Genomic DNA, 102,500 nt, shown 5'->3' with positions numbered 1-102,500 from the left:
GGCTGCGTATTCAAAATTTGAATGTCTAGGCGGAGCTATCCGAGGGGACAAAGAAAAACCAGCCTGTTCAGTTTTTACGCCACCACTGCAATAGGGCAGTTTTTGCCAGTTATTCTCGCGTTTCCCAGATAAAAGTGAACGAAGGAAACCAGAACAAGGGTGACAAATTCAAAAGAAGCGGAAGATATTTGGGTTAATTATCTTTATCTGAAACTCAGGTTCATATTTGCTTACACGAACTATATTCAAAGCACTGCCATTACATCAGATCATATAGTATCCATTACACAAACTAATACATTATTAGACAAAGTATTACTTACGCTAACACACTCATTACAATTTTAATTTTATTACAATTTAAGACAGGAATTGTTAAATATACAGTATTGGATAGATAATATTAAATACACGTTGTCAACTTAACCGAGTTATGTTAATTTTTGAAGAAATTCAGATAAACACTTCAGACAGCGTTTATCAAAAACCTCCCCCTTGCCTCCCTCCTTAAGAACTTGCAAGAAGAAGAAGACGGAGAGAAGCAATGATAGTTTAATAACGAGAAAAGGCGAGATGCTGATTGCCAGCTGCCTAATCTGGACTTAAACCGTCGGGAGTTACTATTAAAATATTGTAACTGCATGTCATAAGAATTCCATGTGCTCGCATTGCTTTCGAGGCGAACTGGATCAGGTTTCGGAGCGAACATGAAGGCGGAAAAAGACGCCAGTGAGCGGAAGCGAAATTCGATAGTAACGAAATCTAGAGGAGCTATTGAATTAAAAGCGCATAAAGCCATTGTGATTCGAAAGCAAACCAGAACAATAAGCTTCAATCGAGTGAACCATCTATTTCTCAGCTCTCTCAATTTCTTTTTTTTTTTTTCTTAGACACCTGCGGGCACAAAATGGATAGCGCTCGAGACGCAAGCTTTTAATGCTCATTACTGTGGTAAAATTATTTTAAAACAATTTTTATTTAATTTACCCACCGGTTTATCACTACAGTTTCTTTAAAGTCTATCCCTTTATTAACTCAACAGTTGCAGATTGGTATAAATTTATAGAATCAATAGCTTACAACCCTCTATTCCACATTCTTTATGTGGCTTCTCCATTATCAACTCCTTTACATTAAATATTGGGCTTATTATGTATAACGTTATATACATTAACCAAATCTCATTCACGTTAAACGCAAAGCAAATCTCTACCCTCTACCCTCAAGGCAACCAAGACCACAGTTGAGGATCGAGAATTTAAGATCGGGTAACACTAAGTTAACGAAGTTGATGCACGTTCGGCAAGTGTACGGAATCGCGCGATCAAAAGCGTATTAGTCATGGAAATAAAGGTTACTAAAGTACTCTATACATAACAACGCATAAAATAATTGATAACGGCGACGGAAGGTTAACAAGAGCGCGAAAACATTCAAGTAAATACAAAGTAGTAAAAAGAAGATGTACCATTAAACAAGTCGGTATAAATTTGGTTTACAACATCATGGTGACAGGTAGAGGCCCTTTTTAGATTTACAGGAGCTTGGTTTTGCGCGAATCTCGCAAAGACATTTAAGTGTTTGCAATAGCGCGCCTTCGAAGTAATCAGTAGTAAGTTTATAATGAACATTAACGCAAGCCGAAGTAGTCAACGATAGTGGTCGAAGGTAACCGAAAGTACCACGAAAACGAGGGTGCTCATTAACATTATAGTGTTCACAAGTTGGCGATAGCGCGCGTTCCAAGTAATGGTATAAATCTCTATGAAGATTGACGCAAGTCGAAGTAGTCAATGATAGTGGTCGAAAGTTACCGAAAGTACCCCGAAGGATTGCGAGGGTGTTCATTAACATTATATTGTTCACAAGTTGGCGATAGCGCGCGTTTCAAGTAATGGTATAAATCTCTATGAAGATTGACGCAAGTCGAAGTAGTCAATGATAGCACTTGGCCGAAAGTTGCCGAAAGTACCCCGAAGGATTGCGGGGGTGTCCATTAACATTATAGTGTTCACAAGTTGGCGATAGCGCGCGTTCCAAGTAATGGTATAAGTCTCTATGAAGATTGACGCAAGTCGAAGTAGTCAGTGATAGTGGTCGGAAGTTACCGAAAAGTACCTCGAAGGATGGCGAGGGTGTTCATTTACATTATAGTGTTTACAAGTTGGCGATAGCGCGCGTTCCAAGTAATGGTACAAGTCTCTATGAAGATTGACGCAAGCCGAAGAGGTCAATGATAGTGGTCGTTAGGTTACCGAAAGTACCCCGAAGGATTGCGAGGGTGTTCATTATTAGTGTTCACAAGTTGGCGATAGCGCGCGTACGAAGTAATGGTATAAGTCTCTATAAAGATTGACCAAGCCGAAGTAGTTAAAGTTTACCATAGCGCATTTTCGAAGTAATGGTAAGTTTAGTATACGAATATTAACGCAAGCCGAAGTAGTCAACTATAATGGTCGAAAGTTACCGAAAGTACCCCGAAGGATTGCGAGGGTGTTCATTAATATTATAGTGTTCACAAGTTGGCGATAGCGCGCGTTCCAAGTAATGGTATAAGTCTGTATGAAGATTGACGCAAGTCGAAGTAGTCAATGATAGTGGTCGAAAGTTACCGAAAGTACCCCGGAAGATGGCGAGAGTAGGTATATATGCATTTACGATAGCGCCGGTTTGTAGAAATGGTAAGTAAACATCAAGATTTAACGCAGGCCGAAAAAGTCAGCGATAGTGGTCAAAAGTTGCCGATAGTATCCCCGAAAGATGGGGAGAGTGTTCATTTCACTGAACGCAATTTTGTAAAGGCATTTAAGCGTTTACTATAGCGCATTTTCGAAGTAATGGTAAGTTTAGTATATGAAGATTAAGGCAAGCCGAAGTAGTCAACGATAATGGTCGAACGTTACCGAAAGTACCCCCGAAAAATGGCGAGAGTGTTCATTTAAGCTTTTAGAAACACAAAGATTAACGAAAGCGGAAGAAGCCAACAACAGTACTCGCAAGTTACCAACACTCGCCCCAAAGGTTGGCGAGAGCCCATCATATTTCACGATCAACATTAAAAATATTTCGAACAGACCTATCCTTAGTAATTTCAGAACAAAAAAAAGCTATTGTTGCCCAGTAGCAGTCGTTTCGGTAAGAAGGAAAGTCCTCCTTCGAAAATGTTGACTGCTACTGTAGCAGAATTCTAAAAAGTTTTATTTAGCTTTTATATTACTGGAAAAAAAATTATTAGATTAATTTTCTAAAGTATTTCATCTTGATCGCTACATCTTCACTTTAGTTGTATTCCAAGACGCAGGCACTTCTTCTGATGTCCAACTTGAGAAACACGCCCTAAAACAGAAGAAGGTGCAACGTTTATCAGTAGACTGTAGAAATGGAGAATTTGAGTACTGGTTATTTTATGCTCTTGTTTTTCGTGTTGGTTAGTTATTAAGTGATTTACAGTCTAACAGCTCGCTATTCTTCGGACTGCCCCTGTTCGAAACCTGTTGTAAAAACTGGGGCTATCCAATTCTTCTCAAGAGATAAAGTACCTTTTATTGTTGGTGTTTTTTCATCAGCTAGTACAGGTTTCACCAGATGACGATTTTCCAATCTTTGTAAACTATAAAAGTGCAATTTAAAAAAGGAACCTGAACTCAGTAAATATAACGACCAAAGTAAATATCTGTTAGCAAAATATATATAAAGAATCTCAATGATGAAAAATTCAGGTACTTCTGCCAAACCCAAAACCATTTTCGGGTTTAACCGTACTTTTTGCAATAAGCAGTTACAAGAAACTTATTTTTCTGGCTCCCGTTTGCTATAGGGATAAATGAGTTCATTTCAGTCGTTCAATTCTTTGTTCTCCATTCTCTCACTAGCAAACGACGCCGGGTACTACACATACGATGTTGTGCTCTTATTCTAGAGTATATCAATCCGAACTCCTCGAGCTCCTCGTGGTGCTCGATATCTAGGCTTAAGGAGAAAACCGGGGATTAATGCAAAGAAACATATCCATTATACCTGAAGCGTACAAAACGCCTCCCCACGTTATGAACAAAAATAACCGGGTAGATTCAATCTAGAAAATAAAAAAGGTAAAGAAAAAGAAACAAGCGCTTAGAGGATGTTACCAACAGACTTAAATTGAACTAATACAACCTATTTTGATTTGCACCGATAATGGATATAGATAAGAAATGAAGTTTAACGCCCACTAAAAATATCTGACCATCAGCAGATATTCTTAGTGGGCCGAGACATAAAAAATCATATCAATAAAGACAAGTCGACTCTCACTGAACCCTCAAACAGCATTTTCCCTGTAACAACAACTGCGCAAAATCGTAAAGTTACACTATAAATACAATAAATTCATTTCCGACGTCTCCACTTAGATATAAATAAAGCGTCCAGCAAAAGCCTTGTTATAACCTGCAAAGATATAGCAGTAAGGAGAGTCAAGCACTTAAATAATTTCAAGGTTCAAATCTATGGTTACTAAGTGAAATATACAATTTGAATCATTACAGTTATAATATTTTGATGGTATCTAATCAGCTAATGGTATATCAGTAATAATAATAACAATAACATTTATAATAATAGTAATAATTCTATTAAAAGTTTATTTAACAGATCCATAAAGTGTCTCTTCCATGTTAAATGAAATTATACGCAATAAAAAAAAATTAAAATAAAGTGAAAAAAGTTATCTCCTCAAATAAAATGATAGTGACTGCAAATCCCATTGGCCCTAGTTAAGAGCAGATATCAGGCAAAGACATTACGGAGTTCTCATATCTTCTCAAGTGGAAACTTTCTAAGGGTATATCTCATTGGTCCTAATTAACAGCAGATTTCGGGTAAATGCAATTAAGTGTTCTTCTTCTCAGACTAGGGAGCTCCTGTCACCCTTGCTTGCTGGGTTGGAATGCCAGTTTAACTAATTTTAATAGTAAGTAATAACAACGATAGACTGAAGTATCAGTCCAGGGAGCTCCTGTCACCTTTGCTTCGTGGATTGGAATCCCAGTTTATCTAGTTTTACTAGTAAGTTTCATGTATTATTGACTGAAGTATCCGTCCAGGGAGCTCCTGTCTCCCTTGCTTGCTGGGTTGGAATCCCAGTTTATCTAATTTTAATAGTAAGTTTCATCTATTATTGACTCAAGTATCAGTCCAGGAAGCTCTTGTCTCCCTTGCTTGCTGGGTTGGAATCCCAGTTTGTCTAATTTTAATAGTAAGTTTCATCTATTACTGACTGAACTATCCGTCCAGGGAGCTCTTGTCTCCCTTGCTTGCTGGGTTGGAATCCCAGTTTATCTAGTTTTAATAGTAAGTTTCATCTATTATTGACTGAAGTATCAGTCCAGGAAGCTCTTGTCTCCCTTGCTTGCTGGGTTGGAATCCCAGTTTATCTAGTTTTGATAGTAAGTTTCATCTATTATTGACTGAAGTATCAGTCCAGGGAGCTCCTGTCTCCCTTGCTTGCTGGATTGGAATCCCAGTTTATCTAGTTTTAATAGCAAGTTTCATCTATTATTGACTGAAGTATCAGTCCAGGGAGCTTCTGTCTCCCTTGCTTGCTGGGTTGGAATCCCAGTTTATCTAGTTTTAATAGTAAGTTTCATCTATTATTGACTCAAGTATCAGTCCAGGGAGCTCCTGTCTCCCTTGCTTGCTGGGATGGAATCCCAGTTTCTCTAATTTTAATGGTAAGTAACAACCATTACAGACTGAAGTATCAGTCCAAGGAGCTCCTGTCTCCCTTGCTTGCTGGGTTGGAATCCCAGTTTTATCTAATTTTAATAGTAAGTAATAACTATTAAAGACTGAAGATTCAGTCCAGGGAGCTCCTGTCTCCCTTGCTTGCTGGGTTGGAATCCCAGTTTATCTAATTTTAATAGTAAGTTTCATCTATTATTGACTGAAGTATCAGTCCAGGGAGCTCTTGTCTCCCTTGCTTGCTGGGTTGGAATCCCAGGTTATCTAATATTAATAGTAACTAATAACCGTTATAGACTGAAGTATCAATCCAGGGAGCTCCTCTCTCTCTTGCTTGCTGGGTTGGAATCCCAGTTTCTCTAATTTTAATGGTAAGTAACAACCATTACAGACTGAAGTATCAGTCCAGGGAGCTCCTGTCTCCCTTGCTTGCTGGGTTGGAATCCCAGTTTATCTAATTTTAATAGTAAGTAATAACTATTAAAGACTGAAGATTCAGTCCAGGGAGCTCCTGTCTCCCTTGCTTGCTGGGTTGGAATCCCAGTTTATCTAATTTTAATAGTAAGTTTCATCTATTATTGACTCAAGTATCAGTCCAGGAAGCTCTTGTCTCCCTTGCTTGCTGGGTTGGAATCCCAGTTTATCTAGTTTTAATAGTAAGTTTCATCTATTATTGACTGAAGTATCAGTCCAGGGAGCTTCTGTCTCCCTTGCTTGCTGGGTTGGAATCCCAGTTTGTCTAGCTTTAATAGTAAGTTTCATCTATTATTGACTCAAGTATCAGTCCAGGGGGCTGCTGTTTCCCTTGCTTGCTGGGTTGGAATCCCAGTTTATCTAGTTTTAATGGTAAGTTTCATCTATTATTGACTGAATTATCAGTCCAGGGAGCTCCTGTCTCCCTTGCTTGCTGGGTTGGAATCCCAGTTTCTCTAGTTTTAATAGTAAGTTTCATCTATTATTGACTGAAGTGTCAGTCCAGGGAGCTCCTGTCTCCCTTGCTTGCTGGGTTGGAATCCCAGGTTATCTAATATTAATAGTAAGTAATAACCGTTATAGACTGAAGTATCAGTCCAGGGAGCTCCTCTCTCCCTTGCTTGCTGGGTTGGAATCCCAGGTTATCTAATTTTAATGGTAAGTAACAACCATTACAGACTGAAGTATCAGTCCAGGGAGCTCCTGTCTCCCTTACTTCCTGGGTTGGAATCCAAGTTTATCTAATTTTAATAGTAAGTAATAACTATTAAAGACTAAAGGTTCAGTCCAGGGAGCTCCTGTCTCCCTTACTTGCTGGGTTGGAATCCCAGTTTATCTAATTTTAAAAGGAAGTAATAACACTATTAAAGACTGAAGTATCAGTCCAGGGAGCTCTTCTGTCCCTTGCTTGCTGGGTTGGAACCCCAGTTTATCTAATTTTAATATTACGTTTCATCTATTATTGACTCAAGTATCAGTCCAGGGAGCTCCTGTCTCCCTTGCTTGCTGGGTTGGAATCCCAGTTTATCTAGTTTTAATAGTAAGTTTTATCTATTATTGACTGAAGTATCAGTCCGGGAGCTCCTGTCTACCTTGCTTGCTGGGTTGGAATCCCAGTTGCCCTAAGTGCATATTACTTTTAAAATCAGTGATAATCTTCTTAGAGCAACAACTCTTTCCAAGAAAATCTGAAATTATACCTAAAATAACTGAGATTTGTTTTATTTAAACAACAACAAAAAAAATTAAAAGGCTTGAAAAAACCTGTTTCGTTACAGAAGCTGAGATATGGCATAACCTAAAGAAAAGGGTGTATGGCCTGTGCAGTATCCGAGACGCACGTGAGTGCAACGGCCATATAAATTGGGGGACCTCCGCTTGCGTCCAAACCGGGACACCTGGGCATGAGCACTTACAACAGACTTGTTTCGTGACAGAAGCTGAGATATGGCATGACCCGATGAGCGGTACACCGCTACGGCCCGTGCAGTATCACTCGTAAAGCTCTGCACCACTGCAGAATGAGTCGATAAGCACTTGAGTGCAACGGCCGTTTTCTTATCAGGCGCCCAATACATCACCTGTCGGCCAGAGGCGACCACCCAGACCTCGGTGTAACTGATGGCTCAGTACCACTCTCACCGCATAAGTAGACAAGCACCCTGTGGAACGCACGAAACCCTCCACCTGGCTTGAGGCCACTGTATTGGCAACAATAGGCCAACTTTGTTTTTGGAATCCCCTTTTTCTACTTACGGCTGCTATTAAATTTATTGAAAGAATTGCTGCTGCTCGAACAGTATAATACTATAAATAATAATTAAAGCGAAGATGTAATGCACTTCATGTAGTTCTAGAGTTAGGGTATTAAAGGTTCAACTACATGCATAATAGACTCTAGTATCACTCCAGGTATTACTCATCTAGCTTGTGGGGTTGGAATCCCAGTAAATGCTTTCTTTTAACAGTAAGTTTCATCTCCCATTGACTGAAGTATCAGTCCGGGGAGCCCCTGTCTCCCTTGCTTGCAGGGTTGGAATCCCAGTTTATCTAGTTTTAACGGTAAGTTTCATCTACCATACACTGAAGTATCAGTGCAGATAACTATGACAGACTGAAGTATCAGTCCAGGGAGCTCTTGTCTCCCTTGCTTGCTGGATTGGAATCCCAGTTTATCAAATATTAATAGTAAGTAATAACTATTATAGACTAAAGTATCAGTCCAGGGAGCTCCTGTCTCCCTTGCTTGCTGGGTTGGAATTCCAGTTTATCTAATTTTAATAGTAAGTAATAACTATTGAAGACTGAAGTATCAGTCCAGGGAGCTCATCTCTCCCTTGCTTGCTGGGTTGGAATCCCAGTTTATCTAATTTTAAATAGTAAGTAATAACACTATTAAAGACTGAAGTATCAGTCCAGGGAGCTCTTTTGTCCCTTGCTCACTGGGTTGGAATCCCAGTTTATCTATTTTTAATGGTAAGTAACAACTATAAAAGACTGAAGTATCAGTCCAGGGAGCTCCTGTCTCCCTTGCTTGCTGGGTTGGAATCCCAGTTTATCTAATTTTAATAGTAAGTAATATCTATTAAAGACTGAAGTATTAGTCCAGGGAGCTCCTGTCTCCCTTGCTTGTTGGGTTGGAATCCCAGTTTATCTAATTTTAATAGTAAGTAATATCTACTAAAGACTGAAGTATTAGTTCAGGGAACTCCTGTCTCCCTTGCTTGCTGGGTTGGAATCCCAGTTTATCTAACTTTAATAGTAAGTAATAACACTATTAAAGACTGAAGTATCAGTCTAGGGAACTCGTCTCTCCCTTGCTTGCTGGGTTGGAATCCCAGTTTATCTAATTTTAATAGTAAGTAATAACACTATTAAAGACTGAAGTATCAGTCCAGGGAGCTCCTGTCTCTCTTTCTTGCTGGGTTGGAATCCCAGGCTAATTTTAATAGTAAGTAATAACTATTATAGACGGAAGTATCAGTCCAGGGAGCTTCTGTCTCCCCTGCTTGCTGGGTTGGAATCCCAGTTTATCTAATTTGAAAAGTAGGTAATAACACTATTAAAGACTGAAGTATCAGTCCAGGGAGCTCCTGTCTCCCTTGCTTGCTGGGTTGGAATCCCAGTTTATCTAGTTTTATAAGTAAGTTTCATCTATTCAAAGTAGACAGACTGCAAATCATCTTAGTTGCTAAAAAATATATATCTACGTGTTCCAACTGTTCATCAGTAGGATGCCTTAAATGTTTGCAATTGCACAATTGGTAAATCGGCTCCATTAAATCCTAATTTTCATCTATTATTGACTGAAGTATCAGTCCAGGGAGCTCCTGTCTCCCTTGCTTGCTGGGTTGGAATCCCAGTTTCTCTAGTTTTAATAGTAAGTTTCATCTATTATTGACTGAAGTATCAGTCCAGGGAGCTCCTGTCTCCCTTGCTTGCTGGGTTGGAATCCCAGTTTCTCTAGTTTTAATAGTAAGTTTCATCTATTATTGACTGAAGTATCAGTCCAGGGAGCTCCTGTCTCCCTTGCTTGCTGGGTTGGAATCCCAGTTTATCTAGTTTTAATAGTAAGTTTCATCTATTATTGACTGAAGTATCAGTCCAGGGAGCTCCTGTCTCCCTTGCTTGCTGGGTTGGAATCCCAGTTTATCTAGTTTTAATAGTAAGTTTTATTTATTATTGACCGAAGTATCAGTCCGGGAGCTCCTGTCTACCTTGCTTGCTGGGTTGGAATCCCAGGTTATCTAATTTTAATTGTAAGTAATAACTATTAAAGACTGAAGTATCAGTCCAGGGAGCTCCTGTCTCCCTTGCTTGCTGGGTTGGAATCCCAGTTTATCTAGTTTTAATAGTAAGTTTCATCTATTATTGACTGAAGTATCAGTCCAGGGAGCTCCTGTCTCCCTTGCTAGCTGGGTTGGAATCCCAGTTTATCTAGTTTTAATAGTAAGTTTCATCTATTATTGACTGAAGTATCAGTCCAGGGAGCTCCTGTCTCCCTTGCTTGCTGGGTTGGAATCCCAGGTTATCTAGTTTTAATAGTAAGTTTTATCTATTATTGACTGAAGTATCAGTCCAGGGAGCTCCTGTCTCCCTTGCTTGCTGGGTTGGAATCCCAGTTTCTCTAGTTTTAATAGTAAGTTTCATCTATTATTGACTGAAGTATCAGTCCAGGGAGCTCCTGTCTCCCTTGCTTGCTGGGTTGGAATCCCAGTTTATCTAGTTTTAATAGTAAGTTTCATCTATTATTGACTGAAGTATCAGTCCAGGGAGCTCCTGTCTCCCTTGCTTGCTGGGTTGGAATCCCAGTTTATCTAGTTTTAATAGTAAGTTTTATTTATTATTGACTGAAGTATCAGTCCGGGAGCTCCTGTCTACCTTGCTTGCTGGGTTGGAATCCCAGGTTATCTAATTTTAATTGTAAGTAATAACTATTAAAGACTGAAGTATCAGTCCAGGGAGCTCCTGTCTCCCTTGCTTGCTGGGTTGGAATCCCAGTTTATCTAGTTTTAATAGTAAGTTTCATCTATTATTGACTGAAGTATCAGTCCAGGGAGCTCCTGTCTCCCTTGCTAGCTGGGTTGGAATCCCAGTTTATCTAGTTTTAATAGTAAGTTTTATTTATTATTGACTGAAGTATCAGTCCGGGAGCTCCTGTCTACCTTGCTTGCTGGGTTGGAATCCCAGGTTATCTAATTTTAATTGTAAGTAATAACTATTAAAGACTGAAGTATCAGTCCAGGGAGCTCCTGTCTCCCTTGCTTGCTGGGTTGGAATCCCAGTTTATCTAGTTTTAATAGTAAGTTTCATCTATTATTGACTGAAGTATCAGTCCAGGGAGCTCCTGTCTCCCTTGCTAGCTGGGTTGGAATCCCAGTTTATCTAGTTTTAATAGTAAGTTTCATCTATTATTGACTGAAGTATCAGTCCAGGGAGCTCCTGTCTCCCTTGCTTGCTGGGTTGGAATCCCAGGTTATCTAGTTTTAATAGTAAGTTTTATCTATTATTGACTGAAGTATCAGTCCAGGGAGCTCCTGTCTCCCTTGCTTGCTGGGTTGGAATCCCAGTTTCTCTAGTTTTAATAGTAAGTTTCATCTATTATTGACTGAAGTATCAGTCCAGGGAGCTCCTGTCTCCCTTGCTTGCTGGGTTGGAATCCCAGTTTATCTAGTTTTAATAGTAAGTTTCATCTATTATTGACTGAAGTATCAGTCCAGGGAGCTCCTGTCTCCCTTGCTTGCTGGGTTGGAATCCCAGTTTATCTAGTTTTAATAGTAAGTTTTATTTATTATTGACTGAAGTATCAGTCCGGGAGCTCCTGTCTACCTTGCTTGCTGGGTTGGAATCCCAGGTTATCTAATTTTAATTGTAAGTAATAACTATTAAAGACTGAAGTATCAGTCCAGGGAGCTCCTGTCTCCCTTGCTTGCTGGGTTGGAATCCCAGTTTATCTAGTTTTAATAGTAAGTTTCATCTATTATTGACTGAAGTATCAGTCCAGGGAGCTCCTGTCTCCCTTGCTAGCTGGGTTGGAATCCCAGTTTATCTAGTTTTAATAGTAAGTTTTATTTATTATTGACTGAAGTATCAGTCCGGGAGCTCCTGTCTACCTTGCTTGCTGGGTTGGAATCCCAGGTTATCTAATTTTAATTGTAAGTAATAACTATTAAAGACTGAAGTATCAGTCCAGGGAGCTCCTGTCTCCCTTGCTTGCTGGGTTGGAATCCCAGTTTATCTAGTTTTAATAGTAAGTTTCATCTATTATTGACTGAAGTATCAGTCCAGGGAGCTCCTGTCTCCCTTGCTAGCTGGGTTGGAATCCCAGTTTATCTAGTTTTAATAGTAAGTTTCATCTATTATTGACTGAAGTATCAGTCCAGGGAGCTCCTGTCTCCCTTGCTTGCTGGGTTGGAATCCCAGGTTATCTAGTTTTAATAGTAAGTTTTATCTATTATTGACTGAAGTATCAGTCCAGGGAGCTCCTGTCTCCCTTGCTTGCTGGGTTGGAATCCCAGTTTCTCTAGTTTTAATAGTAAGTTTCATCTATTATTGACTGAAGTATCAGTCCAGGGAGCTCCTGTCTCCCTTGCTTGCTGGGTTGGAATCCCAGTTTATCTAGTTTTAATAGTAAGTTTCATCTATTATTGACTGAAGTATCAGTCCAGGGAGCTCCTGTCTCCCTTGCTTGCTGGGTTGGAATCCCAGTTTATCTAGTTTTAATAGTAAGTTTTATTTATTATTGACTGAAGTATCAGTCCGGGAGCTCCTGTCTACCTTGCTTGCTGGGTTGGAATCCCAGGTTATCTAATTTTAATTGCAAGTAATAACTATTAAAGACTGAAGTATCAGTCCAGGGAGCTCCTGTCTCCCTTGCTTGCTGGGTTGGAATCCCAGTTTATCTAGTTTTAATAGTAAGTTTCATCTATTATTGACTGAAGTATCAGTCCAGGGAGCTCCTGTCTCCCTTGCTAGCTGGGTTGGAATCCCAGTTTATCTAGTTTTAATAGTAAGTTTTATTTATTATTGACTGAAGTATCAGTCCGGGAGCTCCTGTCTACCTTGCTTGCTGGGTTGGAATCCCAGGTTATCTAATTTTAATTGTAAGTAATAACTATTAAAGACTGAAGTATCAGTCCAGGGAGCTCCTGTCTCCCTTGCTTGCTGGGTTGGAATCCCAGTTTATCTAGTTTTAATAGTAAGTTTCATCTATTATTGACTGAAGTATCAGTCCAGGGAGCTCCTGTCTCCCTTGCTAGCTGGGTTGGAATCCCAGTTTATCTAGTTTTAATAGTAAGTTTCATCTATTATTGACTGAAGTATCAGTCCAGGGAGCTCCTGTCTCCCTTGCTTGCTGGGTTGGAATCCCAGGTTATCTAGTTTTAATAGTAAGTTTTATCTATTATTGACTGAAGTATCAGTCCAGGGAGCTCCTGTCTCCCTTGCTTGCTGGGTTGGAATCCCAGTTTCTCTAGTTTTAATAGTAAGTTTCATCTATTATTGACTGAAGTATCAGTCCAGGGAGCTCCTGTCTCCCTTGCTTGCTGGGTTGGAATCCCAGTTTATCTAGTTTTAATAGTAAGTTTCATCTATTATTGACTGAAGTATCAGTCCAGGGAGCTCCTGTCTCCCTTGCTAGCTGGGTTGGAATCCCAGTTTATCTAGTTTTAATAGTAAGTTTTATTTATTATTGACTGAAGTATCAGTCCGGGAGCTCCTGTCTACCTTGCTTGCTGGGTTGGAATCCCAGGTTATCTAATTTTAATTGTAAGTAATAACTATTAAAGACTGAAGTATCAGTCCAGGGAGCTCCTGTCTCCCTTGCTTGCTGGGTTGGAATCCCAGTTTATCTAGTTTTAATAGTAAGTTTCATCTATTATTGACTGAAGTATCAGTCCAGGGAGCTCCTGTCTCCCTTGCTAGCTGGGTTGGAATCCCAGTTTATCTAGTTTTAATAGTAAGTTTCATCTATTATTGACTAAGGTATCAGTCCAGGGAGCTCCTGTCTCCCTTGCTTGCTGGGTTGGAATCCCAGGTTATCTAGTTTTAATAGTAAGTTTTATATATTATTGACTGAAGTATTAGTCCAGGGAGCTCCTGTCTCCCTTGCTTGCTGGGTTGGAATCCCAGTTTGTCTAGTTTTAATAGTAAGTTTCATCTATTATTGACTGAAGTATCAGTCCAGGGAGCTCCTGTCTCCCTTGCTTGCTGGGTTGGAATCCCAGTTTATCTAGTTTTAATAGTAAGTTTCATCTATTATTGACTGAAGTATCAGTCCAGGGAGCTCCTGTCTCCCTTGCTTGCTGGGTTGGAATCCCAGTTTATCTAATTTTAATAGTAAGTAATAACACTATTAAAGACTGAAGTATCAGTCCAGGGAGCTCTTTTGTCCCTTAATTGCTGGGTTAGAATCCCAGTTTATCTAGTTTTAATAGTAAGTTTCATCTATTATTGACTGAAGTATCACTCCAGGGAGCTCCTGTCTCCCTTGCTTGCTGGGTTGGAATCCCAGTTTATCTAGTTTTAATAGTAAGTTTTATTTATTATTGACTGAAGTATCAGTCCGGGAGCTCCTGTCTACCTTGCTTGCTGGGTTGGAATCCCAGGTTATCTAATTTTAATTGTAAGTAATAACTATTAAAGACTGAAGTATCAGTCCAGGGAGGTCCTGTCTCCCTTGCTTGCTGGGTTGGAATCCCAGTTTATCTAATTTTAATAGTAAGTAATAACACTATTAAAGACTGAAGTATCAGTCCAGGGAGCTCTCTTGTCCCTTAATTGCTGGGTTGGAATCCCAGTTTATCTAGTTTTAATAGTTAGTTTTATCTATCATTGACTGAAGTATCAGTCCGGGAGCTCCTGTCTCCCTTGCTTGCTGGGTTGGAATCCCAGTTTATCTAGTTTTAATTGTAAGTGTCATCTATTATTGACTCAAGTATCAGTCTAGGGAGCTCCTGTCTCCCTTGCTTGCTGGGTTGGAATCCCAGTTTATCTAGTTTTAATAGTTAGTTTTATCTATTATTGACTGAAGTATCAGTCCAGGGAGCTCCTGTCTCCCTTGCTTGCTGGGTTGGATTCCCAGTTTATCTAGTTTTAATAGTTAGTTTTATCTATTATTGACTGAAGTATCAGTCCGGGAGCTCCTGTCTCCTTTGCTTGCTGGGTTGGAATCCCAGTTTATCTAGTTTTAATAGTTGGTTTTATCTATTATTGACTGAAGTATCAGTCCAGGGAGCTCCTGTCTCCCTTGCTTGCTGGGTTGGATTCCCAGTTTATCTAGTTTTAATAGTTAGTTTTATCTATTATTGACTGAAGTATCAGTCCAGGGAGCTCCTGTCTCCCTTGCTTGCTGGGTTGGAATCCCAGTTTATCTAGTTTTAATAGTTAGTTTTATCTATTATTGACTGAAGTATCAGTCCAGGGAGCTCCTGTCTCCCTTGCTTGCTGGGTTGGAATCCCAGGTTATCTAATTTTAATGGTAAGTAATAACTATTATAGACTGAAGTATCAGTCCAGGGAGCTCCTGTCTCCCTTGCTTGCTAGGTTGGAATTCCAGTTTATCTAATTTTAATAGTAAGTAATAACTATTAAAGACTGAAGTTTCAGTCCAGGGAGCTCCTGTCTCCCTTGCTTGCTGGGTTGGAATCCCAGTTTATCTAATTTTAAGAGTAAGTAATAACTATTAAAGACTGAAGTTTCAGTCCAGGAAGCTCCTGTCTCCCTTGCTTGCTGGGTTGGAATCCCAGTTTATCTAATTTTAATAGTAAGTAATAACTATTAAAGACTGAAGTATCAGTCCAGGGAGCTCCTCTCTCCCTTGCTTGCTGGGTTGGAATCGCAGTTTATCTAATTTGAATAGTAAGTGATACCTATGATAGACTGAAGGTTTAGTCCAGGGGGCTCCTGTCTCCCTTGCTTGCTGGGTTGGAAATTCCAGTGTTTTTAATATTGTTTTATAAATAGTAAGGTAAAAATAGTAAGTCCCATATATCATAGACTAAGGTATTAATCAAGGGAGGAGCATTGCTTTCTGTGTGTTTTCAGAGTGTTATCTGGCATAAAACCTTTATGCAAAACCACTGCCAATAGGGAGAGTTTATTAACTTTATATAATTATTATGTATTATGTCATAGTTTAGGGAGCACCTGTCTCACATTTTCGCGGAGTTGAAATCCCAGTTGATCTGATAGATGTAAATATATAAATATCAGAATTTTTATGTATTCTAATACTTCAAGGAAGATCCTTAGGAGCCATAATTGATTAAGTCACTAAATAAAGATCGGGATTGGGGTTGTTACAAGCTCCAAGCTCTTACCGTTTTGAAAATATCCTGGTTTAGTTGGGTCAGCACTGAACAATTAATGACTGTACTTCTGTTAGATTGTTATTGTTTTTTTTACCTAAGTGAGTGAAGAAGACAAAAAAAATTAGTTAAAGCATAACAAAAAACTCTTCAATGATGAAGTCAGATATGATTTGTTGAAATACTCTTTATCTGACAGTCAAAATTTTATCGTGATAGGTGTTTGAAATCAGTGATTACCTAACACAAGTTAGGTTCTCCAGCCTTAGTTGGGAAAATTATCCCTTACCATAATTGCATTATCTAACTTAAAGCAAAGAAAATTACTTGCAGATAATGAAGATTTTTAAAATCATTTTGTTTTGGGGGCCCGCACATTTTAAATCGACTTTTATATACCTGCACTTCTCTTAGATTGAGTTCCCTAAAAAGAGTAAATAAAACTTAGGTGTGGAGCAAAACAACATACCCAAAAAGAAAGGAAGCTAAGTCTCTCTCTCGGCGATTCATGCGTAGCCCTAGTACTTAAACCATGGTCGCTTATTTGTGTTATTTACTACCCGAAAGTGACTGAAATCCTTAGTGGGGTGCTCTTAGGGGTTCTTGGCAGGGGTTTGCCCCCAGGTTCTCCAAGTCCTGACCATTTTTAGAACAAAAAGGTGCAAAGACCATACCCTTTGGGGTGGCACATACTTAGTTGGCTTATATAAGGGGGATTACTCCCCGGGAGAAAATCCACGTATCTTAAAAATTCTTTCCACGGGCCTGGGTGCCCTCTAATGCTTCATTTGGTCAAGACACTTTGAAAAGGAAAGAATTGGTTTGAAGGGTTGATAACCACTGGAAACCGTTCAAAGGCGGGTAAATAAAAATTTGCATGACTGTTGTCAGTAAGCGAAAAAAGGGAATGATATTTATTTTAGTAAGTGGATGCAGTATAAGAAGAGAACTTGTCACAATATTATTTCTCCTTTCTATTCTCTAACACCCATGTTCCATTTTAGTCTATTTGTTCATTAGGATACTACTCGTAAAAAACTAATAATAAATTAAAGTTTGTATTCAATTGTTCAGAAAGCTACTGCCTCCCAATTCTTTGCTGAGCATGAATAACAGTTGGGCGGGCATATATTTCCTTATATAAATATCAGACTTTGGACGTAATAGTTCAGGGAGAATCTGTATCCCATCTCTTTGCCGGGTTCGAATCCCAGTTGACCTCAGTATATATTGTTTAATCAAAGTTTTTATGTAAAAGTTAGAATATATCATAGGGCATCAAACATAATGCCCTTGCATCCATTGTTGCTCTCACAGGTTTGAAACTGGAGTATTCCTTTGCATGTTTGTGAGGGACAGCATTATGTCTTATGCCATTTATCGTGCAGTTTGAATTTTACAGTGTAGTTTGTTTTGACCATGAATTCTGGTATCTTCTACACTGTGTTGCTAGACTGATTAATGTATAAAAATTAATAGAATAAAATTATTTTAATATTGTATTTACCTTTCTTGTTCCTTAAGCTTGTTGGTCAAATCTTTTAAATTGTGCCTCTGATGATCTCTTGGCATATCTCTAGGTGATAAAGAAATGAACTTAGTTAACTTACGGTCTCATACTTTCAGGAAAATAAAACTGAGGCCCTTGTAATTTCGAAAAGCCTTTAGTTCCCCTAGGATGACTGAACAGATGCAAATGTCATAGCCCCGCTTAGAATGCATTTCTAGAGATTTAAAAGTACTGTAGTCTGCAGGATTCTTATTAAGTGCAGGCAGCCGGCTAAAAACTGGCTACTTCGAGTTTTGAGCCGCCCACGTTTTGGGGAACGACAGGAAGGTGCGAAAGTGAAAGCCTGAAATCAGCGCAACTTTTACATCCTAGCCATCTACTTCATAATGAGAATTATTTTATAATTTCAATGCAATTAGGAGGAAATCGTCGTTGGGTGCCCCTCTAAATATCAGTAAATATGTATACCTTTATGTCTCTCCTGACCTTCGAATTCTATTGACTTCTTTGATATTTTGGTTTTTATATTGCAGATTCCTTTCTTGAAATTGTTGTAGGTACCATTAAGCTTAAATTAGGTTTCAAGCGTTGGTACACTGAGTGACTCTGTGAGCGGAAGATCCAAACTAGCCACTAGTAAACTAGCCCCAGGCCGCCATATTGGCCGGGACACCAATAGACCCTGGCACGAGGATATACAGGGTACCCACACAATCTGCTTGTTGGTAAATGATTTTGTTTATCTGTTTTGACAGTAGCAATATATCGCTAACTATGTATATAGATTAATGTTAAATAAACAGTGTACTACCTTACCTAAGGTATATTGTTGTCTTTTTGCTTCAAAAGAGGTATTTTCAGCGATTTTGAGTGATTTTGAGTTCGTCTAGATAACTGCGTAAAAAGTAAAGAAGAAAAGAGTTACCAAATGAGCCATTTTGCCAAGTCTAAATCTGTAGTCTGAGATCCTGAGTAGTCAGTTCATAAAGGTCGCTAACAAAAGATCGGGATTGGGGTTGTTACAAGTACTTACCGTCTTAAAAATCACCCAGTTTAGTTGGGTCCGCACTTAGCAATTAATGACTGTACTTCCGTTAGATTGTTCGCCTACATGAGTGAAGAAGACAAAAAAAAAATAGTTAAAGCATAACAAAGAACTCTTTAAAGAAGAAGTCGGATACGATTTGCTTGAAATACTCTTTATCTGGCAGTCAAAATTTTATCGTGATAGGTTTTTGAAATCAGTGATTACCTACCACAAGCCGTGTTTCCTTAGCTAGTACATAATTCCTAACCCGTATTATCTCACTTAAAGCGAGGAAATTTGTTTTTGTCTTATGTGTTGGACTGAGAAAGATATATAGTTGTAAATTCATTGAAGTAAATTGTAAGAATTGCAAGGAAAGAGAAAGATGGTGTGAGCCGGAGGTGCTGTTACAGGCACTTGCGTTTTAAAATCATTTCGTTTTCGGTCCGCACATTTTTCCCGTGTAGCCCTTGTACTTAAACCGTGACCGTTTTTTGTATTATTTACTATTTGAAGAAAATCTCGCAAACTCAAAACTGAGGGGAAAAAAAGGAAAAACATACCACTGCCTATTAAAATAAAACACTCTGAAAGGTTTCAGTTGAGAAAGAAGTTCACAGTCTAAATAATGTGCACTTGGCAGCTCTTTGGCAATTCGTTCAGACAAGAGAAATGCAAGAGATATAGAAATAGCTGTAGCACTTACACTTTCAAATCAGTTCCATATTGATTTGCGAGTTTAATTTCTTCACTGTGTGTTTGGTATAATGTTATGCCACCTTGCAATAGAAGGAACAGTTTTAGCAGCAGTAACTTTCATCGGGTATCGTTAAACACAAGCGATCCATGATCGTTCAGGAGAGACTAGCTCGAAACTACGATGCCGTTAAGAAATTTCAAAAATCATTTAGGGGTTATTTGCGCATGGGTGAATATAGATGACTCATTATTCTATTTTGGTTCTCGTAAAAAAATCATAAGAATCTAATGTATTCAAAGCACCTGTGAAGTATAATGATTTACATATTTGTTCCTTTTTTAGCGTAACGGATTGCGATTAGAACTACATGGAAATGATAAACCTTAAGAAACTTCTCGGGTGTTGGCCATTTCAAATCATTCAAAATTTTCGTAATAGTTCCAGGAGTTGTGCCATATTCATTTTTAACAAAACGTGCCGCTCGTCTCTGCGCACTCTCAATGCCCTTTATCTGTTTTTGAATGTGAGGACCCCATGCGAAACAACGATGTGTTCAAGCTGTGGTCTAACTATAGCAAGATAGGTTTGCTGTTTTACGTTTTCTGGACATTTACTTAAGTTTTTTCTTATAAAGCCAAGAGATCTGTTGGCTTTGCCTATAATTCCAGCAATTCAGATCACTGGATATCTCAACTCCAATGTATTTGTGGTGATGAACAGCTTCCAAGGGTTCTCCGTGGATGGTGCGTTGCACAGTATCTCCCATTTTTTTGCATTGTAACAAGGATTGTTTATTACCGTGGCCCATACAGGACATCAACAATATTTCTTTTTTCGATTGAAATTTTCATCTTAATGTTTGTCACAAAATGTGAGTTGTTAAGTCTTTTCAAATAAACAACGGATTTTTTTCTGCAAAAATCCGAGTTGTTAATTTTTCAATAACACAACTCGGGTTTTGATCGCAAAAATCCGAATTGTTTAGTCTCTAAAATACACGAAGTCGGACTTATAAATCGCAAAAATCCTAGTTAATAATTTTTCAATTGAACAACACGGATTTTTACCACAATCCGAGTTGTCTAACTGTTTCGAAATATACAACTCAGATTTCTAGCGCAAAAATCCGAGTTGTAGTTTTAAATGATTACACAATACCAATTTCGTAACAAACAAATGAGATATGTCCTGTATGGGCCACCGTAGTTGATAGATGACTTGAAAGCAGCGACCATTTTGAGGCACGCACGTCAACCGGAAGTGGACTTTTTGCTCTCTTAAAATTTTTAAGAAAAGAGTCTATCTCCCACAGGATTTGTTTGGATCACCAACATGGCCGCCGTGACGTCATGGGAATATTCGCTACCTGGTCCTGATGCATGTGATCACATAAATCCACTCCACGATTCTTGTGAACCCAGTAAAAAATAACCCCGGTCCATGCTATGATCAATGACCTCCTCAATATTGTGTTTTTCGCGACCTTTTCGTTGAACGCGAGCTTTTTATGTGTCAGTGTGATAGAAGTGATTTTTTTGAACTGGAAATTTTAATCAAAAGTTTTCCTCAACTTGCTGCGCTTTTGGAATGAATGATGATTTTTGTCTACCTAAAAGTTTTTAAAGTTTGTATTCTCGCTTTTTCGCACTAGTTTAACTTTAGTCGTGACGAGCGGGTGCAAAACACGCTATTATAGTCGTCGCATATTCATTAGTTTTGTCAAACTGATGGTGGTAATTAACATCACTAGGCGATCAAATGTTAGGAGTCAAAAAGGTTCCTGTGCTAGCAATTCTTTAACACTAGTTTTCCTTAACTTTCTTCGCTTTTTTTTGTCTACTGAGAAGTATTGAAAGTTTGTGTGTTTCTCTCCTGGTACTTTTAAATTTATTCATGCAGAGGCTAGCTTTTGGTAATTCACACGGCTATAGGCCTTTTTCAACAATACCATAATACTCTTTGTTGTCTCTCCAAAATTTTGCATTAGCATTGTTTTTAATTTCTCTTGGGGCGAAAGGCCCATTGTCTACTCATTCACTAGCCAGTTTTGTCATCGATTTGTCAAGTTTTAATCAAGTCGGCATTCTTTTTTTCTGAATGCGTCTAATTCAAGCGTTAGTCTAATTGTTGATTGGTGAACTGAGCGTTGTCTTTTCAACCAAGAGCCACGTTACGTAATTGAGTGAGTCGGCAACTTTTATTCTTTGAATGCTACGATCAATGACATCCTCCTCAATATTGTGTTCTTCGCGGAATTTTCGTTCAACGCTAACTTTTTATGTGTCAGTGTGATAGAAGTGATGTTTTTAACTGGCAATTTTAATCAAAAGTTTTCCTGAACTTGCTGCGCTTTTCGAATGAATGATGATTTTTGTGTGCCTAAAAGTTTTTAAAGTTTGTATTCTCGCTTCTTCGCACTTTTAACTTTAGTCGTGACGAGCCGGTGCAAAACAAGCTATTGTAGTCTTCGCATATTCATTAGTTTTGCCGAGCTGATAGTGGTGCTTGATCAACATCACCGTGAGCAATCAAACGTTAGGAGGCAAAATGGTTCTTGTGTTAGAAATTCTTTAACACTAGTTTTCCTCAACTTTCTTCGCTTTTATTGTCTACCGAGAAGTTTTTGAAAGTTTTTATTTTTCTTTCCTGGTACTTTTAAATTTATTCAGGGCTAACTTGTGGTAATTCACACGGCGATAGGCCTTTTTCAAAAATACCATAATACTTTTTTTTGCTCCAAAATTTTGCATTACTATAGCTTTCAATTTCTCTTGGGGCGAAAGGCCTATTGTCTACTCATTCACTAGCCAGTTTTGTCATAGATTTGTCAAGTTTTAATCAAGTCGGCATTTTTTTGTTCTGAATGCGTCTAATTCAAGAGTTAGTCTAATTGTTGATTGGTGAACTGAGTGCTGTTTTTCTCAATGCATTGTCAAGTTCCATGCTTATCCACTAGTATACTGTTTTCAACCAAGAGCTACAAAATTGAGTGAGTCGGCAATCTGTTTTCTTTGAATGTGACCAATCTATGCGTTGATTGCCCATTGTTGAACATAGAGCCCGTGTTTTTCCCACATATAGTTTCAAGAAAAGATTTATCAAAAACATTTCTCGTACTGGTTTGAATTTTAATCGAACGACCGTATAAATGAAGACACCAACATTAAGTTGATTTAACTGTGTTTTAATCCAGAAACCTCCGTACCTTGCATTGCCTGCGGAGCAGTGAAGACCAAACTCAGCTAGGCGATCTCTGGTCTGGAATAGCTTGGAATGAAAGTCAAGATTCTCTTTTGCCTCCTCGAAAACAGCAGGTTTGTTCTTAGCTCAACTTTAACTTATGGTTACGCTATCGTTTACTTTTTGCATGACAAAAATTATAGGTCAATTTAAACAAACGGTGCGATAAGCGTTTAAATTGAACGGTTCTTACTTATGGTTATTTTTGCTGTAGAAAGAAATTATTCTTTTAGACTTTTTATAACGGACTTTATGTCATAATTCTTTCCTCTGTTTGTTATTGTCGCCCGAAATTACCTGTGAACATGCATGGTCCATTCGTTATGTTGGTTCGATGAATGTTCAACAGGAAAGACAAAAATGTAATAAAGGTTTACGTGTAGTCAACAAGATAAACGCGAGTTGCGATTGTTAGGGTCAAATAGGCCTATTTTGTTGATGTCCTTGTAGTTAGAATTTTTCGCTTTGATTAAAGAAGTGTTCACTTCTTTACACTACAATTACAAATTAAACTTCAAACAGTGCACAGTTTTTTATTACTCTGACTCAGACTATATGCTTCTATATTTGATTAACCGCGACTTTATTAATTAATGTACCATTTGAAGGTAAATTGTGCTTTTATGCCGCACAAACGCGAGGCCAACAAACCAACTGTTCGCAATTTTGGCGTAAGCGGTGCTCAGCTTGCATCGCGAGAGAATTACAATGCGTCCTGGGACGGTTCAGGCTGACATAAAATAGTAGTCGGCAGAGGGGCAAGACAGGTGTGAATAACACTGACGGTAACGGGAAACCAGTTAAACAAGAAAATAGAGCTAATTCGTACGGCATTTCTTAACACGTTAGTATGGTAGTATTTACAACAACAAATATTACTTTCCATTCTTTAACAGGTACTGCCTGACCATAAAGAAAAGCAGAACAATTTGCCATGCAAGAAAGTCTTCAAAATAACAATAAAAGTACTGCCACGGTCCTTAACAAGGATATGCAGCCAACTCATTTGTGTGTCTGTCATTTTTTCAGTATATACCAAACCTATGGTAAGTTCATTTTTTGCACAACATAGTCGGTTAGTCGGCTCTTCATGCAATTTTCCTTTGTTTTGATTCCTTGAGGTAAAACAAAAGATTTTTATTAGAAATGATAACGTACTGTTCAAATTCGGTCACCATAATATATGCCTGCCGGTTCTAAAACTGTTGAAGAGTACGCGCTCGGTCATTATATTTAATAAGCTATATTTCTTTTAAGTTGCATCTTTCTTTCCAATAATTTCAAGTGATTTTTTTTGGTCTCACTAACAGTTCTGGTTTGGCATATACACCAAGACAACTGCATCTTGTATTTAGCTACAATTTAACCCTCCTCAGACCTAACAGAAAAATATCAAAATCTAAAAGAAGTTTACGCTTTTGAATTTAGCAAGAAAGTTCGGTTTCAAACACAAAACGAAACCTAACCTACAGCTAAATTCCTTAGCCTGAACCAAAAACCAAAAAGTAAAATAAAAAGAAAAAACCAAACCAAATAACCAAAAAAAACACCAAAGTACAAAAGGAAACCAAAAAGGTAAGTAACAAGGTAAGGTTATTTCAGTTTTTCTTTATTGAGCCCTGGGGACTAAGTGCTCCGCCCAAGGGGGGAGAGCACTGGGGACTAAGTGCTCCGCCCAAGGGAGGAGAGCCCTGGGGACTAAAACCAAACCAAATAACCAAAAAAAACACCAAAGTACAAAAGGAAACCAAAAAGGTAAGTAACAAGGTAAGGTTATTTCAGTTTTTCTTTATTGAGCCCTGGGGACTAAGTGCTCCGCCCAAGGGGGGAGAGCCCTGGGGACTAAGTGCTCCGCCCAAGGGGGGAGAGCCCTGGGGACTAAGTGCTCCGCCCAAATGGGGGGAGAGCCCTGGGGACTAAGTGCTCCGCCCAAATGGGGGGAGAGCCCTGGGGACTAAGTGCTCCGCCCAAATGGGGGGAGAGCCCTGGGGACTAAGTGCTCCGCCCAAATGGGGGGAGAGCCCTGGGGACTAAGTGCTCCGCCCAAATGGGGGGAGAGCCCTGGGGACTAAGTGCTCCGCCCAAATGGGGGGAGAGCCCTGGGGACTAAGTGCTCCGCCCAAATGGGGGGAGAGCCCTGGGGACTAAGTGCTCCGCCCAAATGGGGGGAGAGCCCTGGGGACTAAGTGCTCCGCCCAAATGGGGGGAGAGCCCTGGGGACTAAGTGCTCCGCCCAAATGGGGGGAGAGCCCTGGGGACTAAGTGCTCCGCCCAAATGGGGGGAGAGCCCTGGGGACTAAGTGCTCCGCCCAAATGGGGGGAGAGCCCTGGGGACTAAGTGCTCCGCCCAAATGGGGGGAGAGCCCTGGGGACTAAGTGCTCCGCCCAAATGGGGGGAGAGCCCTGGGGACTAAGTGCTCCGCCCAAATGGGGGGAGAGCCCTGGGGACTAAGTGCTCCGCCCAAATGGGGGGAGAGCCCTGGGGACTAAGTGCTCCGCCCAAATGGGGGGAGAGCCCTGGGGACTAAGTGCTCCGCCCAAATGGGGGGAGAGCCCTGGGGACTAAGTGCTCCGCCCAAATGGGGGGAGAGCCCTGGGGACTAAGTGCTCCGCCCAAATGGGGGGAGAGCCCTGGGGACTAAGTGCTCCGCCCAAATGGGGGGAGAGCCCTGGGGACTAAGTGCTCCGCCCAAATGGGGGGAGAGCCCTGGGGACTAAGTGCTCCGCCCAAATGGGGGGAGAGCCCTGGGGACTAAGTGCTCCGCCCAAATGGGGGGAGAGCCCTGGGGACTAAGTGCTCCGCCCAAATGGGGGGAGAGCCCTGGGGACTAAGTGCTCCGCCCAAATGGGGGGAGAGCCCTGGGGACTAAGTGCTCCGCCCAAATGGGGGCAGAGCCCTGGGGACTAAGTGCTCCGCCCAAATGGGGGCAGAGCCCTGGGGACTAAGTGCTCCGCCCAAATGGGGGCAGAGCCCTGGGGACTAAGTGCTCCGCCCAAATGGGGGCAGAGCCCTGGGGACTAAGTGCTCCGCCCAAATGGGGGCAGAGCCCTGGGGACTAAGTGCTCCGCCCAAATGGGGGCAGAGCCCTGGGGACTAAGTGCTCCGCCCAAATGGGGGCAGAGCCCTGGGGACTAGGTGCTCCGCCCAAATGGGGGCAGAGCCCTGGGGACTAGGTGCTCCGCCCAAATGGGGGCAGAGCCCTGGGGACTAGGTGCTCCGCCCAAATGGGGGCAGAGCCCTGGGGACTAGGTGCTCCGCCCAAATGGGGGCAGAGCCCTGGGGACTAGGTGCTCCGCCCAAATGGGGGCAGAGCCCTGGGGACTAGGTGCTCCGCCCAAATGGGGGCAGAGCCCTGGGGACTAGGTGCTCCGCCCAAATGGGGGCAGAGCCCTGGGGACTAGGTGCTCCGCCCAAATGGGGGCAGAGCCCTGGGGACTAGGTGCTCCGCCCAAATGGGGGCAGAGCCCTGGGGACTAGGTGCTCCGCCCAAATGGGGGCAGAGCCCTGGGGACTAGGTGCTCCGCCCAAATGGGGGCAGAGCCCTGGGGACTAGGTGCTCCGCCCAAATGGGGGCAGAGCCCTGGGGACTAGGTGCTCCGCCCAAATGGGGGCAGAGCCCTGGGGACTAGGTGCTCCGCCCAAATGGGGGCAGAGCCCTGGGGACTAGGTGCTCCGCCCAAATGGGGGCAGAGCCCTGGGGACTAGGTGCTCCGCCCAAATGGGGGCAGAGCCCTGGGGACTAGGTGCTCCGCCCAAATGGGGGCAGAGCCCTGGGGACTAGGTGCTCCGCCCAAATGGGGGCAGAGCCCTGGGGACTAGGTGCTCCGCCCAAATGGGGGCAGAGCCCTGGGGACTAGGTGCTCCGCCCAAATGGGGGCAGAGCCCTGGGGACTAGGTGCTCCGCCCAAATGGGGGCAGAGCCCTGGGGACTAGGTGCTCCGCCCAAATGGGGGCAGAGCCCTGGGGACTAGGTGCTCCGCCCAAATGGGGGCAGAGCCCTGGGGACTAGGTGCTCCGCCCAAATGGGGGCAGAGCCCTGGGGACTAGGTGCTCCGCCCAAATGGGGGCAGAGCCCTGGGGACTAGGTGCTCCGCCCAAATGGGGGCAGAGCCCTGGGGACTAGGTGCTCCGCCCAAATGGGGGCAGAGCCCTGGGGACTAGGTGCTCCGCCCAAATGGGGGCAGAGCCCTGGGGACTAGGTGCTCCGCCCAAATGGGGGCAGAGCCCTGGGGACTAGGTGCTCCGCCCAAATGGGGGCAGAGCCCTGGGGACTAGGTGCTCCGCCCAAATGGGGGCAGAGCCCTGGGGACTAGGTGCTCCGCCCAAATGGGGGCAGAGCCCTGGGGACTAGGTGCTCCGCCCAAATGGGGGCAGAGCCCTGGGGACTAGGTGCTCCGCCCAAATGGGGGCAGAGCCCTGGGGACTAGGTGCTCCGCCCAAATGGGGGCAGAGCCCTGGGGACTAGGTGCTCCGCCCAAATGGGGGCAGAGCCCTGGGGACTAGGTGCTCCGCCCAAATGGGGGCAGAGCCCTGGGGACTAGGTGCTCCGCCCAAATGGGGGCAGAGCCCTGGGGACTAGGTGCTCCGCCCAAATGGGGGCAGAGCCCTGGGGACTAGGTGCTCCGCCCAAATGGGGGCAGAGCCCTGGGGACTAGGTGCTCCGCCCAAATGGGGGCAGAGCCCTGGGGACTAGGTGCTCCGCCCAAATGGGGGCAGAGCCCTGGGGACTAGGTGCTCCGCCCAAATGGGGGCAGAGCCCTGGGGACTAGGTGCTCCGCCCAAATGGGGGCAGAGCCCTGGGGACTAGGTGCTCCGCCCAAATGGGGGCAGAGCCCTGGGGACTAGGTGCTCCGCCCAAATGGGGGCAGAGCCCTGGGGACTAGGTGCTCCGCCCAAATGGGGGCAGAGCCCTGGGGACTAGGTGCTCCGCCCAAATGGGGGCAGAGCCCTGGGGACTAGGTGCTCCGCCCAAATGGGGGCAGAGCCCTGGGGACTAGGTGCTCCGCCCAAATGGGGGCAGAGCCCTGGGGACTAGGTGCTCCGCCCAAATGGGGGCAGAGCCCTGGGGACTAGGTGCTCCGCCCAAATGGGGGCAGAGCCCTGGGGACTAGGTGCTCCGCCCAAATGGGGGCAGAGCCCTGGGGACTAAGTGGGACATTATCTTTTCAACTTTTCCCTTGTTCAGAAAGAGGTAATTCATAATTTTAAAATCACATTTTGGTCACGTGACTAGGTACGAACTTACTCATTTTAAGAAAATTGTGCGGGTTTGGAAATCTAAATTGGTATAATTTTGTTTAAGATATGACCCATTAATGGTTTGTCGAAGGCACAATCATATAACTTTCATTTTCATAAAAACGATGTCACATGTCCTCTTAGTGGAGAAGTTTCATTTTTTGTTTTTTTTTTCAGCGGTCAGTTTTTTCCAATTAGAACGTCATGTAAGGCGTAGCAGTGTTCTCGTTTGAAAGAGACCAGTGATGGCGGAAAAATAATGAGCAAGAAAAGGCAAGAAAATTGGCTTTTATGTAATTTATGTGGTAGACTTCTCTATTTTTGCCATCTCAATGAGCACTTGGTGAATTGTACTCGGGATTCGGAAGCAGAGTGCTCTCAACCACTTTCTGACCACGCTTTCATCCAAGATGGCTGCCTCCACGCCGTTGTTGCCGAGAAGAATATATCAACAATTCTGTCAGGTTAGTTAACCTAGAAATAGAGCTAAAAGTCGTGAAGACGCAACTTGAAATCGTCTTCTTTACTTTTAGGCTGTTATTTTAGTTTTTGTATTCAAGACAGTTTTGGCACAAGGCTAGTGAAGTAAGTGCCACTAGGCAATCGCCTGAAGGGGGATTTTTTAAATTTAGCATTGATAATCAAGGAAAACCTTGTACCGTCACTTTCAAATAGCTTTGGGCAAAGCCAAAAACTAGGTATCTGGGAACCTTGAGATACGAAGTTGCTTAATTTATCATTGACGTTAACTTTTTATGCCCAACTGCTTTTCCTCTTAACACCACGTGCAGTTTCCTAGCATTCAATTCAGTTGAATCGCTGGTCTTAAGTCCACTCGCCTGTAGATTACTTGACAGGTTTGGTCAGGTTACACCACTGTACAATAACTTGTTTGTTGAATCGCCTACCTTGTATGATCAGTGTGTCAGTTGTATTTCTTTGTTTTTGATCATGTGTTTTGTTCTGTATGAATCATGGCTGAAAAATGCTTAACCAGCAATATGGCAGTGTTTACTGGTTATTGGATTGTTTTCTCAAGAAGTGCAGAGCTAATTTATGAAATCAGAAATTGGAGGGAGGGTTTACACTCTCATTTGCAGGTGTACAGTTCCAGGTCAGTGCAGGTTTAAAGGTGTGGATGGAGGTACAGGTAGAGGTTGGCTGTGCATGTGTAGTCTGATGACGTCTTTTATAGTTTGCCAGCCTCATACTGTCCTATAACAATTAATTGGCAGAAATGATTGAAAAGAGCAAGCCAAAACATTTTGAAGACTTAAAGGTCCATTAGGTTCCATCAGATACGTAGAAATGACTTCGATTCGGTAGGAGGTATTTTGCAGAATGCTGAACGCTGAATGCAGAACACCAAATGCCAAATGCCAAATGACTCTGAGTTTAGTGGTTGCCGTTCGCAAACTGAGTGAATCAGGTTCCATTTAGGGTCATTTAACTTGGAAAAGGGACCTAAAACTTCGTTAACTGAGTTTGCTAACCCTAATCACACTAATTTTCAGAGTCATTCAGTGTCCTGCAGTTCACTGAACGCCAAATGCAGAATGCCAAATGACTTGAAGTTTAGTGAGTCAGGTTTTGTTAAGGGTCTTGATACTTGGAAAACTGAGCTGAAACTTGATTCACTTTGACTTAGTTTCCTAACCCTTAACACCAAACTTCAGAGCCATTAGGTGTTCTGCATTCAGCACTCTACATGAGGGGTGACATGTGAAAAATTAAACTTCAGAAAATCGTGGGGAATGTACTAGGTAAGCTTCAAAAATTGTACATGACCAGAACAGTCATCTAGAAATTTTTAGCTTTCCTCAAGCTACAGAAAATCCTAGGCCATTTTTGCTTCTCCATAGAGATATATTACAGAAAACTGTTTTCAGGTGCCCCTGATGAAATTGCAACACAAACTGCAATACCATGGGTCAATTTATTAAAACTTTTACAAGTGTAATTTCCAACTGTAGCTTTTGTTTTAAAGTATGGAAACAATAGCCACTTGTAAATTACAGTGTACACCTGTAAAAGTTTTAATAAATTGGCCCCATAATGATGTTATCAGACAGTGCACCTACACTCTCGCACCTGAACTTGCACCTGCATCCACACCTGCAGACCCTCACTCACACCTACCATAAATGACCTAATAGATGCCTGGGGCATGTCTCTAAATTAAGGGGTCCGAGAGGGGGCATTTAGTAGTTAGGAGGCATTCTAAAGACGGAGGCATGAACGGGTAAATTTAAATTATCTATTTTCTCTAACAGATAGTAAGTTACCACTGTCCTCTAGAAATGATATTATACTGCTTAACAGCCATACAATGAAGGAATGCCATCTGCCTATTGGCAAAAGGGTGTTGGTAAAGTCAGAAAAGAAATCTCAAAAGGTAAACACTTGGAGTTTCTTAGTTATTACATGAATAATATTATAGAGGATAATAATTATTATGGTTGAAGATATAGTTGAACAGCCTCCTATAAAGAACCACCCAAAGTTCAAAGATTTACAGATGTACATAATGTAGTGCTCTCTCACGTACATTGTAACATATGATGTTGATGTTAAAGTCGGCAGAAATCATACAACATAAATCCTTCATATTTTAAGTATATTGATTTTATCATTTTGTGCTCCTTTGAATATGGGGTATATACCGGTAATTATATTGTCAAGTTTTTCAAACCTTTCAAAAGCAATTTGTTGATTGACACATAGTGTGTTGTCTGTAGTTACTGTACTATGTGTATTACATAACCCAGAGTATGTAAATAGACTTATTAATAATAAGTGACAACATTGAACTAAACATACATAATATGCATTATGGCTTAATAAAAACTGGATGCATAGATTCTTTTTGAAAAAGTCTTTAAGGATGAACCTATTCTTGAAAGAGATTCCCTGTTGTTTGATTCTCATAAACGGCTACCTCTCATGGAGGACGAGAATAGTGCAAGAATGGTAGAGTAATGTAACGGAGGGATTATTTGGGTGATTTTGATATCAAAAAAATATACCGTACACACAGGATTGTTCTCTTTCAATGCTTACATCCTTTCTTATTACTTCTGGTTGATGCCTAGGAGATGATGGAAAGAAAACTGACCTCATAAGGCTCAGGCTCTAATGCTCTCCAGCCGAGTATTCCTCAGTAGTGTCTATCATGTAATGTAGATGTCAGACTTCCTCTTTGAGCCCTCTTATGTGTAGGCACCCATGTTATAATCAGCTGTAGCGCTGGAGAAAAACATGTCTAAAAAGTGCAATTGTTCTGTTTGGAATGGTACTAAGTGGTCACTTTTACCATAAATTTTACTGTGGGTAACCAGCCCTTCCAGGATTTTTTTTTTAAGTATGCAATTCTCTTGGTTTAGTTTATTAAACACCGTGAAATGGTTTCATCGTTCATTACTCCACAAACTTTCCAACCCAAGATCCCATCTTTCTGGATCAACTCCCTCCTTGGTATGAATAACATGATTTGTCTGTTTTCTTCAGATAGTGTGCCTGGTATGGCCCGCTTCAGGAGTATCACCTGAGTGTAAGTATATACTATCACATACAAAACTCAATACACCTGCTGTGTGCACAGTTGTCGTGGTTTAAATTTTTCTTTGTCTTCAGTTTCTCAAATCATTGTCCTATGAGAGAAGACGGGGCAAGCTTACATTTATTTTTGTGACGCCGCGATCTACCATTTTTGGTTTTCGTGAATCATGATGTACTGAAAAACTGTTCTGTGAATTGTAATTTTGAAAGTAATTATAATTATTAAGGACTGTGCTTCAGCAGTGCCTGGTGGCCCCTGGTGCTTAACTTTTGCACCTGATGTGTGACTAGAAAATGTTGGACTTTTCATAGAAATCATATCCTGGGTGCACTGGATTTCACGTTCAGAGCACTGGGCTCCCTTCAATTTCTCTTGATTATAAAAATGTTAAGCTGAGCCAACTAGTATATAATCTCAGTATCCCTTATAGGTATTCTTGCCAAGTTTCACTTTTTTCTCAAAATGACTTTGGTTTGAGTCTGCATGTAGTTTTATTGTTTTCCATTATTTTTTGACGTATTCTCAGGACTAGTTTTTTGAATATTTTGATTTTTTTTTTATAATAATGAAAAAATTTTTATTGACAACAATACTAACTATTAAAATCCTATTTACGATTAATTTACTTGAAAAAAAGAAAAAAATATTCATTCAAAACAATATTAATTTACAATTCCTGTCGATTTTAAAAAGCACTTAATTTAGCTTAGAAAGAGTTCATTTAACTAAGAAAAATTTATTCAAATTGAAAACATTTCATTTCAATAAAAGAAAACTGTCAGCCTCTAAAATTCAAAAGTTTCTTTCAACTGTTTAAATAAAATAAAATAAAATAAAATAAAGACAATTAATAAAGCATCTATAGCTGTTGAGTCTAGGGAAGTCCTGCTTGATCCTTCTCTATTTCTAGATCCCTGTCCTTAACATCTAAGTTCCGCCTTATCGGGGTTCTCGATCCCCTTAGGCATAGGAGGGCGCTTCGCAAAATTGCAAAGGACACTTTCGCCCTGACCCATGAAATTGTTGTGGCGTCGTAGCTCTCTGGCTTTTTTGAATATTTTGATAGGTTTACTTGAAATTAGATCAGGAATGTCTAATTTTTCACTCTACACCAGTGTAGAATTTGATCTATCTAAGATTATTTTTATCTTTTCAAGTTTGTAAGGTCTTCTTTGTTCATAGTTATCAATATTAATTTTCTTTTGTTTTGTATTATATTAGGTTGTCCAGCATTTTTTAAATTGAGCTTTTAGCTTGGATGATTGAGCAATCACTGAGTAGCTCTTTCAAATTGAATAAGTTTTTTCTACCTCTACTTCTTTCTATAGACTAGATCTATTCAGGTCACTTCTGAGTTCAACGTCACTGGTTAGACTAGCTCCTTTTGATATGCATTAATAGTGGACTTTTGGCATCTATATCTTTTGAGGAAATCTCAAAAAACAGTTGGCTAAGCTATACAATCATACACTGTAAGCAGAGTAAGGTTATACTGCTATCTTACTATTTTTGTAGGTGCTGTTTTAACACCACTGTCTCTTCTCAATGGCCAGGTATGAAGAAAGCTTTGTTTATTGTTTTATGGCTTGAATTGTTTTGTTTCCAGTGATGATCAGTGTTTACTATATTTACATAATTATTTGCAATATTATCAGCGTGCAAAGAAAGTAGTGTCCAATAACCATGGGCCAGTGGATTTTGCTTTCAGGCTAGTGAATTCGGTTCTTAACCCTTTCACTCAGCCAGAGTGAATGTTGGAGTCCCTTAAGGTAGTTATGACTTTTGAGTCTGTGGACAAAATCCTATGATGTGACCATTCAAATGAAAACTCTCTACTTGTACTTTTAAATGGTGCTATTTGATTCCAAAATTTTGGAAAACCAAATTTGGGAATTTGTTTTTACTTTTGCCCTTGTTCACACTTGGCACTGAAAGGGTTAACTTGCCCGATGGGCAAGTGATGTTTTTTGAGAAATTCAAATTGATGGAGAACTGTGGAATCAATTCTGCTTGTCAAAAAGCTTTTGGGGCTAGTTGAAATGACGTTTGAGCTGGTAAATGCTAGCTTCAGCTTGCCCGAATGGCAAGCGGGAAAAAATGATTTTCTTTCCACCCTGATTATACACAAACCTTTGGAGCTATAAATATACACAATGTACACTGTAACAGATAAGAAGCAGCTGTTCAAAGGTACAGTTGTACTATGAATTAATTTTTTCGTAAGGGCTGGTAAAAATAGAGGATATTACATGGCTGCACGGGAATACGAATTTTATCTTCGAGTGCTGAAAGTATCTCTCACGAATGAGCGAAGCGAATGAGTGAGAGATACTTTCAGCACTCAAAGATAAAATTCGTATCCCCAAGCGGCCATGTACTGTTCTGTTTATTTTATAGATACTCATGAAATTCCTACATAAAACACAACCTTTTTTTAAATTCATTTTCGAAACAGCAAAAAAGTGCAATAAAGTGGTCACCTATGGCAAAATGTCTGTCACAAAAATGTTATGAAACTTGGATATAAAGTTATAAAGGAGAAATAAAGACAATAATAGAGAATAATAGAGCGGGAAGCTCTCTTGTAATTGGCTAATCATGTTAGTATCCATGGTGACACCAATATCCTCACACGTGAAAGATAAAAATAGTATCTTCACTGCACGCGATGAAGATATGATTTTTCAGTAAAAGGAAAAATTCTGGTATTTTGTCAGTATCTATATAATAATGATGGTATATTTATATTGTCAGTAGCAGTAGAGGCTGAGCGCTTTATAATTTTTCCTCCATACAGGATGGGCACTTATTCGAGTTGGGTGCTAATTTAAGTTTGGGCGTTTAATCAAACAAATATGGTAATTAATAAATAAAAACTATAAAAGAAATGATTTTGTTTTTCTATTAGTTTACAGTGGGAGATATCATCAGCATTATTCCATTAAAACAACTCTGTCTGCATGCTGCGCAAGTGGAACTTGAGTTGTGGTGAGATATAAACTAACAAGCAAATTATTTCAGTATGTGATTCATGTAACCGTACATAAAAAACAATGTATTTATGTTGATTTGTATCCTGCTTTCAGCGTTGCTGTTGAATTTGATATAAACCAGCTGTTTATTGAATATTGTCTCCATGAACTAGGTAAGTACAAACAAAAATTAAATCACCTCTGACTACATGACCTTTTGCAGTACCTTAAGTGTTTTTTTTTTTTGGCTTCCCCAAAATCCCTGAACCCCCACTAGATTTGCTCTGCTTTGCTGTGCCTGTTGTCTTGGGTTCTTTATTTGTTGATCTGATATTGTAAATTACACTCATTTATCAGGCAACCACTTTGTTTTTCCTGGACACAAAGTACAAGTTCAGTTCTATGGCAAACAAAGACAACTTTTAGTTACATCAGTAAGGGGATCCTATCCCACATCTAAGAAACCAATTTCTTCAACACAGTCTTGTGGTAGTACAACTGTGGAACTTGAAAACCATCTGGAAGCTTTAAAGCTAAACAGTACTTCAACAGACAATACACAAGTGGTGTTGTCTTTTTCAAAGGATGACGATTCTATACATAGTGAGAAAGTCACATCTACTTGCCGACCAAATAGTCATGAGAAAGATTTCGGCAGAAGTGGAAGTAAAGCAGAAACTATAGGATTGAATAATCAAACTCAGCAGCTTGAGGTGGAGTCAAGCATAGAACTTCAATTTCAACAATGTAATCAAGATGGTAGTCAATCAGTATTTTATTACATATCTCCTGAAGAAACACAATTATTAATTCATGCACATGGATCAAGTCATGGCAATGATAATGACTCAAGGACAAAAGTGACATTTGATTCCATCGGAGGACTACAGAAACAGGTTAAACTAGTGCGTGAAATGATTGAGCTTCCATTAAAACACCCAGAGATGTTCACAAGTCATGGTAAGTATTGTGGATAATATTCAGTTTTTGCTATGAGATGTAACCTGCGGGAAAGCTTTGCAGGGCCCTCTCCCTCCTGTTTTGCCTCATTGCCAGAGTGCCCCAGGGAGCCTGCTTGTAGGCTAGTAGGGTGCTCTTTTTGGTACTTTCTGTTAAAAGTAAAATAATTATATCCCTGGCATAATTTTTTTTGCTTGCTACCCTGCGAGCAGATGTTTTCCAGATGCATGGCTTTTAGAATTTGTAAAGGCATTCACTTACCTTCTGACAGTTGCAATGCTAAAAGCCGTTGCCATTGAGAGAAAGGGTAGCTTTTTTGGTATGTGAATGATAATGAGTTTGAACAAAGAAAGAGAAAATTTAAACCAAGGAAAACAAGAAAATGAACATTTACATCATCTAGCATTAATTTTATTGCAGTTTTTTAAAACATTGTTGTTAGAATGTTATTTTATTAGCAGTTAAGGTGGTCTTATGAGGAACACCAGTTGACCAGCGTAATAGATTGCTAATGTGATTTAAATGGCCAGTGACCTACAAGTGCGTCCTGTTTAGCTGTCAACCTAAAGTTAATGTAAGAGTTTTAGAACTACTGCTATTTTTTTTTAAGGTAAGGTTTACTTGGGTTAGCAACAGTAACTTGAAACCGGGTAGGCACGAAAGTTAAAGGGCCGGAGGTCTTTGCTTTTATGTGCGTTAGCTATTTTCTCTCTCTTTGTTTTAAGTTGACCAAAAGACTAACTACTTCCTCTATACATTCCTTAGAGTCTAGCTATTTTTGTGTGACTTTTGTCATTATTACATGTGTTATTTATTTCAGGCATCCCACCTCCACGTGGAATTCTGCTGCATGGTCCTTCAGGTACAGGGAAAACCCTTATTGCAAAAGCTGTGGCTGGGGAGTCTGGTGCACACTTTATTTGTATCAACGGCCCTGATATTCTAAGTAGGTCCGTAATATCATCTCAATCTATTTAACAAGAAGATTCCATGTTGTCATGCACCTGTTCAGTTTTAGATCACAGATGGCAGCATAATGTGGTAAGAACCAAAAAGTGGCACACGAACTACAAGCGAGTGTGCCACTAATGTTTTTACAACACAACTACATGCTGTGCTGGACAAAACAAAGAAAATAATTTTCTCCTAACTTCATCCGCGTGTCTGTACGTAAATTGATCATAGCTAATAACGTCCAATAACAGTGCCTGTAGTACATGTATTCATTATACCAAGATATGTGATTGTTAGCTTTTCTGCTCTTGCATCTTAAAAAGAGTTATTTTTACAGTGAAACCTTGTTATTATGACCGCCGAAGGGCCAAGGAAAACCTGGTCAAATTATCAAGGTTTCTGTCGGTAACGCTGACTTGAGTTCGTGAAGTTAGGTCGGAGCAATTTAGATTTCTGGGAAACTGCCCACCTACCCCTCCCCTAAGTCATCATTTTGCCCTAAGTGAGAAGTGAGTGTTAATGTTAGCTTAGGGGAGGGGTAGGTGAGCAGTTTCCCAGAAATCTAAAATTGATCCGTCAGGTCCACAAGATTTATGGTCATAATTCCAAAGTGGTCATGTCAATTAGCCTGCGAACCGCAGACGTATTTCCGGTCGTCGCTAACCGGATGCTCTCGCAGGTGACATGTCAATAGAGTGGTCGTGAGGTTGATGTCCACTGTATAAACTTTAAATCAAATTTATGTATCGCATTCAAAGCAATTCTTTCAATTTTTTCCTGACAGGTATTACGGTGAGACAGAGGCTCGTCTGAGGGACATATTCCGCGAGGCCCAGGAGAAGGCTCCTAGTATTATATTCATAGATGAGCTTGATGCTTTATGTCCCAAGAGGGACAAAGTACAGAACGAGTTTGAGAAGAGAGTCGTGGCCACCTTGCTTACCCTTATGGACGGAGCTACTTCAGCTGTAAGTTGACCTTAAGTCAGCAAGTAAATCCCAACACTTTTTGTCTCAACCCATCAGAAGCTCTACCCAGTTCTGGGTAGTAACGCTCCATCAATGTTAGCCTGCGAGCAAGCTCTCCTATTTGGGCGAGTGAAACGAGTCTCGCGAGAACGCGCGAGCGAGCGGCGAAGCCTCGAGGGGCAGAGGAAAGCTTGCTCGCAGGCTACATCAATGTTGAATTCTCTACGCTCGTTTCTCAGTCGTCATAATTTTCGCGAGGACACCAGTGGTGGCGTCGCGAAATGTCGGTTGTTTTCTCAGGCAAACCTGTACATGAAACATCGCTTTGTCTCGTTTTTTTTCTCCTAGAATTTCTTATCTGGTCACGTGCTTGTATTGGCGGCCACCAACCGGCCAGACGCCTTGGATCCAGCCCTCCGCAGACCCGGGAGACTGGACCGAGAGATTGAGATCGGCATCCCTAATGCTGTTGATCGTGAGGATATTCTGAGAACGCTTTTGAGGACTGTGACACATAGCCTCACGGAGGAGGAATTTGCCAGGTAATAAATAAGGGATGTTGGATAAGAATTAGATGTATTATATGGCTGGTTTCACGCGCGCGGAGCGGGCAAGATGAAGATAATACTGCATTCTGATTGGCCGCTTGAGCGGACAAGAAGGGTTCATCACACCCGTTTCACGCAAAACAGATTTTGCTTTGCCCATATAATAAATCCTTTAATGACTAACTTGAGCTTATTCGCTCAAGATGACTTAATGTGTCCTCGTTCTTTTCTTTTCTTTTTTTTTCCGCGATATTAGAGTCCTTTAGATTCTAAGACAAGGACGACTATGAGAACGCGATTTTATTAATACTAAGTAGTGCGCGCGCGTGAACCAGCGTCAGTTTGGCGGGAAAACGTGATAGCCGTCGTCATTCTTCTACGAAAATTTCGTAGTGGCGGAAACAGGTTATCAAATGTTAGACGTTTTACGATTCTGCCCTCGGGAAAGGGTTTAACCTACTTCAATAAAAATAACTGTGCTAACTTTTCTGGTGAAAAAAATACAATGAAGTTTTCCGAGCCAAAAACGCGAACCAAAAAAACTTTGGCCAGTATACAACCATCCTCACCAAACAAGCTTGGTCAATAACGAATTTGTCTGTGCTTTTCACATTGCACGTGTCAGGGCTGTCAATAATAGTTTAGATCTAAGTACACATAAATAAATGTTAAACATGTTGAACTCAAAAATTCACAAACTTAACCCAGCCCCCTTATAAAATTATATATTATAACTTAAAATAGTCTTGTATTTCCTTTAAGAGATTAAGTACTTCTGGGTTCGATAGGGGTCGATTGTAGGTGGTTAGTACCTTGCTCGAGACCATATCCTTCAGCTAAATTACTCAATAACTTATGCCCTCTCAGCACCCGGACATGAGTGCACCTATAACGTCTATCATACTCTAAAGCTTGTCTGTTTTCTTTGACAGGTTTGCAGAAATGGCACATGGTTACGTAGGAGCTGATCTTGCTGCCGTGTGTAAAGAGGCGGGGTTAAAGGCATTCAAACGCTGTTTAGCAAAGCAGGAGATGACGTCATCTCTTAATAGTACCGTCGACGAAGAGACTCTCAAGGATAGCCTTCTGGTTACAAGAGATGACGTCATCGCCGCGTTTGCGCAGGTTGGACCCAGTGCTATGCGAGAAGTTGCCATCGATGTTCCTAAGGTGGGTACCCTTGAGTGTGATTGAACCTTGCCGGGTGAGAGTAGCTTGATATGAAACACGCGCATTTCACTGTTTCCTTGTTTGTTGTGACTAAGACTAACGATCAGAATGTCAGTTTTAGTTTTTTCTATGCAGTTTTTTAGTCGCTGTTCCTTTAGTCACAAAGTGGCAATAAGAGAGTTGAGAGAAGTGCGATACTAGCTAGCCACATGATAGGCCTTGAATTGGCACGGAAGAAAAAGGGGAGTGTTAACTTTCCCTCACTTTACACTCACCTTGTCTGTCCATGTTTGCCTTAAACTTTCTTTGTGTTGCATGTATCACACAACGGCACTATTCCTGTCGATCGTAATATACTTTTTTGCAGTCTTGATTTTTAAGTTCCACTGTATTGGTAATCAACATATTTTGTTTTGTTGTTAACCATATTTTAGGTTCGTTGGGATGACATTGGAGGAAACGCTGTTATCAAACAAAAACTAATGCAAGCAGTGGAATGGCCCCTAAAACACCCAGAGGTGAGGATAACAACCTACCCACCCCTTCCTTTAACACTTTCACTTTAACACTTTCAAGGGGGCAAGGGCGGCGCAGTAGTGAGAGCGCTCGCCTCTCACCAATGTGGCCCGGGTTCAAATCCCGGCGTTGACGCCATATGTGGGTTGAGTTTGTTGTTGGTTCTCTCCCTTGCTCCGAGAGGTTTTTCTCCAGGTACTATGGTTTTCCCCTCTCTTCAAAAACCAACACTTCCAAATTCCAATTCGATCTGGAACGCACGGACACGTTTAAACGAGTTCATGTGAACTCTTAAGTGCTTCGTGGGTAAAAAAGCCATTTACAATTTTTTTACCTCATCAACGAACGGAATAACAAGGCAAGCCAAACACAGCACTGTGAACTTTCCCTTATACACTTTTCAAACAGCGCTGTGGGGACTGACCCTTCCCCAGTTGTCTTTCTTCCCGCTTGGAAGATGCGCGTGGGAGAGCCTCCGCCGCGCCTTGTAGTAGCCTCCCGTGGCCTTTCCTTGACCGCCTGCAAATGATAAGACGCGGGCTGGGGACAAGTGAGGAGTGAGGTCTGGGTAAGATTATATTTTCTGCTTCTGTATTGCAAAATGTGCAAGGAAGGCAGTGCCAACTTATGTGAATCTTACCGTTCAGCCAGTCAGAAAACATAGATCGTTAAAGTGCTTGCCCGGTCGGTATGCTAGCTCGTGACCATCAAATTGCATGTTTTTGATTTGATTTGATCTTTTTGCAGGCATTTAAGCGGCTTGGTATCAGCCCTCCAAGGGGAATCCTGATGTACGGACCTCCAGGATGCAGCAAGACCCTTGTAGCACGAGCGTTGGCTACAGAGAGTGGACTTAATTTCTTAGCCGTGAAGGGTCCTGAGCTTTTTAGTAAATGGGTTGGCGAGTCTGAGAGAGCTGTCAGACAGGTTAGCTTTTCCTAGTTCGACGTTTGAACGGGCCTTAGTTTATCATCCAAACCACCTTCTTCAGACAGAAATTTCAATTGCTGGCCTCGCTCTTAGACAAGCTAGAAATCGAAACGTCGACTTTTTTCATTTTTTTCCTCCTTTTTTTCTCCTTTTTTCAGTGTGGTGGCTACCTTTCTTTGTCAACTCATTTGATAAAGATTGTGTCGTTTCCTTATGGTTCGTTTGAGAAAGATAAATAAATAACGATTTGCAGGTAGCACATCCACGTAGTGGTTCTTCGTCTACCTGAAAGTGTAAGTTAACCACATTTTTGTTCATTTTCTTGCCAGGTTTTTCAAAAAGCCCGAGCAGCAGCGCCCTCCATCGTCTTCTTCGATGAAATAGACGCCCTTGCAGCTCCTCGTGGCAGCGGTGGAGACAGTGGCGCCTGCAGCGTGTCAGATCGCGTTCTAACGCAGTTGCTAACAGAATTAGATGGTGTTGAAACGCTTAAAGACGTCATAATGGTGGCGGCAACGAATCGTCCTGATATGATTGACAAGGCTTTACTCCGCCCTGGAAGAATAGACCGAATCATTTATGTTCCACTCCCGGATACAGAAGCTAGAAAAGAAATTATTAAAATTCAGCTTGCCAAAACTCCCCTCGGAAACGATGTAGAGTCGCAAGATCTTGCAGAAAGGACAGAAATGTATTCGGGCGCTGAAATTTCTGCTTTGTGTCGCGAAGCAGCGTTAGCTGCGCTACAAGAAGACATTGAGTCGTGTGAAGTACACAGGCGACACTTCGATTCAGCTTTTATGGTAGTGAAACCTAGAACTTCCCGGGAGTTGATTGAACTTTACAAAAGATACCAGAATGAAAGTGGCGTTCATTCTATTTAGTATCTTTTTAAATAAATAAAAATGATGTTTTTAATGTGGCAGTAGCGCTAACTGGACCAATGGCCTGCGCGCCCAAGTCCCCTTTGAACAGCTGATTCTATACAAGGAAAGGATTACCGACACCCCTTTTACCTATTATTCTACATTGTATATCGGTGTATTACAGATATCCGTATTAATCGGGAATGTTTACTTTTGCAAACGTGCAAAAGGTAACGTCTGCATCTCCCAATTCCAATTTGAAAAGAGATGTGGACGAAGGACTATCTTGATTCAGGTAATGGGCTTCTGATAAAAAGTTTTTACCAAAATTGTTCATCTTGCCACCCCGTTTAAGACAAGAGACTTAAATTTATGACCCTGATTTATTTCTTTTCGCATACATAATGAAGAATTATATTACAACTAACATCATAGTATTAGTTGTTGTTTTTTTTTTTGGGGGGGAGGGAAGAATTGTTAGTACTACAAATGTAGACCAATCAATGCTAAACTTTACACTCTTTTAAGGGCCTCGGTACGAAAATCACCCTGTTTTACACAATTTTACACCCTATCTAAGACCCAATACCCTGAAAACAAAACCCTGTTCGATTCAGTTTCATGTATCCGTTTAGGCCAAACAAGCTAGGAAGTGCCCCCTGCCCCCTCGGGTCGTGGCCATAATAATTAGAGGCTAGGAACTGAACAATCGAAGTTTCTATGAAGTTACAATTACTCGCCTATTGGTACTGTTATTCCATACGCTTTGAGCAACAATAACTTTAAATCGGCTAAACTTAGCAGATCTTATTGACCTCTCTAGATCCATTATACTGCGACAGGATTAGCTCAGTCGGTAGAGCGCTTGACTGCAAAGCGGAAGGTCGCGGGTTCGATTCCCGGGACCGGACCAAAACTCAAGGTCCTTAAAATGACTGAGAAATGAAGGTACTGCCCTCGCCCTACAAATGGTGAGATCTTCGCGTGGCTCGGATGGTCTCGTAGAATGGCGGTCCCGTCTCCCGTAGGAGAAGTAAAAACTAGTGTCCCCAATTATTAGTACTTTCGGGCTAAACACATTGACACTCTAAAGAGCATTTTTTTCTTGTTAGTATACGGCTTAAGTAGAAACGTACAGAAGGCTATCACGTCTATATTGACAACCTATACAACAAATTTTCAGTCTTTTTACAGCTGGGTGTTCAAACGAAGAATTTGCTGCCTTAAGACGCCTACATTATTTTAAATCGAGACCATTATAGGATGATTCTAGTTTTTGATTAACCGTTAACAAATTCCCAATTTAAAAGGCAACTTGTGAACTAGTTGGTTGCTTGTTGGTTGCATAATAACTATCAGATTTTCAGGGAAATCAATTGTCTTAAACAAGTTGCCGCAGAGAGCCCTTGTCAAGTAATCCCTAGCTGTCACTTGGCCTTTAGCTTTGGCTTCAGTTTCATTTCACTTCCGTGGAGATACCAGTTCCAAAAATAATAAGAGCTGTCTCCATAGTTGCCGTTCAGGTGTGAACCGGACGTACAACTTTTGTACCACCAGGCTCCTCTGTTATTCACAGCACAGTTATAACTTTTCTGTTTGTCATTATCACGGTCCTTAGTAGTAAAAGCCATTTCATTATAATAAGTCAGCTTGTCAGTTGCTGTACCAGAATAAAACCCAATGAACAGTGTGTAGTTAGATGCTTCATTAGTGACCGTGAAATTGCTATACTTGGCGTATTTATACCCGGCGGACGTGGTGTTGATCTCTACACGCAGCTGGCTCGGAATCTCCGTCAGTTGATGGATTTTTTCGTTTCCAAGCCAAAACTCTCCTCTAACGTCTCCAAAGCCATTTTTGTACTCGTCCCACCCCCTGAAGAATCCGACAAACCCATTAAAGCGTTTGTGAAAGACTGTCCATCCACCGCTATCAGTCTTCATGTCACAGTACACGTCAAAACTGGATCTGTTGGTTGGGTTTACTGTGTACACGCCGCTTTCTTTGAAGCCAGCTGAAAACAACTCGGCACAGTCCCTTGCTGTAAAAGAGAGATTCATTCAGAGGGAATAAAGTAAGGAAGGAAATAGCTTTCTAAAATGACTTATTCTTTTTCCAAAACGGATTTTTCTGCTTTTGGCATCTCACCCAACCCGAAACAATGCAAAACGAATTAAAACGGAGAAGAAACACAACTAAAACCCGTGTGTTAAAACCTGGTCATTACTTGTGGCATTCAAACCTTCACAGCTGCATGATTGAAACAGTATGTCAATTCTTATAAAACCAGAAAAAAAAGGGGTGTAAGTCCTCAGAATGTGGTCTTACCATTTAGATTTGATGCTATATTCTATCTTAAGAGGACACCGAAAAAACTAGAGATTTTACTAGTACAGTCGATATTGTAGTAAACAGAACAGGCACACTTTCCAAAGAGCTTTTGAGAATCGAATCATAGACACAACGATCGTCTACAACACCAATAATGATATTGATGGGGTGACGTCCTTTTATGACATTATCGGGATGAAATAGAACACACGTTTATAAGAACCTCTTATAAATTATCACTTCTTACCAGTTTTGACGACAACTTTTACTTCAGTCTCCACGTGAACTAACTCGCTCTGAGCTCTACAGGTGTAGGTGTCACTGTCTTCAGCTGTCAAACTGTTTATCTTTAGTTGTCCACTCTCCACTTGTGCGCGCCCTTCTGGAATGTGTCCTTTACAACGTGACCACGTGATACTCGGTACTGGGTGTCCATCTGCAGAGCAGTTCAATGTAACTGACTGTCCAAGATAACGCTCTATCGTCTTGGGTGGCCTGACAGTAAACTGTGGCACTATATTGATGATTAAGGTTGTCATTGCGTGCGAAGTGCCCATAATATTTGTAGCAGAGCAAATATACGTTCCGGCATCCTTCTTCTTAGCTTTTACTATGGTCAATGTTTGACCTTCGACAACTGTTCTTTCAGTGGGAATTTGGTCAAAAAGTTTAGTCCAGGATATTACTGGAGGTGGATATCCAATGGTCTGGCATTTAGGCAATTTGACATTTTTCCCGCTCTCAGCGTATATTGGACCAGTGATAAGAGAAACGTCTGGACGAGCTGCAACAAAACAAAACAAAACAGCGAGAACAACTGATGTTTACAAGCATGTGACCACTTTCAGGGTCTGCTTCTTTTAAATTAAAAACCCTGTCTAATGCGAGGTCAAAACATTCCAGTTATCTGTACGTTCTGAATGTTTCCATGCGTTTTGTTTTGGGGTGTAAAATTGCCTTCTTTTTATAAGGCACATTACATACACACACACACATACTGGCACTGTTTACAGGTAGCCATTACGACACTTGAAGAAGAGTCATAAGGCTATCCCTATATTAAGATCGTTGTCACACAGTTGTGTGGACTCTTTTACATTCCACAAGAACCAGTGTGTGCTGTGAGACGACCGAACTACGGTTTTTCGTCCTTATCCGAGAAGACCAGAAAGTCTAACATTATGGCATTTTCAATTCAATTAAGGTTGATTTGTTTAACGTTGGGAGCTGAAACGAGAAAAAAAGACTTTCATAACCTCTGCAGCTACTTCAACAGTTCTCGAAGGTAACTTACAACAGCGTACATGAGCAGTAGAACTGACTTACGCGAATTTTCAAGTTCACTGTCATAATCGTAAGATACTGGTTTTACACCTTTTACCATCAGTCACTTTAACGTTGACTTCAGCCGCGCTTTTTATTGTGCGCTCCGGCTCTGACGACAAACCGCCTCGTACATTTTTGATCTTGTTCAATTTATGAACGTTGAACGGTTCAGGGTTGAATTTTCAGATGAATGAAAAAGAAACTAGTCGCGTAATTACTAATGCATTATGATACAGTGTGATGAAACTTGATATACTTTGGCTGCTTTAGTAGCACTCGCTAAGAAAAAATCAGAGCGGCGCGTAGATTGCAGTTTGAATGACTGCAGGTATTAAATTTAATCAAGACTACTCTTACGTCAATTAATTAACTATACTAGTAGTCATTTCTTTGGTAGATCAGGCCTTCATTTAGGAATGGGAAGCTTCATTAAGGTGTCAGTTACCCCTTTGTGTTAACCGAGGGTCAGTTTCCTTTATTAATGGAGGACGTGTTACGCTCAAAATGACACTGAATTGTTCTGCTCATACCTCTGACGTTGAGTGTTACTGCGGCCTGCGCGGTTCCCTGGTCAGTTCGGATCGTACATACGTACATCCCGTTGTCACCAACGATCACATTCTTGATGTGTAAGGTCCCCTTCACAATGGAATGTCGTCCGATGGGAAGAGAACCACCTTCTTTAGCCCATGATATTGTTGCGTGAACGTTTCTCTCCGGTGAGCATTGAAACGTAGCCGATTCATTCAATGTTACAGTTTTTACTGCGGGCTTGACCAAAATCTCGGGGGTTGAAATAATACTTCCGGGTTGCCCCCTGAATAGCTGCAGAGATGTTGAAGTCGATTCTCCAGGTTCCCCTTTTTGGCCCTTCATACCGGGGGGTCCCATTGGCCCTTGAAGTCCCTGTGGTCCTGTTTTCCCGGGGGGACCTTGAACACAAATCTGTCCTTTGCTGGTGCAGAGTTTTCTTGTGCTCGTGTGAACAGCCTTGTTGATCTGTTTTTGTATCTCTTGAGCTAAAGAACTTTCTGCTTCTTCCGTGGGTGTAACCGCCCGAACAATTCGTCTACTGTGATGAGCTGATAACTGCTTCGAGTTCATACTCAAGGAATGAGCATTTCCTTAAAAATAAAAATAGGTAACCGAAGTCATGTTAATTTTTGGGGCAGCCGTGAGCCCGTGCGGCACATTTATAACATGGCGGTGTCTTTAGTGTGTCTCATGCATGTCTGTTAAAAAAAAATCATCTATTAACAATAACATCATAGAACAACAACCCCGTTGTTATCTGAGCCATATTTAGCACAATAAACTTCAAATGCACTTTCCCGAGTTTCAACATTGATACCAGGTGTTTTCTGGTGTTGCGGAACGATTCAGACTTTTCTTGGTTCTTTTTTGTGCTGTGGTGTGGTATTGCTTACTGTCTTTTTAATCTTTTGTGTTACTTCATTTGATGATTTCGCCCATCTTCAGAACCAAGAAACTACCATAATATCGATTACGCGGTACACCTTTTGATTGATTGTAATCATTCCGATCTAGATCGTTTTGGTTCATTTTAATATTCGACTTGATACCCCAAAAGCCTTGTAGGCTTAGTTACTTCTCTGAACTTTAAAAACCTCAGAGTTTGAAGCCGAAGCGCGTTCACAAGTAAGGCTAAAATATCACTTCAGAGTCTGCTTATCCAATCTCCAAAATGCAGCCAACTACCAATCATAAAGCACTGGTTGTTCCTTTGCGTAGAGCGCATGAATTCCAAGTGAATAATGGTGTTTTACAGACTAAGAAAGCACAGTCCTCAGCTAGTTCTGCGCTATGATGTTTTATGATGTTGGATAAAATTCCAGAGTACACTTGTTTCGGCATGTATATTCTCCTTCATATTTGTACTAACACTTAAAGTTTTCAGAACTGTGTTCGTTTTAAAAAAAAAACGTGATTTAAAAGCCGCGATTATTTTCCCAAATTCTGACCGAGTTGTGCCGAACTTTTCGATAATTTAAAGGTCTGTCATCATGGAATACTGGAAAATTTTGCGTGCTTTTCTCGAACCAATACATGGCAAAAGCGGAAGGAAGTCGCTCATTTGAAAGCTTCACGTGTAATAAATCGTCTTAAGTGCGCTTGCATGATTGAGTTTTCGCGTGAACTCACAGTGATCGATAACTTATCCCTTTGTAAAATTTTGTAATTAAACTCTCGAGAAGCCCTTAGAGAGGTAACTGCAAGAAAGGAAGGCGAACTATCAGACTACTCAGATCGTTCACTAGCAGCTGATAGAGTGCACAGTTTTATTAGGCGCTTACCTTCGATCAAGGGTGGAGCATCCTTTACTGTCTCGTTCACTTTCTGCTGTTGCTCCAGTGCTACGATTCTCTCCGTATGAGATCTTAACTCCAGTTCTAATCTCACAAAACCGACACAAAAGAAAAGCACACTGATAAAAGTTACACAGCAACAGCAAACGAGAAGGCGAGATGATCCGTTAGCTGAACTCATGATTGTGTGAACATAGAAAAGGTTTCCAACATCTGATGAAGTGTTCGATGAGCACGGAGTTTAAGGTGACGCCTTATCATGCACTGAATCACAACGCAATACCCTTCTGTTCAAACCTGATAACGTGCTTTTTTAGGTCAAGAGAAGTGCGCCTTTTGAAAAGGCTAATTCTACGCTGATTCAAATCGGTTAGCGTCTTTTTTTAGACAGAAGTCAGATTTCTGATTTGAGAGGGCAAACTACAATAAAAATAATCTGCTTTGACCGCAGACGAACATCCAAGGATATTCTTAGCTCTGTAGCTTCTAAAGAAAAGTAATAGAGAAAGACCGAAAAATGGTCAGGCCCCTAGACAGCCCTCGAATCCGATGGCCGTGGGGCGAAAACATGCATGTATTGCACTTCCGACTGGCTAGTTTGGCATGCATTGATGAGTTTTATACAGTAATCAGCTTTGGGGTACAGTTACATTAGATTCCGATATATGTCTTAGGTAAATTCCGGTTCTGATAACACGTTTTGGATTGCAAATGATATAATACGTCTGTAACTAAAAACAACGAAGGCAAGACAATGCGATGAAGAACTTATACTAACACGGAGGAGGAATGGGGGAAGGGTAACGGAAGACACAATAATCTCACTTTAAGTAAAAAGTAAAACAAAGCTACCCAGGACAACGGTGCTTGTTTCAAATTCTGCGAAATGTACATCATGATTCTGGCAAAGTAGAGTGCAAGTTTTATATTTTTTGCTAAGGCCAACGACGTGGGGAGGGGTAAGGGGTGCGGTCCGGGATATTCCTAGATCCGCCACAGCTTGTCAAATCGTAGTTTCATTTGTTAAATTCTATACGTCGACTTCAGTATGAAAACGAATTCATTTCTTTTGCCTCAACAGTTGTTGTCAGTTTAGTGAAGGTCTCATAAAAAACGGAAGGCCCATTTTTTATGCAGCAATCGTTAGATTGAAGATAGAAAGATATGTTACTCAAGTATTAAATTTTTCTTGGCTCGAAGCTCGCGATTGAATTCGAAAAAGTTTTGAGATAACCCTGACATAAGTTTCAATATCAATGCAGCACACAATTTCAGTTTAATACAAAGCTGTTAAGAGGGTTAAAAGCGGCTAGCTTTCATCTAACGTAGTTATCTTTTCTTAATTGAACAGAGAAAAAGATTACCGTCGCGTTTTAATTCCTCTGGCACGTCGCGCCTGTTTTGTTCTTGTTAAGTCGTTCTAGTAAAAATTGGGAGAATTTTCTTTTATACCATGCGGTATACCATTTCAAGTTAGAGCTGCACTCAAAACTATTAAATGATAGGGTTCATTTGATCACCAGAATAAATTTTTCTCCAAAATTTGACTATTATTCGTGACGATGAAACGTTTTTGTAACGGAAGCGAGTTTGTCCGCCCCACTTGTCACTGCATCAAGTAAAAAACAAAACAAAACCAAAAAAAAACGTTTACTATATTTCCTCCTTTACGCAACCACGTTGGCTTCCCTGCGCTTAGTCGAGTGGGGACTTAGAAGAGGGCAAACTCGAGGAGGAAGAGAAAAAGGCTTGGCTTCGAGACAGATCGAGAGGCCAGGTCTGAAAGCGGGTATGGATTTTAGAAGTGAGGTGAAAACAGGTGTAAAAATTGACATGTTTTGGTCTGAAATAGTCTTAGGATTTGGGAAACCGGGCAGCACACCCACATCAAGAATAGTTACCCCTGGGAAGAGGGGCGCTTTTTTTGCTTCGACAAAGGAAGGGAACGCTTATTCGTTTGACAACCCTTACATTAGCATTCTTGGAGAATTACCTTATTATAGGAAATTAACACACCATGAAATTAAGGTATTGGAAATCAACGCGACTTAAATTAACGCGAATTTAATGGAAAATGACTTTCGAATAAAGAAAATTAACGCGACAGAGGAGGTAGAATTTCATAATAAAGGAATTAACGCGATTAAGACAAAGGAGAAGATATTGACATCACTTCTGACAGCGACAACGATGAAGATGAACTCGAAATATTGTAAACCTTCGCCTTAGCTTTTGTCAAAGATCGAAAATAAAGGGTAAATGGAAAGAAAGAAAGCAAGTAGTTAATGTTTTTTAGGTGTCAAGAATGTCTGGACAGATTCCAAAATTGGGGTTAAAATACTGGAAATTAAGAGCGTGGAAATTAACGTTGCACTTAATTAACGTCGCGCAAATTAACGCTCAACAAAATTAACGCGAATTTTAACGATTCGTGTTAATTTCATGGAGCGTTCATTTCCCATAATAAGGTAAGGGTAGTCAGTCTGGTCTTCGAGACGATGCCGTTCTTGAGTGTCGTCTCTCCTAGGAAGGATCGCCAGCTCAGCTCAGAGGGTCTCAATGGGGTGGTAGCTTTTACGGTTATCAGCTAAAATTTTGGCTCTTTTACGGCTATCGGTTAATTTTTTCCAGTTACGGTTAACAACAAAGTTAAAAATTAATTTCTTTTGTTTCAAGGAGTTAAATATTAATTAACCTGTATTTTTTGTATCTTTAAATCGAAAGAAGGTCTTCAGATCATCTCGGGATGAAACAAACTATCCTTTTGAAAAATTTTAACATTTGATAGATCATACTTTTTATGAAGTATTCCACTTCTAAGATTATTTTACCCATACAAATGTCAATAGTAAATTTAAAAATAATCTTTGTGAAAAAGCAAAAACAGACTGACGCAAACGCTTAACTCAAGGCCGGTGCGCGACATTCATTTATAACAGAAATGGCCGTTTTCAAACTAAAGGCGGATTAATCGGGTCAGACGGGTTATCCGTTTGATATTTCGCGTCAGATAGGTAATACGTCTTAATTTGAAAATGGAATGGTTTTAATTTTGAATCAGAACAATCCGCCTGGCTTTCTCCGTCAATTTTGACGGACAATTTAATTGAAGATGGATTATACATTTCAGGCAGCCTGTGTACAGCCGCCCCCTCCCCTCAGAAGGAGGAAGGGAGAAGGAGTGTCTGTGGGGGAGGGGGTGACTGTACACAGGCTAGTCTCAGATGGATAATCCATTTTTAGCTCTAGTGTGAGAACGGCCAATGTAAACCAATTCCTGTGTCCAGTGTTTTTAATGATAACGAAGCCTATACAGAACGACTGTCTGCCGTTGCCTTGTCCGTAGGCCTCATTATTCCGCGCGGCTGATGCGTTTCGGGTCACGTGGTCCGAGCGAGTTTTTTTTCTCAGATTGGGAAGACGCCGTAGCGTCAGAGAAAAACAGGGAATTGTTACATGGAATTGTTGTTTATCGTCGACGTGTTTCACAAAGAGTGACATCTCTGCGTGTTGCTAGTATTTCGAGGGCACGACCTCCCGAAAATCTCAAATATTAATCCCCAGCAAGAAGCCAGATTTTCGCTATGGAAAAAATTAGTTCCCCGAGAGAGCGGCGGCGGAAATGGAGCCTAGGTCTAGGTGACCTAGGTCAACACCTAAAAGCTAGGCGCTTGGCCTAACGTGCGTTCGCAGTCAAAGTAGCCGGGAAATAAAAACGCAACCATAAGTGAGTTTAGCACCTTCCTTAAAACTAACAAATCCAGGGAACACTTTCCTTTACGGTGAACTTTTTTTTTTACCCTATTTACGGCTAACGGTTAAAATTTTTCAATTTTTACGGCTATCGACTAAATTTTTGGCCGTTTTACGCCTATCGGTTAACCCCATTGAGACCCTCAGCTCATGCCACGAAAAAGGAACCGCTGCTCGCAGGGTAGCGGCGCAACGGCCGGCGCACAGCCATTTAGGCCACATAAAGAAGTGCCCCCACCAGCCCTTTGGGGGGCCGGTTGGCCGGAGTCCAGCCGGAGTTTCAGTCGGGGCAAATAGTCGGGGCCCGATGATCTCATTTCGTACCAGTCCCCTCCCAGTCAAGTAAACGCCTGACATTTTTCAATTAGATTGTCTGCTATTGCTCGCTATTGGAGCTGTTTTCTACATTTTTTGAGGTTTCTCACGGGATTATTGCGTTACACAGAAGTAGGTGAAGAGGTTTAACCATTTAGGTCTAATATGTTTGAAATTTAAGTGTTAGGAATTCATTTCGTCCTGAAAACGTTGAAAATTTTTCAAGAAAATCAGGCCGGCGTCCGACCAGCTGTACCAGCTGATACAAGACGGGACAGTGATTTCCTCGCACAGTATGAAAAGAACACACGATAAGCGGCCGAAGTTATACCAGTTTAGAAATTGTCGACTTTTGAGAGACAGTGAAATAATTACAGACGATCTCTGGGTTCGAGATGGAAAGATTATTGATCCTCGAATAATTTTCTGGGAAGAGCAGATCAAAGCAGATGTACAAATTGACTGCAATAATGTGATCATCTGTCCCGGATTTATTGATGTGCAAATAAACGGTAAGTGTGCTTTAAACTGAGGGATGCTTAACTTAGGCAGGAGACAAGACCCCAAATCCAAGGTTTTAATCTAGACAGTTTCTTCTGTTGAACCCCACCCCTCACTGGCCACATTTGTCTTTGTAAAGTTTCACTATTGTCAGAGTCGGACAAGGGGGATAGTGTGGTATACAAGTATACCAATTGTCTAGTTCATACTAGAAGATAATTTTTTACACAGCTGCATAGCGTTTTACCCAGACTTAAACATCAGGCCCCGGTTGTTCAAATGCCAGCTTTTGAACAACTTGGGCCTGGAATGATATAATAGAAAAACAATGTTGGAGATGATAATTCCTCATAGGGGTTAAAATGTCAATGAGTGCCTGTTAACAGCTACATAGACTGGACTCTTGTACATGTAAAGAACTATAAGGTTGTCTAATTGCATATGAGGGTCAGGAAGGGGGCAGGGGTCCTGATCCCGTATTTTTAAAAATGAAAAATCTCACATCCCACCCCATTTTTGTTGCTTTCCGAATAATTCCAGCATCTTGTTTGTAGATACTTTAAAAAAAGACTAATTGTGGCATTAAGTATAAAGTCATTAACTGGTTTGGTTTTGCCGCACCATGTGTACATTCCTGTCATTCAATTGAATCAGTGTATATTCTATCCGCTCCTCTGTTGATTCATCCTTGGAGACCCAGGGGCGGTCAATTGGGTCAGAATAAATGGCGGCGAAAATTTGCAAAGAACAGGTGAGAGAGCCCCTCGGATGCTTCTCTGACCAAACTAGTTCCACGACTCATTCGAATGCTTGTCTCTGACTTGGCACAAAAATATATTTGTGCTAACTCAGAGGCCAGCTTCTATTGTGCTTTTTGTGATCTTCTTATATCAAAAAGTTCGCGCGCAGCCTCGACGGTTTGCCGGACATTTCTGGCTCATGCAGGAGAACTTTCTTTGAGAAGAGTTTTCACCAAAAATGGGGCCCACAAAACCAAAGAAATTCTATAATTTATTGGTAAATTTTCCGTGGAAAGTCATACATTTATTATACATGCAGTAATTTCGTACTATTTCACCCAATAAATAGAGTGGAAACATCCTGACAGGTAGGAGAGAGAACCTGGGAATGAGGTTGGCAAAAAAATCCCACATCTTGCGTCCAAATTTTGGTGAATCCTGCTTCTCAGGTATCAGTCAAATCCTGTTTCCTTTCAAGATATTTTGGGCCAGTTATAGGTTTAAATGGAGTTTAGCCAGTGTTTAACAAAACCTCATTCTAAGCCATTCTCAGTTTGCTGAACACTTTTATGTAAACACGATTTATCACCAACATTTTCATCAAAGCATATGGCGTAGACTAGAAAAGCATTTGTCTTCTTACAATAATCCACTAAGGAAAAGATCTGGCGGTCCAAAGATTGGCTAAACCACAGCCTCACAACTGACCCGTTGTGTTTTCCCTAATCCTGCACCATTTTCTGGTCAAATCTGGGATACAAAAAATACCCTTCCAGACCCTGTGAAAATGTCATGCACCAGGCAGCTAGGTTGGTGTACCAAAACAATGAATCCAGTTATGTTTGGTGTAACATGAAAACTAGGCTGGGCAGGGCTCCTTAAAATATTTTGGCCCGTAAGCTCCTCAAGTGAAATTTCCAGGAAGGTGGGGGTCCAATTACCCAATAAACGCTCTGTTAAAGCAGTATAGATATTTTCAGAAGCATTACACAATGTGTCATTTTCTTTCACACTTCCAGGTGGATTTGGTGTGGATTTCTCATCTGATACTGACAAATTAGAAGAAGGTTTAGTGACCGTAGCAAAAGGTTTGTTACAACATGGAGTGACATCTTTCTGCCCCACAATTGTAACATCAACACAACAAAGTTACAATGAGGTAACAGTTTGTTATAATTAGTTTCATAGTTAACTTCTTAACTAGCTTTAATAAACCAAATTCTGGTTGGTTTTTAGATTTTAAAGATGGTCAAAAGAACTCCTGGTGGAGAGAATGGAGCAGAAATTCTAGGTAAATTATGACTTCATAAAACATTGTTTTATTAGCATTTAGGGCCCAAAGGTGGATAGTACTCCTGGCAAATTCAGTTGGTGGGCAGGGACATATATAGCTGTCTGACTGTATTTAAGGTAATCATACAGGTATTTGTACCTGAAACAAATGTTAAAAATAGATAAAGACAGAAAAAGTAGAAAAACAAAGCCGTGAAAGTCAACAGAAGGTAATTAAGTAAGGGATAGCTAAGGAAAGTTATAACACAATGCCCATGTAACTCTTCTTAAACTTCAGATTATTTTTCGATACAAAAGGCAGTGTTTTTTTCTTATTTTGTCACACTCTAAAGGTATATTAAATTACTGTTGCCAAGATGTAAGTCCTTTAAAACAAACAATCCAAGTTAATTGATTTAATTTTAATTACCTCTCAGTATAGTCTAATAATAGTCACCTGTGTGAAAATGATTTGGGTCCCCTGGAAAATTTGTAGCCATACCCCTTCACAGCACTACTCTAAGTGGTAAAACCATACCCTTTGACAGTGCACATACCTGATAGCTTATTTAATGTAGTACTGCATCACCTCTTCCTTAAGTGCTTTTTATGCATGGTTTGATCCCAAAGTCTAAACCACTCACTACATGTGTTAACTGGGAATAATGGAGGATAAAGGTGTTACCCTTGCACTGCAAATGGCTGGTACAGTGGACCCTCGATGTAACGAAGGGCCAAGGGACTGGCAAAATTTGTTCGCTATAACCAGGTTTCGTTATATCGAGGTTTTGTTTCATATATTTTACTATTACTGGGGTAATGAAAATCATTTGTTATATGGAGGACTTCGTTATATAGAGGTTCGTTATATTGAGGTTCCACTGTACTTTGGGTGGCTTGCAGGGGGACAATGCTGTAGTTCTAGGTATACAGTAGTAATGCAATATGTTAATGAGTTTGAAAAAAAAAAAGAAAATGAAATTTAAACTATTAAGAATAAAACTGAACCACACTTACAAAATGATGGTCCAGCCCTCCAGCAGGGGATATAAATAAAAGCTTTTCAAAACAAATCCTTTTTTATTTGTATGCCAAGGCTAGAATGCCGTTCAAATGCAAATTACACACATTTACTTAATATTTAGACTGCGTAGTAGGTACTAGGAAATAACAGGGTTGTCAGAAAGTTTTGAAGTAGACAACTGAGTTGTCAAAGTAAGCAGCCAGTGCTGGAATTGCTGCCGAGCACTGAAGGCGCAAGCCTCTTGGGGGGTCTGGGGGCATGCTCCTGCATATTTAGATGCTCTGAAATGCTGTTTTCTGCAGTCTTCAGGCTATTTTCTCTCCAAAATTACTGAAAATCCAGAGAATAAACTATGCTCTTCATCTTCCAATCCTGTTGCTGAACAGTGATATTTCATTTAAAAAGCGCAATCTGTTAAGAAATGCAAAGCAGAGTAGCTGGCCAATACTAACCAAGTAGGGGGCGATTTTTGCTGGCAGCTAGCTACTTTTGACAACCCTGAATAATGGATGCAAGAAAGAATGGGGGGGGGGGGGGTGCAAGGGACCCTCTTGTGTACCCGTTCTTTCTTGCGCCCATTATTTCCTAGTGCCTACTATGCAGGCTATCAGTTATTCAATTGTCTGATTGTTGTTTGTTTGTTAACCCAGGTGCTCATTTGGAAGGACCATTTCTTAATCCTGACATGAAAGGTGCTCACAAGGCACATCTTATGAGACAGATAAGCACCAAAGGGGCTCAAGAAATGGAAGATTTTTATGGAACATTAGATCATGTCAGCATTGTAACTCTTGCCCCAGAATTAGCAGGAGAAAATATGGAGTCAATTAAACAGCTGGTGCAGAGGAATATTGTGGTATCTATAGGTAAATAAAGATTTTTACTATAACACTCAAAGAGTGATCTGACCTGCCTCTTGCTCTTCAAGGTTTCTTCCATGTGGTGCTCCATGTTCTCCAGCAACCCTGCTCTCAGTCCTCAAAGCCAACATTTCTACTCCAGTTCAATCAGGAACGGTAGACAGAATTTCTATGTAGATGTGCTACCTCTATTAAACTCATAAACTTATAGTATTATTTATTTATGTATTTATTTTAATTCCTTAGAACTTTAAACCTGAGTAAGGAATTAAGAAATGGTTGATTTATAGAGATAAAATCTCAAGGTTATGCATAGGAAATTTGTGCATTAATTTTACACATGGTTGCAATGTTTGCACAGGGAGGCCAAATACAAGGTTTGTACAGGTCATGGAAAACCTGGAAAGTCATGGAATTTAAGAATTTCATTTTCCAGGCCTAGAAAGTCATGGAATTTAATTGTCAATCCTTGAAAGTCATGGATAATAATTAAAGTTTTGTTTGATAGATTAGTTACCGCAGATGACAAGGCAAGGATGGCAATGTAAGATAGAGAGGAGTAATTAAACAGCGCAGAAGGCAGGCATTTTTGGTGGATGATAGAGTTTGTGTCTTTTGAACTGTTTAAGGTCAAGAAAATATGCTAAAACAAGGAAAGTTTTTGAATTTTTGAAACTGACAGCTAAACCAAAGGTCTTGGAAAACTTGAAAAGGTCATGGAAAAAGTCATGGAATGTCATAAAATTTTGAAGAGCTTAAAAGAGCACGAACCCTGCAAGCAGCACAGGTATCTCATCATTCCAGGCAATGACTAGGTCATTTTTCGAAGTCTCACTTAAATGACTTTCTTTTATGTCTGTCTCAACTCTCACCTTACCAACTGGAAATAATGAAATAATGTGAAACAATCAGTAACTGATAATTATATCAACAAATTACTTTTTATATTACAGGTCACTCAGCAGCAAATGAGGAAATTGCAGAGCAAGCTGCTAAAAAAGGTGCCACATTCATCACCCATCTGTTTAATGCCATGTTACCAGTAAGTTGTTCGTTTGTAAATATTTTTAAGTTACAATTATTAAGGCTCTTGTAAACAACCTTGACCTCAGGAACTCAAAAGGGTGCACATTTGGTCACAACTTAAGATCCTACATGGTTGGGCTCCTTCTTACTGACTGACATGATAAATCAATTATTAGGGGTGGTCACTTGTAAAATATTTTACAGAAAAGCCGGTCATGATCCCATTTGCTACTTTAGAAACAAGAGGGAATTGGAGCCGAAATGCTCCCTGAATAATATTGTTTCTGTGATAGTTACTGGGGTTGCATGAGTGAACTGTTGGCCAGTTTTTCTCCCTGTCCCAAGTAACAGTCCCAAAAGTCTTTGTGAAAGTTTACTAAGGCCAGTGTCCTAATTGTTACCAAAGAGGTAAAAATTGTCCCTCTTATATATTATTGCTTAACACATGCGAAGATCACATCTGCACAAGGGAACCAACCAATGGTACATAATACTCTTAATTTGTCTTAATTTGATCAAGAAGTGAAAATTCAAGTGCTGACTGAGTGAGGTTAATGCTTTTGAGAATTTAAAAACAAAGGAAAAGACCAGCTGAGTAATAGCGCTTTATACTATTACTAAAAATAGGTTTTGTCACCTTAGACCCCCAGCGTGACTCAGACAGTTTAGGAATGAGTGGTTTGAGATACTTGAAAGAAATGTCTATTGTTTTTGCTTACAGTTCCATCACAGAGATCCAGGGATTGTGGGACTCCTTACAAGTTATGACATTCCTAAACCCATGTTTTATGGATTAATTGCTGATGGTATTCACACACACCCAACAGCTACCAGAATTGCTCACAGGTCACATCCTACAGGTAGGTGCATAGTTGTTTTTGTTTTGTTTTCTTTCCATCACAATTGCTAAAATCAGCACCCTGCTTCAAATACATGAAATAAATAAATTTAGCAATTAAGAGGTGGCATGTCCACATGGCTCTCCCACCATTTCTTGTGAAATTGGAATTTGGAAATGTTGGTTTATAATAATAATAATAATAATATGTAATATTTATAGAGTGCTAATTCCCAATGGTCCAAAAGCGCTTTACATAATAAAAATAACAACAAAATCCTAAACCTACAAAACTACAAAACTACATTGTCATCCTATAAAAATTTTAATTCCCAATGGTACAAAAGCGCTTTACATAATAAAAATAACAACAAAATCCTAAACCTACAAAACTACAAAACTACGTTGTCATCCTATAAAAACATCATCTTTCTATATGACAACATCATAACCAATTTTAAAAAGCCAAGTCTTGAGCTTAGATTTAAAAGAAGAAAGGGAATTACAGGTGCAGCAATAGTAAAAGACCGGCCACCATAAGTTTTAAGATTAAATTTAGATGTAGAAAGTAAAAATTGATTGGAGGATCTAAGAAGTCTACCAGGTGTATAAGGCTTGATGAGATCAGTGATATAGCTAGGTGCAGCACCATGAAGCACCTTAAATGTAATTACTGCAATTTTGAAAGTTATCCTCTGTTCAATTGGTAGCCAATGAAGTTGAATAAGCAACAGCATAACATGCTCATATCTACTAGTGAGGTGAATAAACCTAGCAGCACTATTTAGGACACTCTGTAAACGTTTCAAGATACATTTAGGCTGACCATAAAGCAATGAGTTACAATAGTCGATCCTTGCAGTAACAAAGGCATGAACTAGAGTTTTACATGTATCGTACGAAAGAAACTTGCGAATCTTAAAAATATTGCGTAAATGAAAAAACGAAGACTTGCAAACAGCAGTAACGTGCGGCAACATTGATAGAGAGTTATTAAAAATAACCCCAATATTTTTAGCAGTAGTTGAACACTGTCAACAGTTTATGAGGAAGGGGAAAACCAGTGGACCTGGCCCCGGTTGTTCAAACGTTGGATTGCTCTATCCAGAATGTTGTATACAGGCGACAGAACTTCATTGGTTACAATTGGACACTGAAAGCCAAATAGAGAACGCACTTTATTTGAGTTCCTAAATAATACTGAAAGATACATCTCAGTTGTCCTGTTTAATTTCTCAGTTTTTGCATATTATTTTGTGTTATGTCATCTTTAGGCCAAGACTCTGAGGATCAAGCAAATTAAGTACTCCCTTGAAATCAGTACCCCCTCCTCTCTGTTTAGCTCACCTTCCCCAAATAAAACCGAAATGGTATTAAGGAAAAGTTTAAAAATGTATAATAACATGTCATAAGAATTTCGGAGATTCTCTTGAAGAATAGGAAGCAATTGAGTGGTATAGCCTTTGTTCAAAGACTTTAGACTCTCTCTCTCTCTGAACTGCAGGTCTTGTGCTGATAACAGATGCTATTGCAGCGCTGGGTCTCCCCCCAGGTTTACATAAACTTGGCCCAATGAAGGTGGAAATTGATCATGAAAAGGCCACATTACAAGGAACAAATACTCTGGCTGGAAGGTTACTATCTTTGATAATAGAAATCAGCATAAAATTAGGGATGACAATAAATTCTGTTCTGAAACTTAATGGAAATCTTTACCTTAATCTCTGTATAATTATACTCGAAAGCTCTTAACTACTAACCTAAACTACTAACAGAAAATAATTATACACAATTATATCTGCCTTACATTCTAATCATGATGCAATCTTGAAACATTTCTTTTCTTTGATCTGTTTATCAGAAATTTGCTATTATTATGAGTACTAGTAGTTATTAATATATTACTATCATGGTGATTTTTGCAGTATTGCCTCCATGGATGTCTGCATTCAAAGATTTAAGAAAATGTCAGGTTAGTTTTAACAACTCCCAAATTATTTGCCCTACATTAAGAGGTGTTGTTTTCACGTAGCTTGACCCACTTTCTATCTTTGCGAATGCTTATGCAGCCTTTTGACATTTTAATAATAATAGTATTTATTTAAATTTATACGCATTCTCTAGATCTTTCTTTAAATACAATGGCGGGGCGTAGAAAAACGCAGGCGATGCGTAGGTCATGACTGACCTTATACAAGATGTATATATACAAGATATTTTTGCTCCAAGGGGTGTCTAGCCTGCGAGCAAGCTCTCCTATTTGAGCGAGTGAACGGAGCTGCGTGAGAACATGTGTACTTTACACGATATTCCCCAAGTGGAGAGCTTACTTGTAGGCTAAGGGGTGTTCAGAAGCTCAGTGTCAACTCCTTTAGGGAGAACTCAAGTTTTTTCCTAGTCGCATATCACTGACTGAAAAAAAAATACAGTCAAGTAACACCATTGCCGTGTACTGTTTCTTTTTCATTTTAGGGTGCACCATAGTAGAAGCACTTGAAGGAGCCACACTACACCCTGCCCAGTTGTTACAAATTGAACACAGAAAAGGGATCTTAAATTACAATTCTGATGCAGATTTAGTGTTTGTAGATGATGACCTCAATGTTCACGCAACTTTTATTGCTGGTGAACCAGTGTGGTTGAAAAAAGGGGGTCTAGTTACTGGAGACGTGCAGCTCAAATATAACTTGATCTCTAAGAAAGTTAGAAAACAGAATTGAAAATTCAAAAGCAGGTTGGGCTGCAAGTGTTGTTGATTACGCCGAACATAGGATCAGAAGTCACTTTAAATTTCATTTCTCTCTTCAAATGATTATATTCATAACTAGAGAGAGAAGTGTGTTGTTGTGTTGCCATGGTAACAACATTTCTGGATCTCAGCAATCTTAAGTAGGTAGCTTTAGATACCACGGCAAGGAAAATGTCACTTGAAAAGCAACTTTGCATTGTTTGAAGATTTGTCTTGTGTAGGCGAATTTTCTCGTCATATGTGGATGATTGATAAAGCATGAGTTAGGGTATTCATGTTGTAGTCATATAGTGTGTGCAAAGAAATGTACAGAAAAGAGTGCTGCAAATGCAAAGTTGTCGTTTTGCTTATCTTAGCCTACTGCTTTTTTTGAGGTTCTCGTTGTTGTCATCACAGTGAAATCTTAAATTCCTGTTAGAATATTCAAACAACTCAACAAGTTTAGAATATTTTATTGTAGTGGTTTTCTTCCTGATTAATCAATTTTGGGGAAGAAAGATGTAATCACTCTGATCGACATAGCCGCTATACTTGCAAGACTACAGTTTGGAGAGATCCAGAAATTTTGCCACCATGGCAACACAATGTAATGGCTTCTCCTCTAAATTATTTATTATTTTTATTTTTTCACTGTGATGTCTTGTCACACTAATCTTTACACTTTTGAGTTAATCACAATTCTTTATTACAATATTTATTTGATTTTAAAAGAGAGTAGTTAAATGAAGTTTAAATGTATTTTTGCAATCAACCTGCAGTCATAACCAACTGTTAAACACTTAAATAAAAAAAATGTTTGTTGAAAAACTAGCATTTCTTTTTTTCTTGTTAAATTCCCTCAAAGTTTAGGATGTGTTAGGTATAGAACTGATTTTAATAAAGTTATTGTACAGTAATAATTTATTTGTCAATTATTAGGTCTATACAATTGTACATTGTATGTACTTGATAAGTTCATGATTTTTTATTATAATAGAAATAAAGAATTGAGTCTATGTGCATTAGTTACAATACATTATTGTTACCAAGCATTGAACGACGAACTTCAAAATGAGGCTTTATTTCTAATGTACAGTTGTGTTACATCATGGAAATGTTACCACACAGTACCAAAACATGACAGCAAAGTTTGTATGCTGTGGATGGGTATCAATTCTATGGTCAATACTGTCATGTGGATTACCACTGTCAAAGAAAAAAAATGAACAAGGGAGAGAGAGACTTTTTTCTTCTACACTGTCACGTGCAGCCTTTATAAAGAGCCGATGTTACTCTTCTAGTTATACCATTTCTGACTTTGAGCACTGTTTTAAGGTTTTTTATTTTCATCTTTTCCTCTAGCAGATGTGTTCCACATTAAACATGCTCTGACAGGACTATCATTTTGGCACCTAAAAACTCATCTACACTCATGATCTACTGCTTCGGTAATGTTGCCTGGAATACATGTAGTCTAACCAAGGCTGCTAAAAAATGACATGAGGGGCAAGTTTTAACTCAATGTGACATTAATTTTTTTTTAATAAAATCCACAAAGAGCTTGAAATTTTTGTTTCATTTTCTGCTTCCCTGTTGTGCTTGTATGTGTTTTGTGAAAACTCTGCAGCAGATTGTCTTACCTCTTAACAATCCATCATAACCCTTTTTTGTACAGTTTTTTGAAACAGGAAAATAGACCTGTTCCACATTCTTGGAAGCAAAGGCACCGTTCGTACTGGATTGTCAGTTAACGCATGTGGAAAAGGTCTATTTCATTTCTGAGGAACAACACTACCATCACAGAAGTTCAATACGGTTTAACAAAACCCACCAAATAGCAAGATTTATAACAATGAGCACAACTACTCACTATTTCATGGCAAAAATATGTTATCTTTCAAGATCAATAATGTTTACATTGTAGTTTCTATTTAACATCATGAATTAAAAATGACCCCGCAACTTGTGGGTTTTAAACAAATAATTCTCAGAATAAAGTTCCAGTTTGTTGCCTGCAAAGGTTTATTTTCAAAGTATCTTTCTTCAAGAGCACTTTCATCCTTGGAATTTACTACCACCAAGCCCAAGATTCTTCTTTTGCCTTTACTAAGTATTTCTCCACCTGTGAAACAAGGATACATGGCAATCATGATTACGGATTTTTTTTGGAAAACTATCCATAGCTGCAAAAACCACTAAGTAAACATGAAATCAAACCATAGTAGAAATGAAAAGTGAAAAAAGCATTATAGAAATGTTTTGGTCAGCCTGTTTGCTAACATAAACATAACCTGTTTGGAGGAAGACTTTCTCCCTTAACAATATTTATTTGTCTGAATAAGAGAATGAACAAAGGTAAATGTTCAAGCCTTGGAACAAAAAGTGCATCAAGGTTTGGAGGGTGGGTGACAAGTGCAAAGCAAGGGGTTAAAAATCACTTGGGTGCATCAAGTTTGCCCTGGTTGTGATTTTAAGAACTTTTTTCTACCGTCCATATGATTGTGTCATAGGGTGGAGATCGTTGTTTGCCTTCTCTTCTTATTCCTTTAAAGAAGGGATACATAGAAAATACATGTACCCTACATGTAGCTCCCCTAGTTCCCTTTTGTGGTCTGGGTGAGGAAAGGTTGCTGACAATACTGAATGGAGTACTGGGGGCTGAATGTAAAGTCAACTCTCTCTATATGGACACCTCCATCTATGTAAGACCGGTACCTTTCTAAAAGGAGAACCTACATTTCTGGTCCCTGCATTTCTTTACTCCTTTTAGTTGACTCTCAATAAAACGGAGACTTACATGTGTCAGTCCTAAAGGTGTCCTTCTCAGATAGAGTTAACTGTTCTGCCATTATAGTACTGTTATATAGAAACAAACCTTTTCTCTCATCTCTGGATCAGGTTCAACCTGCATCTCCTCCATCAAACTCCAAAACATTTTTACAGCTTCTCTGTCATTATACTTGATAAGCAGATCAAAAATCTCCCCGAATATATCCAAATCAAACTTGGCATCTGGAGTGTCAAAGTACCGGTCCATTAGCTGCAACAAGACAAAAAATGTAATTTCATTATCACACAAACATTATTAATTTTTGGTTAGATGGGTATGGTAATGGGTAAGATAAAAGCACTTTACAAGCAAAGCTACATTTTGAACATTAAATGGGCAATGAAAACATGCAATTGATATTTTGTTTTGAAAAATTGCTGCAAAATGAGTTGAAAGGAATATTCCGAGTTTTACCACCCACGAATCACACCCATCTTGCAACAAATCAGGTTGATACAAGTTGTGTGAATACCAACTTCTGATTGGATAAAACTAAGCAGGAGTCATGCCCTGCACGAGAGTTATGTCACTAGTTGCAAGACAAGTTTGCCTTGGGCTGGAATAATACCTAACATCACTGCTCAACTCATTTTGCAGCAATATTAGAAAATTCCTGGTTTTTGTTGTTCGTTTTCCTGTACCTTACACCAGGACCTTATCGTAAAACCTGCTGGTTGCCAAGCTATCATTTAAGGACACGTTTTTCTTGCTGCCTGAGTTCATGAAACGCGCAAGAAATGATACCACCTCATTTTCTGTAAAAAAAGAAGACTTTACCTTTTCCACCATTCTCTCTCGCTCATTGTACTCTTCTTCTGTCATCATCTAAAAGAAACCAACGTTTACCAAACATTCCATTATTGATGCTTACAGTGTGTCATGGAATGGTTCTTCTTTGCTTCAGCAATAATAATTAGATGACTACTTCCACCTATTGTGACCCTGTTTTAGTTCGTGGTTGAGCACTCATGTCGGCAAGATGGACAGAAAATTTATTTCTAATAAAAGCTGTTGATCTGTTTCTACACTGCTATAGTACATGTGGTCAAGAATTCTCCTAAATGCAGTGTCTATTACAAAAAATAAGGAAAAACGCTATGACAAACATTTTTTCACACAAGTAATCAGGATGATAAGAGGATTTCGTTCAGGGAAAAAAATTGGGGGGTTAGTTGCACTTTAAATAAAATTGAAAACCTTTAAAATTAACCAAATGATATCGAACAAACTTCAGTACGTTGTCTGAGACGTTGAGATCAGATGAATTTGGTAACTGTAACATAAGAATAACGTTTATGAGCAGTCTGAATGCCTGGTTCACGCTAGTGATACAACCTCATCAGAAGGTCATCACATTATGTAAGATGTGTGAACAAGCTCACGTAAAAACCGAATACTTACACGAGCTTCAATTTCATGTATGTCGTTTAGCCACCTCCACAACCAGCTACGTTTCTTGGCCTTTTCCAACCAGCTTTCTTCTTTTTCTTCCTCTATTTCCCCATAGGTTGTCTCCCCTGCTCCAGATGCGGTTGTCTGCCATCTTCGACAAGTTTGGCATGACACGACGGTCGGCCAACATCTCACTCCAACACATGGCGAATAAACTAAAAAATGACGTGAAAATACAAATAAGAACAGAGAAGAACAAGAGAAATCACTTAATTAGGATTTAAAGTTTTCCACCAACCAAAAGTAGAGGATTTTCCTATCTGTCTTGAGGCAGAAAAGAATAATGATCTACAACAGTTTATGGCCCCTCTTGCCGCCACCGTCGCCATCTTTTTGGGCAATATCGTAACACCATGAGCATTCTGGGAATAAGGCTTGGTTACCTAATATTTGTTGCACTTACATGAAGTACTCGTTCATCATTGCCCGGAAACAAAGTCGATAAAAACATGGAGTTTCCCCACCTAGGGACGAATTGCGCTCTTACAACATGTAAGCAGTTAGGTGAGTTTGTCTGATTTCGCTTGCTTATTGCTTCGTTTTGTAAACTGCGAGTTTCACAGGCTAGCGGTGGTAGGTTTATGTGCATGTAGATCGAGTGTAATAAAAATTCTGAATGATGACTTGGCAAAAGTCATGGAGAAGATCATTTTGATGGTAAACATAAGCTTACAGGGTAGGTCAGATGTGTAAAATTCTGGCTTGGTTTATCGTTTCTAGATTTTCTTCCATTGAAGTGTGATGCCTGTTCCAAGTTATTTTGGTGAGTTCGTGTGAATTTTATGCCTTAGGTTACAAAAATACTATCAAGGAAGTCACAGTTGGGCCGAATTATTAAGTTAACTAATAAGCTTAATTAAGCTTAATTGTTATAATGCTTAATATCGTGTATGGTCACGCCAAATAATAATAAAAATAAAATAATTTGGGCAAGGTTGAACAAGATACAGCCCTAGGTTATAGCTCTTTTAATTCAAGAAAAAATTGTCTCTTTAAAATTCCCTTTATTTAAGCAAGGAAAGGCTTTATAAACACTCACTGGCCTTAAACCACCCTGTCATTAACCAGAAAATGAGACATTTATGCATCTAAAACTTCTCACAGGTTATTTCAGTTCATAAGATGTAAGGTATTAGTATATAATGTCTTACACTTTATCTTGAAGCTCAAAGGGCATACGCATCAGATAGAGAAGTAACACCAAATTCTTTTCCAATGAAAAATTTAACCTCTTCTCTAAAAGATTATGTCTAACAAAAATTTAAAAGAAGCGACAAATCTTACAAAAAGATGTTGGAGAATGATCGACTTTCTTGATGCAATGTCATACGAAGTTACATAATGTCGTAAAACAAGGTAAAAAGAATCGTTGTGTGTTTTGTACTGAGTTTTGAGACCTCTCCTGTTTACCAAATAAACATTAATCTATCTCCTTTAAATTGAAATGAAAAAATCTGTGTGGGAAATAAAAGCAAGGAAATTAAAAGCCCAAATGTGTCTTCGGTCGAGCGTGCGTGATTTCATGTGAAAGTCTAAGTTGTTTACAAAGCTTTGTATGGTGAAGCGGTCACTGTATATTCCGAAAAAAAATCTTTGGTATGTCAGGGGAAACTAGCTGAATGAGGGCGATCTGACTGCTGGGATACCAAGATGGAGTCGAAATTTACAAAGGATGGACTCTCAAAGCAATCAAAGTTTATTTTCCTTTTTGATGAGAATTGTTTTCCTCACACATGGAAAACATGCTGCGTTTTTTGAAGTGCCATTTTTCAGTGTTAACAGAAACAAAGGTTTAGTTTTTATTATTCTATTATACCAGAACTAAATGGACTTGTTAGATAAAAGGTTTGTAATACATATGTACAGTTTGTTGATAACCAAAAAATTCACTGTCTATCTTTATGCAAGAATAAATGATGACTTTTTTTAAGCTGTATGACATTAATTATATAGTGTACAACATTATATGCCAAAACCTTATTTATCCTGAAACAGACATATACATCGTTAGTGTAGGAGCTGCTTGGAAGGTCTTTCCTGATTCGTTCTTCTGACTTAACAATGGTAATTCATTGTTTACCATTGTTTTCCATTGTTTCCAGTTTGGGTAGCAAACCAATTGGACTTCAGGCTATTCTTCATTTTTTTTTAACCCCATAAGATGGAGATCACCATCTCTAAGATTAGTACTTTGCATGGGTCCGCAAGTTGTTTATAATAATACTTTTTCCCATAAATGGTAAAAACCATACTACCTTAGACCTTATTTTACTTCACTATAATAGGTAGCAAGTTATGAATTGGCTCGTTCTTTTCGCAGTAAGGAGCATATCAAATACACAGAACACAGCTGTGAAAATTCTTACAAGAAGGTACTTATGTAATGTCTTACAGTAAATTTTACATACAAACTTGGTTAACTGAGTTTGATTCTCAATTATTTTTTTTCGTCTCCTAGCCTAACATTATTTTAAGTTCCTGAAATCAAGTCTGACCCATAACATAACATATTTTGCAAAACAAACTTGAAAGTAGGAAGTTGTTAATTACTGGAATTATCTTTCTTAGCTATTTAGCATTGCATCCTAATTCAAGGTGTCAGCATGGCCAAGTGGTCAGTGTGTCGGACTCACAATCCAGCAGTCCCAGGTTTGAGTACCACTCTGGCCACATGCTGGATTTGTTCATAGTTGTCTCGAGTTCAAATCCTCGGCTATGCTTTTATTAGCCAACTGGTTGCCTCTTTCCATTTTGGTTTTCTAATCTTGTTATGTTATACTTGAATCATTTGTTTCTAATGAATATTTAAGTGGTCTGGAATGCCTGTAAACTAGCTGGACAAGCTACTGTAAGTGCACTTTCTACTATAATAATAAATAAACCTTTAACCCTTCTAACTTTTTTTAATGTACATATAGAATGTCCCTAGCATAAGTGAAGCAGTCGTTATTTTATTACTTTTTTCTAAATGAAATGTTTAATATTTTAATATTAATAAGTTTTAAACTTTGATTTTTTTTTTTCCTATCGTGGAGTTATTATTGGAATTTGTTTTTTCTATTTAGTATTAGATGTCTGTTTGCTGAATCAAAAGAACAACCTTTTTGGTACAAATTTTTCAATGGGCAATTGAGTCATTCTCTTTAAATTTTTAGAGAAAAAAGGCTGTATTTTAAGCATAATTTAATACATTTTTAACTTGATTTATTGAGGATCATCAAGTGCCTGTCTGTCCACTCTGTAACAAGCCAGTGCCAGTACCTCGAGGACAACAACCAGACATAAAGGTTACTTTTTATCCCATTTCATAAAAAAAAAAATTTTGTTAAATAATTCTTACTCTTTTTTTTTATCCCATTTTCTATTTGAAAAGTTAAATACTTGTATGTAACAACACTGTTATACATGTATGTACTTTAGGTGATACATAGAAATGATGTAGAAATGTTCCCTAATTCAAAATGCAAGTTAGCTAGTAATGAACATTAATGTTTAGTTTATTAGCTAGTACAGACATTGAAAGTTGTAGCCAATTATTTTGTCATTTACAATAAAATTCAGGGTTTTTTTTAATTTATGTAAACATGTAATTCTGACCTGCCTTCTCCCGACATACTCAATCTGCATCTTCACGTCAAACTCTGCCTCATCTAGTTTTATAATAATTTGTTAAAGATATTATGATATCTGTTTTTAAGGTTGGAGAACACATTGACAGAGATTGCCAATCAGATCCAGCTCTTGCTAAAAGAAAGGTAGTATTGATGTAAATGATACCAGTATACTATGTACAAATTTGTTTACTGTCATTATATATAAGATTTATTGCCTTGACTTTGACAACCAACACTATCGACCAATCTGTCGGTCGACATGTTGGCCAAGAGATCGACTGGGAGTCAGCAGATATATAATATGGCAACTGATATGGCAACTGAGAGTCGGCCAACTTATTGGCCAACATGTCGATCAAGTATCGGCCACTTGACCAAGGGGTGCACAAATAACACAACATCCAATTTGAATACAACAAGAACATACTGTACCAAACTGTATATAAATTCAGTGATCAGTTTTGTTAGGGTTATGATATTAATACAATTGTGAATTTATAAATGAAAAATTTATTTATTTTTCTGGTAATCAACACTCTATTATTTCCTTCATAAAAATTAAGAGCCTATTTAAGAACCTACTTAGCCTAAATTGCTGAGAGCGGTAAGTACCCCAAAATACAAGAACCTGTTCTGCCTAGTGTACTTCGCAGCCGTTTTTATGCTCGTCACACAACACTTTTCTGCCTCTGGGGAAGAGCGTTGCGTGACGAGCCTAAAAACCGCTCCGAAGGAGACTATATTTTGCAAGACTTAAAAAAAAGTCAATGTACTGTATCGTTGTTGCAAAGTGAAATCGCTGTTAATACTTTATAATGTTTTGAAATTCTCCCTTTCAAATACAGTTGAAATCTTGTTTAATCAATGAAAGAGGTTTTATGTGCTTGCTTGAAGTATCATGGATACTCTTGTCTTTTTAACGTACTCACTTTCAGTAAAAATCTTCACACTAAAATGTGGTTCAACAGCAAAAAGATGATTTGAAAGATTAGAACAAATGGCTGCCTCTATTGGAGCATCTGGCCATAAGTAATGAAAGTACTGCCAGGGATTATTGAATTATTGAGTGGTTTAGTTGTTTTGTTTAAAAGCTCAGTTTTAGTGAAAAGACATATTATATAAAATCAAAGATGCCATGAAGCCAAAGTGAATGAAGGTATATGAATATTTTGTGGAAAGGTTACTCACCTTAGTTTATTTTTTATTTGCCTTGTAGGCATACCTCAATAGATGCTCTCTCAAAGGATGCAAACAAAAAGAGGTAAGTCAAGACTTTGAGAAATGGTTGTACTTATGATGGCTCTATCACTTTTGGAGTGAACTGTGGTGAAATGTGTATATTTATTAAGTAGACCTAATAATAAACAATTATTGGATGAGGTTGAGCATGATATCATGAATTATCAAAACCATTCTGTGTTATCTGCCGAAGCCAAAGGCTGAGGCAGATAATACAGACACGAGGTTTTGATAATTCATGATATCATGCGAAAACCGAATTCAATAATTGTTTTGTTATACATTTTTTAAACAATAGGCAAAAGAAGACATTCATCTGTTGAAAAATGGCTTTATTTCAAAACTAAGGTGAAAGTGACACTGATAAGCTTAACCAAGATCATTTAAAAGTTTTAAAATACAATAATAAAACCTTTGTCTGAATAAAGTATACATTAAAATAGAAAAATCCTTAACGGAAAATCTTTATAAACATTAATTGAAAGTCTCTCCTCAGCCATTCTGCTTCTGAGGAGAACACTCCAAGGGGCTTGGTAACCAGGCAGACATTGAACTTGACATGATAAATGCAATATCTGCAGCAGATATTGCATTTATCGTGTCAAGTTCACAAGCTATTGTGAATTGATTGAATGCTCTCGACCAATCAGATTTTTCATAGTGAGTCTGATGTATAATAAATAATGTAACTTATGAGTCTGGAAGAAATCCTAAAGTGTGACTATTCAAGTGAAGACTACTGAGCAGCTACTTTGCTGTGATGCTGTTTATGCTGTTTATACAAATGTCGGTGGTTTTAACTTTTTAGTGTGTGGATGAAATCTGTAAGTGTGACCACTGTAAGCTATTAAGCAGTACAGACAACGGACATGTAGTTTCCTGTGGTGCTGGTTGTTACAGTTGTAATGCTGAGTCTGTGGATGAAAAGTCTGTGGATGAAACTGTATGATGTGGTCATTTTTATTATTATCCTAAAGTACTTTTTATATTCTAAAAGGTGGGCCCCGAAATTTAACACGTTATTAATTTTTGTCCTTACAGCTTATACCTGTTAGATGTGACTCTTGTAGGCAAAATTTCTGCTTAAAACATAGACATGAACAAGATCACAACTGTTCTGCAGTTGTAAGAGGATCAGGAACTGGAGGGTAAGTGATCAATAGTAATTAATTTCATTAACCATTATTTTGATGACCATACTGCAGGTCATTTTCATTCCATATGGTTTCATGCATATTTTCCTTCCTGGACCTATTTAGCTTTCCTTTTAGAGGATAGATCTTTTCACAGGTACCTCATTTTGCAAATTTTGATCAATCCTGGCAGAGTTTTGCCATGGCAGGATTACCTCAGTTGGTAGAGCGCTTGACTGCAGAGCGGGAGGACACGGATTTGATTCCCAGGGCTGGACCAATACTCAGGTCTTAAAATAACTGAGAAATGAAGGAACTTCCTTTATCCTGCAAGTGGCTAGGCCTTCATGTGGTGGGGATAACCACATAAAATGGTGATTCCCGTCTCCAGCTGGAGACGTAAAAATGCTGTCCACAGTTCGTACTAAAATTAATGAATTGACACTCCATAATATTATTCACTGCAAATTTTGGGGAGTAAAATTTGTCCCTTTTTCGGAAGGTTAGCCAGCCAAAATTTGATGTTAAGAAAAGAAGGTAAAGTGGGCAACAAAACTGGCTATAAAAAAGGAAAAAAGGGAAAAGGGAAAAAAAAAAAGAGAGGAAGAAAGAAAGATCAAAATAAATTTGGAAAAAAGTCCAAAGTTTGTCTTATATGCATGTGCAAACCAAAAAGCTACTTAATTACCTCCAATTATCAACAAAGCCCACATTTTTTACACATTCTCATGCTATCGAATTGGCTAAAAACTGTTCCATAAAAAAAAAAAATCAGTATAAACTGAATATGTTTTCTTTGCTACTCACTGGCAGATGCCAAAGGGGTAAGCCTTTAGCATCATATTCTCCAAACTTTTTTTTACATAACCCTCGTTCTGATAAGGAGAAATTCTCTTAACAGTCAATGTAACTTCCTTTTTTCTACAAAGCACTGTCATTGTTAAGAAATTTCAATATCAAGCATTTACAAGATAGTGCATTCTGAAATTACAGCCATAAAGTTTAAGTTTGGTTGTGGGTTAATTCAATTCAAAAATGTTCATTGTTGCTATACCTGGATGAAAATTTACTTTTTAACATATCTGACATTATTTACATGAAAAGGGGTTTTGCTTTGTGTGATAGAATGATGGTAGTGCTTATTAGCTGCTTTTGAATCAAAGTGGAGGGCTTACACTGACAACTGCTTTACATTAATATATGTACATTGTATTTTAGGAAAACAAGTGCATCAGTAAAAGCAGGGTAAGTTACAACTACAGTATAACCTTGTTAATACGGTCACCAATGGGCCAAAAAAATGGGCCGTATTCTATTGGTGACCGTATTAATGAGGGTTTTTTTTACAAGAAAATGTATGGCCGTTTTGCCGGGCAGCCAAAAAAAGAGGACATAATAACGAGGTGACCGTATTACCAAGTGGGCCATACCCAAAGCAAAACTGCAATGTATACTGTACATGTGGTTTTACTCTAAAAACTTGTTTTCTTTTTTCTGTTCCTTGTGGTCTATACACAGTGTATGTAGTTCATGTGAAAGGAGTTTTAATGGTTAAGGAGCTAAACTTACTTATTTACCATTATTTATTTTGATTTGATTTTGGTTCCTTTAAAGAGAAGCAGCAACCACAAGAGCCATGAAGAGTTCATCGTCAAAAGTTAATCAAACCAAACCACAAATGACCGCATTGTCATCAATTGGTAGAGATTTAGACCGGTCAAGAAGAGAGCGACAGCAACAGACAAGAGCTCCTCAGTCTACCGGCATCCCACGGCCAGCACTGGTAAAGCCTTTATAATAAAATCTATTTTCCACTAAAAAGGGGTTAATTTTATACTAAGTAGTAATTTTGCGGCTGTAAATAGTTTCGGAGTTTTTAATTAATTTGTTTGAATATTAGTTTTTAATATATTAATTGTAAATAATTATTGTAAAGTGCTGTTGAAACAGCACTATACATGTATAAGCTTGTGTTATTATTATTATTATTATTATTATTATTATTATTATTATTATTGTAAGTGTTCAGTGGCCTGAAATTCATCCGATTGGTTCGAGTCGTTTTCTCCTCTGAGGGAGTAATAACCACTTGAAGTATTAATCAGATGAAATTCAGACTAAGTGTTCAGTTCATAAGACCGTATTTGTTCTCCAACTTAAGGGTTTCGTTGTCTTTATTATCACTTGAAGGATAGGACCTTTCGTAGAATATGTGCTGTTACCAGTGAATTTCCCAGAGGTTGATGTTTCCTGGAATTTCTCTGACAAGCTTATTTATTATTATTATTATTGAATAGTGATGTTGCTTGCTTCACCACCCGCGAAATTAACCTGTCTTGCAACAAATCAGCGTGTTGCAGGTTACTCAGTTTGTTGCAGAAAGTACAGAATACATAGGTGTACATTTTACAACAAAATCTGTACATTTTGTGCGTTTTTTCGGCTCAAAGAAAACTTGCTTTGAATTAAGTGATGTAACTTCTATGTTTGACATGAATCCCACTTAATTCTATCCAATCAGGAGTCAGTATTCCTGCAACTTGCAACAATCAGATTTGCTTGCAAGACAGGTTTAAACGTGGTTGCCTAAACACACAACGTAGGTTTTCAGCTCGCTTTGCAACAATTTTGTAAACAAGTTTACAGGTTTTTGTGGCCCGTTTTTTTCGAGTTTAACATACAGTAGCTCCAATATCCAGTGTATAAGCCAGTCAAGCCACACCCAACCCTAATGATTTGCTCTGATCAAGGGCTAGCGCTTAAAAGGTCAGCTTCTCAATTCCCTTACGGTAACCAATCTACTTTACAAACTCAGTTGATAGAACTAAATTTTTTGTTTTCCCAGTTGTACATAACGCACTTCTCAAATTGTGAATAGAAAAGGGTTTACTGTACCTACATTTGTTGTTTGTTCCTTGCAGAGTGAAGATGAGGCTCTTGCTTTAGCAATTCAAGCGTCTCTTCAGGATCAAACCAAGACACAGTCCACCAGCTCACCACAGACAACCCAGGAAGAGGAGGACCGGGCACTAGCACAAGCCCTAGCTGAATCAGAGAGAGAGGAACAAAATAGAAGGCGACAGCAACAGGTGCCGAAAACATTGAGAATAATTAACAATTATTTCTCTCGCTCTCTTGGGCCGGCCAAATGGGCTATTGACTCAGAGGCCATGAGGGCAAGAGGAATAATATTGTTTTAGTAAAATCCAACTAACTGGTAAAAATATTGAGACAAACAACTTTAGCTAGTTAAAGCTAGATTTTAATCCTTTTTTGCCCGCCAAAAAGCCGGCGCTTCTCGCTACTAGTGGGCTATAACATATAGCCTAGTAGTAGCTCAACCAATCAGAATGCACCATTGATGGTTGGATTCTTATGCTAATATGTGATATGGGGAGCAAGGGATGGCGCAGTGGTGAGAGCGCTCGTCCCCCACCAATGTGGCCCGGATTCAAATCCAGACGGCGACGCCATATGTGTGTTGAGGTTGTTGCTGGTTCTATCCTTTGCTCTGAGAGGCTTTTCTCCGGGTACTCCGGTTTTTTCGTCTCCTCAAAAATTAAAAAACCAACATTTCCAAATTCCAATTCGACCAAGAATCAGGTAGATGAAGAACCACTATCTGGATGTGCTACCTCCAAATCATTATTTATTTATTTATTTCATTTATTTAAAATATATTAACTATGACTACAGTGGAACCCCGCACTACGATCACCCGTATATATAACCTACAGTTTTGTTTGTCCCAACGGAAAGCTCACGCTGTTTCTCTAAAATTAACCCGCTTGATACCGACACCAGTTAAATAATACGGACAACAGGAATCTTTCTGTGTGGCGAATCACAAAGTTTCATATATGTATCGTCCATTCCATGCTAGATTGCATAGAAATTGTACTCAATTAAAAAGATGTCAGATTTCTATGAGTTAATACCATTTCATACTTATGAAAAGTAGCAAAGTAGCGTGAAATGTTTGAAGTCCATCTTTCTTCAGTGTTTGACCCTTTTAATGAAGCCCCTTAGCAATGTTTTTTGCCTCCTACTACACAAGTTTGACTTCCTTGGCTTTATTCTGCAGTCTTTGACCCTTCTTCAGTCATCTTTGTCTGTTTTAGTCCTAATATCAATAAACCATGTGCCCATGACGTATTTTCGGAGAGCCTGCTTAATAGGGACACATGGATAATACAGACACTATGGCATGTCCCATAGGTGCCTATGTTACAGGTCAAAATTATTTTCAGGTTAAAAGTTTTTAACCTAGGTTGATTCTCAATTTCATTTGTCTCCTATCCCCAATTCATGAGAATATCTATATTAACCGGGTGTCCGTGGAGCGGGGTTCCACTGTAGTAATATTTCACATGGTTAGGATCAGGTGGGTGAACTGCTCTTGAACAAAAACGTGTCAATGTAGGGTCATATGGCATTCGTTGTTAAAATATTCGATTTCTTCTGCTTTTGAAAGCAAAAAAAGGCAAACAAATAGCTGATGTTAGGATTCGCCTTCCATTTGCTGCTGTATTTTTCTTTTTATGTGTCTTTTTTAAACCCACAGTCATTAGTGTATGGTATAAATTCACTACAGTTCTGCATTTGAGTCTATGGGTAATTCCTGTAGTGTGACCATTTAAGTTATACCCCGTTGCAGTAGGTATGTATATGTGGTGCGTGTACATTTAGCCTGCGTTGCAGGCGTCGAAAGGGGTAGGGGATAGGGAGGAAGGAAAAAAGGGATGGGGATTGGCGCTTTTCTTCCTCCACCTCCCCCTCCCCTTGTTGCTCCTCCCATGCACGCTAGTGTTCATTGAAGGGGGTAAACTATAGGTGATTTTTTCCTCTGCAAATATCTAACTGTCGTAACCGATCATCAGTAGGTTGCCTAAAACGATACAATTTCACAATTGGTTTCGGCTCCATGAAATCCTATCTGTTATTTTTGGTTTGTTACGGGATAAAATTTGAAATGTATCTCGATGACAATTTTTTGAGCACTTTCTAACTTTGAAAAGTGACGGGGGTTGAATAATGACTCATACCTTTGTTTTTTCTTTTGATTTGTTACAGAGACAACAAGAAAAAAAATCCGACTGCTGTGTCACATAACAGGCCTTATTGGCGTAATAGGAGTACTAGGAACTATATTATTTTGTTGCGTCATTGACTTTTAGAATATAATGAATTGATACCTTATGTTATTATTTAGCAATACAAATTTTAAATTGCGTAGAATATTATAAAATGGAAAGTTTTTTTTATAATACACGCTTTTCATGATGGTGGACAGCTCGGTAAGAATGGTAACTGTAACATCAGAGCGAGGCCAGTGATGCCCCAACAAAACAAACATGGCCGCGTCAGCAACGTCGGGCGGGTCGCTTCTCTTTTCTTTTCAAAAAAAGTGCAAAACAAGTCGAAAATCAAATCTTTTCAGGTCATTTATCGCCTTTGTCTCGCTTATTGTAGTCAGGATTACAAGAGAAGAGCCATCAACTGAAAGATGTGCTGAATAAAGTCTTAAACATTATCATTACCATCAAGTATTTGTCTTTGGTTTGCCACGAAGCTCCGATCTCTAGCAACTTAGTTTGGGGTTCTGAAGGTTTGGGGTGGCCTTTTTTCTCCATGTAATTTACATGTAAAAACTAAATAAGAAAAAGTGAACGTTGAAAGTAAAGGAAAACAAAAACAGTTGAAGTCGTTATATGACAGTTATTTGAAATGTAAAATAGTATGAAAGTGGAAGAGATAAGGAATGTATTACATGTCATCTTTCTGATACCTACGATATCACTGAGATCATTGACGATGACACTAAACGTTTCTTGATAACGACTAACCCCAAACACAAACGCCTTATTGTTTCCAGCAATAGCCAACCTACTGAAAGTGTTCACAATTTGTAGACCATCACCCCCGTAATACATACTACACAGTTCATTCATAAAAGACACTTCACACTTTCTTAACAAACTGGAACATCTTGGACAGCTACCCGAAAATGCGTTTCTTGTCACACTAGAAGTCAGTCTCTCTACACTAACATTCCTCATAACAAAGGCATAGATGCCTGTCGTCATATTTCCAATACACCTGACCACAACGCTTTATCCGTGAGATCTCAAACACTTTGCGACTTCATACGTGTGATTCTTACCATGAGCAACGTCTCTTTAATCACAAACATTACTTACCGACACATGGTACTGCTATAGGGACAAGGATGGCTCCTTCATACGCCAACCTTTTTCCCCGGGGGGTACTGCCATATATGGGCTATATGGGTATGTGCCGCTGTGAAGGGTATGGTTTTCAAGCAGTTTACTCTAGGATAGGGTAGCAAAATTCAGCTGAACTAGCTCTGGTATAGGTCAAGGGTTCCAGGGTCCCAGCGGCACATCCCCACCCAGAAATTCCTAAAGTGCCCCCCCCCCCCGGGCCTTTTTCTCGCCAAATTTGAGACGGACGCCTTAACACGTGCCCCTTTCCAACCTTACATGTGATGGCGTTACATAGGCGACATTTTCATGATATGAGCACGATCAGTGCAGGACCTCAACACATTCACTACTTTTCTCAATGGTGGTCACGCCACCACAAAATTCATATTTTGTGAATTTTTTTTCAGCTTTGATAAAATTCACATTTTGTGACTTATTTTTCACCCTTTCTCGTTGTCGACCTCTCACTTCAGAATGGCTAAATCCGGCGTCACTGTTCGTACCATGTAAGGGAATCCAAGACAGTCCTGAATTATGGATTGCATCCTATGGATTCCGGATTCTAGGTGCTGGATTCCAGTTTTTGTTAGCCTGCGTAGCATGGCGGTTTTGTCGAGCCGCGCGCACGAGCGGCGAAGCCGCGAGAAAAACAAAAACCTCGTGGTTTCTCTGCCCTCGCCCGCCTTTATTACTTAGAGCGCCCAACCAAAACCGCAATGCTACGCAGGCAAAGTTTTTGTCATTGGAACTTGGATTCTGGATTCCAATCGTTCGTGGTATTCCGGATTCCTTGAGCTGTATTCCAGATTCCAATACTCCTCATCCCGGATTCCACATACAAAAATTCCCCGGAATCCGAATTCCCTTACATGCCAGGGCGACACTGACCTTTAGCCAAACCTACTAACAAACACCAATACTTACCGCATTTGTCAGGTCATCGCATACATACCAAACGGGCTATTCCTTTAAATCTCTACCGCATTTGTTGAACCAATAAGACCGCTTCACACTCCGCACAAAAAAACTATTTGGCTATCTCTAAAAACGTGTCCGGTCTACAACCGCTATTTCGACCTTCAACGGGAAATACAACGAGTTAACAACATCACACCTTCCATTTCGTCCATTACATTCGCAAACACTTCCACATGTCAATTTCACTATATTCCCTATAACGTCGTTAACTCCACTCATTGTAGCCTATAGACGAAATAGTAACCTCAGTGATTTTCTAGTCTGAGGGCCAAACTTCGTAATCTCACACAGACAACCAACCTCGGGGCTCATACCTATGTGCAAAAACCATTTTACTTGCAAATACATATCTGACGGACAAACTTCATACACTTATTCAAGGTCCTCTCTACAGGTGAAACCAGTCTATCACCCATCACATCAGCTGCAACTCTAAAAACGTCATTTACATGGTATAGCGATACTACATCGAAAAAACTAAACGACGACTAAAGATCGTTTCAAGGAACACCGCAGGCCAGTTGACAACCGGCATCTAAAATCTCCAACCCACCAGAGTCTCATAACAACATATTCTTACTAATGATGATCACTCCACTAACGACAACACACTTATATTCTTCTAGAACTCATTAATTCTAATAGAGACAGTGTGGGAAAAGCCAGAGAAGCAAACTCAGAGAGGCAAAACTCTTGAACCCTTTAGTTAGTTCTTTTGTGCGATATTTAAATTTATAGCCGATTAGATACTGTGGAATCTCTCGTGAGCGGACACCCTTGGGACGCGAAAAAGGTGTTCGTAACTGGAACTGGCCGCTTACGGGAATGAAACCCCGCCTTACGGCCACCTCGATAAAGTACGGTCTCCTCGCTATTACAGCCATTTTATTTTGGCCGCCTGGTAAAATGACCATCCATTTTCATGTAAAAAAAAAAAAACCTGTTAATACAGTCATCCGTTAATACGGCCAAGTGTCTTTGGCCCATTGGTGACCGTATTAGCGGGGTTCCAATGTACTGTTCTGCTAGAATGGCGAAACCCAATGAAGATCAGTGAAAACGAAAAAAAAAAAAGGTCCTCATGTTGAAAAGCTTTAAACCGACCACCCGCAAAAGATAAAATTTTCTCAAGCCAGCAGGGCAAAAAGGAGAACGTCATCATTTATTACCCCCATTCAAGAGGTGACGACCTACCAACTGAAGCCGCCAAACCTCAGAGAAGGATAGAAAATTTTTCGTTTTAATATTCTTGATCTTATATGAATATAAAGTTTCTATACCATTAAAATTAGATTTCGTTGCATCCAAGTCACAAAAACAACCTCGATTATTTTAGACTGTGACAAAAGAATGTTTATTAAACTTTCGTCAAACTAGCAAACTTAAAATTTCCTGCAATTTCCTGCAAGACGTCTTATGAATACGGTAAATATGAGAGAACGTCTGAGGACTTTTACGTCGCCTGGTGAGAACGCGCTTAGAAATGAACAAACGACTATAGCGTTCCAGATGTAAGTATTTATGCCTGTAAAAATGGGACGCCGTTAACTAGTTATATACACTTCAAAAGGTAATAATGCGACAATAAATATGAGCTATACGAGGAATAAGATAGGCGAGTTAGTCCAACAAATTTTATCGAAAGCAGCGTAAGATGAAAGCTACATTTAAAAAGAAAGGACAATCCTTTTAGCGTTTGCAAACTGTTCGCTCAGTGCGAGATGAGGGGCACCCAACGAGAATATAGTTCAAAACCACTTAAACATAGCACTGTTAAACGTATTTTAGTATTTTATCGGTAGATATAGGCATATTTTTATCCCCTAAAAATTTTTCATCTGTTCGGATTTCCTAACTGAAAGTCTGAGATCCGAAAATTATAGGGATCAAAACTTACCTTTTCGAAAATTTCAACCAGAAAAAAGGCTCCCGAAAATTCTAGGTGAGCTTTTTAGGGTAAAAATCCGTTAAAAATGTGCAATTATACCAATTTTTAGATGTTCGAAAATCCTAGGAGAGGTAGGCAAGCAAGAAATTTTACAAAAACTGTTCTGAAAATTCTAGATCTCAAATCGTCTTCCGAACAAATATTTTCCGAAAATTGACGTTGGGTGCCCCTGCGAGATGTTAGCAAAACCAAATTAACTGCAGGTGGTGAAGACAAAAATGCCTGTCTCGTGAATTCAGAGGCAGGTATTGCCACTGTGAAATTTAATCCCCAACGCGATTACCTGCAAAAATGAAAAATATCTTAATGGGCTACGAGGTAAAAGAAAGTGTGTTATGTGTTGACTTCATCTTCTATCGCAGACAATCAAGAGGTGAAGATTGAAAAAGTTGCCAATTTTTTACCCTCCAACATTTGGTAAGCTATTGCACACAAGTTTTCATTTTTTGGTTAGTGGTTTTTCTGTTACGTGACTGATCGTTTTTTTTTTTTCGTAATATGATGTGCGCTTTCAAATGGAAGGTTTCTCATTAGCTTTAAAATTAGATTCTTTTGCATCGACAAGTCACGAAAATTGATATCTCAGTTACTGATTTTTACTATAACTAGAAACATATGAAACTTGCGTCAATGTGATATAATTTCGTATTTTTTCCGTATCAGTTAAGTATGGTTTTCCTCCAACTAAGATATAACCTCTCCTATTCTCCCATCCTCGTGCCTCCTGGTACATAATAAGGCAATATAGTTCTTAAAGATACTCAAAGCGAATTTATATAAAAGAAATGAGAGCATTCTCTCCGATCAAAAGGGTTTACTTAAAAGGAAGAAAGCAATCCAAAAATGCTGTTGATTGAAACACTTATTTATAAAAAAGGAAAGTTTTATCTTTTGCGGGTGGTCCGTTTAAAGCTTTTCAACATAAGGAACATTTTTTTTTTTTCGTTTTCACTGATCTCCATTTGGTTTTGCCATTCTGGCAGAACAGTACATTGGAACCCCGTTCATACGGCCAAGTGTCTTTGGCCCATTGGTGACCGTATGAACGGGGTTCCAATGTACTGTTCTGCTAGAATGGCAAAACCAAATGGAGATCAGTGAAAACGAAAAAAAAAAATTGGTCCTTATGTTGAAAAGCTTTAAACGGACCACCCTCAAAAGATAAAATTTTCTCAAGCCAGCAGGGCAAAAAGGAGAAAGTCATCATTTATTACCCCCATTCAGGAGGTGAAGACCTACCAACTGAAGCCGCCAAACCTCAGAGAAGGATAGAAAATTTTTCATTTTAATATTCTTGATCTTATATGAATATAAAGTTTCTATACCATTAAAATTAGATTTCGTTGCATCCAAGTCACAAAAACAACCTCGATTATTGTAGACTGTGACAAAAGAATGTTTATTAAACTTTCGTCAAACTAGCAAACTTATTTTCCTGCAATTTCCTGCAAGACGTCTTATGAATACGGTAAATATGAGAGAACGTCTGAGGACTTTTACGTCGCCTGGTGAGAACGCGCTTAAAAATGAACAAACGAATATAGCGTTCCAGATGTTAATATTTATGCCTGTAAAAATGGGACGCCGTTAACTAGTTATATACACTTCAAAATATAGTAATGTGACAATAAATATGAGGTATATGAGGAATAAGATAGGCGAGTTAGTCCAACAAATTTTATCGAAAGCAGCGTAAGATGAAAGCTACATTTAAAAAGAAAGGACAATCCTTTTAGCGTTTGCAAACTGTTCGCTCAGTGCGAGATCAGCTGCGAGATGTTAGTAAAACCGAACTGCAGGTGGTGAAAACAAAAATGCCTGTCTCGTGAATTCAGAGGCAGGTATTGCCACTGTGAAATTTAATCCCCAACGCGATTACTTGCAAAAATGAAAAATATCTTAATGGGCTACGAGGTAAAAGAAAGTGTGTTATGTGTTGACTTCATCTTTTATCGCAGACAATCAAGAGGTGAAGACTGAAAAAGTTGCCAATTTTTTACCCTCTAACATTTGGTAAGCTGTTGCACACAAGTATTCATCTTTTGGTTAGTGGTTTTTCTTTTACGTGACTGATCGTTTCGTAATATGATGTGCGCTTTCAAATAGAAGGTTTCTCATCAGCTTTAAAATTAGATTCTTTTGCATCGACAAGTCACGAAAATTGATATCTCAGTTACTGATTTTTACTATAACTAGAAACATATGAAACTTACGTCAATGTGATAAAATTTCGTATTTTTTTGCGTATCACTTAAGTATGGTTTTCCTCCAACTAAGATATAACCTCTCCTATTCTCCCATCCTCGTGCCTCCTGGTACGTGATAAGGCAATAGTTCTTAAAGATAGTCAAAGCGAATTTATATAAAAGAAATGAGAGCATTCTCTCCGATCAAAAGGGTTTACTTAAAAGGAAGAAAGCAATCCAAAAATGCTGTTGATTTAAACACTTGTTAATAAAAAAGGAAAGTTTTACTGCAGGCTATGGAAACACGGAAGGCATTGTATAACTAGAGTTCTATTTTTTTGCCACAGGATGGAGAGACAAAGTAAAGTTAAAAAACTAGCTTTCTAATGCACCTTGGTCGCGAACCTCCCTTAACTACCACCCAAAATGCGACAATTTGGTGGTCGCTAATGGGAGGTGATCGCTAAGATCGAATCGAATTGAGCCACAGGTGGTTTCAGAGCAAGTCCTGATCTGTTCACCGGTCTTGAACAGGACGTCGTTTCGGAATGCAAGCCTTTCAAAGAGTGTGAGAGCCTGTGATGAGCAGGCGAGTCTATTTGCAATACCAACAGTGTTCTTCCAAAATATCTATTTCTATGACGTTCGTTTGAAAATTACTTAAAATAATTCTGTACGCAACAAAACGAATCAAGGTCGGAAAATAGAGTCTCTTGTCGTGAAACAGGGTAGCGAATTGGGCAATCTTGCGGTCTTAAACAGGATCCGGGGATTTAACTCAATGCCTCGGCGGCACACCTCTGCCCAGGCTTCTCTTGAGGTCCCCCGGGTTCATCGTCCCTTATCTTGATTTCTAGGGGGAAGCGTAAACAACAGGGTATAGAAAATTAATTTCCCAGCCATGTGGATTGGAATACAGAGGTGATAATGGTTGAGGCAGTGAGGATGTTAAAATTGCATTCTGTGTTGAAAATGAGGATCATTTTGGCTGTTAACCTGCTTCAGTATAGATCGGGGGAACCCAACGACTGTTTTCAGCAATCTGTACAATGATTAGGGAGCTTAAGCAACGACGACGGCGACAGCAACTAGAACGAGAAAAAAGCAATAGGTAATAGGTTTATAGAGTGGTTTTCGTTTGAGTGTCGTAAAACCAAAACCAAAGTAATTACTCTGGCCAATCACATAGGACACAGACAATACATTGAACCAATCAAAACTCGAAGTAATTACATGTGGCTGACGCAAAGCGCGGGAAAATGCATGCGAGCGCGTCACAATTGGCTTTGGTTTTACTTCTGATTGGATGAAAAGGTGGCGCGAATCTTTTAAGCCAATCGCATCGCGTAGAAAGTGCAAAACCAATTACTTTTCGACACTCAAATGAAAACCGCTCTATTAGCAAAACAACGCACATGCATCACGCTTTTTTGTACATTTCTTTGCCGTCAAGTTTTCTTAGTATATAAGTTTAATAGCTCTATAATTTTATGCAGTTTCCATATACTTTATTATTTTAAGCACTTTTATATAGTTTCCAGGCTTGTTTTTTTGTCTTTTCTTTTTGTGACTGACTTGTAAACTACAGCTATAGTTAGTTACGTTAACAAAGTATGAGTATGAGTATGAGTATGAAAGTACCTAATTTCACGTGTTGTCAAGGACGGTACCACACGGCAACAACTTTCTTTTTCTTTTCCTGAACGTTGATACAATCCTTTAGAATTCAACTCCAAAAAAATTTGCCAACATTTGACTCATTAAACGAGATGAAATAAGCGCGATAAAGTTTCCTCGGATTTTCTGTAGTTTAATTTTTCACATTTTACTCCCCAAGTTAGGCTATTTTTCGTAAAAAAAGAAACGAATATTCGGATTAAAAAAGGTGATGGACAGAGGAATAAGAAAAATTCTCACTTTGGTAACATTAAAGGACTCAAGTTCCCTTGGGTTGACCGAACAGATACAAATTTTATAGCGCCGCTAAGAATGGATTTCTTGAGATGTAAAAGTACTCTGGACAGCGTAAAAACTGCTTTCAAAGTATTTAGGAGGAAATCGTCGTTGGCTGCCCCTGATAGATCGAGACAGTTGCTGCATTCTGAAAAGCAATAAACGGAGAAAATTGTCTGGAGTATTTTTTTATTTTTTATTTTCTTGCAGGTACAGAAACATGCATAAAGCAATGAACCAGGCTTGTTTTCGCGTCGTTCCTTTGATTTCCGTCCTGTTGGGTTTGCTTGTCATTGCTGTCAAAGGTGCAAATGGAGATGGTAGATATGAAATAAAAGGTGAGCACATGGCCATGCAGATCTGACTGCTTTGTTTCAGCTAGTCATCGGAACAGGCCTTGCATGTTTTTTCTTACCTCCATTCCCTTTGAAAAAGATGCACGGGGTACAGTTTAGCCGCGGGTTTCATTGATTCTAACTGGCAATTGCAATAGAGGAGATCCACGTTAGGGACTGTGCAATAATTATCTGGAGGTGGGGGGGACTGAAAAAGTTGAGTCATCTAGCAAAAACTTAGACAGTACCCCCCCTCGAAAACAAAAAAAATTAGTTCTAACCCCCCTCTGTTATGTTAAAAATAACGTTGCAGCCCCCCCCCACCTCCCACCACACTGACTCAAAACTGGACTGAGCTGCCATCACAGCTTCAACAATGACAAACGTTATTATGTAACATCTAGTATATACGCGAGCAGGATGTTGATCGCTTGATTGAAGATTTAGACAAAGCATTTGCTAAGTACCGGGGTGCTTACCACATTGGCTCAAAATCTAAAACTTCGGAAGCCAGAAAGAGAAAGGAGCAGAGAAAAAAAATCAAAGAACAGGAGATTGAACGCTTCAAATAACAGATGAAAAAGAGCTTGCACTAGTAGTACATTTAGATCCTTAGGAGGAGAGCCTGTTGAACTTCGTTATGAGCCAGATATATATGGAATTCAGCAAATCGAATCAGTCGATGAAGAAACATTACTTTTATTCACATCAAAAACCGACAAAGCTTGTCTGCGAGATCTGTTTGATCTGTCTGAAAAACAAGTTCATGACTTTTGCTTTACATAGGATCAGCTCAATTAATTAGAAGTCGGTTTAAAATTGATCAGTTGTGAATTTGCATTTCATTTTGATGGAATATTTTCAATAATCGTTTAACAGCTGTTCATACTGATATTTGTTACAGTCTATCATGATGCCTGTATTGAGAATCTTTTATTGCGTTTAATTTTATTTACATTTCGAATAAAACTTAAGGCCCCCTCTCCGTCAAATGAGTGATTTTACTTTAAGCCCCCCCTATCTTGGCAGCCCCCCCTCTAGTTTTTCAGCCCCCCCTCCTGATAATTATTGCACAGTCCCTTATAGTCATTGCTTTTGTATACAAAATTTATCTAGAAAATCAAATAAATCAAGCACGGCATGCCCTTTAACAGATTCACACGATATTGTGTTTCCCGTGAAGAAGGGGGATGGGGTTACTCAACAAATGTTCATACGGGGAGGCTCCACTCCGAGGTCCAACCCCTGACCCTTTTATATACCATTTTTCACGAAAAAAGTACCCCTTTCGTATACGTTCTCGACAATTGGTACTCCTTTCACATACGTTGTATAGAACTTTGCATCGCTTTTAACGTCTGTAAATGCACTGTCATTTAAACAGGAATCAATCACAAAAAATAGAAGGTTTTCTCGACCTAAAAGTCACAAAGCTGTAAGCTGTAAGCCCTTTTCGGCCCTTTTACAGACCCAAATGACAGATTTTCCTACCATTTCATATACTCCAACGAGTAAAATCCCTACCCCTTCATATACCTGAAGCCTGAAAAAGATATCCCTTTCGGGCGGAGCCTCCCCGTATAGGCCTTTATAGGGAGTATCCCCCCGAGCTCTGTTTAGGCAGAGAAGTCGAAAACCCTACCATATCCAGCGGCACATCCCCGTATAGGCCATATGAGGGAGTACCCCACGGGCTTCTTGGGTAGGGAGGGCCGAGGAAGAAGTTTCTCTGAACTCGTGTGATTCAGATTTTAGCGGCTGAAAACTGCATTGTTCATAAATAACCGAATTGAGAAAACATTTCGACAGATCATTGGAATACAGTAAAAATGTAAGATCAAATTCGACTTTTCAGACTTTTTGACCTGGATTAGCCTGCATAATAGGCGTTGGAACCAAGCAAGGAGAAAAATGCCGCGTTCGCCTTGCTTGGTTCAAAGTGCCTAAGTTTTTATATGCAGGCTAGACCTGCATTTTAATAACGGGTAGTAAGCCTGAGGTCTTGCACTGGAAGACAAAATCTTACCGTTTAAATAATTTTTCTATCTTTGACGGAACAAAACAGGTACAGGCGCCAGCGAATGGCTAAAACCAGCCGAACCCTGCAAGGGATTCAAAAGAGCAAGTCCAACTGGCCCAGGATACATATACATCATGGTGATGAATTGGCCGCCTGTTTATACTGCCAGCTTCGGGACATACGTCAAGATAGGGCTTACAGAGCGGGATCCTGATGATCGAAGGCGCGATCTCCAGACTGGAAACCCTTTTCAGTTGATAGTGCAAGAAAGGTATGGCGTGAGGAACATGAAATCGGCAGAGACGGACGCCCACGATGTAGCGCGAGGGTTTCAGACCTTTGGGGGAGGAACAGAGTGGTTCCATGTTCCAAAAAACGTTCACCTCGATACGTTCATAGGCGAAGTTTATAAAACGTTGGTTAATAATCACCATCTTATTGGTTGATAAGCATGCAGTTAAAGGATTAACTAACTTTAATTACTGTGTAAAAAAGAATCGATAAAAAGGAGACAATAGTACCCGTTAAAAAAAGCAAAATTGCTTATTTACCGCGATTATATAAAAAGTCTGGATGAGTTCCAGTAATTATTGACAATATACCAGAGAAATAATAAAGACAACAAATGTATACCACATACCCTTGGCTCGATTTCTGCGGCCTTGCTCTCTGGTCCCGTCCTGTTTCTTGATGAACGGCTGGTGATTGGTCGTAATCGAGCATCGGAAACACCCCTTCATGGCCCTAACAGTTCACCGCGTAACAATGTTTTTTAATACAGTCGAACCTCCATGTGCGACCATCACCCGTAAGCGACCACTTCACACAAACGACCGCCAATCCAAAACAACAAAATTTTCCAAGTCAAACCCTTACAGTTGCAACTTTTTAGTAAACGAGCACCTCCTGTAGACGACCGCGACCACTTTTTTGGGCCTGACGACCACTTGACGCATTCTCTGATCTCTATGTTCGCTGTGTGCACTATTCTACTTAGAATATACGAAGAACTTTTCATTAGTGACAACATAGAACTACACATATCAGCTTCAGATAACTTCACGAATATATCGCTCGCCGTGTTTTCTTAGCATAAGTTTGGCTAACTGCGCACAACAGGTTTGAGAAGGAAATGACGTCATCGATATCCTCAAGTCCCGGATGTAGTTTCGTATGAAATTTACGAGTGGTCTTTTTTCCACTAAAATACTCTTTAATATATAATAAAAAGTGATAAAGACGACTAAGACACCAGATATGAAAGGGGATCGAGGTTAACATTCCAGCCACTGAATCTAGAGTGATTGTACATGATCGATGAAATAGTGGCAGTATTCATAGGGGAGTATAGAATGGTACCTCGAAAAACGTGGGTCTCAGAAAATTTTGGCCCGATGTCGAAATCTCGGAAGCATTTTTGCGTCTTGGGTTCTCGAGTTTTTTTTAACCAAAGGATCTCGGGGTCTTGGATTTGTCGTTTTTTATTTCCGTTTGGTCTTCAGGAGTCGAAATTTTTCAGAGATCACGGGTATAGCTTATCGAACTGAGCCTTGTAGATTCAGACAGTAAAACAAGACAAAGTATTATTTTGGTGGTCTTCCGCAAGCTTCCTTTGGAGTTTTCGGTCATTTTATTAAGCTTTACTTGTGTCATTATCTCGAAATTTTCGTCGCTTAGAGCCTCAGGGAAGTATTTTTTAGAAGTAAAGCCTCGCGCTCTGAATTGATAAAAACGCTTGATTTTTGGTCTCATATTTTGAAACCAGGGTCTCGCAGTCTCGCAAAGTCTCGAATTTGCCATTCTATACCCCTCATAGTGACCATCATGACCAAGATGCTGAAATGCAATTAAAAACAGACTGAGTCCTGAACACATTTCTCCAGACCTCCATCGACGCGATTAGCTAAACTCAAATTTCTTGCCAAATTCGTACATTTACGTATCTTTTCTTTCAATAACATCTACCCTGCAAGAGAAATTGTCTTTTTTTCTTGAATATGGTGATGTCTTCAGTACAAAAATGAAAGAATATGACGAGAAAATATAGAACTATTTTAAAAAGGGAAAGTCATTAGCTTACTAGCTCAACTGGTTGTAGCTTCAACTACTTAGACAGTAGTGTGACTGCCACAAGATTTCTAGCCTGTGAACAAGCCTTTGGTCGAGCGGGGAACTAAACAAACAGAGAGCCTGTTCACAGTCTACAAGATTTCACGCAATACATATGAAAATATATCTGAAAACGTTAAATTGTTTTGTTCAATTGAACACAACCGAATCGTACTACCTTATTACATGAAATTTTCGCGAATTTCGCAATACAAAAAAATCGCGAAACTGACGCGAACAGTGGGTGTCGCGAAAATAACATGACGCGAAATAAAGTAACTCACCGTTGTCCATAATAAAGAAAGAAGGAGTTTATTACCTCTGAAACGTTTACAAATCACATTTTTTTACTTTTCTGATGAATTCTCAGTGTAAATGAATGTTGTGGTCAAACGGACTCAAGAATAATAACTGATTCACTGACAAGCATGAACTGCTTGTGGACATTGTGAGAACTGATTGGTTTTTCGGAAACTTCAAAAACTGCAAAATCGTGCTATCAGAGTTATCACCAAATCTAGCTATGACACTAGTTCCAGATTTCTTCTTAAGTCGCTTGGTTGGAACAATTTATCGGTTAGAAGGGCTAAACAAAACGCTAATTGAATGTACAAGTGCATTAATCTCGCCCCAGCTTATCTTTGTAATTTGTTTGCCCCAAGAACACCGAATTACTATTTTCGCAACGCGAACAAAAAATTAATGCTCCCAAAACCAAGAACTGATTACCTGAAGCCGGCGTAGCCTATAGTTTAGTTACATTGGTGCTCTTCTATGGAACAATCTTCCTGAGAAAATACGTACATCAAATTCCTTAGGTCTCTTTAAGAGAAGTCCCATAGATGGTTTTCTGATCAGTACTACCACACGGAAAATATGTAAAACAGTTTTTGAGAATTTTTAATTAATTTTCTATGTTAGACTGATGTTCAAGTTAATAACCGTGTATAAATAAAGTTATCATTCATTCATTTATTCGTTATAGTCCTTTGATAAAGTCGTTTTATTTAATTCAAAGACATGTTAAATAACATTGCCTATGAAATGAAAATTGTTGTACTAAAAAACGCGAATTTAAAGTCATTCAAAATATAAAATTTTCGCCAAATCGCGAAATAAACATGTCGCGAAAATTTCATGTGATAAGGTAGGTTAAACCTTGATTAATAGGATGAAATTTGTGTGATGACAAATAACAAGCAAGAAAATAAAAATACGAAAAAGATAGACAAAATATGATAAAGGCGAGAGAATAGATTTTAAAAGGAATTAAGAGTTCAGTTCAATAACCGCCTGCACGTTGTCTAAAACACCTAAAACGGTACCACATACGACATACGATGTATAGAACGAGTGGGACCAGCCATGGTTAACCAACTTGGTTTGCTTAATATGAAACAGACGTCCCACAATCCACTCAAAGTCGTCGAGCTTCTTAGCTAGTGCCAAAATTGTAGGCTTAAATTATTTATTTCAAACATTTTAGCTGCAAATCAAAAGAGCTATTTCTTTAGTGTGGGCACTTATTAATTAGCTCTTGTTGTAAAATTACCGAAGGGAAAAACGTGAAATAGAGTTTTGTTATTTAAACTGAAAACCCCAGAGTCTCTTGAGGTAATTAGGTATACAACAATCTTATTTTCCATTAATTTTTTCCCTCAGCAGGTCATAGCCAGCAGCCGCTTTAACTATTTATGCTTCTTTCTTAGTCCCTGTAAGAAAGAAGACCACTGCAGAAATTAATAGCGTTGGCATAGGTCGCTTTTCATTTGTTAGAACCGGCAAGACTATTCCTATCCACTTTTGATCAAAATAATCAAAATTTTCAGTCACGTATTAAATATGCATGTGTTTTAAATGACCAGTCCAGCCGCCCCGTTCTGATTTCAATTTTGGAAAGCACCCTTAATTCTTCCTTCCGCCGGTGTTGATATAAAAGAAAAAAATTCGATTTCGTGCCCAGCAAAACCAATGTATCGCCTAGAAGTAGAGAAATGGTGACCCAATAACGAATGAAAGTCCTTTCCATCTTTTTACAGATAAAGACCCCTATTTTTCACCCCTTTTAGTTCTAGCATCAACCGTTAGGTAGCTTAAGCATCGACCGTGACGGCGACGGCAACGACGACGGCAGAAAAGCAACAAGTTTAGATAACCAAAGCGACAATCCTGCACGCGCATCACGCCTTTTTGTACATCTCTTGGACTTTCTCTATTCTAAGTCGCTTGTTTTCGCTCGCTTCGCGAGCGGCCCTCGCGCGCGCCTTCGGCGCTCACTCACGCAGTCGAGTTGTGGCAAGCCTATATATCTCTTTGCCGTCACTGCACGACTACGGCGTGAAAATGCCTAATCTCACGTTTTGCGATGGACGTGAACACAAGGCAACGACTTTCTTTTTCTTTTCCTGAACTTCGATACAGTCTCTTGGAATTAAACTCCAGAAAAATTTGCCAACATTTGACGAATTGCCGATGAGTGTCGTAGTTCAGACGAAGCCGTCGTTGTTGCCTTAGGTCGCGGGGGACACCTTGTTTGTTCAAAACTAACGAGCGCGCTCTGAATGGAAGTAAAACTCTGTCTACGTTTCTTTTTCGCGTCAAAAATCAGCTGACTGATCTTATCTTGCTTGGAGTTTGTTCTTTAGTCGGGACAGCTTCGGGACCCTCCAAAATCTAACTTTTTCGACAATTTTCTGTCAAAGAATTAAGCGTTGTTACAAAACTTCACGAGCTGGCACTGCAGAGGGGTAAACTTGGTAGACCGTAGCATGTATTAAGCGGAAATCTAAAAGAGCGCTTTTATAAAAAGATATAGATATAGATATAGATATATATAGATATATATAATCATGAGGGATGACATATTTTGCTCATTTAAACGATTATATCTTGCTGGCAAACTTTAGAAAGGGGCACCCAGCGACTTTTTCCTGTAAAATAACTGTTCGAAGGAGCAAATACTGCCTAGAAATTTCTAAAGCTTGAGAAAAGCTAAAAATTTCTGGATAACCATTCCATTCGTCTAAAATACTCGGAGGTTTTGCAATAGCTTAACTACGATTTTCAGATGTTGCGTTATTCACATTTTAATACCAAGATATTGCGATAAATGTTAAAAAAGGTCTTCTAAAAATTTCGGTATAAAGACAAAACGTCTCCTATAATTTTCTAATGAAACAAAGCTACTTCTTGTCCTCAAACTTTTGAGCGAGCGGACCCATAGGAGCAACACTTAAGACATCCGAACAGATAAATAGTTTTAAGGGCAACTCCAAATTAACTAAACAGGCTTCCAGTAAAGCACAGAGAACACTATTTAAGAGACGTCTGGCATGTTTTGAAACATTCGGTCGTTGCATGCACCTGTTTAGAGTGCAAAATCTGTTCAATACATGACATAACTAGAAGTTTTGACCAATCACCGATCACCGACGACTTGCAGCGACGGTGTCTTTTTCAGTCATAACTTATTACCAGTCTGTTTAATTTTTTCTTGTGATTCATTTCTCATTTTTGTTTGTTTGTTTGTTGTTATTAACGATGGACACATCAGTTTTAGTGACACACCGGTCAAACGCTACGTTTGTACAACTCTGAATCAATAAATACATCCAGTACGGTCAGTACGATCATGACTGAGAGAAAATGTGATAAAGTTATGAGACAACAGAATGGAAAGTGCTAGCCTAGGCTCAGCCTCTGCATCTCAAAATTTTACGAAAATACTGTTTACTTGAAGTACGCTGCTTCATCAACAAGAAGGAGATTTAATTCATTTGTTGTTCTGACAGAAGATAGCAGTATAATTTCCAAAACGAATAAGAGAAAATACGATCACCTAGACAATAGCGTATGTTTAGAATGACTACCACATGCAAGGTTACACAAACAACTTTCATTATTGAACAAAAACCCAGTTTGAATGCGATTTAAAGTAAAGACTGGAAGAAAGAGATGCACCAGTCATAATTAGCAGGATACCTTGAATAAACATATCGGACACCGGCAAACCATCCATTTGATAAGCCTTCCAGCTAATCCAACTTTTTTGACAAATTAAAAACTTCATTACTTTTCTTTCATTTTCATAATACCTTGCAATACAGATTGTTTTTTAGTTTGTCACAATTGCTATGTTTTCGAATACGCGAAAATAAAAGCCTAGTTATAGAGTTAATAATTCAACTGCGGTCAATTTTAAGGTCATTTGGTACCAGTGAGGTCCAAACGCGAGCAAGCTCTCCTGGGGAGAGCTTCCTCGCAGCCTACAGTGAGGTTAGAAAACCAGTCACGTTAATTCTCTAGTACCGGCTATAAAAAGGACTATGCAATTGTTAAGATCCATTCCAACGCAGACCAAGAGGTGAAGACCGTCAAGAAAACGTTTGGACACTCGGTAAGCTTCCTTCTTTCATTTTAACGTGACTATTTTACTTAGCACTTTTCGAGAAGTTAAAGTATTTTTTTTCAATTTCGAATGTTTTACCATTAATTCTTGTTAATTACAAGCTGGCAAGTGCGACAGTGGCGATCTAGCTTCCTTCCGAAGCAAAGACATAATCTTTTTATGTAGAAGTTGTATTCTGACTGTGATGGAAAGTTAATGTTACTTCAGCGATGTGTGCTTGAATCAGTACCTCACCACGACCCAGATGTTGGAAGGCCGATTCAACGCTAACCCGGGCGGGTTTAAATTTTAAAAAGGGGTTTCTTTTTCTTTTGTTCGAAAGCACCTAGCCTTCTCAGATAATGTTCTCTCAGTTTTCATCAATCATCAAATTGTAGACAAAAAGAATTTAAAAACTGGAATGATTTGCTTTTTAAGCAAGCTTTCATGAGGGTGCCAATGGGGTTAGCAGTTAACTGATAATTGGCCAAAAAACTAGTAGTTAATTGAGAAATGAAAAGTTAACAGTTAAGTGACATTTTATTAATTAATATACTGAATACAGGGGAACCTCGATATCACCAACCTCTATATAACGAAGTCCTCGGTATAACGAACGATTCTCTTTACCCCAGTAATAGCAAAATGTCTGGAAAAGTACCTCGATATAACGAAACCTTGTTATAACGAACAATTTTGCCAGTTCCTTGGCTTTGTTATTCAACAAGCCTACATTTTGGCATTGATATTGTTTCCCGTCGTCTGTTGCAATGGATTGTAACGATTGAAAATGGATTGCAACTTAGGCCAACAACAAGATACAGGACACATATACCAACCAGATAAGTACGAGACTGCAAAGAAGGTAAATCTGAAGTTGTTTATGTCAGGACATGCATGACCACGTCGGGAAGATCGGTACGAGATCATGACTGGTGCGTCTGTATCCCGAGGCTGCTGTCATATTGATGGTTATACGACTTAATCTAATTTGTTCTTACAGCAAAAATAGGTTAATAGGGGTCTTAATAGCTATCGCTTACCCATTTTTACTACTTCGGTTAGATAATTATGTTCTTTTCTATATTTTCGGTTACGTATAAATTGTACTAATGGCGGAGTTTATGTTAATTCATGTAAATTAATATCTTGATTTTAGTGGGGCCTACCCCTAAAAGTGAGTGACGTGCTGAAGCAAAGAAAATTCGGGTTATGACGGAATTAATATTCGCTGTAGGAAGGTGAAAGTTAATAGTTAACCAAGTTTAGTAGTTAACTGAGAATTGGCCAGAAAAATAGTAGTTAACTGGTATTTGGCCGAAAAATTAGTAGTTAACTGAGAATTGGGTACCCCCATTAGCACCCTCTTTCATATCTGCAACCAATTTTTGCAGTATAACCTAGGGTTATCTTCACCTATTGTAGCTTTGAACAACCCGGACCCGCGGGTTGCGATTAAAGAAAGTAAGGAAAATCTATCAAACCAATTGTTAGTTGAATAATCAAATGAATTGATAAAGAAAATTTGTCCACCATAGGGAAAAACTTATGCACCAATCAATGGTTTGCCCCAGGATGGGGGAGGTGGGGGGGGGGGGGGGGAGGTATGACAAAATGTATTCTGCCCCTAGGCATTAAGAAGCAATACTTGCACAGTCTCATTTGAAAATATGCTTTCTACTTACATGTTTTCCGGCACCAGATGCTGCCCTGCCACAAAGTTCTTAATACAACGAAAAGATCAAGAAATCATACTGGACTAAAGTTAAACACCAGCCCTTATATTAGACATAACCCTTCTTGATGATGACATATCATGTTCTGGCATTGCGCATTTTGCATTGCTGCAAATACTGTGTTAAACAATTCAAACTTACTTTCGGGAGTACAAAATGTGCTTTAAATTGCCAGCCACGCTAAATATCCAGCTAGAATATGTCTGCACAAAGTTTGTGGGTACCATTATTTTGTCACCAAGGAAGAAAAAATCTCCGGAGACGCTTAGTGCTGTAATAAAGACCGTTTTGAGTGCCTATTAGTTCGCCCCAGGGGTGGGAATTTGACTCAAAATGGAGACCCAGGGTAGGGAAATTGACATTTGAAAACGAAAAATGTCGAATTTCCCGTGGGTTGCGCCTCCCCCCCCGCCCCCCATCCTCGGGCAAGCCATTGATAGGTGCATTAAGAAAAAATTAATAGCGGAAGTGTTTAGTCAGTGTACTCCCCCCCAGGCACACATTTATACAACACAGTTTGTAAGACCACTTTAACGACTAAACATTAACCAATGTATAACGCACCACGTTTTCACGCTCAAAGATTTGGCTAGCCTCCCATGGGGACGTTTGACTGATAATCTGAACGATGTATCCTATAATTTTTAAATTTCTAGTCGGGGCCCCCTTACGAGACTAGCAAGCATGCTAACCACAAGGGGTCTTTACCAAGGGAAGGTCGCGATCTTCTTTTTGAAAGACAATTTGTTGAATGCAATTTCTAAGTTATGATTTTCGTAGTTCCATTTGTTAAAGATTTTCATATTCTTTGATTAGCCTGGTAAAAAAAAACAAAAAAAAAAAAAAAAAAAAAAAAAATATATATATATATATATAAATTTACTATACCGCCTTTTAAGAAATAAATGATCAAAAGCGCTTTTCAGGCAAACTAATTAAAATTTATAATTAAAAATGAATCTGTGATAGAAAACATCAAATTAAAACTGGTACATACAGAGAATATAAAGCAGACCGTCAGTTAAAGACCCATGTTTACCCAAGCTGCTTTGCGGGCCCTGCACTCCAGAAAACTGATTTCGCGAAGTTGAAAATTGCCGTCTTTAGTGTGTGTAGCGTCACGCTTCGGCTAAGGGTAAAAAAAGCGAACACTCTGCGTGATCAAAACACTGAATTTGACAAAAAAGTGTTTCAAAACAAAAACACAAGCGCGCAGGCCAGGTCTTCATCTGCGGTCGCACTTAAGAGCCTGAATCAATAGAAAATTATAAAACTTTTCCCTCCAAATGTTTGGTAGTTTGCGACAGGTTTCAACTAAAAGGCTTATTTGACTGAACAGAGCTGGTCGTGTACCAGTCGTGGTCACACTTAGAGGTTTCTCTGTAGTTAGTAAAGCCTAATCAAATTTTGAGGTGTCATTTTGGCTGGGTGGAGTCGCAAAGCAACGTAGCACAATTCTGTGTTTTCACTGTCTTGCCATAAAAATATATATGAAAACTGAAAATTTAAGCGTCTTCTATCACAAAAAGAAGATCCCTTTAGAACGTAAAATTTGTGTAAATAAAGGGTTTTAGGTGCTGTACCTCATGAAAGTAGCAACTCAGAAGAATGGATGGTCTCTAAGTTTGAATTTTTTTGGTGACGTCATGTGGAACAAAACGTTGTCCTATAGCCCACGTTGCAGCCCGACGTATAAAGCTTGTATGTCATTAAAAAGTTTTAAATGAAGATTTGATCGTCGCAGTGGTAATTGCAAGTTAAGCAAGTTAAGCAATTGCAAATTAATCCACAAACAATTTCGGCACTTCAACGGGATTCGAACCCTTGGCTTCTGCGTTCGCGCAGCAGTGCTCTAACCAATTGAGCTACGAAGACTTTTTGATCATTTCTAGCAATACGCAGCGTCAAGTTTATATGCGACCCTCCACAGGATTTTGATGCCAAAGGTGAAAGCACGCGCACGATACGCTTCCACTTTAAAACAAAATAAGTACTTTGACACACTTAAGCACGCTTACCATCTTGCCTGAGCGCTTACTATTTGTAAGGAAATTTCGGTGAAAACTTCAATCAAATGGTACTGATATTTTCTTTGGCACCGAAAACAGGAACAGGATTGAGTTGTGGCAGTGCCATTTATAAAATACCAGTTTTTGCTTTCTCTGGAGATGAAGCCTGGCACTAGTAATCCAAACAAACGGTACAGAAAATCTCGGTCGTTTCGGTAAAAACGGGAAACAGGTAATACCTCGAAAGGTATTACTTTTTTGCAGGAAAACTTCCACCGGGATGAACCGCTCCATTTGAATTCCCCCTGGAATTTCCGGGTTTTTCAATTTCTTTTCGTTTTTTTTTGTCAGCGGACACGCTTGAGACAATTAAAAGTGCCGAGCACTGTGAGCAAGTCGAACAAAAGAGCGTGTTAAAGTTTTCAAATAAAAGCCCCGCGCGAAAAAGCACAACACGCTTTTAGTGAGCGTCGGTCATCTATAAACTAAATTAAATATATTTCCTCTACTAAAAGGAACCGTATAAGCGATTATGAACGGCACCCTTTTTTTGGCTTATGCCTTACTCGAGGGTCTGAATGGGGGGTCCACTTGTTGGTTGTCGGTTAAAATTTAGTTACTTTGTCGGTAGTCGGTTAAAATCTTCGATATTTGTCGGATGTCGGTTAATCTCAGTTAATAAGTTAATAAGTTATTAGTATTTGTCATGCGTTTCCCTCAGTTTCAACACTTTGATCCCTACAAAACGTGTAAAACTTGTAAAAATGCATCATTTGATTGAACTTTAACTTCATTATACAACATGATAGTTTATTTCACCTTTGTTTGCCAATATAGTGCCGATAAAATCACCATAGCTTTGATTGCAAACGCGAACTTGGTTTCCCTGTTGATTACAGGGCACCATAAAAAGTAATGAAGAGAGTTGGACACAGAGGGAAACGCCCAGTCTAACCTTTTGCAGATACGTAAATTATTTTTGGTGAAAAACTGCAAGGGGTGACAGGTTGCACATCCGTACCTGCGTGAAACCGTGTGTTGACCTTTAATATTTTGGCTCTAACAAGCATTCTTTGCCAGGTTCTTTAAAAAATTAGCAAAGTAGCGGTTGGTTTTGAATGAGGTTCCACTAGTTTGCTTCTTCCAAGAAAGTTACGATGTCTGGTGTAAAGACGGTTTAGCTTAGGCTTTGTGTTTCAATATATGACATGAAAATGTTGGCAGAGGAAACTGCTGTCTTTGTGCCCATCGCGGTACGGTGAGTTTGTAGGTAGAGCTTCCCATTGAACTGGAACGAATTTTCTTTGAGGATTAATCTAAGCATTTCTCGCATGTAATGTGTAGGACTAGGAGGGTTGCTTTGTAGAAATTTTCATACGCTCTGCAAACCGATTTCAATACCCTTGTTTTGTGGTATCTTTGGTTACCTCCTAGACAGGTAGACAAAATACAATATACTCTTCTTCCTGAAAAAAAAAAAAAGATAATGTCAGTCCACGTCGGTAGTCGGTTACCATTTTTCCTGTCGGTAGTAGGTAATTTTTAGTCATTTTTTTCGCGTTTCGTCGCTAGTCGGTAATATTTTTTGTCCTTTGTCGCTAGTCCGTTAACCCCATTCACACCGTCTTACTCGAACTGCGTGAGAGTGAACTAAAGTGCTCGTAACTATCGAGAAAGAAAACGTTCTACCTCAGCGATCGCAGCGATAGTACCTGATTGAAAAACCGTTGTCGCTTGAAAAAGTCTCTCCTCTGCAGAGGCCCTTTTGTGTCACAGCCGAGGGGAGACTGGGAGAAAGAAAAATAAAGCGCGCGGGGCACCCTTTTTCCCTCTTCCCATCTTCCCCCGCGCGCCTTCTTTTTTCGATTGCTGCTATTTTAATTGGGACTACTGAACTAGCGGGAGGCTCTGTAGAGGAGAGAGGCTTGTAAAGTGTAAACCATGCGTGGACGGTGGGATCTACTGGTTTAAAAACAAGTTTACTAGTTTAAAAACAAGCTAAAAAGTTCACCTTAGCCTGCAGTGCAGGCTTATTTTGGGTGGGCGAAACCTTGTTCGTGTTCGTATTGATGTAGCCGCCATCTTTGATTTTGTGACAGTGGAAGATTGGGGAGAGTAAAAATAGTAACCCTTAGGCTGGACTCGGCCCATTTCCTCCTCTCTTCGGGAAGTTTCAACATGGCGCTTTTGCGAGCAAAAACATTTCCGCGCCCGAAGAAAACGCCTGCACTGCAGGCTAAGTTCACCTCGATAGAAGAAAGAATTTTTTATTATGTCGTGCTAGTTTACTGCGTCTTGTTGATGTACGAGTGGATTTGTCACCCTCCTGAAACTTGTAAAGAACAAGTTTACAAATGTTTATTGGAAATATTAAACGCGATGCTACAATTACTAAAATTAAACTGAGGTGCTTATCTTTTGTGCCACATTCACCGTTTTTGGAAGTTGGTGGTTCATCGATTTCCACAGGCGAGCTGTCGTTTTGAAAACGACAGTTCGAAATTAAACACACGAAAGTGCCGCTTTCATGGTAAGGCGTTCCGTTCTTTAACCAGTCATCCCAAACTCGTGTACTCCATGAAGACACATAGTTGACCTCTTTGTGTTTTGTGGTAATCTTGCTTCATTCCTTAGCCTGTATAACAGGCGCTTTATTTATAAGCCAAGCGAAGCTAACGCGGCATTTTGAACAAAGTGCGCGAGACGAGAGGAGGAGAAAAATACGGTATCAGTAGACTACCAGTAGTCCCCCGTTGTTCTGGCATGTTTGTCATGTCTGGAACAAAATAACCGTCACGCATTCATTTTCTTTTGACGATACTGTTCGAGAAGCCTTTCGTTTATTTCCACATAAGGTACTAATGTTACTGATTTTCTGAAGTTGTTGTCTTGTTCCAATCAGAAGACATTCTGTCTTATCGGAATTCAGTTTTAACTTATCCGAATGCATCCATTGACTGATATCAGCAATACATGATTCCATGGCAGTTATAGCAGCGTTCTCCTCCAAATCATTTCCTGATCTAAACGCGATGTACAGTTGCGTGTCATCTACATAACAATGGGAATTAGGAAGATGTGATTCGACGATCTTAAAAAGTTTGCTAGCATAGAGGGAAAACAATAATGGCCCGAGACAGCTGCCTTGTGGAACTCCAAATTTAAGATTAAAATTACTCGATAGAACTCCGTCTATATAGATGCGTTGGGTTCTGTTAGAAAGCTACGATTCAAACAAATTAAGTGCAGAGCCTGAAATTCCAAAATCAAACTGGAGGCGATCTAAGAGAATCCGATGGTCCACGGTATCAAAAGCAGCGCTTAAATCAAGAAGCATTTATTGCTTAGGAGGAAAGATGTTCTTGGATTGCTTCCAACTAGGTTAGGAAAAAAGCCTGATATACTAACTTTTTTGTCTGAACAACGTTTTTCCTCTTTCCTTTCTCGTCGCTGTGTTTGGACTCTGTTTGACTGAGCAAATCTTACTTTTACCGCACTGTGTTCTTGTGTTTTACGCTGCTGTCGTTATTTTTGGTAGGCAGGGGAATAATTCACATAACCCTACTCTTCGGGCCGATAAAAACTTACTTAAAAACGCGTTTTTTGTTGGTAGATAAAGATGAAGACGACGAAATCATCAAAACACTGTCGCTCTATTGTCTTGCTGTTATTCGTAGTGTCTTGGGCATGTTGGGTGTCGCTTGAGACGGAAGCCAAGGATGGGAAGATTTTGGCCAGCAGAAATGACATAAATGGTAAGAAAATAGGTTTTGAAGTTATAAATATGTGAAAATCATACAGATGTGAACTGCAGATTGAAGAATTAAATGAATGATGATCATCGCAGTTATACGCAACCCACGCAGTTGCGAAAAGAAAGCCTTCAAACGTTTTTGGCCAGTAACGACCAACACTGTCCGGGGGGTGGGGATAAAGGTAAAGGTATGATTAAGTGTCCCAAACCTTTTGATCAGGACTATCGATTGTGTAAAGTAGCCCTGTTAGAAAAATTAATTGTCCAACTTACTTTTGTTGTACTAATAATATTTACATTATAAAATCCAGAACTAATATACATAACTAATAACCATTTTCTACTATTTTCTGTGGGAAGCCAGAGTTGGCTTTTTTTTAGCAGTTGGCGTTGGTTGCGGATAACTGCGATGGTCATCATTCATTTAACCAGGTTTTGTTTCTTCAAGCCAGACCCCAAACTATCGGAGCATTGATTAGGCTTCCCACAGTAAATAGTAGAAAGTGATTATTAGTTGATAGCTTACCTAGTGCTACTTTGTGAATTTTTTTGAGAATTTTCGTTTTTTCACTTTTGTAGACCTCAGGTCGATATTTACTGACATCCGCTCTTAAGAGATTCAAAAATCGAAAATTTACAGCAGTTTTTGTTTTCTTTATTATATAAATAGCAGGTGCGGAGGCCGCAGAATGGTTAGAATCCGCCGAAGAAGCTAACAAAAGAACTGTTAGAAAACCAAGAAAAACCCGTAATGGCGGCAGTAACGGCGGTAGCAGCAGTAGCAGCAGTAATGGCAGTCCGGATCGCAAGAAACAGAAAACTGGTTCCGAATGCAAAGGCAGGTCGAGACCAGAAGATAGAGGCGAAATATATATGGTTACAATGAGTGGTTCTTCCCACGGCTTCAACGCACCAACGTTCGTGAAAGTGGGTTTTACAAACAACTGCGCGCAACGATTTGGAAACCTTAAGGCTGGAAATCCTTTCAAACTGAATTGTCATGCAAAGTTTAAAGTTTGTAAGAAGAAATCCTCAGAAGCTGCGGCCCACAACGCAGTAACAACCTCTAGCATTAACATGGGAGGAGGAACAGAATGGTTCTATTACCGAGATAGTACTGATCTAGAATCAATGCGAAAAAGTATTAGGGAGGCAATTGATAAGTGGATAGAGGTGGCTGGGAGTAGCAGCGACTTGGTTGAATCGTCCATTAATCCGTGTCTTGCTCGTAATCAAGCAGAAGCAATCATGCCCACAAATTATAATTACGGGAATTTCAACCCGCGGTTTGCCGGCGTTTACAACGCAAAGTGGCGACAAACACTCCAAGGAAATGTATTGCAAATTAAATATAATTGTAAATAACAAGTTTCTAAAGTTACCTGCGACAATTGCCAAAATATTCCTCCTTAAGAAAAACGATTAACGGCTCTCTGTTTTTTAATCGATTTTCATGCATTTTGAATGACATGCATGGTCTCCTGTGTTTCTCGGCTCAACAATCCTTGTAACGTCTTTCTCGGAAAATGCTCCAATCCTTAAACAAGTCAGTTTTGGTCGTCTTTATCCAGCGGCCACACACGCCTTCGAGTCAAATTTGCCAAAATTGTACCTCTTCCATAATCCTATGCATTAGAACAAGAAAATTCTTACTTCAAGAAAATCAGTGAACCTAACTCCTCTGTTTCATACTTTTTTTCAATCTGCAATATCCTGAATGCTCCCAAAATGACTCATTTGTATCTGGGGACAATTCATCTCGATTGCAGTTTTTCTTATAACACTTATCAAGAGCCATAATGGGACATTATGGCTCTTGGCCATGGGCTTATCAATTCTGATCAGCGGCTTTTGTTTTCTTTAGGACGCGTGCAGGTTGAAATGTGCTTAATAATCATGTTAATCTGGGGATGAGCTCCACTCCCTGACGTACATATTAATGAAAAACTACCAGTTTTTAAAGAGCCCCGAGGGTATCTCGACTGAAATTACATGAAATTAAGAAATCCACTGTTTAGCAATGTTATTTAGTATTAAGACACTGTTCACATTATAAAAGTGTAATAAACAAGTGTTTTAATCAGTCTATTTTGCTACTTCTCGTCAACAGTTAAAATATAGTATAACATTTGAAATGGTCAAAAAAAGTAACAACTAATAGTCTGTTCACTTTACTTTAACAAATTCATTACAAACATGAATAACTTCATTTTTATTCGCCAAAATAAAAAAAGATAAATATATTCGGCCACCATTCAACTCGAGTTCAAAGAACAATTGTTAACTATTCAGCCCGGCCTCAGAGCAACGCCAAACTCGCGGAAGTTATGCACCTATCAATGTAAATCCCGTGGGGGGGGGGGGGGGGGTGGGAGTGCGGGCAAGGGGC

The 102,500-nt window shown here is 39.5% G+C and overlaps 5 protein-coding genes and 2 long non-coding RNA genes across 9 annotated transcripts; 4 read left to right on the top strand and 3 right to left on the bottom strand.

The window, feature by feature from the left end:
• Positions 1–193: 193 nt before the first annotated feature.
• Positions 194–4,543, bottom strand: LOC140948695 (uncharacterized). Its single transcript, XR_012167078.1, has 3 exons — positions 4,018–4,543; positions 3,540–3,610; positions 194–3,336 (listed from the first exon to the last, which is right to left on the bottom strand). It is a non-coding gene; the product is annotated as an uncharacterized lncRNA (long non-coding RNA).
• A 23,404-nt stretch (positions 4,544–27,947) lies between these two features.
• On the top strand, positions 27,948–41,212 carry LOC140948393 (ATPase family gene 2 protein homolog A-like). Its single transcript, XM_073397628.1, has 14 exons — positions 27,948–28,181; positions 29,991–30,112; positions 31,225–31,267; positions 32,792–32,829; positions 34,185–34,264; positions 34,363–34,421; positions 34,606–35,208; positions 36,029–36,158; positions 36,947–37,130; positions 37,479–37,672; positions 38,611–38,848; positions 39,283–39,366; positions 40,112–40,291; positions 40,624–41,212. Exons 1-14 carry the CDS (start codon positions 27,977–27,979, stop codon positions 41,176–41,178), a joined length of 2,715 nt encoding a protein of 904 aa, XP_073253729.1. The 5' UTR covers positions 27,948–27,976; the 3' UTR covers positions 41,179–41,212.
• Positions 41,213–41,538: 326 nt separating this feature from the next.
• LOC140947902 (uncharacterized) lies at positions 41,539–47,345 on the bottom strand. Its single transcript, XM_073397118.1, has 4 exons — positions 47,133–47,345; positions 45,348–45,941; positions 43,739–44,275; positions 41,539–43,201 (listed from the first exon to the last, which is right to left on the bottom strand). Exons 1-4 carry the CDS (start codon positions 47,323–47,325, stop codon positions 42,588–42,590), a joined length of 1,938 nt encoding a protein of 645 aa, XP_073253219.1. The 5' UTR covers positions 47,326–47,345; the 3' UTR covers positions 41,539–42,587.
• Positions 47,346–51,363: 4,018 nt separating this feature from the next.
• LOC140947719 (N-acetylglucosamine-6-phosphate deacetylase-like) lies at positions 51,364–60,981 on the top strand. Its single transcript, XM_073396892.1, has 9 exons — positions 51,364–51,724; positions 53,473–53,612; positions 53,690–53,744; positions 55,400–55,615; positions 56,563–56,651; positions 57,357–57,495; positions 58,978–59,107; positions 59,399–59,445; positions 59,946–60,981. The coding sequence occupies exons 1-9, from the start codon at positions 51,508–51,510 to the stop codon at positions 60,191–60,193; spliced, it is 1,281 nt and encodes a 426-aa protein (XP_073252993.1). The 5' UTR covers positions 51,364–51,507; the 3' UTR covers positions 60,194–60,981.
• Positions 60,982–61,266: 285 nt separating this feature from the next.
• LOC140947718 (uncharacterized) lies at positions 61,267–64,833 on the bottom strand. Its single transcript, XM_073396891.1, has 5 exons — positions 64,722–64,833; positions 64,433–64,638; positions 63,809–63,856; positions 63,077–63,241; positions 61,267–62,323 (listed from the first exon to the last, which is right to left on the bottom strand). Exons 1-5 carry the CDS (start codon positions 64,810–64,812, stop codon positions 62,273–62,275), a joined length of 561 nt encoding a protein of 186 aa, XP_073252992.1. The 5' UTR covers positions 64,813–64,833; the 3' UTR covers positions 61,267–62,272.
• Positions 64,834–64,898: 65 nt separating this feature from the next.
• Positions 64,899–76,011, top strand: LOC140948440 (AN1-type zinc finger protein 2A-like). 3 transcript variants are annotated; one of them, XM_073397679.1, is made up of 11 exons: positions 64,899–64,987; positions 65,204–65,246; positions 66,804–66,855; positions 67,696–67,770; positions 68,182–68,238; positions 69,314–69,358; positions 70,378–70,484; positions 71,688–71,714; positions 72,084–72,252; positions 73,391–73,558; positions 75,543–76,011. In XM_073397679.1, exons 1-11 carry the CDS (start codon positions 64,933–64,935, stop codon positions 75,579–75,581), a joined length of 837 nt encoding a protein of 278 aa, XP_073253780.1. In that variant the 5' UTR covers positions 64,899–64,932; the 3' UTR covers positions 75,582–76,011. The 3 variants fall into 3 exon arrangements, with proteins under 3 accessions (XP_073253780.1, XP_073253782.1, XP_073253781.1); XM_073397681.1 differs by lacking the exon at positions 67,696–67,770; XM_073397680.1 differs by lacking the exon at positions 71,688–71,714.
• A 7,967-nt stretch (positions 76,012–83,978) lies between these two features.
• LOC140949254 (uncharacterized) lies at positions 83,979–86,753 on the top strand. Its single transcript, XR_012167103.1, has 2 exons — positions 83,979–84,099; positions 86,162–86,753. It is a non-coding gene; the product is annotated as an uncharacterized lncRNA (long non-coding RNA).
• Positions 86,754–102,500: the final 15,747 nt, after the last annotated feature.

Source organism: Porites lutea, chromosome 9 (genome assembly GCF_958299795.1).
Source record: "Porites lutea chromosome 9, jaPorLute2.1, whole genome shotgun sequence".
Lineage (NCBI taxonomy): Eukaryota > Metazoa > Cnidaria > Anthozoa > Scleractinia > Poritidae > Porites > Porites lutea.
Note: the sequence above shows the minus strand (reverse complement) of the source record. Positions and strands in the feature narration are given on the sequence as shown.

Excerpts from the sequence above, each read along its gene's own strand:
- LOC140948393 (XM_073397628.1), top strand. The coding sequence starts at position 27,977 with ATGAGCAAGAAAAGGCAAGAAAATTGGCTTTTATGTAATTTATGTGGT. Across the intron at positions 37,673-38,610 it reads ACGGAGGAGGAATTTGCCAG|GTTTGCAGAAATGGCACATG; the intron begins GTAATAAATAAG and ends TTTCTTTGACAG. Across the intron at positions 39,367-40,111 it reads GGCCCCTAAAACACCCAGAG|GCATTTAAGCGGCTTGGTAT; the intron begins GTGAGGATAACA and ends ATCTTTTTGCAG.
- LOC140947902 (XM_073397118.1), bottom strand. The coding sequence starts at position 47,325 with ATGAGTTCAGCTAACGGATCATCTCGCCTTCTCGTTTGCTGTTGCTGT. Across the intron at positions 45,942-47,132 it reads TGCTCCACCCTTGATCGAAG|GAAATGCTCATTCCTTGAGT; the intron begins GTAAGCGCCTAA and ends TTTATTTTTAAG. Across the intron at positions 44,276-45,347 it reads AGTAACACTCAACGTCAGAG|CTCGTCCAGACGTTTCTCTT; the intron begins GTATGAGCAGAA and ends GTTTTGTTGCAG.
- LOC140947719 (XM_073396892.1), top strand. The coding sequence starts at position 51,508 with ATGAAAAGAACACACGATAAGCGGCCGAAGTTATACCAGTTTAGAAAT. Across the intron at positions 57,496-58,977 it reads TCACAGGTCACATCCTACAG|GTCTTGTGCTGATAACAGAT; the intron begins GTAGGTGCATAG and ends TCTGAACTGCAG. Across the intron at positions 59,446-59,945 it reads AAGATTTAAGAAAATGTCAG|GGTGCACCATAGTAGAAGCA; the intron begins GTTAGTTTTAAC and ends TTTTCATTTTAG.
- LOC140947718 (XM_073396891.1), bottom strand. The coding sequence starts at position 64,812 with ATGGCGACGGTGGCGGCAAGAGGGGCCATAAACTGTTGTAGATCATTA. Across the intron at positions 63,242-63,808 it reads GAGAGAGAATGGTGGAAAAG|CTAATGGACCGGTACTTTGA; the intron begins GTAAAGTCTTCT and ends GTCTTGTTGCAG. Across the intron at positions 62,324-63,076 it reads ATCCAGAGATGAGAGAAAAG|GTGGAGAAATACTTAGTAAA; the intron begins GTTTGTTTCTAT and ends CTTGTTTCACAG.
- LOC140948440 (XM_073397679.1), top strand. The coding sequence starts at position 64,933 with ATGGAGTTTCCCCACCTAGGGACGAATTGCGCTCTTACAACATGTAAG. Across the intron at positions 69,359-70,377 it reads AAGGATGCAAACAAAAAGAG|CTTATACCTGTTAGATGTGA; the intron begins GTAAGTCAAGAC and ends TTGTCCTTACAG. Across the intron at positions 72,253-73,390 it reads GCATCCCACGGCCAGCACTG|AGTGAAGATGAGGCTCTTGC; the intron begins GTAAAGCCTTTA and ends TGTTCCTTGCAG.